Genomic DNA, 121,896 nt, shown 5'->3' on the forward strand with positions numbered 1-121,896 from the left:
ATTTTTTGGATATGACCCAAAAATAAAGCAACAACAACAACAAAAATAAGTGGGACTACATTAAACTAAAAAGTTTCTACACAGTAAAATAAGAATAAAATGAAAAGGCAACCCATGGAATAGGAGAAAATATCTGCAGACCATCTATCTGATAAGAGATAGATACCCAAAACACATAAGGAACTCATGCCACTCAATGCGATCAGATTAAAAAATGGGCAGGGGATTTGAATAGATATTTTTTCCAAAGAGGACATGCAAACAGCCAATAGGTACACAAAAAAATGCTCAACATCACTAATTATCAGGAAAATGCAAATAAAAAATTTTTTTTTCTAAAAACAATTAAGAGCAGAACACCCATATATTTTAGCAATCCCACTTCTTGGTATATAACTAAAGAAAATGAAATCTGGTTCTCTTTCTTGTGCATTGCAGCATTATTCACAATAGTCAAGCTATGGAGACAACCCAAGGGTCCACCAATGAATGAGTGAATAAAGATGTACCCTGTACACACAATGGAATATTGTTCAGCCGTGAGAAAGAGTGTCATTTGTGACAACATGGATGAGCCTTGAGAGCATTATGCTAAGTGAAATAAGTTAGAGAAAGACAAATACTGTATGCCCTCACTTATATGTGGAATCTAAAAATGCTAAATTCAGAGAAACAGAGCAGAGTAGGGCTGCCGAAGGCTTGGGGTGGAGTAGGGGGAGAAGGGGGAGAAGTTTGTCAAAGGATACAAACTCACAGTTGCAAGATGAATGAGTTCTGGGGATACAATGTACAGCATTGTGACTATAGTTTAAAATACTGTATTATATACTTAAAACTTGCTAAGAGATTGGATATTGAATGTCTTCAGTGCACACACAAAATGGTATCCATGTGAGGGAGTGGAAGTGTTAATTTCTCTACTGTGGTAATCATTTTGCAATAGAAATGTATATGAAATCATTGCATTGTGCACCTTAAACTTAAACAATGTCATATGTCATTTCTATCTCTATAAACCTGGGGGGAAAATACTCCTGTCAAATTCACCTGGATTGTGACAAAGTTCATGGTAAGATACTGGTCAGAAAATGTATTTTTGCCTAGAATCAAAGCTCTTACAATAGATAGGAAACCAGAGACACAAGACCTATCTGACCTGTGAGATGTCTAATGGTAGCACAGCATCCAACACCAGGTCTGGATAACCTAGCCCCACAGGACCCAGTGAACCCACATGACATTGGTCTCCTGCCTCCAGAGACAGACATTGGTCCAACTAAAGCCCTGTATATCTGGGGATCTTTCTTAACAAAAAGTTATTGCATCACTTTGCTTCAGCCATCAGGCTAAATGCTCAGGCTACAAAGATGTATAGGAAAGAGATTGTTGACCTTGAGAAGCTCATGACCTGGGACACAAGATGATCCTGGGCACAGGACAACTTGTGGAGAATTTGCTAACAAACAGTGGGAGCGAAGTGAGATGACCGTCTTAACATGAATATTAACATGTACAAAGTATTCTGGGTGCATAGGGAAGGCGCTGCATGGGGGCTTCAAGAAGGTTCCAGAGAGCAAGTGAGGTGTGAGCTTGTTCTTGAAGGACCACAAGTTTGATCAGGCCAAGAAGCAGAAAAAGCCATTCCTAGCAAAGAGAACCGTGAATGAAGAGAGGTGCGAAGGGGCCTGGCAGACAAGCGAACAGCTTGAGAGTGAAGGCTTCAAACGGATGGTGACCTGCAGACAGATTTCGTTGGGGCCCCAGGGTGGTTTATGAATTTGAGCAATATTTAGGAATGGGAATATTTAATGAAAAAGTCCAGATTTTCTGCTTCTTTTGAAAAAAAAAAAATAGAAAAGCAGACCGCCTTGCTGAATACTCATCATGGGCTGGAACTGCGACATGATCGCCCCCTTCAGAAGAGGCCTGTGCTGCTATCCAAAAGTCTACAAGCAATAAATGCTGGAGAGGGTGTGGAGAAAAGGGAACCCTCTTACACTGTTCGTGGGAATGCAAACTAGTACAGCCACTATGGAAAACAGTGTGGAGATTTCTTAAAAAACTGGAAATAAAACTACCATATGACCCAGCAATACCAGTTCTGGGCATACACACTGAGGAATCCAGATCTGAAAGAGACACGTGCACCCCAATGTTCATCGCAGCACTGTTTATAATAGCCAGGACATGGAAACAACCTAGATGCCCATCAGCAGATGAATGGATAAGGAAGCTGTGGTACATATACACCATGGAATATTACTCAGCCGTTAAAAAGAATTCATTTGAATCAGTTCTAATGAGATGGATGAAACTGGAGCCCATTATACAGAGTGAGGTGAGCCAGAAAGATAAAGAACATTACAGTATACTAACACATATATACGGAATTTAGAAAGATGGTAACGATGGCCCTATATGCAGGGCAGAAGAAGAGACACAGAAGTACAGAACAGACTTTTGAACTCTGTGGGAGAAGGTGAGGGTGGGATGTTTCGAAAGAACAGCATGTATATTATCTGTGGTGAAACAGACCACCAGCCCAGGTGGGAGGCATGAGTCAAGTGCTCGGGCCTGTTGGGCTTGGAAGATCCAGAGGAATCGGGTGGAGAGGGAGGTGGGATGGGAGACCGGGATGGGGAATTTGTGTAACTCTATGGCTGATTCACATCAATGTATGACAAAACCCACTGAAAAATAAAAAAATTAAAAAAAAAAAAAAAGAAGAGGCCTGTGCACCCCAGTTTATCCCAATGTCCACCTCCCACACCAGGTTCAATCTACTCATGGACATTTATGCTCCCACCCAGCAGTTGCCCTAGTTTAGATTAACAGCGTCACTCCTGGGGGCATTTAAATTTTTAGCCTCTGGTTAAGCACTCCTAGAAATTACAGAGCAAGAGGTGGAGGTTGAGGGGACCAAGATTGGCAGAATTAAAACTAGCAACTGTGGGGAACCATTACCACTCAAAGCAGAAGGGACAAGGGGAGGAAGTTGTGTAAATGAAGCGTGATGAGAGCTGGGAAGAGGAAGGGCCTTGGGAGCCCAGGCCTCGGGATGTAATTATTGGAAACACAGCACTGGAACTGGAAGGGTGGTGGTTTAAACACTCGTGTCCGACTCTGTGACCCCATGGACTGTAGTCCACCAGGCTCCTCTGTCCATAGGATTTCCCAGGCAAGAATACTGGAGTGAGTTGCCATTTCCTTCACCAGGGGATCTTCCCAACCCAGGGATTAAAACCGGGTCTCCTGGATTGCAGGCAGATTCTTTACCAACTGAGCCTCCAGGGAAGCCCTGGAAGGAAGGGGGGATAAAATACTCAGTCTCAGATAAGCAATAAGAATATATTATACAACACAAGGAAATGTGGCCATTATTTTGTAGGAATTATTTTATGAGGTTTTTTTTTTTGATGCAGACCTTTTAAAGGCTTTATTGAATTTGTTACAATAATGTTTCTGTTTTATATTTCAGTTTTGGGGTTTTTTTTTTGCTGTGAGGCCTGTGGGATCTCAGCTCCCTGTGCAGGGATTGAGCCCACACCCCTCCGTGTTGGAAGGCAAAGTCTCAACCACCGGACCACTGGGGAATTTCCTGATAGTCAGTTCAGTCGCTCAGTTGTGTCCGACTCTTTGCGACCCCATGGACTGCAGCACGCCAGATTTCCCTGACCATCGACAACTCCTGGAGCTTGCTCAAACTCATGTCCATCGAGTCGGTGATGCCATCCAACCATCTCATCCTCTGTCGAACCCTTCTCCTCCCGCCTTCAATCTTTCCCAGCATCAGGGTCTTTTCCAAGAGTCCGTTCTTCACATCAGGTGGTGAAAGTATTGGAGTTTCAGCTTCAACATCAGTCCTTCCAGTGAACACCCAGGACTGATCTCCTTTAGGATGGACTGGTTGGATCTCCTTGCAGTCCAAGGGACTCTCAAGAGCCTTCTCCAACACCACAGTTCAAAAGCATCAATTTTTCAGTGCTCAGCTTTTTTTACAGTCCAACTCTCACAATTCGTATATGACTACTGGAAAAACCATGGCTTTGACTAGACGGACCTTTGTTGGCAAAGTAATGTCTCTGCTTTTTAATATGCTATCTAGGTTAAATGGAATATGATATATAAAAATATTAACTCACTATGCTATACACCTGAAACTAGTGTAATATTGTAAATCAACTATAGGCAAATTTAATAAAACAGATAAGAATTGCACCGTAAAAACAAACAAATAATCTTGATCTCTCCTTCAGAGCCTCCCACAAGCTGAACTAGAAGCTAGAGGGCAAGAGAACCCTACAGAGGCTGTCCACAGCCGGGCACAGAGAGAGGGGTGGAGAGTAGCTCTGGGAAGGCGCCAGTATATCTAGGCACATCTAGGGATGGAGAAGTCAGGAAAGGTCCTCTCCTGTGATCCCTGCATAGGGACCCTCCTAAATATGGTTAAGCCACAGACTCTGAAGCCAGCAGGCAGAAGGGAAGGGGGCTGGACAGAACCTGAGATGCCCCTCCATCACCAAGAAGCTCCAGGAGGCTACAAGACCCACAGCACATCAGGGGGAAGACAGAGGCTTAAGTCTGGGTTCCCAAAGACTATTCTAGAAGGGTGTCATGGTAGGTGAAGGTTTGGAGTGCTGGGATAACACAGGGGCTCTTGGGCTGGAGATGGTGGTCGGGATGCTGGAGGAAGATGGCCCCCAGAGGTCTTCTGGCTCACTTGGTACCTCACCAGGGCACCCCCTATGTCACTGCTGGTCACCCAGTCTCTGCTTGATCACTTAGGTGTTAGGGAGCACAGGAGTCCAGGGGATGGCTCTGACCATGAGAAAGACCTGCTGCTGAGCTGAAGTCAACCTCTTTGCCTCTGGCCCGGCAACTTGAGGGCATACTGAACACCTTCCTACGTCCAAGAACAGTCTTCCTCACTCCTCTGGGTCCTTAACCACCTCTCAAGGTGGTGACCTGCGACCATGACCCTCTGAACGTGGCCCCTTTCGCCATCGGCTCTCTGGAAATATTTTTCATACACCCCCCTCCCATGCCTGCTTTTACCTTGAATTGAATGTCTCTAGAGAATGGAGGAGGCGGCCTCCCTTGAGCTGGACAGTTTATCAGTGGCATTAGTTTTATTTCAAGAATCAAGCTGAACAAGTGGGTGTTTATAAGTTTTGTCTCAACAGCTCCCTGAGCGAAACAGGCAGGGACTGGAGGCTCAGAAAGACTCAACACCGCCCCAGGTGACACAGCCCCAGGCGGGGCTGCAACCACGCCCAGGTCTGCGCCTCCAGGCCTCCTTCCGCCCCAGGGCCCCAGGGCCCCTGGGGTCTGTCTGGGGGGGCTCCTTGTACAGAGGCAGGGGGAGGCCACGCTGCAGGGATGGGGCCGCACTGTTTGCTCTCTTCTGATGGGACGAGGTTTAAATGATTCCAGCTTGTCACAGCACAGTCCTCCTGGGATGGCACATTTCCAGACCTGGGGAGAGTCCTTCCCTGGAATACGCAGGGCAGTTAAGCTCAGGAGTGGAGCCCTTCTCCTGCCCAGTTCTCAGCCCCACTCCCCTGACCCTGAGAGGGGCTCCAGTGGTGGGCTTGGACTTGTCCTAGAGGACGTCACGGCAGCGGGGGCTCCTCCTGTCCTGCGGCACTTTATACAGCTGCATCTCAGGGCCTGAAGCTTCCAGGAGGTAAATGTGCCTGGGGAGAGATTTTCCTTTTTTTCCTTTTTTCGCCCCAATCTCCTTTTTATTTTCTGGATAAATGTCACCATATTTTAATCTCACACCTGAAATCTGGCTCCTGAAAAGCCATTGTCCAGGCTTGCATAACCCCAAGCGGTACTCCTCAGGGGCCCCAGTTCCCACAGGTGTTCTCTCCCTTCTTTGCTTTAGATTGTCTCACTTGAAAGGAGGGCCCAGCCTCCATGTTTCCCCAGGGCTAACTAACATCTGCTGGGTATTAAGGGATTCTTAAGCATGGGCTAGGGTGGCAAGCCCTGGGAGGATATCTCAGCTCTGGGCATCAACCCTCTCTTACACCATATGCTCCCTGGGGCTTGGTGTATTCCAGAGGTCAGTAGGGATAGGATTAGAATCATGGGGAGAGATTTTAAAAGATGCTCAAGCTCCACCCCCACAGGTTCTAGGATTCACTTGATCTGGGGAGAGAGATGCTAGCCTAGTAGAACAGGCACTGCTAGACCCAAGGTTGTGTGACCATGGGCATGTCATTTCCTGTTTCTGAGGATAAAAGGCAGAGGCATAAGGCTCAAGACCTGGGAAGTGAGTCCTGGGGAGAGTAAATTAGAAGTTGGAGCTTCAGGAGACGGGGAAAGAGAGTTGGGGTTAGAATTCCAGGCTGCTGCTGGGCAGGGAGCTCCAAGCTAGAGTGCAGGCAAGGTTAGGCCACACTTCAGCACCCAAAACTGGCCAGGCAGGAGTCAGGGCACAGAGCAACCAGGCAAAGCAGAGGTCTGACGTGAGGGCCAACGTCACCCACACATCACCTGGATAAATGATGGAAGTTCTGGCTGATTCCAAGTTCAAGGGGGTTTTCTCCTGGGATAGGTCCTTCCCCCACAACCTTGATAGTCCAGCGCACCAGACACCAGAAATGGAAGAGGGAACCTTGGCAGGAGACTTGGAAATTAAGGGGAAGAAGGGGGTCAACTAGAAAATCCAGTGGTTTAGAAATCGGGCCTGGAGATGTCCCTGAAGACTGATTAGCGTCATGAGGGGGACACCGAGTTCAGACAGAGGTCTGTCCCTCCCTCTCCTCAGAGGTGGGTAGAGGCTCTGCTGAGGGACAGATACCAGACAGGACACTCAGAACAAGGAGTTGCCTGGATGGCTGTCTTCCTGTGAGGCCAATGCCAAGACCTTCGAAGCCTGGACAGTGGGCTCCACACGCACCTCCTTCACTACAAAGAGCTGGACTTGCCTTGCAACCTAGCTCTCACTTCTCACAGCAACGGTTTCACTCTCCCCCGCTTCTCCACCTTGCACACCAGTGGTCCATGCATGGGTTAGAAGGGCAGAGGCTTGTATGGGAACTTAAGTGCAGTGAGGCTTGTAAGAACTGGGTTGACAGTTTTAGAACAAGTCCTTACAGTTAGAAAGTGAGCAGAGGGGGGTGGGGGTGGGTGTGAGCAGTGGTGTGGAAGGAGATGGGCAGGCCTATTTTTTTCTTCAACTAGGCTGAGAAGAGCCAAATAAATGTGAGCCTTACCTCAAGGCTGTACTACCTGATGGCCGTTAACCTTGAACGCTAAGGGGTAAATTGTGTTGTTTCACTTCCCCTGAATATCCCCCAGAAAACCTTTCCTAAAAACTCTAGGCCCACATGAATTTGCCCTTCCTGAAATTCTATAGCACCATGGTTCTCAAAATTCAAGTACATATCAGAATCATCTGGAAGGTAGAGAGGGCATGACATCTTGCGAGTTTAATAGGTCAGGGGTTGGCCTTGAAAATTTGCCTTACTTAGAAGTTCCCAGGTGATGTGATGGTGCTGGTCTGAGGATCACATGTGCAGAATTACAGTTATTAACACACAAATTCCTCTACATCACAATTTCAGGCTTTATTTGTATTTTGTCTGGAATGAGTCTGGAATTATCTTCTGCACGTCAATTGATCTCAGGCAGATTCTGATTCCTTGGGGCAGGGATTGTCTGTTTCATCTTCCACACTAGTTAGCATATTGTTGGACATACTGTAAATGAAGTATATATTGAGAAAAACTTCAGAGAATTTGGTCTTTACAAGCATATAGGGATCAACTAAAGTTAATTTTAGGATTCCCACATTTTGCAAAAGAGCATCCATTTTTTTCGCACCATTCACATTTGCAGAGAAAAATCTTAATGTACTTCAGTCATCTCCCAACCTCATGAAAGAAAAGGTTCAGTCTTGATTTAGGAAAAAAAAAGTTCATTCCTTCATCCTTCCAAACAAGGTACAGTACAACTGACAACAATACACATTACTGAAAAACACAACTGCATTTTATATTGCTCACTACTCTTTAAATAAGTATAATTCAGATATTAAAGAAAAGAACTGCTAATCACATTAATGCATTACAGAAATCAAAATTAACTTACCACACAAAATAAATTAAAACATTAAATATTAACCTTTTCAGTGCAACATATACAGAAGTCAGAGTAACAAGTTCTAAAAAAAAAAAAAAAGCATCAGGTTTGTTATAATAAGATAATGAAAAGTTGAACATTTCAGTATTATTACACCAGGAAGAGGCGTTGTGTTCAGTACCGTGTGTGTTTACCATGAGACCTTTTAGAAAGCCTGATAAAATCAGGGGCTAGAGAACAGGTCTTCTATTAGAACATTAAGAACAAACATATGTGTTCCTCTTGTTTTTGTGATGTCCTCCTTGGTCCTGGGCTTTTGAATCACCTCCCTGCCCCCTTCTCAGCTGAGCAGGTTGGGAGAAATCAAAGCCCAGATCCCACTGTGGGACCAGGGTCTCCTGAGCAGTGTTGGAGCCTCTTTGAACTGTTCCTGTCAAGATGGCCTGGAAGAGCAGCCAGCAGTCCACATGCAAGGAATCAGCCTGGACCCGGTGGAAAAGCAGTCAGTGGGATATGTGCACTGAAGCAGCCTGGACCCGGGAAACCTGAAGATGCAGACACTTGCTCCACCTGCATAGACCAGGCTCCCAAAAAGCTCTGGAGGTACACCTCCTCCCTCACCAATGCAGGTGGGGGTGATGTTAACTCTACCGTCTTCTTTTGTGGGAAAATAGACTCTGGGGACATTCTGCCCCTCTCCTCTGCTGGCACACAATGGCAAGCTCAAGTCTTGCTTGTTTACCACATGTGTTCAAATGTGTCTTCCAGATCATGATTGGCTGCCGTATATCCTTCCATCTAGAAGACATTTCCTGCCGGCATGCTTAAAGAAGTCAGCCTATCCAGCAGTGGGAGAATCCAGGCTCCACTGAAGGTTTGGAAGCAGTCTCTCCCTTCCCCCGCCCCTTTTAAATGGGGGTTTTGCATTTCTCCTGAGACAGATATTGGAAACAGCTGTGCTCCCCATCCCCCGGTGTGCGGCTGCTCACCAGGTCAGATCTTGGGAACAAGTCCCTAACCATAATGAACTTGGCTTTGTAAAAAGCAAAGAAACACAGGGAACCTACAGAGTTGGATTAGAAGATGATTTTTAACCTGAAAAGGGGGCATTTTTATATCTAACCAAAGAAGTACCAATGCCACAAATGTCATAGGAATCCAATGCTTAGTGGCCATTCTGATTTCTAAGAGAGAACTCACTAAAGAAGCAAGGTTCTCACATCCTGGACATGGACAAAGGTCCACCCGGGCATGCCTTGATCCCAGCCTCTGCCTGCAACTCTCCCAGGGTGGCACATATTTGAGCCTGAGTGCTGCAAGGCTGTACCAGCACTGGAAGGGGTGAGGGGCACCAGCAGCTGTGACTGGAGCATTCACAGACCCTAAGTATGAAGTCCCCACAGGAAATCAGGAAGGTTCTTGGTTCTCACCTCCTCACCCTTCTGCAAAGGCTCTTAGGTCCTACAGACTGGACGCTGATCCTTCCATCCAGTAGGTGGAGAAAACCCCACAAGACATTCTCAATATCAGTTCTTGCTCTTTAAAGGCAACCAGACCTCAAACAGTCTCTAAAAGACTGAGGAAAGATTGTTCTAAAGTAAAAATGTGATTTCAAGTTAAAAACCAGTGATGCCACTCCACTTTCATTAGTCTCTCTACACCGGAATCAGACTTTCAGGGAAGCCTGATGAAAAAAGGGAGGGCAAACTGGGGTCCACAAACCACTGTCAACTGCATCGGTCTCCAGGGGTGAAGCCCCAGCCCTCAGATCCACTGCTGCAGGACCTGTGTAAGGAATGCAAACTTAAGCATATATTCTCTCATGACTAGACCCCAGGAGCTATGTCAGTTACACTGCTGGCGAAGAGATCCCATTTCTAATCTCGGTGCTTTGGGTACAGCGTCATTCAATACAAGTGCCAGAATTGCGACACAGGTCATATAATTTCCTCAACAGAGAAAATGCATTGAAATAGACGTACTGGGCAGAAGAATTCCAGGAGGACAAAATGACCTGGGAGGAATTTCAAGCTCACTTGACATATTTTAAAAGTCCCTTTCATGAAGTGAGGAGCTAGAGGCACTGAAGGGTTAATAGGTAGTGATCTCCCATTTTTCAAATATTAGTGAATAAGAGTTCCCTCGAATAAGGAGTTTACAAATTATTTCATTGTTTCCCTGTTTCCCAATTTTCATAACAATTCCTAAGGATGAGCTCCACCATGAAGTTGGAGTGAACCGGGGTTTCCCACAAGCAGGCCCATTGGGTTGGAAAGTACCCAAGAAAACAATTTCTCCTTCTCTGAGGGAAAAGCAAGACTCACATGATGGAGGCAGCTTCTTAAGAGTTTTTGTTTTAAAACAAAAAACAAAAACCTAGCATCCTGAATGGAAAAGAAAAATAAAATCACTGGAATACTTCTCCTAATGCTTAAAAATAAATAGGAAAGTTCAATTTGTCCTTTTCAATATAAAGCAACAAATCAACCAAGTAACAACATGGAAAATAAGCAACTGGTCCCCTTTCATGGGTGCAACCCCAGGTGCCTGTTTCTCTCTGCTAAAGTTCTATGTCTAAACAGATTCTCGGACAGCCCACCAGAAGGTTAATAGGTTTAATAAGAGCGGTGTAGTCACTGTTGTGTTTCCTCCTTGTAGATACACACACAGACTGTCTTCCTCTTCCTCAATAAGGTGCCAGGTCTCTCTGCTAATTTTTCAGCAGGAATGTATCCTGGGGCATTTATCAGTTTTGTGTATTAAATGACATGACCTCTGTACCCCAAGCTTTGCTCCCATCAGTAACTCCTTGCTTTCATCTCCACCCATCCTGGTGCTTTCCCCCTGCCCACCAAGTTTTAGCTGTCCCCAAGAGACCAGACATTGCTAATCAGTCTAGTTTTTTGGCCAGCAATACATGGATCATTGATGTAGATGTCTGAAAGGCTTTTACGCTGTTTACACTGACTTAAGAGATTAAAATAAAATTATCATCCATCTAATAAATAAATTATCTCTGAGGATGGTAACAGTTCAGGAAGGTCTTCAGCATCATGTGTCCATGGAAGACACTGGGCTGGCTGAGGGTTTCATGACAGAGGACTAGTATGGCTCCTCCTCCACTGGTGTCTTCATGTAGCAAAAAGAAGTGACGCTTTTTTTCACCATTTTCTCCAATAAGCAGATAAGAAAAAAACTGTAACAATTATAGGAACTCCAATGTCGGGCACAATGGAGACTTGTGGGGAGACAGGTCTGGTATCCGTAACTGGCAGAACACACCTACACACACCTGGATGCAGATGACGAAGCACATAGGTCATTAGGTAAATAGGAGGTCCACCCCATGCCATTCATTTCTGACCAGTCTTTAAACTGTGGTCCACCGATTTCTTCTCCAGGTCACATCGGATAACCCCAAGCAGACAGAGTTCTGGACAGAATTTTGAAGGAAGGCCCACATAAGACAAAAAACCTGCACAGGCGATGGCAGGCGGAGAAGGAAGGGCCTGCTGACCCATGCCTGGCAGCCCTGGCTGTGCCGAACTCAAAAAGTCCTTTTTCCCTCTGGCTGCTGCAGGCCACCTGGCAGAACTCCTCCTCTGGGCTCTTCAGACCACTGGAAGGAAGGAAAAACAGGTTAAGCTCTGCAGGCCACACTCCAGCCAGGCTGGGAAAACTGGCATGGGGCAGAAACTAGGGGATGCACCAGCCCAAGTCACTGGGTTCTCTTGGGCAGTCAAGTCCACATTCTGCTGGTTCAACCACAGGAGCAGTAGCTCCTGAATCTGTGCTTTCAGCACCAAAGGAAAGAAGGAAACAGGGACACACACCGTGTGAAGACCTTCATTCCACTGGAGGTGATTCAGCCCCGTCTGCAGCCAGCTCCCTCATCAGCAGCGGCTTAGTGGGCAGCTCATGAGCTGGTCAAGGGCTCTGGCAGCAGAATGGCTTCCTCTAAGGCCGCTGTTTCTCAATGGGTGGGCCCCGAGGGTATCCTCTGTGCCTGTCAGGGGGAGGCAGGGTGCACCCAGTCCCCAGCAGCTCCAGAGTCCAGTCCAGTCTGGACACCTTCCTGCACTGGTCTCTCCCGGGTTCCCTGGAGGTGGAGCATACCCATCATCTTAAGAAGAGGGGGCTTTAGCCTTGGTGGCCATCTCTGCAAGGTCAGACCCATCGCTGGGTTCAAAGCCAACACTCTCTCAAAATGTAGATAAAGAAGAAGTGACATTAACAAGAAATTTACTCCACCCTAAATGACTCTGCCAAGGTGCAGACTGAGGGTACAAAAATACTATCAATTTTCTTAAAAAGCCATACACAATTTTTTTGTTGGTGTTAAAAGACAAAACAAAAATGTTTATCTTCATTAGCTCAATGCATGGTCCCCTGAGGTAGCAGAGGAAATGGGAGTGGGGACTTCAGAGGCCCTGGGTCTCATCCTAGCCCCCCCAGGGACTCAGACCTTCCACACAGGTCTTTGGCAGACTCAGTTTACCCACACCCTCCTCAAGACTACTGAGAGGATCAATGAATTAGCACCTTCCTAAATCAAAACAACCGCTCACACACAATTACTTTGGCTCTTGAAATGAAGATCAAGTAAATGGCGGTCCCTCGCCTTCAGTTCCCTCCAGGTCAGATCACCAGGAGGCCGAAGGAATACAGCAGGCACTTCTCTCCCTGCCCACTCCACCTTGAGCTGACTGTTTAGTAGAGAAGTGACCCTCAGGTGGATGAGGCTGGGGTGACTGTCTCTTGACAAACCACTTCCTAAAAAGGAATGCTAAGTTTATGACAGTCTTTTTGGTCAAACAAGCATTCCAGAAACTCATTCATGTATGACTTTTCAGAGCCTGTCTGGATTAATTTGCTATTTAACTCCAGGAGCCCGGAGCTAGGGATGCTTGGAGAAGGCTCTGGAGGTGTGAGTCTGGCATCCTAGCCAGATGTCCAATCTTTTTCATGGATGTTGGAGAAAGTATTCATGGAACAATGGCAAGCTGAATGAAGATCACAGGATTCTAAGAGTTCAGAGTCCTTCAAGACCTTCTAAAAGCCGCATCTCTCATTTCACTGATGGGAAAGGGAAGATGATTTCTCAAGAGAAAGAGAAAGAATGCCTGTTGTGTGTCTCCAGTCTTTGATACACCAGGTTCTTTATCTCAGTACTTCTTTAATTTGCACGACATCTTTTTAATGAGAAAACCAAGGCTCAGAGACATTAAGTTACTTGTTAAAGGTCACATGATCACAGGTAAAGATAACAGAGCTACCTTCTGAGGAAAAGACACATTGGAATAAACTGAATCTGACTTGGTAGGATAAATGTCCTCTTCTTTTTCTCCCTTCTTTCTGCTTCACCTTCCAAGAACTTCTGCTCTGACTTGGAGAAGGTAGACCTTTTCTCTACCCAATAGCGTCTCCGGAGGGAAAAGTCCTCCCTCGAGGCAGCCTCCTTACCTGTTTCTGAGTGGCAGCAAGCAGTCCGTCCCTTCAGGAGGGCGCTGGGCTTCTCATGCCGGCAGACGAGCGCCCGGCACCACTCGCAGTGTTTCCGGACCTCGCAGCAGCTGCAAAGGTGCAGAGAACACGGGCTGGGTAGGAGCCCGGCAGGAGGGCCCAGCTGGTGCAGCGCCTGCCGGAGGGGCCTGCCGGGCAGCTCCGGGCTCTAACCCATCCTTCCCCTGGAGCTTCCAGAGGGACAATCACAGCACAGGGCTGAGGGCTTTGCAAGGAGGCGGCCTTTGGGGCCACTCACGGAAGGATCTGTTGGCCACCCCAAAGACCAGCTCTGCGTGGCCGCTCCTCTCTGGGTTGGCCAAATGGGCTCCGGTCGACAGAGGGGACTGGTCACTCCCCACCCCCACCCCGGCGGCCCAGCTGTTTGCTCCATAAAGCAGCAGTTGGGGCACTTAGAACCACTGTCAGGACTGGGCCAAAACAGCCGCTTCAGGCTGGCAGGGCTGTGAGGGCTCAGGACGGGAGTCATCCATCAGGAGCAGCCAGCAAGCAGTAAAGCGGGGACTGTGGGCAGACTGCAAGGACCCAGGAAGGAATGAAAGAACGAGCCAAGCAACTCCACGGCTTCGGATCTTTTTCCGCAGACTAACACTCTGGTCGTGGCAAACCCATCCTCTCAGTGCACCTGCTACCCATATTTCCAGGGAATATCAGGCCAGTATTCTGGCCCAATACTGGAAATACAACCCTCGGGTCTGTCCCTTTGCAGAGCAGTCCAACTGGGAAATATAGGCAAGCAAATGAGGCTAAGAACACCCAAAAGGGGGCTCAGGAAGGCTTCCTAGAAGATGCCAGGCAGCGGCTGAGATCTGGAGGAAGAGAAGAGGGAGTAAGAGTAACGGTGGCTTTAGGATTTGCAGAGAGGAAGTGTGACTGTTAACTGCACACAGGAGGCTTGGAGCCTTTTCCAATTCCCTCTGGAACCCCTGCACACCCCCATCACAACGGTGAAGGCTCCAAGCCTTTGGCTCTGCTTCCAGTCAGAGCTCTGCTCTGACCCATTTGCTGGAGATCTCCCAGGCTGTGTGCCCTTCACACCACTCAGCTTTCACCAAAATCCCTCTTTGGTTTGCTAACACCAATCAGACATCACAGCGGTAAACTGCCGAGGTCCTGCTATCTGGGAGTGCTGCAGATGGCCCCGGGAAGGCAGGCAGGTGGGGGACCCGGGCTCAGGGGCAGTGAAGACTTACTGTATCAGCACACAGGTGATGATGAGGACAGCCAGGGCCACGACGGAGACCACCACCAAGGCAGTGATGGCCTGCTTCTTCTGGCTGGCAGCCACCACGGCCAGGAGGTCTGCGTGTTCACAGCGTGCACCGACGTACCCAGAGTGGCAGCTGAGGAAGACAGGGACATCAGTACCCTCTCCGGGCAGAGGTCTCATTCGCTCCACTCCCCAGGAGGACTGGACCGGAGAGACCCAAGTCCAACAAAAAAGCCCAAAGGGACCCCTCCAGCCTTGGTTACTGGAGGCAAAGGTGTCGGTAAAATCGCTTCGACTCCCCCGCATAGGTTTCTCTTGCTTGGAGAACGAGGTAACTCATCAGCTTATCATCTGCGGAGGCAAGGTGCTACTGAAACACTTTGTTATCATGGTTACTATGCCAGATCCTGGGGGAGGGAGGAAGGCAGCAAATGTGTCTAGGACGTGAAGCTCATTTTGGCAGTTCATAAAAACCCAGGTTATTTTTAAACTAAATGTGTGTATTCAGAATTCCCAGTGATGAGAGAAAGAAAACATGCTAAACCAGCAGGAGACAAAGACTGTGGCGTGATTTTTATCTTCTTTGTCAGGGTTCATTAGTCCTGCAAGCATTTACCAGGCGATCCAGCGCAGAGGGGCACGTACCGGGGTAGAACCAGCGGCACTGTCTGGTAACTGTAGGACCTGAAAAGCCCCAGGGGTCTTACATTTGTGGTTCCCTTAAACCTGGGCTTCCAGACTCCAGATGCCAGGAGTCACAGGATAAATACAGGGTATTTTCCTGGAGCATAGCTTTTGCTCACTGTTAACAAAAGTTTAATCATTTTAATGTTAAAAGAGCAGGTACTGTATGGGTTTACGATTAAGGCAAACAGGAGATGTTGTAAAATTGGCTGCTTAAGGCCACAGCCTGGGATACTGGAGCATACAGCTTCGGTCTCTAAGGCTGCTTAATGGAAAAGTTTCCCACTGGTGCTCTTTATTCCAAAGCTCAATTGTTATGTACCTCATTTAAAGGCATTTTTTGTTTGAATTCAGGTACTTGCTTTCAGTTAAAGATTAATTTACATTTGACCCATGTTTTCTCATTTAGTCTTTGCACAGAAAAGTCAAGTCATTTGCTTGTGACCACCACGCCAGGGAGGCTCAGAAGGTAAAGAATCTGCCTGCAGTGTGGGAGAGCCTGGTTCAATCCCTGAGACAGAGAGAAGATCTCCTGGAGAAGGGAATGGCCACTCACCCCAGTATTCCTGCCTGGACAACTCCTTGGACAGAGGAACCTAGTGGGCTACATAGAGTTGCAAAGAGCCAGACTCTGCCAAGGAAGAGAGAGAAACACATTCCCAGATCTGTGGACCCCAGGGTCTGGGTTCTGGCTCACTCAGCAAGCTGCTGCCCCTGTATACTATCTGGGATTGGGATAAAAACACTGCAGATTAAGCTCTTGATCTTGAAACAGTAAAGGAGATTTGCGGTTTTAGGTCCAACAATGCAGGGTTCTCCACAGACCTAAGGAGAGAGCAGGCTCTGGGGAGGAGGAAGATGCAGGAGTTCTGGCAAGAAGACTTTGCTTGAGAAAGGATCTGGACCACAGAAGTGTGAATAAGAGCACAGACTCTCACAGGCTCAGGCCAGGAGGGAGATGGCCGGGGCATTATGAAACGGGGCAATTTTTTTTTTTTTTTTTGGTTGGTTTTAATAATAGGATCACGTGAAGGCCAAAGTCAGGAAACAGCTCACCCTGTAGGCGGGGGAGAAAACAAAGGCACTGGTCCCTTCCCACCAGGAGAAAGTTAAAGTGTGGACTGAACTTGAGACTGAGAGGCGATAAACAGCAGGCACAGGCGATGCACAAGCTGTGAGTGTCTACAGAGAATCTTGCAAAGGATGCCCCCACCAGTCATTCTGAGTTTTCACTCTGCACCCTGATGGCTCTCACCTGGGTTGTGGGCTTCCTCCTCCTTTCATTTAGCATCCAACACCCCATATCTACAGGACCCTAATCTACCCCCTCTACTTTATCTTCTGTCACTTAGATTTCAGCCAACCCATCAGTCCCCCACCCCCCAGTGTCAACTAAACTAGTGCCAGCACATAGACAGTCAGGACATACCTGTCTGTGAATGAATGATTACCTTCCCCTTGTCCATCTCAGCTCCTGCTACCTTCTCTGCCTGCGACATTATTCCTCACTTGATTCCTCAAACTCCATGTCAAAGACCACATTCTCCAAGAAGATATAAATTGAAGACTCACTCATTCATTCATCCATCCATCCACTTTCCAAAGCTCCTTCCATTGATCTTTAAAGCCTGTCTTTCCCTAAAGGCCCTTAGGACTATGCCAACCTCTGTGACTGCCGTTCCTGCCAGCTTCACTGAAGGCCAGCCTCTAGGCTCCTGCAGGAAAGACCGAAACTTCTGGTGAACCACTGAACAGAAGAGGGTTGGGGAGCCTGGGCTTTGTTAGATGTCTAACCAGGAATTGTGGCCAAGTCAATGAGACTTCTCTGTAGCTGGGTGTTGGTGTTGCTTCCTCCTAGAGAGGCGAGTGTGATGACGATTTGCACAGCCATTCATGAAAGGTCCAGGCTGTAGGAGAGGCAATTTCACCCATCTTAAACTCCTCTAACCCACAGGCCCTGGGAGAGAAGGATTCAAACATCTCCTCAACTGCTTCAACTGCTTGGTTCTGGAAATGCTATGAACCAACAAATCAATGCTGGGGGCTCCAAGAAATCCTATTTAAATAAAAGAGTGGGAGCCTAGTGCTAATTACAACATTAGCTTATTGAAGGCTATGCTAAACTCCTACATGAATCATCTCTGTTAATCCCAATAATAACAACTGCATGTGAGGTCTGGGCTGCTATTTACCTCATTTTACAGATGGGGAAAGAGGGTGGGGAGTGGATTCTAGAGTTTAAAAACTAAGGATCACAACTGTGAAGGAGGCCTTTCTGGTGTAATGCAAATTGATTTGGAAGATACTCTTGGATATTGATTCAATGGCAAACTCACAAACCACCTAGCAAAAGGGAAGATGGGCTGATGACCGCCCTGTAAAGAGGTCTTCCTGCTGTGGGTATAGCAAATTGCAAAGATGCCCCCAAACAATGCCATCTTAACTCACCAGGAAAGACAGCCCCCAGACTGAGTCACACTTTGCTGACTTTCTTGTTCTTCCTAACATGTGAGTGCTGGGCCCTTCACAACCAGTCTTGCCTCAGAACTGCTCCAGTGGAGGTCCGAGCCCATTAGGAATGGCTTCATGCCAAAAAGAATGCCTCTCCGTCCCCTTAGGGTCACAGCTGCAAACACTCAAACCCCAGACTCATTGAAATAGGGTGCTCAATGTGTTTCTGAATGAAACCTTCCCTGGTGAGGCACGAGCGTTACATGAGTTGTTGACAAATACTGGGTTGGCAAAAAAGTTCATTTGAGTTTTTCTGTAAGACCTGTTGGCCAACCCAGTACATGAGACTCTAGGTCACAGCCTAGGTGGGCTCTTAGAGCAGCGAGTCTTAGCACCAAGCAGCCCAACTGCACTGGGAGGCAGAATAGCCTGTAGTCTAGATACTCGAGCTTTTCCCAGGACCTCCCAGATCAAAGCCTCTCTGAAAATGGAGCCTGGGGTCTTAAAGAAACGGCTGAAGGAATTCCCATGAAGCCAAAGTTGAAAGCCACCATAAAGGCTGACCAGTGAAATCAACTCTAGCTGCACATTGGAATGGCCTGGGGAGCTTGGAAAAAAAAAAACCTTGATGTCCAGGCCACACCCCAGACCAACTTAGTCAGAGTCCCTGGGAGTAAGGACTGCCATCAGTATTTTTAAAGCTCCCAGATGATTCCAGCGGGCAGCGAGGGTTAGACTTTGAAGGAGTCTTTTGGGCCTAGAAAAGAGAACTATAGTCTCAAAGGCCTCTTGCTGATTCATCTAACTTCGGAGAAAACAAAGCATAACTTTAGTTCCATCCTGATGCTCCAGGCCAGTTACATCTATCTGGGACTTATCATCCCCTGTCCGGAAACCTTCCACCCCCTACACTCGCCCAGAAGACTTATCACCCCCTGCCCAACTACAAGTGTCATCTCAACAAAAGAATACTCAAAATATCCCACTTGATTGACGTTTCCCTTATTGCTTCCACAAACCTCCCTATAAGTATGAAGCCTCCCTGATCCCTTTCGGCGCTCAGCCTGGTCGTTAGGCCGACTGTCGCCCCTCCTTGCCTGAATAAAGGTAACCTACTTCTGTTGAGGTCGTCTTTCCTTTTCTGCCTCGCCGGAACTGTACCTTACAGACTTTCTAAGGCAATTTAGACTTGCTGGTTTTGGGATGGATAGAGGTCCTTTTTTCCCCCACCACTCATCTGTAATATAGGCAGGCTTCTCAGTGGCACTTTACTGGGTGGGGGGGGGGGGGGGGGGCAAGAAAAGGTTTGGTGACAAACAATTTTTAAAAATTTCCCAAGTTTCTACTAGTATTAGACTTAATTATGCCAATTATTTTAGCATAAGTCACACAATGAGAGGAAGCATCACCTCACCTGGTCACAAATGACTCACGCTTGACTCAGCTGCTGTCTCAACCTCAGGTAGGCACCAGATACCACCTGGCTGCACATCAGAATCACCTGGGAAGCTTTGGAAAATGCCAAGGCCAAGGCCACACCCTTGGAGATGCCCCTGACCAAGTGGTCTGGGCACCCAAGTGATGCTAATGTGTGGCCAGGTCTGAGGACCACTGAGGCAGAACAGTCATTTAAGTTGTACAGTCAAGAGCAACACTCCAAAGTCTGCCCCTTTCCCCTCTCCCCCCTATTCCTGTCTCTCTCTGGACATTTCCCCAGGGTGGGAGCTGTACAATGGGCCTTCTCATTCAGGTGCAGGAGAAACCCGAAATGCAGCACCTCTGTTTAAAAAAGGAATCTGAATAAAATAGGAATTATTCTGTCACCACGGGGAATGGCAAATGTGTAAGCCTGAACATTTTTTTAATACCATTTGACCATTCAATTTCATCTGTTGAGAATGGGTACTGTCAAACACAAGGAATGCTGAGTTTGTCTTCAGCTGAAGATGAGGGGCCATGTGCGCCAACCAGGGGGTCCCTGGGACCTTCTCTTCTGTGTGCTGATCCAGTCTGAAGGTGGCTGCGGTGCTTTCTTAGGAGCAAACGCAAAAATTAAATGATGAATGACATGCCTCTCTTTCTCCTCTGCTCAGGGCTTTCAGACCTTCTAGCCCTAGTTGCCCAGTTTTCCCCCTAAGTCCCCTCTGCACCTGGCTCACGGTGCCTTTTAAAATTTTAAAGAAATGGTGATCACACATGTAGAGCTCTGCCCTTATAATTTTTTTTTCTTCTTAAGGAAAATATCCTCTAATTAGAAAAATAATGTTTCTAAGTAAATTGTAAAGTACATACATTATAATAGAGTGGAGAGAAAAAGAAAGTCCACATTACTGCACATCTGACTGACAAGTACTTCTTCTATATAGTTTTCTTAACATAGTTAAGATTTTTTAAAAATATTATTTTGTATCAATTTTTCATTTGACAGCTCTTCACCATTTTACTATGTCATTAGAAACACGCAGGAGTTGTTTGGAATGGTTGTAAAGTAGTTTATACAGGGTTTGCTTCACTGAACCCTAAATAGACTGCATCCAATTTTGATTTCATAAATAATGCCAATGGATTATGTTTGTGTACACACTTTGCTTGCATTTGAGATTACTTCCTCAGAATAGGATCCCATAAGTGGGCACAGCATGGTATAGACTTGGAGCCAAACTGTCATGGGTTTGAATCCCATTCCCCACTTAATGCCTGTGTGAGCTTGAGCAAGTTACTTAACTTCTCTGTGCCACTGATTCTGTGTCAGTAAAACAGAGTAACAAAACTTCCCTCACAGAGTTATGAGCATTAAATGAGTTAATGTCTTGGGAAGTGCCTGACACAAAGGAAGGGCTGCCTGAGTGCTAAAAATGTAAATAAAAGAATGAGAGCATTTTAAAGGCTCTTGAGAGACATTGTCTTCATAAACAATGATGTACTCTCTGATTGGAGGGTAGTGTTCTGAATTTTAATCAAGACTTTCGGCATGGACCCTAAGATAAAAGTCTTTAATATGGGGGCCAAGGACCAAATTGACCAACAGTTAGAGACTAAGGTTTTAGAAAAATATTTATACCAACTTGCCTTAACCGTGGAGAAAATCCACAGGGCTGAGGTGGGAGTGGGGACACTGAGCCTCCGACACGTGTATGGGGTTTACCCATTCTTGGCCTTGGGGTTTCCCAGGTGGCTCAGCTGGTAAAGAATCTGCCTGCAATGCAGGAGACCCCGGTTTGATTACTGGGTTAGGAAGATCCCCTGGAGAAGGGATAGGCTACCCACTCCAGTATTCATGGGCTTCCCTGGTGTCTCTGACGGTAAAGAATCCACCTGCAATGTGGGAGACCTGGGTTCCATCCCTGGGTTGGGAAGATCCCCTGTAGGAAGGCATGGCAACCCACTCCAGTGTTCTTGCCTGGAGAATCCCTATGGACAGAGGAGCCTGGAGGGCTACAGTCCAAGGGGTCGCAAACAGTTGGACACGACTGAGTGACTAAGCACACATTCTTGGCTTCAAGAACAAGATTTGCCATGACCTATAACCTCTCTGCTTGGGGCACTTGAGGAGGAGCGTTCTGGAGGGGTAGGGGCTTCCTCATGGCACACGGTCTACTTGACTTTCACTGCTCCTTCAGCAGGACCTGAATCCCTCAGCTGTGGTCATGGTTAACAACGTACCGATCACAATGGTGACGGTGGTGGTGAAGGCCGCTCTTCTACTCTGCTGGGAACTGGGCTTGGATGTTCTCCAGTGCTCTAACAGCACCTTCTGTAGTAATTCAATAGATGAATGGATGAAGACGTGGCGCATATATACAACAGAATACTACTCAGTCACAACAGAGAAGTAAATAAGTCATTTTTGCAGGATCATGGATGCAACTAGAGACTATCATACTAAGTGAAGTCAGTCAGAAGGAGAAGAGGCAAATACCATATGATATCCCTTATATGTGGAATCTAAAATACAGCACACAAATGAATTTATCCACAAAACAGAAACAGACTCAGAGACAGAACAGACTTGTTCGTTGCCAAGGATCAATGGGTGGGAGAGGGAGGGACTGGGAGTCTGGCGTTAGCAGATGCAAACTATTACACAAAGAATAGACAAGTCCTACTGTATAGCACAGGGAGCTCTATTCAATATCCTGGGATAAACCATAATAGAAAAGAATATTGAAAGAATATATATATGTATAACTGTTACTCTGCCGTACAGCAGAAACTAACACAACACTATAAGTCAACTATACTTCAATAAACAATAAATTTAAAAATAACTTTCTATGACGATGCAAATAGTGTCTGTATGTGTGGCATCTAATATAGTAGCCGCTCGCTGCCCAGAGGTACTAAGTATTTGAAATGTGGCTAGCGAGACTGAAAAATGAAATTTTAATTAAATAAGTTAAACAGCCTCACATGGCTAGTGGCTCCTATCTTGGACAGCAAAAGCTCTATATGCATTAGGGTCACTGGGGCCTCATTACAATCCTGAGAAATACTCATCTCCCCATTCTATACACAAAGAAACTGAGGCTTAATGGTGCTAAGTCACTTGGGTCTGTCTGACCTTGAAATTTATGCCTTTAACTGCTGTGTGTTCCTGCCTGGTGTGTGACCCTCAGTATCTGCTTCCAGTGAGGGCAGAGAGAAGGCGTGCACTTCCTCAAGATCTGTGGTTGGGTGATGTCCTAACTTCTCCCCCTAGCCCCACCACCTGCTGGTTGTTGAGGTGATAGATCTACATGAAGTGGCTTAAGCATCAGCAGGAAAACCAGCCCCCATCCTGGTCTCTCGGGAGGCATGTTCTCGGTAACACGGGCAGTCTGCGGGCTTATGAAGGCGGTCATCCCTCTCTGGGTGTTTGACTGTTCAGCTCCCAGTGGAAGGCACTGTGCCAGAGCCAGGTGGAATATTTTCCTTGGCTGACAGCAATGCGCTTTCACACTTTGCTGTGGGAAAGTCAGGGAGTTCAGTCACCGAGGGGCATTTTGGACTGTGAGACACTTCAGCGAATCACCACTGGCTGCCAACACTGGAACCCTGAAAACCTGTCACCTGGGTGGCTTCCTTCAACTGTTTTCCTTTGTTTGAAGGTTCCTGCAAAAGCGGCAGACCAACGGTTTGCAGAATTTGCCTCAGGGGAAAAAAATGGTGCTTGAGTCCTAACCTTGCATTTCTCTGGTTTTACTAACTGCCTCTGGAAATTCTTTGCCTATTTGTTTTCTAAAGTGGTTGGTGCCTAGCAGGGATTTATTAAAGAGAGACCAAAAAATACAATCTAGGGTTCATGTGAAGCATAAATATTTCAGGATGATGTTCACTACCTTTGGCAATTTCTGACTAGTTATTTGTTTTAACTTTTTTTTATTTCATATTTTAGTGTGAGATGTCATTTTAACTCTGGAGACCCAAAGACTATTGTTATTATGGAAAACAAAGCTTAAGAGCCAACAGTATTTTAGAAAGAACTCCCTCTTTTCAGACTATAATCTTCGGCCCCTGTGGGTTTGCCTTGTAAGTCCATGACTGACATGCCCTTAACCTCAAGGTTTGCGAGTTTTACTGAGGATGAATGTGTCAGCTCCCCCAGAGCTAGGGCGGTTCTTAAGAGCAGGAACAGCAGGCTTTGCTTTCTCTGCACAGACTCAGAATTTCTGATCTAGTGGCAATGAGTGAATTAGAACATTCTTCTAAGTAATGAAAGTACAAAAAGGTATAAGGTATGGTCCTGCCCTCACCGAGCTGACAGGCTCATGTGGCGACAGAAATGATCAAAGCTGGCTGTTGTGAGCAGAAAAGAAGGATGATAGGATGATGGACGAGCGACAGCTTCAGTGTCAGGGAGCAGTAGGCAGAGGTGGAAACTGGGGAACTGGGGAGGGCAGGCTGTGCTCCAGAGAAGCTGGGTGTCTGCTTGGAGTTGTAAACCTGACTTCCAAAATGCAAGCAATTAATTAAAGCCACCAAAGAATAATTCAGATTCACCTACCGCTGCATGAAACATGTCTGTGCGCTGAATACCGCCCCTAGGCCACCAAGACCCAGTGGGGAAACTGAGGTAAAGAGGAGGTAAAGTCTTGCATGGCCACGCCTCCCCAGAGATGTTCAGCTTCCCCATCCTGCAAAAGTGCATTCTATAGACTCTGCCCTTGACCCACAGGAAGGAATCCTTGAGTCTGTGCTCAGGGCAACAAGGTAGGGAATGACCCTGACGTTCCCCTGGAGGAAGGTTTGCCTGCAGAGGGACAGTGCCAATACCTTTTCTGGAAACAAAAACTTAGCCTTTTGCAGTGAACTCTGTGAGGCTGAGGCAGAAAGAGCGCCCTCTGGGGCAGCAGAACAGAACATGGGTTTGGCGGCTGGAACTGATGGGACTGAATCCCAGCTCCACTGTATACGGGCTCTGGGACTCTGGGCAAGTGCCTAACTTCTCTGAGCTTAAGTTTTCTGATTTACACAATAAGGGCAAGAATATCTACTTGAGAGGAAGGATGAGAGAACGCATGAGTCACTGTATGTGGAGCTGGGGCTGGTACACAGTTACAGTTTTTACCCAGAGCTTACTATTATCATTTACAGTAATAGTTACAGTGTGAATGGGGAGAGAGACGGCCAGTTGTCCAGACAACCAACATTAATGGCGTGTAAATGTGATGGACAGTGATCTCCATGAGCCAAAAGCAGAGCTTGGCACCCAGACTGAGAAGAACAAGAGAGCCACCCACCTCCCACTCTCAGAAGGCTTCCACCAGCCAACGGGGCTAAGACACCGGTAGGGTTATTGCTCTGGGTCTCTGCTGACCCCGGCTCAAGGCTGCCAGCTCTCAACATTTAGAACAGCCCCTGATTTGGTAGAAACACTAAACTTCTGACACAATTTTGGTCAGAAGTGTCCTGTCTCTCCAAAGAAGACCCTCTCATCGCATAGCCGGGGGTAGCCTGAGGTCTTGGCACGAGAGGTGACTGGAAGGGAGAAGACCCCCCACCTGCTGCACTGGAGGCTTCCTGAGATCTGGGCTAAAGAGTCACACTTCCTTCAGGGCCAGTGTTTTTCCACAGTGATCAGGCAAGTCACGAAAACAGTCCCATCAGTCCCCAAGGCTCCCATGTGTGTTTTCATAAGAGTAGTAGTCGTGATGACAGTGATTCTTGTCATCAGCGTGCTTTGAATGTATGGGGTGGGCAGGAGGGCTCTTGGCTCTGCAGATGTGACCTGGGGCCTTACCCAGTTCTCCTGGAGGAAGGTGGCCAGTGTGCCCCCCAAGTGAGGCCCAGAGGCACCCCAAGGGGCCACTGCACAGGCTTACACAGCTGCGACTCAGGAAAAGAGGCGTCCTGCCCACCACTGCTTACTGCGGCGGGCTCTCCCGGCCCCCTGGGCTACTCCTCTGACACCCTTCAGCATCGTGGGTAAGAAAGCAGCTTTAGGAGCCGGACCAGCCGGGTCTGAATGTGCACTCCCCTCTGTGATCAAGGCTCAACCTCTCCACGTCCTGGGGTCATCATGAGGATTACATGCGTTAACGTGTGGATCGTGCTTAGAACAGTGACTGGTGAAGCAAAGCTCAATAAACATTGGCATTTTATTAACATTTAGTATTATTTACCAGTACCAGTAGCTTCCCAGATGGCGCTGGTGGTAAAGAACCCACCTGCCAATGCCAGAGACGTGTGTTCGACCCCCCCGGTTGGGAAGAGCCCCTGATGGAGGACATGGCAAGCTACTCCAGTATTCTTGCCTGGCGAATCCCCATGGACAGAGGAGCCTGGCAGGCTATGGTCCATAGGGTCACAAAGAGTCGGACATGACTGAAGTGACTTAGCACACACACACTGGTACTATTAGGTTGGGTCATATGAAATTGCTGACTTCCATTTCCCACCTATAAAAATGGCATATTCGTAGAGATGGATGGTTCTTAAAGGGGGTGGAGGACAATTCTGCCTCCTCCACATATCTCCCCACCCCAGGGCACATTTGGCAATGGCTGGAGACATTTTTGATTGCCATGACTGTTGGGGGGAAGTGGTGCTACTGGCACCTGGGCAGGTAGAGACCATGGATGCTAACATCCTTCAGCCACCCAGGTGTGCCCACACAACAAAGGGTTACCCAGCCCCAAATGCCCACAGTGCCAAGGCTGAGTACAGGGCCAACTTGCAGTATTCCACCATGCACAGGTTAACTTTCTTAAAACATCCCTTTCCCAATTGATGGTTTCCACTGGTTAGAGAATAAAGGCTAACTTCCAACAGGCTCTGGCCTCCAATTCACCTGCGGATTTGTCTCCTCTCTGCTGTGGCCGCACTGACCCATAACAGTATAGTTCAGCTAATAAAATAAGCCGGAAGTGCACGCAAAGGGTGGGGGTGCATGAGTGTCCAGGCCTTGAGTAACTTCTCTGCTTTCTCTATTAGCCTAAGTCCAACCCCTGCTCTAGAAGGCTTTACTTATGTGCCTTTCTTGCCCAGTCGGGCTGACCATTGCAATCACTGGTGGCTTTTAACCAATGTAACTCCAGGGTCCCATTCCTAGAGATTCTGATTCAGTGGGTATGGGTGGGCTCAGCTATATTTTAAGAAGCAACCCTCCCTGCACCCCACCCTCCGCCACCTCATGCTGGGCCTGCTATGCCCATCTTTATTCCCAAGTTGTTCTGTCCTGTTGCCAATCAGGCACACCAACCCTTTGTGTGCCCTTCTGGCTTATTTTATTAGCTGTGAGGTAAAGATGCCGGAGGGCACAGACCTCACCTCAGAGCTACTGGCCACTCAAAGGGATCCAAGCCAGTGTCTTGCTCTCCAAAAATTCTAAGTAGTGAATTAAACTTGAATCCAATATTAGGAGTTTGGGATTAACAGATATATACTACTATATATAAAACAGGTAAATAATAGGGACCTACTGTATAGCACAGGGAACAATATTCAATATCTTATAACAACCTATAATGGAAAAGAATCTCAAGAAGAATACATGTATTATATGTATAAGTATATAACTGAATTGCTTTGCTATACATCTGATACTAAAACAACACTGCAAACCAACTATGCAGATGCGCTCAGTCATATCCGACTCTTTTGCAACCCCACGGACCGTAGCCCACTAGGCTCCTTTGTCCATGGGATTTTTCAGGCGAGCATGCTAGAGTGGGTTGCCATTTCCTCCTTCAGGGGATCTTCCCCACCCAGAAATGGAACCCTCATCTCTGGTGTCTCCTGCATTAGCAGGCAGGTTCTTTACTGCAGAACCACCTGGGAAGCCCAAATCAACTATACTTCAATCAAAAAAAAAAAAAAAAAAGGAAAACCTCACTTGAATCCAGGAAGTTTTAGACTTTATGGAACCCAGGAGCCACCTGAGATGCTTGTTAAAAATGCAGACACCCAGGCTCCACGTCCCAGGATTCCCGCCTCAGTGGCTCTGGGCTGGGACCAGCAGGGTTGAAGCAGGTGTCCCTCAGCCCACTGTTCTGGTTCTCCGTTATGTTTGGCTCCAGGGCGCTCAGGCAGCTCTGGCATGGCTTGTGGAGGTAAACGCTGTTTTAAGTGGTGGCTGGGACGCCTGCAGCCCCAGCACCGCAGAACCACAGGGACACTTACACACACGCGGGCTTCTCCTCCTGCACCAGAAACCTGCAGGTTCCATGGAAGCAGAACTGACGGTGGGAATCTGGGCAGTCGTTAAAATGGGACACCACCGCTGCAGCCACGGGCGGGTCTGCTGGGAGAGAGAAGACACCTGGCTCAGATTCAAGGCACAGCAAGACATCCCACAGGTCCCCGCCCCCCTGGAGAAGGGGCCCAGATGACTGGGCTTTCTGGTCCCTCCCAGCTTCTCCTCCTCAGCCCTCATGAATTATCTAATGGCCAGTCCAGAACCTGCTTGTGAGCTGCCAGGGGGCTTCACTTACTTAACTTTGTAGGAAACAAAACAGTCTCCCCAAAAGCCTCAGTGTAATTCAGAGATATCACAGCAATTTTACTATTTAAAGCCTACTCCCCAAGAACGACCTAATTTTACTTTTGCAAAATAATAGAGATCATTTTTTCAAAAGACAGCCTCTATAAAAATCTGTTATAAAGGCAGGAAACTGAAGAAAGGTACAAAAGAGTACTATTTAACCATTCAGTTGATGCTGAGGAAGAATTATGATGCGAAAAGATGTTCGTGATATATAACTGTAAGAGAAGGAGTGCATTTCCAATGTGGTCTGTAGAGTATAATTCTATGTAAACAAACAGAAATTTAGACCTCAAGAAGTCTGGGAAGGACGACAGAAACACGGTGGGAGGGTCTCTCTGGGGTGGTGGGATTAGCTGTGATCACACCATGAAGATGACAGTGCATACACGTCCTCCTGGGTGTGGCACAGGCAGGACTGGGAAAGTCAGGGTGGTGGTGGGGAGAGTCGGGTCCACTCAGAGCTCTATGGCTCTCAGGAGCCTGGGGCATCATCAGACCTCTCAGGCTACCCAGAAGCACTCTAAGGAACCACGCGTCACCTACTGACCAGCCCAGAGGGATTTATTAGACTCCAATAGCCCTGCTTTGTCCAAATAACCCTTCAGACACAGTAGGCAGCTATTTCAAGATGGCATGATAGCTGTTTTTGTTGCATCTTTCAAAAGATTCTCTTATATTTGTGTTTGGGCATTTAGGGAGTAGGTCGTTCTCATATATTTTTTGGAGGGAAAAACACATGTGCCTGGAGCTCTTGCTTTTTTGAGTGAATTAAACTCCAATTTCATATTGTAAGATTTTCAACCATCATGAAATAGTAAACTCATGTTGCTATCTATTTATGATTTGCTTCTAGAAGTATCACAATTTTGGAAAACTCATAATTCCAATGGGAAAAAACAGAGCCTAAAAAGTACAGCTTTGATGCTTTCGAATTACAGTGCTGAAGGAGACGCTTGAGAATCTCTTGGACTACAAGGAGAATAAACCAGTCAATCCTAAAGAAAATCAACCCTGAATATCCACTGGAAGGACTGATGCTGAAGCTCCAATACTTTGGCCACCTGATGTGAAGAGCTGATTCAATGGAAAAGAGCCTGATGCTGGGAAAGATGGAAGGCAAGGAAAAGGGGGAGGCAGACGATGAGATGGTTAGATAGCATCACCAACTCAATGGACATGAGTGTGAGCAAACTCCAGGAGACAGTGAAGGACAGGTAAGCCTGGTGTGCTGCAGTCCACGAGGTCACAAAGAGTTGGACATGACTTAGCGACTGAACAAGAGAAAATACAGCAGAATCCTTGATGTAGAGAGCCCTTAAAGGCCATGACCTTGGGCTGAGGAGGCAGAAAGACAAGGATGAGGGTTCTGCCTCTGCTGCCTGGATGCCGTTCTGAGCTTCCACTTGGGAGGCGGCGAGTCCTCTGCCTCATGGTGGCTCTGAGGTTGAGCGAGGCCAAGCCTAGTAAGTACTATGCTCACTGTTAGCTCTTCTGTTATCAGCACCCACAATCCCATGATGCTAATGAGTCCTACGTGTGACCAGACCACTCTCGTGTATAATCTCTTCCTCTCCCCCTAAGTTCACTGCAGTGCAACTAAAAGTCCAGGGGTGCCTTTCAGTCACTGAAGATAGCAACTTTCACGTGTGAAGACCAGCAGAGAAGCCCAAAGCCAGGTGAAGTGGCAACCCAGGAGAGTTGGCCAGCCCTGTTCCTGCCTGCTGCACGTCCCTGCCCAGCAGTCGCCTCCAGGACACGGGGGCTGACCTCAGTTATCTGCGCATCCTGGGCCCAGGTGGTTCAGGAGTGGCTTGGCCACTTGCTGACAGCAGACACTGGGATGATAAGTGGAGGCTGAAAGGGTCTGCTGTAGGTCACATAACCAGCATTTCTGTGCTCACTAAACTCATCAAGGGGCAAACATGGAGAGACGAAGGGACTGGGGACCAGTGGATCTAATTTGATTAGATGTCGAAAAAGGCTTTTGATAAGCTCTATGATAAGGTGGCCTTTTAGACAACCCCCTCCAAGTGGCTATTGCGAGTCCCTTGTCAGGGTTCACAGCCAGGCTCCTTCACGTGTGATCTGTGGGCCGACAGCTTCACATCCGTGCGGCCTGTCAGAAAGCCAAGTTCCTGGGCCCCGCCCTAGACTACGGGATTAGGGTCCTCGGGGTGGGGCCTAGGAATCTGTGTGACAAGCTGCCCAGCCCAAGGGACTTTTTTTTTTAAAGTCAGGTTTATTGAGACAGAATTGACATACAGTACCTTTTGCCCTCCAGGTGATTCTGATGGGCACTCATCACCAGAACCAAGCCAGCATCACAGGAAACAAAGGAGAGAGACAAAGGCCTCTCAGAAAAGTAAAACAGCAGGGTTCCTGAAAGGGACGCTTGTTGGAGCTGATCATCTTCCAGCTCTCCAAGCTCCTTTGTGATACGAAAGCCTACAATCCGCTGACAGTCCTGGTGGTGAAGTGTCAGGTCAATAGAAACATTAAAAGGAACACTCAGAATCTGGACGGTCCTGGTGGTGAAGTGTCAGGTCAATAGAAACATTAAAAGGAACACTCGGAATCTGTCACTACTCCCCATAGCTGATGGGGCGGGAGGAGACTCAGTGTCGCAATCTTGTATTTATGGATATTTTGTCTCATCTCATAAATGACTTGAGGCTTTATAAAAATAGGTACCATAGAAAGGAGATGCAAGTGGGAAAGACGTATGTGTGTGTGTGTGTGAGAGAGAGAGAGAGATGGAGAGGGAAGGAGGGAGAATTGGGTGGGAAGGGGAGGAAGGAGAGAAGATACACAGAAGGGAGAGAGGGAAGGAGAGACAGATGGAGAGAGAGGCAGAGGAGGGAAGTGGGGGAAAGAGGAAGGACAGAGAGACAGAGACAGACAGGCAGTGAGAATGGGAAGGACAGAGCAGACAAAGGAATACGAGGGCAGGGGTGTAAAAAAACCAAGAAGTCAGGTATCAGGTTACACATGAAGACACGTCAGAGAGTCCCGAACACATGCCTCCGCGCCTCCAGGCCATCTAAGCAAGAATGCACACAGTCCATTAGATAGAAATGCACCCATTTTAAATACGCAGGACAGGCTCAGCTTTGCCTGAGTCTATGGTCAGAGAGCAACTTCTGCAGCTGCTTTCGAAGGGGACTTCAAGTGTTATGGTGGACGACATCTTCCAGGAAGACAGCACAGAGACACTTGCCAATGTCACCGTCTGCTGTTCAATAGCTAAGAGCCAAAGAGCCCAGGCTGTGGGGAAATTCCCTGCCCTTGTCATGGTGATGAAGGCGAACACCTGCTGGTCTGCTCTCTGCGGTCAGAGAGCAGCGTGAGGTGGGGAGTCTGAAGCTTAGAAGGTAGCCTCCCGGTACTCCACAATCCCACTGTTCTGACTCAACCCCCGGTGCTGAGGGGACCGAGCAATGCTAGGTGATGGATCATGATCACTAAAATATTGTTTATCTTAAACCCCCTTTTCCTGATTACAAAAGTGATACATCACTGTAGAAACCTTTTGTAAGTGCCGATGTAAAATAAAAAACATTTGTGAGAACAAAACTCATCTTTAATCCACCACTTTGGGAGAACTGGGCTTGCCTGGTGGTGTAGTTGTTAAAGAATCTGCCTGCAATGCAAGAGACCCCGGTTCGATCCCTGGGTCAGGAAGATCCCCTGAAGAAGGAAATGACAACCAACTCCATTATTCTTGCCTGGAGAATTCCACGGACAGAGGAGCCTGGCGGGCTACAGTCCCATTGTCTGTGCGCCTGCACACACACACACACACACACACAGACATACTCATGAAAACCTTTTATTTCTATTCTGTCACATGAGCTTGTGTAACATCCCAAACATTTTAAGAGCAAGCATTTAGTTCAAGGTCTGCATTGGGTGCCATCCTGGTGCCTAACCCCGAGCAGCTCAATGTGTGCAGTGAGGGTGGCTCCTGTTTCCAACAGCACGTCCAGTGGCTCTGGGGTGGGGAGGGGGGTGTGACCTGTGCTGGGGAAATGGATGGGGAGGAGGGGACCAGACATGGTCCGAGGCTGGGCCACCTCCTGGCCCTCTGCACTTGCAGCAGCCTCAGGGGGAAGCGCTGGCTAAGCCTCCCGGGCTGAGAAACTTAAAAGCCCTGCACAGTGTGCAAAGCTCCCTACAGGTCAGGGGGAGATTTTATTCTTGTTTTAGGGCTTTTATAGGTATTTGCCTCAGGTACACCACTAGAATCTGCAGTGAAAACCCCAACACCGCAGTATGGTATGCTCACAGACAAGACCTGTCCTACTGATGCTAACACAAGGATGCTCTAGAGAAAGGGGGCTCTGGGTGTGGCTGGGAGGAGAGGAGATGGCTTCACTTTCTGAGTGTGCCTTACATGCTGGTTGCTGGCCTTATAGCCAGGCAGGGCGGGCGGTCACATCAGGTGGAGGATTTGCTGGTAACTTATATAACTATGAGGGGCATCCCTGATAGCTCAGCTGGTAAAGAATCTGCCTGCAATGCAGGAGACCCTGGTTTGATTCCTGGGTCAGGAAGATCCACTGGAGAAGGGATAGGCTACCCACTCCAGTATTCTTGGGCTTCCCTTGTGGCTCAGCTGGTAAACCGCCTGCAATGCAGGAGACCTGGGTTAGATCCCTGGGTAGAGAAGATCTCCTGGAGAAGGGAATGGCTACCCACTCCAGTATTCTGGCCTGGAGAGTTCCATGGTCTATGGTGTCGCAGAGTCGGACACGACTGAGCGACTTTCGTTTTCATACATAACTATGAGCCATACAAGGAAACACCCTGACTCCCAGCATCTTCCCAGAGAAGGAGTCTTTCAGCCTGCCTCTGTCCCTCTGTTTCCCTCCCCCTCTTCTCTCTCCTTATTTTTGCTCTACCCTCCTCTACTTTCTCCCTCTTAGTTTTTCTTTCTCTTCCTTCTGAAAACGCAAGGAAATATCAAAGTGAAGGAAGGAAAGGTCTAGACACTTAAAATAGAAAAACCCCACCTCACTTGGAAAAGAAAGGTGAGGCCAACAGAACTCCAAGAAGGCCCTGGGGGTCCAGGCAGGGAGGAGTGAGTAGGCTGCCCCCTCACTTGGGCTCCAGACCCTGCCCTCCTCTCCTCCAGGCACTGGGTCTGATATGCACGTGGGCTGACTGGAAAATCAAAGGCTCTGGTTTGCGGAACAGACCTCATACCAAGGCCATCTGCAGTTGGAGTTTCGAAGCCGTTCAGTTCCTGTTGCTCTGAAATTTATGAGAGGCCTCCCCAGCTTGTTAACCAAATGCGTATCTCGCAGATACTGCTGTTCTCTCGCGAAGCTATGAAAACTTTGCCTGGAGACCACAGATCCACTAATAGGGCCTAGAACCCCTGCCCCACTCACGGGAAGAAGGTCTGGAATAGCAATCTAGGGGGTGTGGAAACCACAGATTCAACTCAAGCAGGGGTCTCTGCAGTCAGAAGGGTCAGAGGCAGCCGTCTGAACACCGCCTTCTAACACCCCTGTTCCCCTGGGGGTGGGGGGGAGGGCGTCCACACCGCTGAGGACCATCAACCCCTTGAAAAGCAGCCCTAATTGGACTTTCTGCAGGGCTGGTCCCTGGGAGCCAACTCCTCAACTCTCTTCTCCAGACATCAGCAGCTGCGAACACATTTGCCTGTTGTGAAGCTTACATCATTTATAACCATTTCATTACTTCCTCAAATATGGCTAACTTTCTGACAGTTTAAGAATGACACCTGTTTTTTTAGTAGGAATTTTCAGACAGGTTTTTCACCTGGGGCTGAGTATGTTCTCTTCAGACACTAAAGTGGGAAAGCCAACTAATGCTTCTGGAATGTCTAGGAGAAAAGGCAATAGATGAGTTTTATGACGATGGGAGCTGGTCAGCAGCCCCTGTGAAGTTAGGGGAGCGGATGGAGCTAAGTGCATCTGAGATCAGCTCGCTGGTGCTCCCAGGGCCAAGGCCAGAGGTACAAACTCCTCTGGTCTCAGTTGTGGGGTGGAGAAGGCGCGCTTTAGGCTGCCAGTGAGCCCATTTTACAGGGATGGAACTCCAGGCTTACATGAGCCAACGCATGAACCTGCAGAATTAGCCGGCGTGTGAGGGGAAGGCTGGTACAGAGGCTTACACCTGGGCGGCAGAAGTGCTAAGCCAGGGCTTAGAGAAAAGGGTGGGGCAGAGCACAGGCACCTCCCCAGATAGAGTAGGGACCCTGGTTCCCCTGGGCATTAGGGGGGTGAGAAAAAGAACTATCACAAATTTTAGAAGTGATCCTGACGAGGAAGAGCATTGTCAGCAGTGAGTGTGGTAACGCTTCTGACCTTTACCACAGAGAGAAACTTACCATCAAGGAAGGCAATCAGTGAGGTCATTTCCTGCGCCAGTGTGAGGGGCAGAGGAACAGGGCGTGGTTTCAAGTGAACAGTGGGAGTCAGCAGAGTACAGGGGAGTCATCTCAGTTACATTCACAGGAGTAGTAGGAAAATACATCTCATTCCTAAGGGCTACTAGTCAATCGAGGGGAGCTCAGTTCTGCTGAATTTGGGCTGTGTGTGGTGGTGGTGTGATATAATCACCCAACTCACTCACAAACCAAGGACAGTGAACACTTTAAAAAGGACAGATACAAAGCAGTCTGAAAGCAGTCTGGCCCATCATTTAAGGGGCCATGATCACTTGTCATAGTTAAGCAAGGAGAGAAAAGTGACTCTAAGAAGCCCGGCCACTCCTCCTGCCGTCCCACTGATGTGGTGGGGTGAGGGGAGGGGAGACCATTTTTGTCACTGCCACCCCCACCCCGAGACTCTCAATTTTCTGAGAGCAAATCTTACACATCAAAGATAATAAACTTTTCCTATTACATGATCCCCAAATACAGATTTACTCAGTTTTAAGCAGTCTTTTCCAACACTGGCTAGTTTTGACCCTAGCTGATCTTCCCCTTCCCCTGGTCTTACTCTTTTAGACCCTGCCCACCGCTCTGCCCCCACTTAAGAGCATGGAGACCATGTTATCTCCTTACACCTTAAATAAACCACCTGTGGGGTAAACATCGCCATTCCCTAATTTTCAGATGAGGAAACGGAACTAAAGCTTAGGTAACCTTGCCAACGCAGCTAGAAAGTACTAGAACTAGACTTTTATCTCGGTTCTCTTTGATTTTAAGAGAGTCAAAAGCTGTGGAAGATTAGAACACGATTCAAGTCCAGGAAGACAGATGCTGGGAAGGCACATAAGCAAACTCAATCGGACTCTGCAAGTCACGTGGCTGTGAGGAAGGGGAACACTTAGCTTCTTAGGCAGTTAGGAAACTAGATGACTTTCTAATAATCAGAAAGGGGCACTTTTACGAGAAGCAAGAGGAAGTATTACTTTATCTGGGGGAGGAGTGGGGGACGGTACATGTGAAACAACTTATTCCCATGAGGGAGCGGTGACTGCAAAACATAGATGCAAAAGAGATTTCTGTCCACAGATGATGGTTAATTGAGGAGCAGTTGCAAAGAGGGTGGGGGCTGGCCCACAGGATAGTACCAAGGGTCTCACAAAGCCTGCCCTCCCCAGAGCCCAACCTCTGGGCTACATGATGCTCATGTCCAAGAAATCGGGAGCTCCTGGCTCAGAGCAGGGCTAAACTGGACTCTGAGTTGCTTCTGCAGCTTTAAACAAGATCTGGGCGGGGCGGGGGGGGGACCTAAGGGAGCATCCAAGCTAATTTAATTCCCTCTGAGCATTTCTCTCTTTAGGATAACACTCAAGGGGAATCAGACGTGATGGAACCAAATTCAAACAAATGTATTGGTAAAGAAACAGACAACACAGACAACATATTTCTTACCAAGATATTGGCTTTAAATAACACAACACCTGTGTGTGTGAGAGAGAGAGGCGGGGGTGGGGGGGGGGAGTGGAGGGAAGAGACAGACAAGAAAACAGATACATATTCAGAGAGAAAATCACTCACTGGGAGTATTTGACACCAATGGGGTTCATTCTGCTTGTGGTTATTTCTAAGGCAAAGGCAGAACTTGCATTACTTTTGGTACCTTTTTCTAATTCAACAGAAGAGAATCAGATAACATGAATATAAAAACAATTTGCTAGGTTCATGTCCCATCTAAGGCAGGGCTCCCCAGCCTCCAGCAGCTAACCTCAGCTCATCTAATGAACTGGTATAATAATAATAGAGATAAACTAAACAATAAATGTAATACCTTGAATCATCCCCAAACCACAGCCCCCCACCTCCTAATCCCAGTCCATGAAAAAGCTGTCTCCCACAAAACTGGTCCCTGGTGCCAAAAAGGTTGGGGACCACTGATCTAAAGTACCTGGGTTTATGATGTAAAATGATTCCGAAAAAGGGACATGTAGATAAAAAAGATTTCTGACCATTGTCCTTATGTAAAGTATAGGGATGAGGTCCAGTGTATATGAAGTTGGTTGCCTTGGGATAGAAGCCCAGATAATGTATTTATGAATCAAGAGGAAGGTAGCATATAACTGAATGGGTGCTGGCAAATTGGTAGGTAAAGTTGTAAGAGTCTGGAGAAGTTCTTTTCTGACGGCTTAAATGTTCTGAGTGAAATAGGGAGCAAGTTCATCTAAGGTTTCCCAGTAAGTTTGGTGTTTGCAGCAATTTTTTTTTTTTTTTGACCACTACTCTCCTTAAAATTAAAGCACCGTTCTATTCCTTAAAAACAAAGTACCTGGTCTTAAATTTTTTAACCCAATATGGATTTTCTGAAGTTGGACTGTGGTGATGCTAATAATGATGATTACTGTTATTATTAATAGTAGTTATAGTAGTAGTTGTCCCTCGGACAGCAAAGAAATCAAAACAGTCAATCCTAAAGGAAATCAACCCTGAATATTCATTGGAAGGACTGGTGCTGAAGTTGAAGCTCCAACACTTTGGCCACCTGATGTGACCAGCCGACTCATTGGAAAAGACCCTGATGCTGGGAAAGACTAAAGGCAGGAGAAGGAGACAGCAGTGGATGAGATGGTTGGATGGCATCACGACTCAATGGACATGAATGAGCAAACTCCGGGAGATGGTGAGGGACAGGGAAGCCTGGTGTGCTGCAGTCCATGGGGTTGCAGAGTCGGACGTGACTGGGTGACTGAACAACAATACCAGTAATACAGTGTCTACTAAATGCAAGCACAATACCCAGCATTTTATACAGAGAGCTCTGTTTAATCCCCACCGAAGTCCTGTGAGGTGCTCATTACTACCCCAGTCTACAGATGAGGAAAGTAAAGCCAAGGGAGGTTACGGATGTTCAATGTTGCTCAGTTAGCCAATGGCAGAGCTGAAACCAGAACTCATGGGTTGGCAGAATCTAAAGCCCCTGAGGGTGTGTCACTTCAGAGAGGGTGTGTGTGTGAGAGAGAGAGAGAAAGGGAGAAAAAAGAGGGAGAGACAGAGGGAAGGGTTGGGGAGAGGGAGAAAGAGCCAAAGGGTGAGGTGAGGGTTAAACCCTCATGGGCACCTTCTGCAGTTAAGACAATTCTTTCATTTGAAGAGTAAACTAATCAGGAATTACCATGAAATTCTCAGGGCTATTTTAGAATTAAAAGAGCTAAAAGTCCCAAGGCAAAATGGTTTTAATTAGCAAAGAGCCTTTAGGAATCTAAAATAAAATTTCAGTGACATCATGTGAAGTGTGGGCTACTCATCTGAAGATGTGCAGCATTATGAATTTCAACTTGGCCTCTAACGTGTGTCCAGCATCCACCAGTAATACCACCTCCTCCCCTAAAGTGCATGTGGAAGGGAGAGAGAGGCATGCGTGCGATGCCCCCAAGTAGCCCCCAAACTGCATTTTAAGTCCATGAGTTGGAAAAAGAAGGGAAATGCACAGGACATGGAAGATCACCCATCCCCAATCAGCTCTTCTTTCTCCTCCAGACCCCGTTCTCCAGCCCCCTGATTGCTTCTTCTCTACCTTGGCTTTCGTGATTTAAAGCAAAAAACCAAACTAAGAAAATTGCCCATCATGACTTTGCTTTGAAGACTGAAAGTCAAACCTCCCATCTCTGTTACAATTTAATAATTTGATTTCAAAGAGACAGATCATTTCTTTCTTCTACATCTTCAAACCAGAAAGCCCCTCATTCTAATTACATCCTCTTGGGTGTCAACCAGCATTTTGAAAAGATTTCATTTCAAACTTCCGTTTACAAAGTAAACAAGGATATCTACGTTTGGCTCTCACCAGTCAGCTCTGAATCCAGATGTGAACGGTTCTGGGAACCACAGTTGAGCCCCGCTAGACGGGGAATTCTCTTCTGACTTTGTTGAAGAAGCAGCCCCGTTGGAGCCTGGGGCTACCTGGATTTGCAGGCTCTGTGTGTTTCTGTTCTCCTCTTTATTAATATCGAAATTGTTAGGTGAAGAAGTTGGCAGGTAACCCTCAATCCACCCTTAGGAAAAAATGCTTCCTCTTGTTGAGTCTTTGAACCATAATCCCTTCAAACCCTCCACACTGAGTATATGTAAGAAGTATCGGGATGACTGTTTTTCTAGAACATTCTATGCCCTCAGAACTTTTGACAGATGCCTTTTTCTTTTACAGTCTGCAGATGCAGTCTGGGTAGATGAAGGACACTCCTCATTGTAAAGTGAGGAAACAGAAGTATCCAGAGATAAATTTAAGGCAAAGCTCAACAGCTTTAAAAACACAGATGTGATTTTTGTGGCTGGGACTTTGTCCCATGACAAATACGTGACTTGTCCTTTTCAACCTGGGTGTTATATTGATGGTTTTTGGTTGCCCTTAGATAAGAGTCCTTTAATTAAGATTATATTCCAGAAGGAAAACCATGAGATGTTGAGAGAGTGGTGGGATTATGGGCAATCATTTTTTTCAAAATAATTTTTCAAATTTTATAAAGTGAACATTTAGAGTTTGAAAATAAACATTATTTAGCATTAAAGCTGCACAATATTAAAAAGGTAAAGTTTAAACATTTTTTATATCGACAACCACTTTAGAAATTTAGATTTGAATCGGCATAGCATAAATCATGTCACTGCCTCGTGTTTTATCATTATAAAGGAAAAGGAGGAGGGAGACAGAAAATAAATGTTTAGAGAAGACAGATGACACTCAGATGAAAGATGTTTAGTAAAAGCTGACCTTGGGCTTGGCCTCTTAGTTACATAAACCTCACATGCTTCCACTATCTACTCCACTTCCAACTCCTACACTCATGTCTTTTTTTTTTTTTTTTTTTAATTGAAAGAGGACAGTAGGGAAACCATTCCGTGAAGGAGGCAGGGAATGAGAAGGAAAAAATCTGCGGCAGAAACTCCCATGAGTTCGTCCAAACCTGTGTTACTTTCCTTCCTAGACACACAGACTACACTTCTGACTCCCTTGCAGGTAAGCATGACCATGTTATGGCCAACGGATGTGAGCAGAAGTTATATGCACCACTTTGGTCCATGGAAGCCTCTGCAGGGGGATCTCCATTTTTCTTTTTCCAGCTGCTGGCTAAATGTCCTTCAAGGGGCACAGAGCCTGGGTCTTTGGATAACTGCAAGGGAAGAAGTCTGAAGGGCCAGGCACACCTGCACAGACTTTGAAATAAGCAGGAAGTAAACAGCATTCAGGGCTTGTCTGTTGCAGCAGGGAGTATAACTCAAGTGCTAAGCCTGAAGTATGGACAGTGTCTCGGGGTTAGTTAGTGAATTTCTGATGAGGGAAAAATTCTCTTAATAAATCACTTCCTTTTCTCCTTTTCTCCCATAGTCCTTTCTGGGAACCTCATCCAAATACCAATATATCTTACACTTAGAATCTCAAGTCCACCTGACTCTTATTGGAAGCCTCCAGTTTGAACCCTTTGCTCCTCACCTTAAGGTATGTCCTGTCCCCTCTCCAACCTACAAGGGTCAGATCAATGCTCACACACCTTTGCAGGGTTGGTAAGTCTTTTGGGAGCCAGGAAGGACCTGTCCTTGCAGAATGTTTATGAGACCAGCATTTGTAACTGAGCAAAGGCTATTTCTTCAAGTGGAAGTCTGAGAATATGACAAAATATAAAGCACTGCTGCCACAATTTACAGCAGGCAAGGTCCAGGTGTTTTGACTGAAATGACACAAATGATATGTGTCATTACCAGGTTATCAAATCTCTCTGGACAAAAAATCACCAAGGCAGGATAGCACTGTGTCTACTTTATCTTCAGTCCTCCTGATACAGAAGGTGGTGTCCTACAATTTCTCCAAATTGCTACATCTTGTATCTCAACAGTCATAAAATCTTAAATCACCAGAAAAAATACATGACCATCTACATCAAAGGATCTCAATAATATCTTTTCAATATTACTGGGGGCTTTCCACGCAGCCTTTAGTTTTACTGGTAGTATGTTTTATTTACTGGTTGTATTATAAAACAACTTTTATAACAGTCCCAGAAAGAGCTTTATAATTTGTTATTTAAACATGTTCATTGTAGAAATTTGAGAAAATCTAGAACTGCTAGGAAAATTAATTGCCATTGCTGAGAAATAACCACTACTTTCTAAAATATTTTATAAATGCTTATTTTTTCTAGTAGTTTTCTTTTTTCTGTTGTTGCTGTCCTTTTGCATCAAGGACTATGTTTCTTCGACTTTTTAACGATCTAGAATATACATCTTCCCTTTTAATCTATTGATGGTCATCTTTAAATTAAAAATATTTTCCCTAATTATCAAAGTTAAGAACGAAACTAGACATTCTTTTAGATAAGAAATGTAGTGTACTTTTACTTCCCCCTTTCTCTCGTCTCCAGTTACCAGTTACTACAGTCTGATTTCATGTCCCTAATTATTTCTATATTTAACTTTAAGAATTAATTTTGACATCTGTAGTACGGTAACTAAATCAACAACTGTTACTTGGACACACATCATCACTGCTTTTTCTACACCACATCATTCCCATCTGGGGGCTTTTAATCCTGATACACATGCTATCTAGCCATAGAGGATATTTGGAACATTTTTCAGGAAGAGCCTGAGAGGGTATGTCTACATCGTGAAATATTACGTGTCAGAGAATATCTTTCTGTCTTCTCACCCATGTTTATGGCTTTGTATGTGAATGACACTTGGGTCACAATCTGTAGACCCTGAAAGGCCGCCTACTACTGACTTGTGGCTTGTAGTTGATGAGGGGCCTAAAGCTGGCTTCATTGTAGTATTCTTTCTAAGAAACCTGTTTTTTGTTTTCACCTGGAAGCTTATGAGAGTTTTTCCTTTGTAACAAAAACTTGTCAAGTTACTCTGAAAGTTAATGCTTTCATTCTTAAGGACATATCTTTTTCCGCTTGAGTGAAACTCGCTCAGTTGTGTCTGACTCTTTGCAACCGCATGGACTATACAGTCCATGCAATTCTCCAGGCCAGAATACTCAAGTGGGTAGCCTTTCCCTTCTCCAGGGAATCTTCCCAACCCAGGGATCGAACCCATGTCTACCGCATTGCAGGTGGATTCTTTACCAGCTGAGCCACAAGGGAAGCCCAAGAATACTGGAGTGGGTAGCCTATCCCTTCTCCAGTGGATCTTCCCAACCCAGGAATCAAACCGAGGTCTCCTGAATTGCAGGCAGATTCTTTATCAACTGAGCTATCAGGGAAAAAGTTCTCTGTAATTAATTCACCCATGACTGTGTCAACCTCAGTTTGCTCTTTTCTTTCTTCATTTAGAAATATTATTATCTGTATGTTGGATCACTTATTTCTGTTTTTCACATTTTTCTCCTCAGTAATTTTATCTTTGTGTCCCTTAGCTCCTAGTGCTGTTTCTCAGGTCATTTAAAAAAATCCAGTGATTTGATTTACTGTCATATCCAACCTGTTGCTCATTGGTCCACTGTGGATTCAAAATTGGTTGCCATGTTTTTTCATCTCCTTGCAGTTGTGTTTTTTTATTTTTTACTAATAGCTCCCTGCTGTGGTTTCATAGATGCAACGTCAGCTTCAGTCTCAAAGACACAAATCAGAGGTAATTCAACATCTTCTCCATGATAAACAGTCTCCTGCAGGTTCAATCCCTGGGGTCGGGAAGATCCCCTGGAAAAGGGAATGGCAACCCACTCCAGTATCCTTGCCTGGAGAATCCCATGGACAGAGGAGCCTGGCGAGGTACAGTCCATGGGGTCACAGAGAGTCAGACACGACTGAAGTGACTTAGCGTAGCCCTAGCATAGAGACAGTTACTGAAATTCCTCAAGAATATTCTTCTCATATAATAAATCTTTTCATGTGGCCAGTAAAGTCTTGCGTCATCATCTTTACAGACAAAGACCTACCTTGTAGAGTATGATGGAGAGTTAAGATAGGTTCCATCAGAGAAAGATAGAAAAGATAAAGATAGAAAAGGCAAAGTTTAAGTACTGGTATTAAATACCTAAGGAATCTGTTCAGTAGGAGGCAGAGCCAAGTGCAGCAGAGGGTTTTATCTTTGCACCGGAAGTTTCTTCTTCTCTTGGTTGCTAGGCACCCACGCCATGCCAAGAGTAAGAGCTGACCAAGTTCATCACTCAGAGAGGCCCTGACTAGTGTCCTTTCTTGAGGTTTAGAGAGGATCCAGGCAGATGGACCTCCCCTCACCCCACTGCCACATGGCCAGCTCTTACCCACATACCCTGGTCTTCCAAGGTGTTGATTCTGCTCCTGAAATCCCCTCACCTCCTGGAGGGGGGCAAGCTACTCTGGGGCAGGATGGATCCCATCTGTACATTCACTGGCAGAAATTCTTCAGAGCTTCTAGTACTGCTGAAAATTTAGAAATAGTTTCATGTTCCATTGATCACTCATTTCAATGAGCGTCCAAGGGCAGATGGGAGGAAGGAGGAATGAAAGTGGTATGCTCAAGTCTCCCTTCCTGTAGGAAATGACACTTCTTACATTATGTGCACACAGGGTAACCAACGTAACACTGCTTCACCACCCCCATCAACCGCTTAAGTTTTTCCAGGAAGCTATTTTTACCATGGGTGCATTCTCAGTTCTCCCTATGGAATCCCCAGTGAAGTGTCAGCGAGTACTTTCCACAGGCTCAGAGTGGATTGGTTTCCCCCTGGTAGATGTCTGAGCCAGCCAGTACCCCCAGAACTGTATCTTCACCCCTCCCTCCAGGGTCTGCTGGGATTCCCAAAGAGAAAAACTCAGTCCTGCCCCTTCCAGATCTAAAGCCTCTGTCTCATAAAAAGTTGAGAATTCCTGGTTTAAACCCCACAGTTCAGTTCAGTTGCTCAGCCATGTCTGACTCTTTGCAACCCCATGGACTGCAGCATGCCAGGCTTCCCTGTCCATCACCAACTCCTGGAGCTTGCTCAAGTTCATGTCCATCGAGTCGGTGATGTCATCCAACCATCTCATCCGCTGACTCTCAAGAGTCTTATCAATACCACAGTTCAAAAGCATTAAACCCCACAGACTAAGTGTAAACCAAGCACATCAGAACTCTGTTCTTAAAAGGAGAAATATTAGGGGATTCTAGAAACACCAAGGTCATTTTACCTATGAATAGTTTTTCCAAGCCACATTGATTCAGAAACAAAGATCTTCTATTTTGATGAAAGTTCCTTTCCACCAAAAGCAAAATAATAGAAATAAGGCTGTAAAGGGTCCCATGTCCCCAGATTCTCCCCTAACCCAGAAATGAAATATTACAGAGATGGAGGTGCTCATATCTAAATTTCTGGCTAGCCCAGAGCCCATCCCTCGATATGGTGTCCCTGAGGGGTGGGGGGCATCCAGCTATGCTTGACTCTTCTTATACACAGGTGCTCACTACCCTCTAAGGTAACTCCTTCTATTTGGGTCAGTTTATTGCAACGAGGTTCTGCCTCAAACCAAGTTGACTTATACCTCCCTGAAAACTCTCTGATTATCAGTTTGACTCTGCCCTTGGAAGCCACACAAAATGTCTCCCTCTTCCCGAAAACAGTCCTTTCATGTATTTGCAGTCAGCTTCCAAATCTGAGACTCTATGGTGATAACTCCCAGCAAAGCTGGCCTTCAAGATGGGTCCCAGTGATTCCCAGCTCCTGGTATCCATGGCCTTGTGAATTTGCCTCCCATGCTATGTCAAGGGTGACCAATAGAATATGGATGGTATGTGACTTCAGAGGCTAGGTCACAAAGGCACCATAACTTCTGCCTTGCTTTCTCTCTGATCATTTACCCTGGGGGAAGTTAGTTGCCAGGTCATCAGGACACTCAATGGAGAGGTCCATGTGGCAAGTAACGGAAGTCTTCACCCAAGAGTTATGTGAAGAAGCCATTATTCAGCCCCCAGTCAAGCCGCCAGATGACAGTTCAGCCCCAGTTGACATCTTGAAAGCAACCTCTATGAGAGACCCTGAACCAAAACCTCTCAGCTAAGCTGCTTCATAATTCCTGAGCCTCAGAATCTGTGTGGGATAAATGTTTACTGATTAAGCTGTTAAACTTTGGGGTAATTTGTTACACAGCAATATATAACTAATCACTCCAATTCCTATAAACGCTCTTTAAGTGGGAAAGTCTGTAAACTTTTTACCTCAGGACAGATCCTGACTGTTTTTTGTGCCCTTCTTAAAACAGTCCTGCATGATAACAACAAAAACAACTATTACAAAAACCACTTTACCAAATGCTTTAGGTTTCCATGAATCATCTAAGTTAATTCTTACAAAAGCCCTGGGACATAGGTCTATGACTCTAACCATTTAAACTCAGCAGAGGCCACAGGCCTGGAAAAGGTCAGTTTTCATTCCAATCCCAAAGAAAGGCAATGCCAAAGAATGCTCAAACTACTGTATTATTGCACTCATTTCACATGCTAGCAAGGCAATGCTCAAAATCCTTCAAGTTAGGCTTCAAACAGTATGTGAAATGAGAACTTCCAAAGTACAAACTGTATTTAGAAAAGATAGAGGAACCAGAGATTAAATTTCCAACAGCCTTTGGATCATACAGAAACCAAGGGAATTCCTGAAAAACTTTCTCACTGACTACACTAAAGCCTCTGACTGTGTGGATCACAACAAACTGCAAAACTTTTCAAGAGGTGAGAGTACCCAGACCACCTTACCCTGCCTCCTGTGAAGCTTGTATGCAGGTCAAGAAGCAACAACTAGAACTAGACATGGAACAACGGACTGGGTTAAAATTGGCAAAGGAGTACGTCAAGGCTGTATATTGTCATCTGCTTATTTAACTTATAGGCAGAGTACATCATGCAAAATGCTGGACTGGATGAATTATAAGCTGGAATCAAGATTTCCAGAAAAAATATCAATAACCTCAAATATGCAGATGATACCACCCTAAAGGCAGAAAGCAAAGAGGAACTAAAGAGCCTTTTGATGAAAGTGAAAGAGAAAAGTGAAAAAGCTGGCTTAAAACTTAACATTCAAAAAACTAAGATCATGGCATCTGGTCCCACCACTTTATGACAAACACATGGGGAAAAAATGGAAACAGTGGCAGATTTTATTTTCTTGGACTCCAAAATCACTGTGAATGGTAACTGCAGCCATGAAATGAAAAGACGCTTGCTCCTTGGAAGAAAAGCTATGACAAACCTAGACAGCATATTAAAAAGCAGATACATCGCTTTGCCAACAAATGTCCGTATAGTCAAAGCTATGGCTTGACTATAGCCATGTATGGATGGGAGAGTTGGACCATAAAGAAGGCTGAGCGCCAAAAAATTGATGCTTTGGAATTGTGGTGCTGAAGAAGACTCTTGAGAGTCCCTTGGACAGTGAGGAGATCAAACCAGTCAATCCTGAAGGAAATCAACCCTGAATATTCACAGGAAGGACTGATGCTAAAGCTCCAATATTTTGGCCCCCTGATGCAAAAAGCAGACTCATTGGAAAAGATTCTGATGCTGGAAAAGATTGAGGGTAAGAGGAGAAGGGGGCAACAGAAAATGAGACGGTTGGATGGCATCGCTGAATCAGTAGACATGAGTGTGAGCAAAATCCGGGAGATAGTGGAGAACAGGGAAACCTGGCGTGCTGCAGTCCATGGGGTCACAAAGAGTTGGACATGACTTAGTGACTGAACAACAACAGTAACTACTTCTTAAAAATCTACTTAAAAATTCCCAACAAGGATGGAATGATTTTTCTACAAGTTCCCTTAGTATACTGAGATGTAATTCATTTGTAACCCTGAACATAAATTCATTTACGGCACTAGGTGGTCTTTTACTAGGATCCTCTCTAGACTATTTCTTATTTGCGATGTTTGTTTTATCTTCTCTAGTTTGAAGAGCTCTCTCCTTGACAGAAAAGAAGAAAACAAAATTACAGTCAGTAGTAGCTTTTTCCTTGGTTCTGCACTAACCTCATTCCATCTGCCCCAAGGAATGGATGTATTCCTTCCTTTTTTACCTGTCTGCTCCCAAATGGAGCTTTAAAACCCCTTTTCTCACGTGGCCAATAGCCATGTGGGCAGGCCTCTATTTCTCATGCCTTTCAGCTTTTCTGACATTCTTGTAATCACCTGCCAGCACCCAGGGTAACACCTGCCACCCAGGAGGCATCAATGTGCTTGTTCATTCAACAAAGTGCCATTTGGTGCTGTTCTTTGTCATATCTCTTGGGACATCTCTTTCTATCTTCTCTGCACAACTTATTACAACTTATTATTACCTCCCTCAGCAGATACACTCAGGTCTTCTTTAAATGTTTATTCCTTGTCTTTCTAATGTACTCTCTGACTATGAACTCAGAATTATTATAAGCCTTCCAATCTCCCTAGGCCACATTCTTTTTAGAATCCTAGTCATTGGATCACATTTGGTTTTTCTCTGAATTTTTGGAGACTCTGCCTTTCTGAAGCTGAACTATGCCTAGTGTTTCCTTCTTTCCTGTTGGAAACTTTGAATTGACACAGAGACATGCTAGCCTGTAATGCTTTCTGGTCAAGGTTGCATTCAAAGAAGCAGGTGTTTCTGTCTTCTCCAGCTTCTGAGTAATCCAACAGGTATGCAAAGAATCTTTCGGGTGTTCCATTTGTGGCATACTGAGATTTCCAGAAAATGTACCAATCTGACATTTGCTGTCAAACCACATTCTATCCCTATGACTACTTTGTAATCAGGATCCAAGCAGTATTAATTACTTGGATAAACCATCTATCTGTTAAGTTTATGGTCAACAATTTAGGGCTGACTGACAAATATTTCTCCACTTCCAAGCAGCGCCCAGATTTTCTTTTCCATGATGGGTTTATACAGGTTTATGGAAACAGCCAGGCACCTACCCTCCCTTATGGAATTTGCATCTTGAGAAGACACAGAGATAATGCAGGTAGAGTTCATGTAACACAACTGCAGTGTGTTGAACACAGTTCTGTCCTGCGATGCCTGGCTTCCTGAGGCATCTATTTTCAAGTATGATTCTCTAGCTTTCTTGCTGTTTTGTGGGCTTCCAACAAGGTTGCATTTGTTCACGGTAGCCAGAACTGATTGCTGCAACCAAATAAACCTTAGTTGATGTACTCCAGGACAAGACATATTCTCCAATGACTTATTCCAATGACGTTCTTTCCACCCAGTCTCTAATGCCCACAGCATCCTGGAATCACCCATTCAATTCACTGGACTCATCCATCTATTTGTGTTTCAGAAACATTTCCCTAATGAGTCCAAATGACATAAACTAGATTAAAATGTGAAGTTCAATTTATTCATTGCCCCCAAAGCAAACTCTAAGACTATAGTTACCCAAGATTTTAGGTATTATTTACATAGTGCTGTGTTCTACATTATTCCTATCCTTTGTTAAGCTTTCCCTTTCTAAATCGATAAATATAACTTCATGGTCTCCTTTAACGTGTTGAGAAATTTAAAAATAAATACAATATTATAACTGAGAACTGAGAATCAACTCAAAGGGGCTCAGTGCAGCTTAATTTTCAAATTATACCTGCCACCCTCTCCAAAGCATCTGGCTTTATATTTTTATTTGAATCTTCATCTTTCTTACCCCAAAATTTCTGTTTAAGGACATACTGATTAGCTGGGGACCTCTTTTGCCAAACGCTTGTTTATTTCCCTGTTTATACACGCTACAGCCCATCTCTTGACAAATCTTTATATGCTATGCTCATATAGATATATAAAGTCTATACAGGCAACGATCTCATTTTGGTGGTTGTGTTGGCCCTGCTCTATTGTGTCTCAGATGGATGGTCAAGAAAGACCAGATACCTACCAATTAGCTACACGAGGGTCAATACTGCACTCTGCAACAGGAAGTAACATTTCACATCTGCACTACCTTTCCTGGAATTGAGGACTCTCAGGGTCTTCTACTCTTCCAGGTGTCGAGGTGATAGTTGGTATTCGAAAGACAAAAGCTCACATAATATGTCTCCATTAACCTGTCCTGAATATATTTTTCCTCACCTTCCAAGTCAAGAAGTCATTGCTTTCTACTACCCACTGGAGTGCAGGTGTCCTTCATGCAGCTACTTGCAAGACACTTTTTGTGAATGGGCAAGGTCTATGTTTGCCTCTGGGCAACACAGCAGAAATGCCTTCTGTAGACCTAGATGGTGAAACCACGAACATTCTGATCTATTCCACAGTGGCCCTTATGGGAAGGAGGGCCTGGGGAACAAGGGCAGGATATTTTACCTCCCCTGATCCTGGTTTGGGCAGCTCTAGGGAGTACTCCTCCCAGTGCACTATAAGTCACTCACATGGTCTCTCAAAAAGTCAGCTGAGCAAAGCCCAGCCAGATTCTTACAAGTGTTATCTCCTGCCCTTCTTTTTTCCCTGTTGTGATAACTTTTGAAATTTCCAAAAGCAACATGTTCAAGGCAGAAAACTTGAGAGAATATAAAAAGCACAAAGAAAGGAAAAAAACTAAGTCACCTGTAAGCCTATCACTCATAAATAACCACCACTAGCCCATCACTCAGGGATAACCCATATCAGCACTTTGGAGTATATCCTTTGTCTTCATTCTCTGCCCCCATTCTGTCCCCAACAGGAATAAAACAATGCGCTCATGAACATTTCTCCAACCCAGTAATATTTTATTTCAAACTTCAAACTTTTTATTTTGTATTGGGGTATAGCCAATTAACAGTGTTGTGCTAGTTTCAGGTGAACCGCGAAGGGACTCAGCCATACATATATCCATTATCCACTATCCCTGAAACCCTCCTCCCATCCATGCGGGCACATAATATCGAGTAGACTTCCATGTGCTATTCAATTGGTTCTCGTTGGTTATCCATTTTGAACATAGCAGTCCAACCCAGTAATATTATTGTACAGGGTAATCTTTAATGGCTGAATTCTTTGACTGACACATTTTCTTTAACCAATCTCCTCTTGTTGGACATTCTGATAGCTTCCTAGTAACTCCCTCTTGTAAGTAATACAGAACTGAATATCCTTCTATACAGATCTTTGTTTGTGCACACTTATGATTATTTTCCTGGGAGCAAAACTAGCATGACAAAGGAGTTCTCATTTCTAAGACTTGAGACATACTGTCAAGCTGCATTCCAGGACATTTGTAACAACTTAGGCTCCTTAAGAAGGAGATGAATATTTCTATTCCTTCCCAACACTGAATATGATTTTCCCTTTCCCTCCTTGTCAATTTCATAGAGGCGTATTGGAATCTCTTATAAAAATTTGCATTTTCTTGATTTCTTAGGATGCTGAATGTTTTTCTCATATGATTAGTAGCATTTGTATTTCAACTTTGGTGAATAAGTTGCTTTTATCTTTCATCCATTTTTGTGCTGATATGTTCTTTCCTGTTTATTTGTAAAAGTTCCTTAAAATAATAGGAATAATAACTCAGTATCCTGTTATATACACATATTGCCAATAATCTGTGTTTTGTGTCTTCATCTTGTTAATGCAGGAATAACCTCAGCATTATGATTAGATGCCTTCCCTTTCTTAAGATTATAAAAATATTTACCAAAATTTCTTTCTATTGTTTCATTGTCTACATTTAATTCTAAACAACCTATCACTTATTTTATAGCATGTATTTTATTACTTTCTAAACAATTTTCCCAATGCCATTTATTGAATAGTTCATAATTTCCCTATTGATCCGAAATGTTATCTCCATCATTAACTATATTTATTTTTTGGTCTGTCTATTTAGTTCCACTGAGATTCCATTTCTATATCAGTACCAAATCACTTTACTTATTGTAACAGTGTAATATGACTTAATATGTGACAGTACAAATTTACCACTCTCCCTTGCCCCCATCACTCATTTTTAAAAAACAGATATTTTCATCTGTTTATTTATTCCAGCTGAACTTTAGAATCATTGACAAGTTCCCTTCCTAAAATATCCAAACCTTTCAGAGACGGACATTAGAAATCAGAGATAACTGACCCATTTAAATATGAAAATTGCCTAGTCACAAACATGCTGTGATTTTCCATTTATTCAAATCTCCTTCGTGCATCATGCAATCAAGTGCCAAGGAACTCCGCACTCAACAAGCATCACTGTTGTGTAATGCCCTTGGCTTGGTGTGAACCATCCCTGAAACGATCTGCAGGGGCCTCCAGCCTCACCGGCCTGCAGCAGCACTGTGCACAGAGGCTGGAAGGATGCAACACAAAACCCCGAGTCGGCAGTCTGGGTCCCAGTGGTGACTAGGACGCTCGCTCGGCTTTGGCCAAGTCCCTCCCTTCCCCAGGTCTCAGTTTGTGTGTGCGTGCTAAGTCACTTCAGTTGTGTCCAACTCTGTGCAGCCCTATGAACTGTAGTCCATCAGACTCCTCTGTCCATGGGATTCTCCAGGCAAGAATACTGGAGTGGGCTGCCGTGCCCTCCTCCAGGAGATCTTTCCGGCCAAGATCTTTCTGACCAAGAGATGCAACCACACCTCTTGCATCTCCTGCATTGGCAGGCAAGTTCTTTAACACTTGGGAGGGGGTCTCAGTTTACTACTCTGTAAAATTGCTTTCCAAGGTTCCTTTCATATTAAAATTCTGATTCTATCAAAAATGAGATGGTGGATGAAGGAGCCCTTTGAGGAGGATGGACTCTCATAGAAATGTCTATTATTCACGGTAAGCTTAGGTGCTAAAGGAGTAAGAAATAAAAGATGATTATCTAAATGCAGCTAGCTTAATCTGAGGAAGCTTGTTAGAGAAAAGTGAGCTTGAACACGGGATCTCCATAAGGGCACAGCAAATATGTGCAATCAGTCCCCCAGTGTGGAGCCGATGTGCAAACGTGCGGAGGCAAGAGGTCTGGGAAGCGGGCAGGGGAGGCAGAGTTGACCTGATCTGATGTGACCAGAGAGCGGGAACCACAGTGGACTGAGTTTTCACACGTCTGTCACTTTTAGCTCAGTCCTGAGCAGCTGTTCTACAGAACTCTCCCACTCTACAGAGAGGGCCTCGCCCAGAAAGTCCAGTCCAGTCCTAAGATTTCCTTGGTCCAAAGATGGCCAAAACATCCAGGTAAATTAATTTAGGGTTCTTGGTCTGAAATCAGACCTTTCTAGGCACTCAGAGGGCATGGGGAACACAGAACAAGATGGCTTTTCACAGGACAGGGCCTGGAGATCGTTGGTGGTGCCCCCAGCACGGGAGGCCAGGGTAAGAGCTGCCCCTCTAGCCCACACCGGGCCCCAGGGTGCGGCGCAGACAGGCCGCCCCCCAGAGCACGGCTGGGCCCCGTGCCATGCTGCTTCACACGCCGGCCTCCCTGGGCAGGTGAGCTTCTCCCACCAGCTGCTGGGGAGGTGGGCGTTGGAATGCCGCTCTGAGGCACCCCGGCCTCACTCAACCTGGCATTTCACACACCCATTCCTTAGCCTCATTCTCAGCCCATTTCATTCCTCTTCCCACGCAGTGTTTACCAAGATCTCTCCTCCCAACAGATGAAGCACAAGACCAGGGTTCCCGGGGCTGCAGAGGGAATGTTCCCACAGCCGGGCGAGCCGCCAGAGTGAGGACACAGGTCGCCACCCTGCCGACAGAGGCCCTCAGCCACCCACTCCGGGGAGATGGACCCCAATCTCCGCCTTGGGGTGACTCATGTTCTCACGGTCACACCGTCGAGTGATGTCTGAGAAAGAAGGGCTTTTCCTTTGGGGATTGCAAATAATAATTAAAAATCCTCAGAGGAAAAGGAAGATGAATTCTGGTAGCTTTGCTGTTTGTTCACATGGCAGGGGACAGCAGTCAGGGGACCAGCGAGAATCTGGGCAGCATGTCATCATGACTGTGTCTGCCATCCGGCATCTAGCTGTAGGTTCTCTTCATAGTCTGGGACCTCACTGCTCAGTGTGGTCTGCAGACCAGCAGCATTGGCACTGCCCAGGAGCTAGTCAGAATGCAGAGTGTCGGTCCCACCTGGAGCTGCTGAAACAGAACCTGCATTTTAACCAGACTCCCCACCCCCCACACCTCCCACAGATGGAGGGTTGTATACACACTGCAGTTTGCTAAGTGCTGCTCTGGACCAGCACTTCTCAATCTTGACCACACATTGGAATCACCTTGCAAAAGTACCTATGCCTGGGTCTACACCCCGAGATGACCATTTAATTTTTCTTGGGTGCTGCTGGGACCATGGGATTTTTTTAAGACTCTCCAAGTGGTTCTAATATGCAGCAAAGGTTGAGAACCACTGGTCTCATATATATAAACAAATTAAAAGAAAAAAATTAAGAAATTCCTTTTGGAATTCCTGGACTATAAATGGAACCATAGAAATCTTTGCAAACAACTAAACAAAATTCACTGAAAAGAAATTGGACATATAGCCACTGATGTGATGTGCCATGCTATGTGATGCCAATCAGTGATGTCCTTAAGCAGAGAAAAAAACAAAGTTAAATCCTACTTTTTGCCTCTCTCATCTTCTAATAAAATCAAATCTTCTTCATATAATAATTTTCAAACCATGGCAAGTGGGACTATGTTTGTGCTCCAGTCTTATTAAAACAATTTTATTTCTGTGTCACAAATTTTGGGTCTGATAATGCACTCTGCCCTATGGTCCCATAAGCACAGTGGAAGTTCTTGTGTTCACTTGCAGAATACAGAGTTTCCTTTTACTCACATACTCCTTTAATGTAGTTGGACATCAATCTTTCTAGCCTAGAAAGGAGGTTTTATTTCATTGCCAGGGAACAGAACTTCCAAAAAACACAAATGTCTTTCAGCATCATGTTGGGTAAATAATCAAGCGGGGATGAATTGGTCTCTCTCTGACTTCCTGACTTATTTTGCTTTAAACTCATAGGTGAGCTATGAAAAGACATCTGCCCTTGCGTTCCAGCCACCTAGGCAGCACATCAGCCTCAAAGCCAAGTCTCAGCTTACAGGGCTTCCTGCACTTCACACGTTTACCTGGCCTGGGAGCCAACACAACATGGTGCAGACATATCTGTGTACCAGTCAGTGCCTTTCCTTTCAATCCAAGCCATTCATAAAAGTGACTCAGGAAAATAAAAAGAGATTCCTGGCTTGGGTTTCTCCAATCATATCAGGTTTGACATATGACATGACCATATTCAGTGGGAACCGACAGTGGAAAAAACGGTCAGTATTCAGTATGTCAAGCCCAGGGGCAACACAGAGTTCACCACCTACCCACCCAGCTTGAATTTAACTCCTAAAGAAGGTACTGTTAGCTCCTACGCCCCATCAGAAACCCAGCATGTCCTCTGAGAGTTGGGCTGAGGACAAGGGCCGGAGCTGCTGGATGGGGCTTCTCCCAGGCTGTTCAGCCCCAGGTGTGCAGTGTCAGCTCTGGTGCTGGAATGGGGACCCCAGGACACACCCGTGTTGAGGCAGGGGACAATGAGGTGTCAGCAAGTTGGTCAGAAGCAGCAGCTTACGGTGTGTGTGGGGGAGCCAACAGCCTTCCAGACCAAATTAAACTTTCCAGCGTGGCATAGTCCAAAAGTCATGCCACCATGTAGAGGAACACTGCTCTACTTAAGAGGGCCCACTTGCACTTCCGTGAGTCTCCCTGGCCTGTGGAATGACCTATAAGACAGCTGGTTTTTAAAGACATTCATTTCCTTCATCGTCTTGAGAATTCATAAGGAACACGTGTATACTGTGAGATGTCTCCCTTTCACCAGGCCCTGGCCAGCCAGGCCTCCTTCCTGGAGACAGTGGCCTAACAACATTTTACGCACAGGACTGTTCTTTCCCAGAAGGGCTCTACTCTGACAAGTGAAAGGCTTTCTTTGCTCCCCTCTTGTCCCCTGAGTTGGACCATAAAGATGGCTGAGTGCCGAAGAATTGATGCTTTTGAACTGTGGCGCTGGAGAAGACTCTTGAGAGTCCCTTGGACTGCAAGAAGATCAAACCAGTCAATCCTAAAGGAAATCAGTCCTGAATATTCAATGAAAGGACTGAGGCTGAAACTGAAGCTCTAATACTTTGGCTACCTGATGCGAAGAACTGACTGACTGGAAAAGACCCTGATGCTGGGAAAGATTGAGGGCAGAGAAGGGGATGACAGAAGATGAGATGATTGGATGGCATCACCGACTCAATGAACATGAATCTGAGCAAACTCCATGAGATAGTGGAGGACAGGGAAGCCTGTTGTGCTGTAGTCCATGGGATCACAAAGAGCTGGACATGACTGAGCAACTGAACAACAATGTCCCCTGAGAAAAGGCCCATATTCAGCTTCCTTGCCATGTGGAAGATACCACGACTCTGTCTGTATCCTACCCTTAGGAACTCCTGGGGCGCCAGTCCACATCACCTGGGCTAAGAGCTTACACAGCCCAAGAAATGAGTTGCACAAAGGTATATCTCCAGTGTCCGGGAGGTGACACCTCCAATTCTACAATTTTTTTAAAAACCAAATATTAACTGAGCTATTTATCTGTGCAGAAAACTTACTACAGAAGAGAAAAACCTGACCTACTTTCAAGGATCTTATGCTCGAGTGAGGTTACCACCCACACTCCCAATTTGTGCCGATATAAAGGAAACAAAAACAAGTTTTCTAGAGGGCTGAGAGGAAAGGAGGCAAGCCTACAGAGAAAACCTGGGCCTCAACTCAGTAAGGGATAGAAGAAAGGCAAGAAGAATGCCAGAGGTTCTTTCACACTGATGGAGCCTTCCACAGCCACCGTGGGCCTTGACAGGCACTCAATGTGGCACTTCCTTCTCCACACCTGGCCAAGGTAGGGCTAAGGGGAGAGGACTCTAGAGCAGGAATTAATGAGTTCCATCTTGGATTGTGGTCAGTTGAGCATGGCTCTGGCATCTTCTTAGCTGAACTGTACATCTGCTGAGGTCAGGCACAAATATGGTGAGTGGGTGCATGTGTAAGCCATCATCCCTATTTCTCACCCCCCCACCAGACAAGCAGGTATTTTCCCCATTTAATAGACAAGGAAACAGACTCAAGAGGTAAGTGACTCGCCCAAGGTTGCTCTGCTGGTTGGCACCAGAGCCATGACTGGTTAATCAGGCCCTGAATTTTTTCTTCCTTTCTCACTATGTGAGGCTGTTTTGTTCACCCTGGTGTTCGTTGATATCCCTTTTGATTATCCAACTGACTCTGTGTAAAGCAGGGGTTTTCCATATCCCCATGTTTAACTTCAAAACGTCAGTTCCATTTCACAATGTTTCCACACGTTGGGATAACAAGTTATAACGACAACCCCCTGGCATGCCTCTCAATCACCAATTGTGCTTCCAATGTGCTCTGAAAAACAAGGGTGTCTTTCATGTAATTCCCTGATAAACACAACTTTACTTTTGGTGTGAATGTGCCCAATGGCGATAAGATGAATTCATTCCCATTTTAAATGCAAAATTTAAATGTAAAATGTAGCACTGATTTCTTATAGGCACAAACTTCAATTTGAAAACTACACTTTTATATTTATCTTTAACATAGTCAAACTCAAATGTTAATAGCTGTTGATTGTGGTTCTTGTGCTTATATACAGAGGAAATAATGCATGTGATAAAACCTCAAAATACCCATGTGGTGGTGGTGGTGGTGATAGTTGCTCAGTTGTGTCCAACTCTTTGTGACCCCATGGACTGTGGCCTGTCAAGCTCCTCTGTCCTTGGAATTCTCCAAGCAAGAATAGTGAAGCAGGTAGCCTTTCCTTCTCCAGGGGATCTTCCTGACCCAGGGATCAAACCCAGGTCTCCTGCACTGCAGGCAGATTCTTTACCATCTGAGCCACCAGGGAAGCCCCAAAGGCCCACGTACCACATTATTAAACATGCATACACTCTGTGGTATCAAGTGACAACTCTCACTGCTACAGTTTTGAACTGCTTTCTTCAGCAACATTTACTGTGCACCTTCTGGAAGCCAGAACGCAGACCCACTCTCCCTCCTGGGCAGGTCCCATGGGTCTGCTGGACAAGTAACTATGGACACTTGGGCTGCTCTACAGCAGGGCCTTGATGTGACATTATAATCTCAAAATTCTCATTCTGTATGTGCAAATATTTGCAGCAATTTGGAATGGGGGGTCTGAGTAGGAGAGATAAAGAAAATCCTTCTAGAAAGATCTCAGATCATCATGGGAGAGTCCATCAGGCCTGCATGCCCAATCTTTGGCATTTTGCAATCCATTTGTTGTAGTTCTAATGGCCTCTGACCCACTTGACTCCTCAGCACTCACTGTGATATTCCAAGATCTGCAAATGAGGATGCACCACACACCCAGGCACACACCCCAAAAAGGACAATGCTAACAATAGTGTAGCCAGCTTCCAAAACAAATCAACTGAAATCCACTCACTTAGCCTCACCCAACTTATCAGTGTCAACACATTTGTTACCTAATGATGGTAAATAAATGCTGAAGGAGGACCAGAACTTTAGAGCAAGAAGTGAACCTTAAGGATGAAGAACCAGAGACCTAGAGAAGTGACTTCCCAAGTTTATGACCAGAATCTCCATCTGTGAACTCACCTGGGACCAGCTAATGTATAGCTACGACTCAAGTAAAAGTTTCCCCCTTTTCTAAATGTATTTGTTTCCTACTGCTGCTGTGCCAAATTACCACAAACCATGTGGCTCTTAAAACAACACAAATTTATCATTTTATTCTTCTGCAGGTCAGAGGTCTGCAATGAGTCTTAACGGAGCTATGATCAGGGTGTCACTAGGACTGGTTCCTTCTGAAGACTCTAAGGGGATCCGGTTCCTTGCCTTTCCCAGCGTCTAGAGTCAGCCAGACCCAGTCTTTGACTGGAGACAGCATCACTTCAACGTCTGCTTCCTTCATCTCCTCTCCTGCTCTAACTTGGGGCTCATACCTTCCTCTTACAGGGGTTCTTTCGATGACACTGGGTTTACCCAGGTAATCCAAGATAATCTCCCCATTTCAAGGCCCTTAATTTAGTTAATCTGCAAAGTTCCTTTTTCCATGCAAGGTTGAATATGCACAAGTTCTGGGGTTCAGGATGTGGACATCCTTGGGGGACCATTATTCAGCCTACCACACCTGACAAAAGAATTCTATCTTTCCAATAATCTATTGTCTGCAGAAAAATATTTGCAAATTTGATGACCCTTTTAAAATGTAAAAATGGGTAGAGCAGGTGGAAAAGGAAACCTATACTTTTTGTTTTTACAATCATAATCTGAGAGCCAACACAGTTAGACATTCAATCAAATGACTATATCCACATGTACTGTACTAATGTAAGCAAGTGTTCAACAGTTTAAAACTGTAAATGAGAAATCTGGACTCTAATTCATAGTAACCTGAAAGATACAAGCCTGGAAAACTTTCATCAAAACAGAAAAATAAAACTCTAAATATAGGCCATCAAATGTATCACTGCCATTACCTGTACGCTTCATTGGCCCCTCAGATGGTGACCTAAGCACTAACTGGTCCGTATGGTCCAGCAGTACAGATACAGGCTCTGCTCATCTGTTTCAAACAATCTGAAACCTTCCCCAGCACCTCTTACCATCTTGACATTTGGAGTTCTCCTGATAAATATCTTGCTGCAGTGATCATCATCAAAGCTAGGTCACACAAATCAACTCACGTTATTTCCTTAGGATAAATTTTTAGAAGTAGTATTTCTGGATCAGTGGGTAAGCAGGCCATTTTAAAGTTTTAGATGAGTATTGCCAAACTATTCTTGTGCAAGTGAGAGAACTTACAGAGCCAACAGTACAAGTCTCCAACCTTATCTACTTTGTACACAATACTTATTTTTATCTTAGCTAATTTGATCAATGAAAATGCTATGTTGAGTTAATCTGCATTTCTTTGATTACTACCAAGGCTGGATATCTTTTCTATGTTTATTGGCCATAGGTAACTATTATTTTGTGACTTCTCTATTCAAATAATTTGCTTGTGTTCTTATTGGTATATTAAAATTTCTGTTATTGGTTTCTAAGAGTACTTTACGTATTAAAGACATGAGTCCTTCTTAGGATTCAAATATTGGTAAATATCCATGACTTTTCTTTATAATGTTCTTCCTATGATATTCAGAAAATTATAATTTTTATATATCTATTTTACATTATGGTTTCAGTCCTCAATGCTCTGATTAGTTTTCCTTTTATATAAATTATATATTCACCTATATTAATATTTTTTAGATAAACTTTGTTTCCATTTAAAAATATTCCAATCAGCTAGAACTTACTTTAGAATATCATTAAGTTTTCATATCCAACTTTGTTTCTTTTTCAGTGTTTATCCTAAGACCCCAGAATCATTTGTGACATCATCCTCTCTTTCCTTAGGGCTATGAAATGCCACTTTGCATCACATCAACCTGTTACATGTAATTGGCTCTCTTCTGGAGCTTTCCAGGCTGGCTCATGAATGTATCTATTCTTGTGCCAGGATCATAACATTTTAATTAGTGCAGCTTTATATTAATTGTTAACATTTGATGGTACAAATCCCTCCACCTTTTAAATCAACATTTTCTCATGCTTTATTCTTAAAGCTAAACTTTAGAATCGTTTACTCAAATTCCCTGTTCCCCATTTTGGTCCTGTGTAAAGACTAACTGGCACCTTCCCCTGGTGACCCAGAGGACAGGAACCTACCAATTCAGGGGACACAGGTTCAATCCCTGCCCTAGGAAACAGCCACATGCCTTTAGGCAGCTAAGCCCATGTGCCACAACTACTGAGCCCACGCCCTCCAGAGCCCTTGCTCTGCAACAAGAGAAGCCACTGCAATGAGAAGCCCATGCACCATGACTAGAGTAGCTCCTGCTTGCCGCAACTAGAGAAAGCTAGGACTGCTTGGGTTTATAAAGTAATAATGAGCAAAACTTACAGTTCATATCATTGTGCTTTGCTATGGAGACACGGTTCTCTTTAGTCAAATCAATTACCTCAGAATGAAAGCTCTGCGGTATTCTTCAGATTCTGAGCACATCTTTTAGAGTTTATTCTTACACAGTCTATAGTTTATGTTTTGTAGCTATTTTGAAAGTGACCTTCCTCAGTACACTTTTGATTGGATACTAGGAAACCACTGATTATTCCCTTGCAGAGCTGTGTGCTGTGGTGTCACTTTGGTCACATCCGATTATTTGCTGCCCTATGGACTGTAGCCCTCCAGGCTCCTCTGTCCACGGGATTCTCCAAACAAAAATACTGGAGTGGGTTCCCACGACCTCCTAAGGTGGATCTTCTTAAGCCAGGAATCGAACCCGAGTCTCCCGCGTCTCCTGCATTGCAAGCAGATTCTTGACCACTGAGCCATCGGGAAAACCTGTGATTATTTTCTTATTTCTAAAAACTAGCCTTTAAGATGTGCATAACATCTCAAAAAAGACTCACCCATAATCTTCAGGCTCAGGCAAGTGTCTATAACTCCCTCCAAAATATGTTTCCACTGAAACATTTCCTTGTTGCCACCAGGTCTTTTGCACAAAATGATAGGAAATGATCTATTTCAAGGGCCATGGGCAAGAAGTTTTGAGCCACAGGAATAAACAAAATACTTCCTATTTATAAACCCATGAAGGTACAGAATAAGGCAAAAAATTGAACCATAACGTCAGCAGGCAGGCAAACTGAGATTAAATCTCAGCTCTTTGTTACTAATTCTGACCTTGGGCATGCCCTAAAAACACTCTGGGAACTCTGGGCCTCAGGTTCCTCATGTATCAATAATGAGTGTTGTAAAGATGCAGTGGTGATATAAAGGGCAGATTCATTCATTTCTTCATTCGCTCACTCATATAAATATCAAGTGCCTTTTATGTGCCAAGCAGGCTTCTCTGGTGGATCGGTCATAAAGAATCGACCTGCCAATGTAGGAGACACAAGAGATGCGGGTTCCAACCCTGGGTTGGGAAGATCCCCTGGAGAAAGGTATGGCAACCTACTCCAGTATTCTTAACTGAAAAATCCCATGGACACAGGAGCCTGGCGGGCTACAGTCCATGGGGTCACAAGAGTCAGACACAGCTTGGCAACTAAACAAAAACGAATGTGCCAAGCATTGTGCTGGGCACGGGGAACCATTACTGGACTAGTCAGACAAGATCCCTGCCCTCAGGGAACTTAGGGAGACTGGGGGAGGCAGACAAAGGATAAGTAAATAAAAACATGAAATCATTACAGGCAGCGGTGAGTGCTATGAAGGAAAGGAACAGAGGTGTGATGGAGAGCTGCCGTTGGAGGTCACCGTCCAGGGAAGAGTGCGTGGAGAAGGTGAAGAAGATTTGAGACCCAAAGGACAGAGATAATAGTTATGGGGAAACTGTGGAAAGAGCACTGCAGGCAAAAGGAAGAGCAAGTGCAAAAGCCTAGGGATGAAGAAGGGTCTGAGACACATCTAAGAAAATGAAAGGAGGCCAGAGACTTGAAGCACAGGGATTAAGGAGGAAAGAGGTACGAGCTGCATCTGGAGAGGGAGGTGGGGGACTGCTCCCCTGGATTTGGCAGCAGGGCCTCGCAGGGCAGGGGTGATCTGGGTCTCTTGCTGCTGCTACTGTCGCTGCTGTTCTTGCAGCTGATGGTGACATGGGAGATGCTGCGTTGGGTTGCAGTTCAAACCGGAGCTCAAATAGTTACTCAACTATCTTCGTTTGCAAGAAAGCCTACCACGGAGATCTGACTGAAGAAGGCTCATTTTCAGATTGCGAGCATTTCTGCTTAATTCAGTGAACCTCTGATGTCTATAGGAGACCTAACACCATGCACAAATCAAGGGAAAATACCAATGCATCTGCCACGTGGGAGACACTGGAAATAAGGAGAAACTACGTGCACAGTCCCTGCCATCAAGGAGATGAGCCCTGGAGCTCTTTCCCTCTGGGCGCGTCTCACTCCAGCCCGGCTGACCTCAGAAAGAACAAAGGTGAAGAGAACATTCCAGCAAATGAACAGGATGGAAGTAGGCTCCAACTTTTGGGAAGGTTGGGGTGGCCTACAATCTGATGCCTGATATAAAACCTCCAATGCCAAGTTCCTCAGCTGTATTTGCTGGACCAGTAAGAATAATTTCAAAGGATCTGCTCACAGCTGTCTAGGCTGATGGATGTTTTCAATCCTTCTATAAAGCCAACAGTTCATATAAAAGCACAGATCTATATTTTCATAGGTGGTATGGCATTTATTTCCTGCAGAATGGATTCCTGAAGAATGGATGCTTTCAAACTGTGGTGCTGAAGAAGACTCTTGAGAGTCCCTTAGACTGCAAGGAGATCAAAATTATAAAGGAAATCAATCTTGAATATTCACTGGAAGGACTGATGCTGAAGCTGGAGCTCCAGTACTTTGGCCACCTGATACAAAGAGTGGACTCACTGGAAAAGAGCCTGATGCTGGGAAAGATTGAGGGCAGAAGGAGAAGAGGGCGAGAGAGGATGAGATGGCTGGACGGCATCACCAATTCAATGGACGTGAACGTGGGCAAACTCCAGGAGATGGTAAGGGACAGGGAGGCCTGGTGTGCTGCAGTCCATGAGGTTGCAAAGAGTCAGACACAACTTGGCGACTGAACAACAACCAAAGGTACTCTTGGCATTGTTCTGCTTTGGAAGTTGTTAGACATGAGAGGAAAAATAATTAAAAACAGCTTATTCCAGCCTAAACTCTCAACTCTGTCAGTGGAAGAAAGCCAGTGTGGTACTTTTGAAACTAAAGAAAACTGACTTTGGAGGCCAATCCCAGGTTACAGAACAGTAGCATTTCAAGAAGTTGTTTGCAAACTCAGGATCTAATGTGAAACAAAATATATTCTAAAGAGTGGGTAAGAGTGCTAGACCTGTTGGCCTAACCAATAGCACATCTCATCTCTCAGAGTGCGGCTGAGTCAACCAGTCCTAATGATACAGCTATGGGACAAAGCCTTGGATTTGAATCTTCTGACAGTATAGATGTCTAATGCTGTTCAACTCATCAGACCTCAGGAAAGGGGCCTCCCCAGGGCCAGGGTGCTTGCTGCATGCCCTGGCATGGGACGGGGGTGTCAGAGGGAAAGAGCTTTAGGGAGAGGTTGGAGATAGGGTTGTAGGAGATTAGAGGCATAAGGTACAGATTGAAGGGACAGTGAAGGGAGGAGCCTGGGAAAGGCAAAGGCACAATTCGCCTAGGCTAAGGGTTCTGGAACAGAGAGGGAGAGGAAAATAGAAGTGGGGAAGCATCTTTCCCCTCCTTTCTCTTCCTTTTATCATGAAGACAAGCAGAAGGGACCTTGCCGCCCCCAGGTTACTGACTGAAAAGGTGGCAGAGGCAAAGGTGTGGAGGATGCTTTCCTTCCCCTCCTGGCTTTGGGGGTGCAGGGGGCAGGGGACAAGGAGGGACAGAAACCACGTATGCATGTAAGAATGTGCATGGCTCCAGCTTATAAAAAGTCCACACCTGCCAGTGAATAAATATAGCTGATATTTGTTCAATACTGCAGCTGACAAATACTTTCACATTTGTTTGATCTTCACTGCTGCCGACAGGTATGCAAACCAAGGTTCAGTCTGTGCCAGAGTCAGGATCCAAAGGCCCTTGCTCTTTTTCCTGCACCTGTGGTTTTCTACTCTGGCCCCATAGGAGAATCCCCCAGGAAGACTAAACAAATACTAATGCTTGGACCTCTCCCCCAGTCACTGCAAATTAGGATCTCTGAGGGTAGGGCCAGGGCACTGGTGTTTTTGAAACTCCCCAGGTTAATTTTAATGTGCAGCCAAAGTTGAAAAGTTCTGTCCTACCCAATGGCCCCCTAATGTTAGTGTGAATACAGACCAGCAAGGAGTTAAAACTGTGGATGACCTGGCACACACATTCTAGGCACACAGGCTTGGTCTCCCCACGCCCTTGTGTAAGGTACAGCCATATGAATTACTTCAGGCAATGAAATGGTAGCACTGAAAACTGACCCATATCTGGGTGAGAACATTCAACTGGGGGCAACAGATCTTACATCTCACAGGAGGTTTAACCTGAACCACCCTGGAGAGTCATCCAAGGGCCCACAATGGACTTCAAATTCATGAGAAAATTTTTCTATGAAGGTAATGACATTTTGTTACTGCAGCATGACTTAACTTCTCCTAACTGAACCTGCTAGTTAAGAGTGAAGCCTGGAAATATTAATTTTTATAAGCATCTGTCTGATTCTTATGTTAGCAGCCTGTAGCCTCCACTTTTAGAAGTGAACACAATGCTATGTTAATTTTCTGTGTTTCATGTCTTTATAGAGACATTGGTGTTATAGAGAGCTAGTGTTCATTACTCATTCAACCTTTACTGTGCTTCCGTTGTGCCAGGCATGGAGTAAAGCGTTCCTCTTGCACAGAGATGAACAAGACACAGTCCCTTAACTCTGCTCAATGTTCTGTGGCAGCCTGGATGGGAGGGGAGCTTGGGGGAGAATGGATACATGTATGACTGCATCTCTTCTCTGTTCACCTGAAACTATTATAAATTCTTAATTGGCTATACTCTGATATAAAATAAGAAGTTTTAAAAAACATACACAGTCCCTTGTCCTCAAGGAATTACCAGAAGCGAGGAGGCAGCAGGGGGAAAAAACATTTCCCCCCAAACCTCAAATATTTCAAAACAAGGGAATGGGACAAAAGAAGGACAAATTAATTTTGTTCAAAGATGGTAGGGGCGCTCTAAAGGAAGAGATGTAAGACCTATAACTTAAAGGACAAGTCACCATTCCCTGAGCAGATCACTGTCACAGGTTCAGGTACATGAGAAAGCATTAGATATGTGGACTGGAGCAAGGTATTGGGATGAGGTTGATGAGAGATGCTCTAAGGGGTGGCTTTTAGGGGAAGATCCAGGATGGGAAGGAAGTGATGTGAACGTGAACAAATGTGCTGTAAGGCCCTGGGGCTGTGCCATCCAGCAGCAAGTATGGTGAGCCAATGAGGTGATTTGACATTTTCTAAAAAAAAATAAAATCTTCATTGCCACTTCATGGCAAATAGACGGAGAAACAATGGAAACAGTGGCTGACTTTATTTTGGGGGGCTCCAAAATCAGTGCACATGGTGACTGCAGCCATGAAATTAAAAGATGCTTACTCCTTGGAAGGAAAGTTATGACCAACCTAGACAGCATGTTAAAAAGCAGAGACATTACTTTGCCAACAAAGGTCCGTCTAGTGAAGGCTATGGTTTTGCCAGTAGTCATGTTTAGATGTGAGAGTTGGACGATAAAGGAAGCTGAGCACTGAATAATTGATGTTTTTGAACTGTGGTGTTAGAGAAGACTCTTGAGAGTCCCTTGCACTGCAAGGAGATCCAACCAGTCCATCTGAAAGGAAATCAGTCCTGAATGTTCATTGAAAGGACTGATGCTGAAACTGAAACTGTAATACTTTGGCCACGTGATGCAAAGAACTGACTCATTGGAAAAGACCCTGATGCTGGGAAAGACTGAATGCAGGAGGAGAAGGGGACAACAGAGGATGAGATGGTTGGATGGGATCACCGACTTGATGGACATGAGTTTGAGTAAACTCCAGGAGTTGGTGATGGACAGGGAGGCCTGGAAAGCTGCAGTCCATGGGGTTGCAAAGAGTCAGACACGACTAAGAGACTGAACTAAAAAAAATTTTTTAAAAATCACCTTTTGAAAAAAAACAAGTGAAATTGATTTGAATATTTTATTTTACCCAATATAATCAAAATAGTGTCTTTTTAATAAATGACAAGTATTAACATGCAATTATAAGACAGTACATAAAAAGAATAAGTCTTCAAATTCTGGTGTTTACTATATATTTTAACACATCTCAACTTGGCTCCATAGCCACTGGTGGCTGTTGCATTGGACAGCGAAGTTCTCAATAACTGCCAGAGGCTTCTAAAGACATCCTCTCTTGAAGGGGGATACACTGAGCATTGATCACTCATCCACTTAAAGGCAAACCATGAACTGAGCATGCTCCATAAGCCAGAGTTTTGATTACATAAGCCTTTGAAGATCAATACAAATACACTGATATTTAAAAATACTGACATTGTCAAAGCCTCTCCCCAAACAACATCCTGGCTCAGGGGATTATATTTACTCACAAAGTTATACTACTTAAGCCAATTTTAAGAAAAAAGTCAACTTTCTGCAGTATTAATGGTAAAAACATACCTTTGAAGGATTCCGTTGACTTAATCAGCCAATGTGAGTTTTTATCAGAGTGACAATTTGGATAGCTCTGTAGTACCACTCTTTGGGCTTCTCTGATGTCTCAGTGGGTAAAAAATCTGCCTGCAGTGCAGGAGAAACGGGTTCGATCCCTGGGTTGGGAAGATCCTCTGGAGGAGGCATGGCAACCCATTCCAGTATTTCTGCCCGAAAAATCTCATGGGCAGAGGAGCCTGGTGGGCTACAGTCCAGAGGGTCATGAAGAGTTGGACACGACTAAGCACACAGCACATCAACACTCTTTACCAAGGCTGATCATTTTAATTAGAAATTGACCAGAAGGAAACAAGGCCAGCTCAGCTGACCTCCTGCCTCATGCACAGTGAAGACGGGCTGCCTGTGACTCCTCCACTGGGTACTAATCGCAGATGCCCCTCACCTTCCTAAAGGAGCCAACGGCAGGTGTGACCAGCACGAGGTGCACCGTGGTGCACATGGGGAACAGAAGGCCTAGACTGCACCTTATTTCAGAATTCCCAACAAATAACGCATTTCATTTGCAGAAAAATGGTCTGGGGGCCGTACCCTTTTCCGTGGTTCACAGACAAGAGATTCTGGGCTCTGAACCTCTCAAGATCCTCCAGACACACCTTTTCAAGCCTCCTGTTGTAACTGAAGCTGATTCCAAGCTGAGATGGCTGTCCATGGAGTAGAACAGAGATTATTCACAGAATTCACTCCTCTAAGGCACCTTCTTCAAGCCCTTAGGCAGAGGACAGTCTGCACCTGGCCCTTCCTGACACGGGTTTAATTATAATTCTGGTGGGCAGTCATTTAACTCAAAGAAGATTTGAAGCTTTACTCCTCACTTTTCCCAGTTAAAGGGCCCAGAGGGCAGGGACTATCCCTTGCCCATATCTGATGCTTAGCACAGCTGTCTGTAGTAAACCTTCACAGTTAATCATAAGAATCTTTTTTAAAACAATTAATAACAGGGGGACAGTGGTGAAGAATCCACCTGCCACTGCAGGAGACGTGGGTTCGACCCCTGGTCCAGGAAGATCCCACATGCCGTGGCACAACCAAGCCCGTGGCTACAACTATTGAGGCTTTGCTCTAATGCCTGCGAGATGCAGCTATTGAAGCCTGAGTGCCTAGAGCCGACCTCTGCAACAAGAGAAGCCACTGCAATGGGAAGCCCACACACCGTCATTAGAGAGTAGCCCCCACTCACCACAACTAGAGAAAACCTCGTGGAGCAACAAAGACCCAGCACAGCCAAAAACAATAAATAATGAAATCAATAATGAATCAATAAAAAACAATAAATAATGAAAACAAGAATTTTTTAAAATTAATAAAAGAAATAAAGTGTACTCAAATTGGGCTAAAGATCCTGTCAGTATCATATCCTCTTTCTCAAGGGTACCAAAGAACTTTTTTTAAATTTTGAAATATTATTTTCTTCCATGTTGTTACCTAGATGGTTAATCCTAAAAGTCATTTAATCCCAGTAGCTCTTGTTCCTTAATTAGGAACCCTAACTGTAACCCTAACCCTAACCCTCTCTGTTTAACCATCTAATTATTTCTTCATCTTTATACATTTCTAATCTGGGCTTCCACTCAGATTCTGAAATCATTAGAATCTAAAGAGGAATTAGGAGAAGGCAATGACAACCCACTCCAGTACTCTTGCCTGGAAAATCCCATGGACAGAGGATGCCTGGTAGGCTGCAGTCCATGGGGTCACGAAGAGTTGGACACAACTGAGCGACTTCACTTTCACTTTTCACTTTCATGCATTGGAGAAGGAAACGGCAACCCACTCCAGTGTTCTTGCCTGAAGAATCCCAGGGACGGCGGAGCCTGGTGGGCTGCCGTCTATGGGGTCGCACAGAGTCGAACACGACTGAAGTGACTTAGCAGCAGCAGCAAAGAGGAATTAGGAGTGAATGCTTCTCTTAAAATCACTATAAATAGCCCCCATGTGGGATCACCAGCCTCTCCCTGAGGCCTTCACAAGAAGAGAGGGCAGCCCATTCTCACTTTATTTTAAACAACAGTGTCAAAGGCTGTCCATGTGAATCCCTCAAGCATGTAACTGAGTGTTTCTACCTCTGTGCTCCTGGGATCTGTATCAGGCACTCTGAACAGGGAGCTGAGAACTTCACCTCACTTTTCAGCCCTCTTGTGCCTCAACTTCTTGTGGTGGTTCAGTTTCTTGAGCTTCTCTACGTCCCTCCTAAATCTCACAGCTCAGGATAGAGCACAACAAACCATGCCTCCCATCACTGCCACTTAAGAGTCAGGTTGTGTTTCCTCCGTGCTGGGTACCACAATTCTAAAAGAACTTCACTGTGGGGCATCCTCTAGTAGCAGGTTCTATAATACCACTTCCCAACAAGCCAAGGGGGGCTTCCTCTGACCTGTCCTCTGAGTTTCAAGGGCAAGCCCCTGGGCATGGAATTATGTCGGTTTTAGAAAAGGCAGAGGAACCAGAGATCAAATTGCCAACATCCTCTGGATCATCGGAAAAGCAAGAGAGTTCCAGAAAAACATCTATTTCTGCTTTATTAACTACGCCAAAGCCTGTGACTGTGTGGATCACAATAAACTGTGGAAAATTCTGAAAGAGATGGGAATACCAGACCACCTGACCTGCCTCTTGAGAAACCTGTATGCAGGTCAGGAAGCCAACAGTTAGAACTGGACATGGAACAACAGACTGGTTCCAAATAGGAAAAGGAGTACGTCAAGGCTGTATATTGTCACCCTGCTTATTTAGCTTATATGTAGAGTACATCACGAGAAATGCTGGGCTGGAGGAAGCACAAGCTGGAATCAAGATTGCCAGCAGAAATATCAATAACCTCAGATATGCAGATGACACCACCCTTATGGCAGAAAGTGAAGAGGAACTAAAGAGCCTCTTGATGAAAGTGAAAGAGGAGAGTGAAAAAGTTGGCTTAAAGCTCAACATTCAGAAAACTAAGATAATGGCATCCAGTCCCATCACTTCATGGCAAATAGATGGGGAAACGGCGGAAACAGTGGCTGACTTTATTTTTCTGGGCTCCAAAATCATTGCAGATGGTGACTGCAGCCATGAAATTAAAAGACGCTTACTCCTTGGAAGGAAAGTTATGACCAACCTAGACAACATATTAAAAGGCAGAGACATTACTTTGCCAAGAAATGTCCATCTAGTCAAGGCTATGGTTTTTCCAGTGGTCATGCATGGATGTGAGAGTTGGACTATAAAGAAAGTTGAGCACAGAATTGATGCTTTTGAACTGAGGTGTTGGACAAGACTCTTGAGAGTTCCTTGGACTGCAAGGAGATCCAACCAGTCCATCCTAAAGGAGATCAGTCCTGGGTGTTCATTGGAAGGACTGATGTTGAAGCTGAAACTGCAATACTTTGCCTTCCTGATGCAAAGAGCTGACTCATTGGAAAAGACCCTGATGCTGGGAAAGATTGAGGGCAGGAGGAGAAGGGGATGACAGAGGATGAGATGGTCAGATGGCATCACCGACTCAATGGACATGGGTTTGGGTAGACTCCAGGAGTTGGTGATGGACAGGGAGGCCTGGCATGCTGCAGTTCATGGGGTCACAGAGAGTTGGACACGACTGAGCGACTGAACTGAACTGAACTGAACCCCCAGTGTGGTCCTTTACAACTTTAAACTCAGCTCACATCCTGACTACCAACTGGCTAAGGCCATCTCAGAATTTCAGGTATCATTTCTCACAAGTGTATCACTGCTTTCTCAATATTTTTTAAAAGATCTATGTGACTAATACACGGGCCTTACTATGCGCTGTTTGAACATGTTACATGCCAACTCTTTAATCCTCACAATGATCTTATGAAGGACACTCTGCTGTTACCTCTGCTTTACAGATAGGGAAACTGAGGCATAGCGCAATTAAGTAACTTGCCTAAGGTCAGAGTTCCCAAGGGGCACAGTTCAGTCTTGAACCCAGACTGACTCTAGAGACTACTGTAATTACTGTGTTATCAGCCTTATGATCTTTATTTTTAGGCACCTTTTCATCAAGCCATACTTAAACAGGTGAAAAGGCATAATTCTCTCACTTGCAAATGAGAAGCTGAAATCAAGTAAAACTGAAGCTCCAAGAATAACTGAGAATGTCTAGCCTGGAAACCACCCCCACTGCATATACACCCAAGGCGGCAAACAGACAGGGCCAGCACACGTGCTAAAACGGAAGGGTGGGAGGGCTGTGTTATTATCCCCACGGACTTTGTGACCTTGGAGCTCTGTGGATTTAATCCTTTGTGTTTCAAAAGCCTCCTGACAGCCATCTGAGGGAAATCCATGAAAACCTTCCTTTAGGAAGCACCTCTCTGTGATTAGATCCAGGCAAAACATTTACAGTGCTAGTAATCTATACACCTGAGAACAAAGTCCACGTGCAGCTTTGCTCAACTAGCTACCACTTTCTCCCAGCCTCACCTCCACACGCCTGCAAGCACGTCCTCACCCCCAAAGTCTGCCTGCCTAACTCCATCTCTTCCTCCAAAACTCAGTTCAAAAATCACTTCCTGTGAGAAGCCTTCCCTGATGCCTCCCAAAGAGCGTGTTGGGGTTCCCTCTCCCCATCCTTTCCTGGATTCAAAGCTCAGTTCTGCCACTTTCTGTGTGACCTTGGGCACATTACTGCTCTCTGCCTCAGTTTTGCCAACTGTAAAATGGGACTAATAAAAGTACCTTTTCCCTAGAGTTGTAAGTATTAAATGAGGATACGTAGAACAGTATCCAGCACACGGTGAGAGTTCTGAAAGTGCTAGGTCAGGTCCTGTTACTATGCGAGTTCTATTGTGATCAATAAAATACAAATTTAAAGTGTTCCTGAGTTCTCAAAGCAACTTTTATATGTGAATTTAATATTAAAGGGACAACTACTGTCTGTGGTGAATCACATACTTTTGATGTTCAAATTGGATCTTTATTCTGAAAAAGGTTGTAAAGCACCGACCTAGGGTTAAATCCTTAGGAAACTGCCTATAATGACAATGATGATGTGGTTATCTTCTGGTTAGATGTATATCTAGATTTCCAGAGCCTCTCACTGCGCTGGGCTGTGGTTATTTAATGGAATATTAAGTGGACAGCCTGCTACATCCAGATTGTTATAGAGGCTCCTGACGATGGTTATGATTCATGATTATACTTCCATTTGTCATGCCCCAGAGCACCCGAGAGACTTATTAGTGGCAGATTTCCGAGATCCAACATTTTTCACTTTTAAGATTCCAAAAGTGCCTTCCTAGATCTACTGTGTAAGGCAGGGAGAGATGTTTATTACATCCCAAGCCCCCAGTGCATGCTTAGTCACTCAGTTGTGTCCGACTCTTTGCAACCCCAGGGACTGCAACACATCAGGCTCCTCTGTCCCTGAGGATTCTTCAGGCAAGAATACTGGAGTGAACTGTCTCCTCCAGGGGCTCTTCCCAACCCAGGGATTGAACCCAGGTCTCCTGCACGGCAGGGTGATTCTTTACCGTCTGAACGACCAGGGAAGCCCAAAAATACTGGAGTGGGTAGCCTATCCCTCCTCCAGGGGATCTTCCCAACCCAGAAATCGACCTGGAGTTTCCTGCTTGCAGGTGGATTCTTTATCAGTTGAGCTCCCAGGCAGGCCCCAAGCCCCCAGTAGTTGGGACAAAAAAGGCCTAGAAAGAGAGTTTCCTAGCCAGGCTGCTAAATGACAACTGGGAAGAAAAGCTCCCCCTCTGAACCCCAGCTCCATGGCATCAGTGTGAGTAAAATTGAGCCCCCCATTCTATTTTGTTTTATCCATTTTCCCCCTTGATTCGTACTAGCATTAGTACGAATCAACACTAGCATTAGTGTTAGGCTGCACTTTCGTCAATGCAGCCTAACAATACAATGGCCAGACACGTGAAATCACCTTCTGTTATACAGACTTCTAGAGAGAAGAGAGATTCAGAATGAACAGTTACTGCGCTGCTAAGGAGGACATCTGAACCTGGCTCCACCAAAACAGCTAAAGGTCCCCCATTAGTAAATAACCAGACACTCAAGGCTATTCCCCAAACTCAGAAGCAGGCGGTTTGGGTCAGGCTCTCAGAAAACAAAGCAGCTGCCTTACTTCAAAGCCGCTGTGTTCATCATTTCATCACAGCAAGGATAAAGAGAAACAGAGTATGCTTTGAGGTGATGGCCCAAGTTCTGAGGTTTTGGATCATTTTTACCAAGCTTCTGGGTGGATGCTAGAAAGTCAGTCCTGGAACACAAACATTTCACAGACTCCCATAAACCGGCTCTGTCCAGCAAAGGGGAGTAAGAATTCCAGGGATGGGATGAGGTTGTTGCCTTAAGGAGAAAGCCCCTCAGCCTACAAGGGAATGTATCTACCACTCAGCTTCTTTCCCTTGGGCCTTAATCACACTTTGCTGAGAATCAGAAGTGCCAATTTCTGGGCCACAGGCTGATGAGGGCCCTGGAATCTGCATTTTAACAATCAGCAGGATGACTCCTCTGCTCATTGGAACATGAAAACCACTGCCTTACAACTAGACTGCTGGTGATAAAAGCGCTATGAAGACACAGACATATGTCACGATCCATGCATCGCCAATAACACAGCAAGAGACGTAGCCGCAGAGTACCCGAGCGTGTGTGCACACCGCTGCAAGTGTTCTACATGTCATCTCTTCATCCTCACAACAACCCTAAGAGCAGGTCCCATCGTCAGTCCTGTTTCATAGATAAGGAAGCGGAGGTCACAGAGGTTAGGTAATTTGCTTAAGGCCTCACAGCTAGTAAGTGGAGGGGGAAGAGTCTGAACTCTGTCCAATTCCAGAGGGCTCACATTCTAGAGACTGACTCTAGGGCCGGGGGTCCAGAAAAGCCCAACCTCTCCACTGAAACCCAGAGATAAAGGTGAATGGAATTGCGAGAGCAGCACTGACATATATAAACTATCGTGTGTAAAACGACAGCTAGTGGGAAGCTGCTGTTAGCACAGGGAGCTCAGCTCGGGGCTCTGTGACGACCTAGAGGGGTGGGGTTGTGGGGGGCATGAGAGGGAGGCTCAAGACGGAGGGGATATATGTGTACTTATAGCTGATTCACACTGCTGTACAGTAGAGACCCACGCAACACTGTAAAGCAATTAGACTTCAATTACAGATAAAAAAATAAAGACAAATAAAATTAACAGCTAAAAAAAAAAAGAATGGATCAGCATTGAGGAGCCAAAGGGCCACCAAAGGAGAGTCTGAATGACTATCCCCAGAACTTGGAGGTGAACTGGCAAGCATTCTGTTGGGGTCAAGCTCTGCAGACAGCGAGGTCCCTGGAGGTGGGTGCCAGGCATGCCAGCGTGGCAGGGCCCTGTGCTCCACAAACAGCCGCACTGCTGAGCCTCGTGGCAGCCTGTAGTCAACTCACACTGGCCAACAGACCTGCAGGGCAGGACGTCAGCCTCGGCCTTTTGTGTCTTCTTAAAAAGGGAGCTCCTTTTATTTCTGACTATAGTATTAAAAATGCTCACTGTAGACAGGATAGGAAAAAACAGGAAAGTACCAAGGAAATTACAATCAGCTATATTCCTATTCAGTTCAGTTCAGCTGCTCAGTCGTATCTGACTCTGCGATCCCATGGACTACAGCATATCAGACTTCTCTTTATATCACCAACTCCTGGAGCTTTCTCAAACTCATGTCCATCGAATCAGTATCATCCTCTGTTGTCCCCTTCCCCTCCTACCCTCAATTTTTCCCATCATCAGGGTCTTTTCCAATGAGTTAGTTCTTCGCATCAGGTGGCCAAAGTATTGCAGTTTCAGCTTCAGCATCAGTCCTTCCAATGAATATTCAACTGATTTCCTTTAAGATTGACTTGTTTGATTTCCTTGCAGTCCAAGGGACTCTCAAGAGTCTTCTCCAGCACCACAGTTCAAAAGCATCAATTCTTCAGCGCTCAGCTTTCTTTATAGTCCAACTCTCACATCCATACATGACTACTGGAAAAAACATAGCTTTGACTAGATGGACCTTTGTTGGCAAAGTAATATCTCTGCTTTTTAATTTGCTGTCTAGGTTGGTCATAGCTCTTCTTACAAGGAGCAGGCGTCTTTTAATTTCATGTCTGCAGTCACTATGTGCACTGATTTTGGAGCCCAAGAAAATAAAGTCCGTCACTGTTTCCATTGCTTCCCCATCTATTTGCCATGAAGTGATGGGACCAGATGCCATGATCTTCATTTCCTGAATGTTGAGTTTTTAGCCAGCTTTTTCACTCTCCTCCTTCAATTTCGTCAAAAGGCTCTTTAGTTGCTCAGAGATAATTAACGCTAATACTATATGATGCTTGCCCTTTATTTTTGCATCTGTGTGTACAGTGTATAAAATTGAGATGTTATATTCAATTTTATATATACCTTTTTCTATTTACTTACATGAGATATTCTATTCAATTTTATATAAAACTTTTTCTCTCATATCATTCAATATTCTTCATCACCATGATTTTAAAGGGTTTTTATTTAAAATCTAATCACCTGTCCCATAACTAGTTCCCTCTTGCTGACATTTAAATTGGCTGTACTTTACTATAGTGGATAATAACTTAACATCCCTGGTTAATTTCTGCAAAATAGATGGCTAAAAGTGTAATTGTTGGATCACAAGGCATGGACAATTGTAAGGTTCTTGCAGTTACTAAGGAATCAAATTCCCCACTAATATTAAACTCTTTCCCAGAAAGTCAACAGGCATACTCATAAGCAACATACGTAGCTGCCTCACCTCACACACACCAGCCCTCAGTGTTGCCATGCCCACCAATATGCCAATTTGGCAGATTAAAATATAATAGTATGTCTGTCTTTCCCAGTAGAGCATAATGTTTTTGAGAACAGAGATTTTGTTTTCATCAAGGTCTAGCACATAGTAAGTGCTCAGTAAGTCTTTGCTGATTCAGTGAATGATTCAAAGAATCGGTCTGGACCAGGAATGCTGGTCTTTGCCCCCTCCAGGTCGCCTGAGGGTCTCTGCCCTGTCCAAGGCCTACCCTGCTCTTTGGCATCTTGTTATCTGCAGCCTTCCCCCCACCCCCACCCCCAACCCTGCTTCAGCTGCTGGGTGACCACTCGGACCAAAGAGGACACACTGATCCAATTCTCTCTCTGGAGGCTCTGAGCTAAGAGGTGCAGAGATGGGATGAGCTGGCGTTAGGACGATCTTTATTGTAGGTACAGAGTAAATGGCCACAGACTGTGGGGCCTGACTACTACTACTATTGTGGTTCTCTGCAGGTGGACTCTTTTGGCTGATGTGTGGTTAGATTCTGTTCCTGCTATATAAGGTACCTGCCAGAAGATGCCCTTTATGCCAGCTTCACAGATGACAACCACAGCCCAGAAGAGTGATCAATCAGATCGAAAACCAGCTCGGCATCACAAGCCAAACTCAGCAAGAAGCAATTTGTTAAAGAAAAGAAAAAGTACACAGTTTGGCACTTGGATTAAAAATGGGAAGTCTGAATATAGTAGAGGCGGGTGTTTTCTTCAAAGAAATCCATATGGTGGATAACCTGCTCTGTGTTTATGATTTTCTTTGGGACGTAAAAATCATCAACATCACTGGCCTGACTCTATGCCCTCTGATGGCAGGGCTCATATTGACTTCTCATGTGTATCTCCAGGGCCTAGCACAATGCCTGGTAGAAGGTAGTACTTAATAAGTGGGTGCTAAGTAAAAGTCAAGAGCTAAAAAGTAGGAGAATAGTAGGCTTCTACAGGCCTTGATTTTTAGAAATTCAGGAGTTGTGTCACTCATTTTGGTTTTTCAAAGCTGGTAGATGTTCACTTATCTGAGCTCAACTTAAACCATGGCCTTGATTTACCCAATCCATCCTCTCCATTCCTTTGTTAAAACATCTATACCAACGTCCTCAGCACGCAAAAGCTCAATCAGTTGGCTACACTAGTTCACCACCCATTTCTGTTTTTAACAGTGAAGATATTTATTTACCAAGACGACGCGTGTGTTTGTTCCCAAACCTGCTCATGTCAATCACATTCATTACTGTATTTACATAACTACATATTACATATACTAATGAAATACCTATACATAAGGAAAGAGCTATTGTTTTTATTACAAGTGCAGTGTTTTGGAAAGACTTGATAAAGGTGAAAAGTATTGCTGTCAATTTAGGGGTGAACAAGATAGCTATGAAAGACCAGGTGTGGAGGGGAATATACAGGTCTGCAAAGTTTTAAGGCACTTACTCTGCAAGTGTCTGAATTCTTACACTGAAGAAACCAAATATGGAAATTATTAAGGATGCAATATGGGTGCAGCTTACACAAGTAAACAAATGCAGAATGCCAATACATAAAATCCATGAGCAACCAAAAGAGTATCATGAGACATTATCTGACTTTCCTTCATGTAATGCACTCTGAAATTTTCTAGGCTGAGTTCTTCAATTTCATTTTTAGAAAATGTTGGTTGTGACCCACTAGAGTGATTTTGTGACTCACAGCTTGAAAAGACACTGCCTTAATCCAACTCCTTAACTTTATCCAGGGGGGAACTGGGGTTACAGATGTCACACAGCTAGTGAGTCAGAATTATGATCCTGGATTCCACATTCTGTGGAGTGTCTACTACTCTGAGCAACCTGCCTTCTGACCCAGCACAGTTTCTTCTGCAAAAAGTAGAAGGTAAAATGAGGAATTGTGTGACAAGCAGAAATCCTAGAAAGGGAAGGAGAAACAAGCCCTCTTTCTCTCCTGAGGCTCCACGCTCCTCTAAGCGTCCTCTGCAGCGAGCTAGTCCCCGCACCCACGGCTCTCTGTGTTTTTAGCCCCTAACGAAGTCATACCAAGCCTCTTGGGCTACAGACACATATTTGGAACCGTGAACCTTGTACCTGGGCAGAACACGTGAGGTTTCTAATTTTAGAATGACTTCAGCCCCACGTGGGAAAACTCCAGACAATGGAACGGGGAAGCAGTTTGCAGTTCTGAAAAGCTTTTGTTAGGCAAGGTGAGCAATAACTAGATCCCTGGCTTGCTGGCTGACCCATGTTCTACCTGTTTTCCAAACAAAGTACTGTCTTCAAAGACTGCTCCCTATAATCTGATTTGCCCTCCCTCCACACCCCCAGCCCAAACTTGCCCTTTTTAACAGTTAAACCCAAAGTCCCCACCAAATCTGACCACCGTCTCTCCATGCAAGCTGATAACAGGGACCATCTCTATGAATGACACCACCAAGAATGTTCCATGGTCTTTCATCATCGCCTTTGAAAAGTCTCCCAGGTGCTAAATTAAGCAAGGTTTCCAACACTGCCTGGTTCCAGGTGGGTGTCAATAGACACAGGCTAGAGGAAGGAGCAGAAATTCAGAGGTTTAAAGAGCCACCCTGAGCACCCAGGGATTAGGCAAAGAACAGAAGGAGCTTGGCTCCCAGGTGTCTGAGCAAGGCCCTCACCACACCCCTGGATCATTAGAATGAGTCTCATGAAAATATGAGAACCAGATGGGCAGCCTGGGAACGAGGCATCACCGCGCAGGGTTAAGCAAGCAGCCACCCAACAACTTAATCATGGTGCATTCCGTCCCCAGTCAGGGGCATTAAAAGGTGCCTTTGAAGACCTTTCCTCACGAAGGGTGTAAGGTTCTAAGCTGTAGGTGCTGCCATCCTCACCTTGCCTCCAGCTAATGTTTCTCTGCAAGCTTTACGAACTGACAGCCAACCAGATACAAATTTTCTGTCCTGGCCTGCAGACTACTGACTTCTTAGAGCAATGATTTTCTAAATCACACACTAAGCAGTCAGCTGTGGTTGCCGTCTGTCACTGCAAGGCTCTCACTGTGCGGTCACCTTTGTGGTGGAGACAAGGACAGAGAAGTTGTTCAGCAACTATAATATAGCCTGTGTGTGTGTGTGTGTGTGTGCGCACGCGCGCGCACGTTCATGGATGCACACTCAGTTGTTCAGTCACATCTGACTCTTTGGGACTCCATGGACTGTAGCTCACCAGACCCTTCTGACTGTGGAATTTTCCAGGTGAGAGTACTGGAGTAGGTTGCCATTTCCTACTCCAGAGGATCTTCCCAGCCCAGGGACTGAACACGAGTCTCTTGTGTCTCCTGCATTGCAGGTGGACTTTTTACCGCTGCAACACCTGGAAAGGCCGTAATGTTAGAACCTGAATGTAAAAGAGCGTCTGGCTCCGAGACAGTGAGACACATGGCAGGCATACCACCACCAGTGTGTCTGAGGCTCATGGCAAGCGTCACCAACTGACCGCTGCCATACATTCGTAACATCACTTTGCCAACAAAGGTCCGTCTAGTCAAAGCTGTGGTTTCTCCAGTGGTCATGTATGGATGTAAGAGTTGGACCATAAAGAAAGCTGAGCGTCAAAAAATTGATGCTTTTGAACTGTGGTATTGGAGAAGACTCTTGAGAGTCCCTTGGACTGCAAGGAGATCCCACCAGTCAATCCTAAAGGAAATCCATCCTGAATATTCATTGGAAGGACTGATACTGAAGCTGAAACTCCAATACTTTGGCCGTGTGGTGTGAACAACTGACTCACTGGAAAAGACCCTGATGCTGGGAAAGACTGAAGGCAGGAGGAGAAGGGGATGACAGAGGATGAGATGGCTGGATGGTATCACCAACTTGATGGATGTGAGTTTGAGTAAGCTCCAGGAGTTGGTGATGGACAGGGAAGCCTTGTGTGCTGCAGTCCATGGGGTCACAAAGAATCGAACATGACTGAGCAACTGAACTGAACTGATACTTTGAAGGTTGCCTTCTAAATCCTCACCAAAGCTTTCTAAGCAGTCTCCATCAATACATCACAGTGGTCATGTGAAAAACTTCACAGGTTATTCCTAAGTCAAGGCCAACATCCAAACAGGAACCAGATGAATAACTTGCCTGAGGACACAGCAGAACTGAGACCAGATGGGTCTAACACGCAGGGCTCCCAACCTCCAGCCTAAGGCATATATCCCTCCAATGTCCCACCCGAAGCAAATGTCTGAGAAGCATTTCTGATGATAATAATGCCAGTTTCCATGCCTCTGGCATCATCTACCCTCCACATTTGGGGGTTTATAAAAAGGAAGATTGAAAGAAACCAATGAAACCTCAAACAAGAAAGCCAAGAGCAACTATGAAGTCATGGGACCATGGAGATTTTCGGGGGGGAAAGCACAAGAATGCCACATGGGATCAGCCCCTGTTCCTTCAAGCTCATATTCCACTTTGATTGGCATGTGGAGTTTGCAATTTTCTGTCTATGTTGCTCCATCAAAACGTTAGAACTTAATTCTGAGTAAGTCTGCAGTCCTTTGTTCCAGCACCACCAATCAGGAATGTGCCAAAACTTTGTGTGTTCATTACTGTTTCTCATTGCAATTAACCCTCAGAGTGAAGAGATCTGCATATTTAAACCACGGGTGAAGCTTTTGTAGCTTCTGTCCTAAAATTACCCATCTTAACACCTAGATAGTTTCAGTAAATGAGCCCACCAACCTCCAGAGCATAAGGGTTAGGAGGGACTCAGATGTGAAAGTCAGTCACCTAGTATATGAAGGAGCACATTTCATAAAAGCAGCATTGACTTGGAAGGGAATACAAGTAGAAAGCAAAATATGAAAACATCAAAGGCAATGTGAATTAAATAAAATGCCACAAATATTAGTTCAGCGTCATCTACCCTCCATATTTAAGAATCTAATAAAAAAGAATTACTATTGCTTTTGTTGGTGTAACTGAACTATGGTTTCATTTTTAAAGTTTTTATCTTTTTTAACAATTTTTTCCTGTAATTGAGATCTAATCTTACTGCACTGTCGTCAGAAAAGATGACTGGAATGATTTCAATTTTTTTGAATTTTCCAAGACCAGATTTATGGCCCAGGATGTGATCTATTCTGGAGAAGGTTCCATGTGCACTTGAGAAAAAGGTGAAGTTGATTGTTTTGGGGTGAAATGTCCTATAGATATCAATTAGGTCTAGCTGGTCCATTGTGTCATTTAAGGTTTGTGTTTCCTTGTTAACTTTCTGTTTAGTTGATCTATTCATAGTTGTGAGTGGGGTATTAAAGTCTCCCACTATTATTGTGTTACTATTAATTTCCTCTTTCATACTTGTTAGCGTTTACCGTACAAATTGCGGTGCTCCTATGTTGGGTGCATATATATTTATAATTGTTATATCTTCTTCTTGGATTGATCCTTTGATCATTATGTAGTGTCCTTCTTTGTCTCTTTTCACATCTTTTATTTGAAAGTCAATTTTATCTGATATGAGTATTGCGACTCCTGCTTTCTTTTGTTCTCCGTTTGCGTGAAATATTTTTTTCCAGCCCTTCACTTTTAGTCTGTATGTGTCTCTTGTTTTGAGGTGGGTCTCTTGTAGACAGCATATATAGGGGTCTTGTTTTTGTATCCATTCAGCCAATCTTTGTCTTTTGGTTGGGGCATTCAACCCATTTACATTTAAGGTAATTATTGATAGGTGTGGTCCCGTTGCCATTTACTTTGTTGTTTTGAGTTCACGTTTATACAACCTTTCTGCATTTCCTGTCTAGAGAAGATCCTTTAGCATTTGTTGAAGAGCTGATTTGGTGGTGCTGTATTCTCTCAGCTTTTGCTTGTCTGTAAAGCTTTTGAATTCTCCTTCATATCTGAATGAGATCCTTGCTGGGTACAGTAATCTAGGTTGTAGGTTATTCTCTTTCATTACTTTCAGTATGTCCTGCCATTCCCTTCTGGCCTGGAGGGTTTCTATTAATAGAGCAGCTGTTATCCTTATGGGAATCCCTTTGTGTGTTATTTGTTGTTTCTCCCTTGCTGCTTTTAATATTTGTTCTTTGTGTTTGATCTTTGTTAATTTGATTAATATGTGTCTTGGGGTGTTTTGCCTTGGGTTTATCCTGTTTGGGACTCTCTGGGTTTCTTGGACTTAGGTAGCTATTTCCTTCCCCATTTTAGGGAAGTTTTCAGGTATTAATCTCCTCGAGTATTTTCTCATGACCTTTCTTTTTGTCTTCTTCTTCTGGGACTCCTATGATTCGAATGTTGGGGCGTTTCACATTGTCCCAGAGGTCCCTGAGGTTGTCCTCATTTCTTTTGATACTTTTTTCTTTTTTCCTCTCTGCTTCATTTATTTCCACCATTTTATCTTCTACCTCACTTATCCTATCTTCTGTCTCCATTATTCTACTCTTGGTTCCCTCCAGAGTGTTTTTGATCTCATTCATTGCATTATTCATTTTTAATTGACTCTTTTTTATTTCTTCCAGGTCTTTATTAAACATGTCTTGCAACTTTTCAATCTTTGTCTCCAGGCTATTTATCTGTAACTCCATTTTGTTTTCAAGATTTTGGATCATTTTTATTATCATTATTCTAAATTCTTTTTCAGGTAGATTCCCTATCTCCTCCTCTTTTGTTTGACTTGGTGGGCATTTTTCATGTTCCTTTACCTGTTGGGTATTTCTTTGCCTTTTCATCTTGTTTAGATTGCTGTGTCTCATGGAAGCAACCTAGATGCCCATCAGCAGATGAATGGATAAGGAAGCTGTGGTACATATACACCATGGAATATTACTCAGCCATTAAAAAGAATTCATTTGAATCAGTTCTAATGAGACGGATGAAACTGGAGCCCATTATACAGAGTGAAGTAAGCCAGAAAGATAAAGAACATTACAGCATACTAACACATATATATGGAATTTAGAAAGATGGTAACGATAACCCTATATGCAAAGCAGAAAAAGAGACACAGAAGTACAGAACAGACTTTTGAACTCTGTGGGAGAAGGTGAGGATGGGATGTTTCAAAAGAACAGCATGTATATTACCTATGGTGAAACAGATCACCAGCCCAGGTGGGATGCATGAGACAAGTGCTCGGGCCTGGTGCACTGGGAGGACCCAGAGGAGTCGGGTGGAGAGGGAGGTGGGAGGGGGGATCGGGATGGGGAATACGTGTAACTCTATGGCTGATTCATATCAATGTATGACAAAACCCACTGAAATGTTGTGAAGTAATTAGCCTTCAACTAATAAAAAAAATAAATAAATAAATAAAAATAAAGTTTTTATCTGTTAGATTCAAGTAATAGTCACAAGAAAAATGGATTAAGTTTTAAACTATACCAACAAAGAGCAAACTCAAAAAGGTGAGAAAATAGATGAAAGAAAAATGGCAAAGAGATGCTAGTTGTTGAAGTTGGGTGATGGATACATGGCGATTGATTTTGCTCTTATTTCTCCTTTCCTATGTATGACAATTTCTATTATAAACATTAACAAATAGTTTTACTTGCTGAATTAGCCAATAGTTAAACACACATATATTCCAACGCTAGTGTAGTGAGTATGGCTGGTGAGTTTGAGTGAGTTTGTAGTGAGTTTGAGTGAGTTTGTAGTGAGTTTGAGCTGTACCCACAAGATTTCAGCCATGTCGGAAGAGGACAGAGGTGGGGTGGGGTGGGCAAGGCCTACAAGGGCCTGGGGAGTCTTCCAGGAGACGGGAAGGTCACCCTAAGGGACCTTAGGGTGCTTTCCCTTAGGAAGGTCACCCTAAGGGAAAGAAAGTTGAGCAAACAATCCTGACTTAGTCACAAAGCCCTAGCCTGTGGACAAGTGGCTCTGACATGGTCATCACCATTTGGACTTATCTGCTAACTAACCCAACCCTCTCTGGATTCACATCTTGGTCCAGCAGGGCAGGGCAGAGAGCAAGCAAACAAGGAAAGACCTATTCCATTAACCTCTCTGGGGCACAAGTACCACAGCTGAGTAACCCATCAGACAGAGAGCAGTGCAAGAGGCCAGACTGGCGCCCCCCTCCCCCTCCGACGTATCACCAACCCACACCAAGACCTCAGTGCCCCCGGACACTAGATGGTGTGGCACGACCCCAGCTCCCACCCACCACATTGGGCCACAGAGCAGCGCTCAGCTAGTTACAGGGTCGTGTGCAAAAGGGCAGGCCACACCTGCTGCTTCCTGAACCTAAGTGGTCACGGGGAGAGCACGTCCAATGTCAACCTGAGACTGTCTCACAGAAGCGAGCCCAGAAAAGAAACATGGAACAGAGGCCAATCATGACCGCAGCAAGCATAGCCATTCTGGATAAATATCACAGGGTTTCCTTCGTCTACCCAGAAGAGCCTAGGAAACCCCAAAGGGCCTCATGCCAGGCCCTAAGGGTACTGGCCCAGGTAGAAAATCCCCTAGGCCCTTCCTGTGTGAATGGATGGAATGGGAGTAGGGGGTAAGATGACCGTCTCCCTGGGGGTAGCATCAGCCTCTGCCATCACCACAAACCATCACCTACAAGTGGCTCAGAGGAGAACCTGGCTGTTGGCCCACCAGGTCCTACAGTGAGGACCACGATGGGCTGGGGATGTACCCGGAGGGTAAATGCATCCCAGCCCTCATCCTGGGATTGTGAAAATAGTGTGGGTCACAAAACTATCCCCTCCTCCCTGTATGTGCACATCTGAGCCCTGTATGATGGGGGAAGTAGTTAAAAAGTGAAAGAACTACTTCATGGAAACTCTAGTAGACCCTGGACTCCCAAAGCACTGCTTTGGAATGGACGGGCGCTTCCACCCCCAGTCCCAACGAAGCATAACACATAGGACAGGAGGCAGTTTCTTCTGCGGCATCATGGGTCACCAAGTGGCTCAGACACCTTAAGGGTTCAAGTGCATCAAGGATAACAGCTACAGGCAGAGACTGTGGGGTTGCAGAAGCACTGGTATCCAGTGGGAGCAGCAGCAGCATCTACTATGTTTGGACAGAAAGCTTTGGAAGAGAAGAGCTAAGTACCAGGAACACTATGTGGTGGTTTGAGGATGTATGAATACAGAGCACCACCTCCTGCCCTGGCACCTCCCTGAAATAACTAGGGAGATGCAGCTAGGGCCACTGCAGTAACAGATGGGAACATTCTCTATGTCAAGGAGCGAACAGAGAAACTGGCAGACTGGTGCACTGCTGACATAAAAACCAGCTCAATTCATTTGGAAAGCTACTTAGCAATTTGTTACAAGGGTCGTAAATATATACTCTTGCTCCTGGAGCTATGTCCCAAGCAAAGAATCCAAAAGAAGGAAACAGTTTCTAGTCATCAAGAGGGAGCATTATAATTTAAACTAAAGACAACAAAAATATCCCATGGGAAAAGCCTAATTGTATTACCCTCTAATTGTAAAGCCTAAATTGTATCATCTAAAGCCTAATTGTATCATCACTTGGATGAAACATTATGACATTTTAAAAGGATAAATTTCAAGACATTCTAGCCACATGGAAAAAAGCACAATTCCAACCCTGAATTTAAAAAGCAGGAACCCAAATCACTTCCTCACCACGACTAATTGTATAAAAATATTAGTGCACACGGACAAATGCTAAAAGCCATGTGCAAACATCACAGGGGACGCTTTTGTGAGCCTCTGCCCATGAGTAGTTTGCCGCCAACGTTTCCCTTTCCAATCTGTTGACCCAGGATCTCACAAATGCAACAAAGGAAATGCAACTACAAATGTCCAAAGAGAAACTGGAAAATATGAATAACTAAACAAAGATTCCCAGGCAGAAGGAGACAAGAGGGTTTAGGAATCTGGGTTCTTCTTCAGGTGGATTACGAGGCTCAGCTTGCCAGCACCCTCGCCCACAGTGACTATTCAGAGCTGGGAGATGGTGCACCCTCAGTGAGCAGGGAATAGTCGCTGTGGGTCCGCAGTTAAGACCTCCCGGGAGCACTCCCTAGGCCCTGGGACAACGTGCAGGGGGCAGACGCATGGGAGCTCAGCAGGCAGGAGCCCCGAGGGAAGCTTGTAGCAGAGGCTCCCATCCGTTCATACACCACCCCACATGGAGGGGACGGGATGGGACTCACCACTCAGGGCGGATGTGCTGTTCTCCAGGGCCTGGCACACGGCCAAGAAAATACCTGTGAAGAGGAAGAAAAGAAGACAGGTGAGAGTCTGGCCAGCAGCCAACTTCTCAGGCTTCAAGGATGGGTCCTTCTCAAGGGAAAGAGTTTGATAGTTTTACACAAAGTGGCCAACAGGCAGGCGTAGCAACATAATACAGGGTGGTGGTGGTTTAGGCACTAAATTGTGTCCAACTCTTTGTGACCCCGTGGACTGTAGCCCACCAGACTCCTCTGTCCATGGAGATTCTCCAGGCAAGAACCCACTGGGGTGAGTTCCCATTCCCTTCTCCAGGGGATCCTCCCGACCCAGGGATAAAACCCTCGTCCCCCACATTGCAGGCACATTCTTCACCATCTTCAGCCACTGCAGAAGCTCAGTACAAAATGAATAGGTGGGACCCTTCGTGCAAAAAGCAGGGGAAAAGTATATATTAGCATTACTAAAATCTCAAGCTTTTTCTTTCCTGGTCTCTCTCTCCACTTGTCATGATGTTTCTTGTTTTAAAACACCTTATAGATATGTTTTATTGTGATAAAATATACACAGAAGTTACTATCTTAACCCTTTTTAAGCGCACAGTTTGGTGGCTTTAAGCATGTACACGTTGTTGAGATTGTCATGATATTTGTTACGGGTTCTTTCTGGTCTTGCTCTCTCTGGGGTGTGAGGAGACTTGCAGGGTGAGCCCAGCTCCCTAGAGGCACTCCGGGCCCCAGCGACAGTACCCAAGTGCGCATGTGATCCCAGACAGCTGGGTCCGCTAGCAGGGGGATGGATGTGCGGATGTGAGCGACACAGCTGGGGGCAGGGAAGTCAGTCTAAGGTTTCTTCTTCCCAGAAACCACTCACCCCAACCCACGGTGAGCAGGTGACCTTGAGGGTGTTGCAACATCTACCCTGGGTATATGGATTAGGGGAGAGGAAAGGCTCACCCATGTCCATCTTCTGCGGAGACGCAGCAGGGCTACCAGCCTCGAAGGGGCAGCTGCCACCATGCCCTGCCCAGGAGAGGCACACACCTCCCTCCAGCCTTTCTGGTGCCCAGGTCCCATGTGGCAGGGGCGAGAACCCACCCAGGGGAGGTAGGGAGGTGGCAGTAGGTGGGATCACAGGAGCCAAGCCCCCAGGGCCCGGCACACACCCCACTGTCCCACTGAACTTCATTTTCTTTCACATTTATAACGTGAAAGGAAAACCATTAAGTATGTCCAGACTGCAACTGCATGGGCATGAGCCCCCAAGCCCAGGGCCCACCCGAGCAGGAGGCTCTGGGACCACAGGGGTCGCATACTTCCAAAGCCACCCCGGCCAGCAGATGACCTTCTGCACCCGCACGTTACAGCCCCGGAGGAAACAGAGCAGCATAATTCTGTCGAAGAAGGAACCTCTAGGAGTTATGCAATCAGCATGAACTAAGAATGATTTCCTAAAGCTGAACTGCAAAAAGATGCCGTGGTGGTCATGCAATGGGGCTGGGCCGCCTGCAGGTTAGGCCAGAGGCAGCACAGAAAAGAGGCAGACCTCTGTACTGCGACCCCCACCCCGAGGCTCAGGAACAGTACACCCCTTGCCATGCCGGCTGTGAGAGCGCCTTTCCCCCATCACTCAGGATGTAGACACGCCAGCCCTTGACTCTCAAGGGAGAAACACGCTTGGAATAGATAGGGCAATCTGCTCAGGACTTTCCTTTAAGCCTTTGACATGAGGAACATCTAAAAGCTTCAGGCTGCTCTCACTGCTGGCCTGGCATGAATTTCCCAAATACTCCTACAGAGTGCCGAACCCGACACTGGTGCTGGAGTTGGGTGCAGGGAGAGCAGGAGGCGGTGGCAGAGGGGGACGAGGAGAGAAAGTTAGTGACATCACATGTTGGCCTGTGTAATTCCTTCTTGCTGCTCAATAGACACTACCTTTGGAAGCAAGGTCTCAGGGTCCCCCTGGGGATTATCTACAAGGCCAAGCGTGTAATCTACACAACAAGCATTAAAGTGAGGGTTTCCTACCAAAGCAAGAAAAAGTCTCAGAGGTTTCTCCCAGTCATCTGGGGACCTGTCACAATCTGATTTTGCTGGCACCACCACAAACCACTCTGGGCCCAAGGTGGCCAGTGACCTGTGGAACCAGAAGGAAGGACTCACAGACGCTTTGTACACCTCTTGAGAGGAAGTGTCACTGGCCTGTCACAAATAGTCTATGAACAAATGCATTTCCTTCCCCTCTCCCTACCAGCCCTGTATCCATCCGTCCGTCCATCAGTCAGTATAGTTCCTGGGCTCCACACTGACCTCTGCTTAAGCAAAACCTGGACTAGACAGCAAACACTGTCCAACCACAGCCAGGAGCGAGCATAGGTGCTCCCCAGCATCCCGGGCATGTGGAGGGGTGCTCCCTCAGCCTTGGGGCGGGTCGCTTTGCCATTCCACTCCCTGGGTTCCTTACCTGGGAGCTCTCAGTTGCTGAACTTGCAAAGATGTTTCAGGAACTAATTAGAGGTTACAAAAACCACCATGTTCCACAGAGGAAGGACACTGGGTTTTTAATCATAATTTGAGCAGTACAAGAACAGTTCCTTTCTGTTACCTCCCCACCCCCAACCTCATGGAAAAACTCTTCAGTGCCCTGGGCTCTCTCTGCAATTTCTGTTCAGACACAACTGCAGCGGAGGCCCTGTGATGGGCAATGAGGCCTCTGCTTCTCCTTCACCACGTGGTGGGCTCCCTAGGAGGGTCCCAGACCCAAAAGACAGGGTCTGACCTCTGTCACATCTCACGGGGGCACAGGTACCACTTCCTGGGCAGGTGCCAGTCCCAGGCCCACCACGTGGCTTTTACACGCATTACCTTATTTAGTCCTCACCATACCCATGACACCGGGCTCCTCCCAGCCTCCCTGCCTTCTGGTCCAGTCTATGGAAACACTCCCATTTTACAGATGAGGAAACTGAGGCTGGGACAGGTTGAGAAATCTGCCCAAGTTCCTGCAGCCCAATTCAGACTCAAGTCTATCCAACTCCTATGCCTGAGACAGTGTCTAATGACCACCCCACACACCAGTCCTTCTGATCATGGCTGTCATGACACACAGGTACACATAGGTACCAGCTATGACCCCCAAGAGTCCAGACAACAGGTTCAGTGGGCCTAGGCACCAGGTTGATCCATCTCTTCCAGAGGCTCCAGCTGTTGCCTCCTGTGGTATTTTCACTGCCTCCAATCCCCCCACTATGAGCAAGGTCTACCGAGAAGGAGCAAGGGTATGAATGTCCAGACTCCCCAGAGCTTAACCTCCCTAAGCCCAGCTGCCCAGACTTCCAGCCCCCTAGGCTTTGCTTGGAGCAGCTGGACAGTGTGAAGGCCAGAAACACGTGGCCTTGGCAGGCTCCGAGACTCATCAGAAGCACAGGAATCCTCCCTGGAGCACCTGCGTGGGTTCAGATGTAGGCACGGCCGCCACCAGTAGCCTTGGGGAGACAACGCACAGTTCAGACAGACTCAGAGGCCACAGGTGCCTCTCGCCTGAGGTTCAAAGCTGGGCCTTGCCTGCCCCGAGGCCATCCAGCCAGCCTCCCTCCAGGCAGGAATCCCTTCTGGGCTGCTCCTGCCAGCATCTCATTTTGTTTAAATAGCTCCAACGAGGGGAATCTCAGGATTCCCCTAAGTTCTCTTGTGAACTTAGTAAAGGGGGGGTGGTGGCAAGATGAAAATCTACACGTAATGGAAGAAAGACCTTGTTAAAGACGGACCCCAGCCTTGAGGCAGAGGGAACCCAGGCGGCCCTCCAGGAAGGACAAGGGCCGCAGAGCTTTTGCTTGAACTTTTGGAATGCAGGTGACTGCTTCCAACAGGAAGAATGGCCAGAGAGAGGACAGCCTACTTACCTGTGAGCTCACAGGTCAGGCCCAAGGGGAAATGTTGCTGAAGGATGCTGGACACCCATCTCCCCCGACCACAGAGCAGGATGCCCCGTCTGCATGTGCGGCCCCGCGTGCATGCACGGGGTTGGGACCTGGCTGTGCCTTGAGCACGGGACACCTTCCATCCTCTTCCTCCTGTCGGCCTGGTGACCGCTTCACCTCCTCTGCAGACACTCAGCTCTAAGGCCCCGATGTGGAAGAGGTATTGTCAGGCCCCCAGCCACACTGGCAGAGGTGACCATGCCCTGCTCTCACCTCCACTACAGTTAGTATTTGCTTCCAGGCTCCTATCTACTCCACTGCGTAGATCAGCAGCTTGCCCTAGAAAATCAAGGCTCCACAGCTCGTCCACTTTCAAATCCCCTAAGCCAGGCTTCCTGAGCAAAGGAGTGAGGGTGAGGTTTTGGCGTCAGGGAGATGTGGGGAGGGTGGAGAGAGGTTGCAGCCGGTCCTTTTGGATGAAAGATGTCTTAGCTTTAGAGAAGGTGGTGAGGAAAGGCCTGCAGGGAATGACCTAATGCAGGCGGAGGGGCAGAAACCAGTGGAAAGACAGGCAGAAGCAAGTGTGGGCGTGTGGAGGGCAGCCAGGATCTCACTTCCTCTCCTGCTATGCTTGGGGATGCAGGGTCATGAGGCTCAGAGCAGAAGCTCAGGAAGTGAGGGTGGTACCTACATCTTGAGGTCTTCAGGTGACACCCGTGAACAGCCATGTAGGGGACAAAAATATGCGGAAATGGGTCACAGGGAACCCAGGGTCTGCTGGTACCAAGGTAACTTCTGGCACCAGCTTCAAGGGTATCTTCGCTTATGAATTATATTCCAATACCTGAAATTTATCTGCAAACATGGCAGGATTTTTAACTGCAAAACCTGCAATATTGTGTGACTTAGTTCAATGCAAGAGGTTTGATAGCCAGGTACAGATGCTAGCTTCAGAGTTAGAAGTGATCAGGAAGAAAAAGGGAACACACTGCAGGCAGCAGCAAGGAGGGAGTCTGGCAGGACCAGTTAGACCAGGAGACCCGTGCCTGACCCTCCTGCGAGAATAGCCATAAATGTCACATCGAAAGCAGCCACACGGCATCCTCATCACCCCAGTGCAGAGTTTCTCTCCAAGGAAGAGGTGATAGTTCACAAGTGCCCCTGCTTACAGAGACACCAGTGACACTGGCTTCAGAGGACGGCAGGCAAAGCAGCAGAGGAATGTGTGGAGTAACTGGCCAGACGGGATCAGCAGAGTTTAGGGGAAGGCGAGGAGGGTTCAGAAGTATGTGACACAGAATGAATCACTTTGGGTCGAATGGCTCACGGGACAGAGGGCTCTTTCTCTCCCCATTCCAGCATCTGGAACTCTGCCTTCAAAACACAGGTTAAACTTTGCTACCCCAGGAGAATCTTTTCGAGAAATTACTTGAAATGGGTTTCAGGTGGTAACTGCAGAGAAGGGGGTAGCTCTTGTGACAAACCCATCCAAGTGAGGTTCTGACCCTGCACCCAAACAGCTCCAGAAGACACGTGAACCAGGAACACACCTGTAGGCCAGCAGTGGGTGGGAAGACCACAGCGCCTGACTAGTCTCCCAAGCTCCCTCCTCGCATCATTCAGCCATAATTATTACTGCGGCTGAGAGCGTTATTAACAGTAATCGCAGCAACATTGCAGCACTTATGACATGCCCTGCATGGTCTCATTCAGTATGCAAAGCCAGTCCTAGGAAGCAGGTACTGTTCGAGGTCCCAGTTTGGAGATGAGAAAGTCCAAGTATAGGAGATTAAGTCACTTGCCCAAGGTCACCCAGTTTGTAAGTGACAGACATGGCAGCTCATGTTACAGGGCCCAGCCAGCCACCCTCTGCTTCCCCCATCCTGTGGAGCGCAGCCAAAGAACACAGACACTCTAGAAAAGTCCTCTTCTCCTGGACCTAAGCCAGCTGTGCTGTGATACGGAGATAACCAGGGAGCCCAGAGGCTAGGGTCATCCGTGAGTGGTGTCACCTTTAGCAAGTCCCTTCACTACTCTCAACCTCAGGTTCTTTACGTTTAAATGACAGAGCTGGGTCAGCCCCATCCCTAACTTCTGGGATGATAGGGGCTGGCATCTTCCTAAACCATCTATCTGGGGAAGACGGGTATGGACATACTTGGCCTCATTCCGATGCTCTGTGTGCAGGTGCATCCCTTGCCTTGAACCAGGATCAGGCAAAAGGCTGTGCATGCTTGCCTCAGTGAGTGTGAGCAGTTTGTTGTAATTTTGTCTTTTGATTTAGCATGTCCATCGAATATCAAAAGATGGGAGAGATCCAAAACTAGAACCTAAAGGGGCACTTTCCGTTTCTACATTTTCAATGCAGTCTTGACATGGGCTTGAAGATATATTCGAAGCTTACAGTCCATGATGAATGCTCTTGGGTCAGTGAGCTAGGGACCCTCAGCTGCCCTTCCTAATGACCTGTGGGTGGCCAGAAGCAGCAAAGTCCAGCTTGATGAGTCTAAGGCAATACCTTAGACTCCGATCTCCTAGAAAATAAGCCAGTGTTACTTGAATGCTCATGGGTATTTTCCATGTCTGTGTTTGTATATCTGTGGGTGGGAAAACCCAAAGTGTTCAGATTGAACCTTCAGGATCAGGGAGGTGGAAGAGACAGGCAGACGCGTGTCTGCACGGCAACCCTGTACCACTTTCTAATCCCAACTCAGGGTCTATTATGGCAGAGAAAAAAGGAGCCCTGCTGTCAGGACTGGGTTCGAACCGTAGCTCTGCCGCTCCTTAACTGTGAGACCTTAGCTGTGTTATCTAACGTCGCTGAGCCTCTGTGTCCTCATCCATAAACAAGGACAACACTTCCTCACATGACTATTGCAAGGATTAAATAATGCAAAGTCAGAGGAAAATGGACTCTCCCTTACTACATGGAAAGCAGATGAGTGTGGGCTGCCGAAGCCTGCACACAATCCCACATTCCCATCCCATATTCCCATCGACACGTTCCCACTTCCAGGCCCCAAGCATTATTTGCAACCCTGACCCTCTCCAAAGGCTTGGAACTCAGACCTCACGTCTCCCGCCCTTCTCCACTCCTCCTCCCTGGTTCTAGGTGGGGCTGAAGACCAGATACCCTCCCTCTCCTTTATCCCATCACCAAGCCACATAACCTCCACAAGTCTTGCCTCCACCTTACCCATCTTATCCATCCCTCTGCATCCCTACTGCCACTGCCAAAACTCAGGCCTCATCATCTCTCCTTGGTCTTCACAAGAGTTGCCTGACTGGTTTTCCTGACCCAAGCATTTTCACCTCTGTTTCTGCTGCCAGTGAGCTTCTAGAGCACTTGGACCACCAGACCCCTCCCCTCTAAACTCTGCTCACAGAGGCCCATCTGAAGTCCCTCCCAGAGACTTCAGGTGCATAGCCTGGTCCTAAACCCCATTTCTACTTTGCTCCTCCCACCCATTCCTGGCAGGCACCAGCCACCTTCCCTGCACACGACCTGTCCTCACTCAACTCAATGTCTCAGACTCACGCCACTAGGTCCCTAACTTGAGTCCTTGCAGTTATGCAACCTTGGCCTGTTGCCAGCATCTCGGTCTCCTTCACTATGAAAAAGAGATAAAAGATATACATCTCCCACACGGGGTTATTGTAAAGATTGACTGCAGGGACTCAGGATAAACAGGTAGTGCAAGCGCTGGCTCTTGATGAGGGTGAAAGAGGAGAGTGATAAAGTTGGCTTAAAACTCAACATTCAAAAAACTAAGATCATGGCATCCAGTCCCATCACTTCATGGCAAATAGATGGGGAAACAATGGAAACAGTGACAGACTTTATTTTCTTGGGGTTCAAAATCACAGTAGACAGTCACTGCAACCATGAAATTAAAAGACGCTTTTAATCCTTGGAAGAAAAGCTATGACAAACCTATATAGTGTAATAAAAAGCAGAGACATCACTTTGCTGACAAAGGTCCGTCTAGTCAAAGCTATGGTTTTTCCAGTAATTGTCTACAGATGTGAGAGTTGGACCATAAAGAAGGCTGAGCACTGAAGAATTGATGCTTTCGAACTGTGGTGCTGGAGAAGACTCTTGAGAGTCCCCTGGATTGCAAGGAGATCAAACTAGTCAATCCTAAAGGAAATCAACCCTGAATATTCATTAGAAGGACTGAAGCTGAAGCTCCAATACTTCAGCCACATGATGCAAAGAACTGACTCATTAGAAAAGACCCTGCTGCTGGGAAAGATTGAAGGCAGGAGGAGAAGGGGACGACATAGGATGAGATGGTTGGACAGCATCACCAACTCGATGGACATGAGTCTGAGCAAGCTCCAGGAGATGGTGATGGACAGGGAAGCCTCGTGTGCTGTAGTCCATGGGGTAACAAAGAGTCGGACACCACTGAGTGACTGAACTGAACTGAGATGGGTGGGGTGGGCTAGGAGGTGGGAGGGAGGTGCCATATGTATACCTATGACAGATTCATGTTGATGTATAGTAGAAATCAACACAATATTATAATTATCCTTCAATTAAAGATAAATAAATTTTTAAAAACAGGAATGACTAAACAAGCAAGCTGTAGAGACTGTGGCAGGAGCAGATGGGTGCTGCACTGTTGAAAAACCTTTGTTTCTTAAGGCCCGGTAAGTGTGATGCAATGTCTCACACTGCTACACACACATCTTCCTCTCTGCTCTCCCCAACCCTCACCCAGGTCAAACCTTTATAGCACAGTGCTACCCGCTGATACGGTGGCCTGAAAGGACCCCCTCTCCCACGCCCCGCAAAGCATACAGCACACAGGAGCAAAATATCTCTGTAAAACAGTTAACCAGGATGCACAGAGCATCTCCTCTGGGTGAGGCGGGCCCTGCGCCCACTCCCATCCATGCCCCACCCTTTCTTGTTAGGAGGAAGCAGAGTTGAAGGTTCATCAATGATCCTGGACCAGGGCTGGGGGCTGAGGCAAACTTCCTCTTGCACGGGCCCTGCTCCCATCCTGGCGGGCCGAGGGCCCCGATGGGGACTGCAGAGCAGCCGGGCGAGTATGACTGAGCCCTCCCGGGGTTTCCTGGCTGCTGAATCACCACCACGCTCTCCCAGCGCCGAGCACCGAGGCTGCAGGAAGCTGTGACAAGCTGAGGTGTTCACACCCTGTTCCAGTCGACTGACCCTCACGTGAGGCATCAAGGTGTCAGTCAGAGGGCCACGCTCAATTTTCCCAGAGTCCCCGAGGAAAGGTGGGAGAGTGGACCAGATACAGGGCTGGGAGACGCAGTGACATGCCCTGCAGGGCCAGGGTCCCACAACTGCCAGCAAATTCAGGAATCAAACACCGAGCCCCACCCCCTCCACAGAGGCCCACTGGCCCTGGCCCAGCCTCCCCTGGCCTTGTGGTGGCGCCCACATGGCCATCCTCAGGGCCCAGAGTCAGCAGAGGCACTGTCTGTGCAAACCTCAGCCCAGCAGGGTTAACCTGTTGGCAGCCCCAACAAAGGCGGGCCCATCCCTCAGCTCTGTCAAGGCCGTGTGTCCACACCACTCACCACCAGTGGCTTAGAAGTAGGCTACGAGTGGGGAGAAGGTGAAAACATAAGCAATCCTTGAACTCTGTCCTATTTCCTCCACGTGATGATGACAAACTCATCCTTCCCACCACTCGGCTCGGACACCCCCAGAACCACCCTGTAAGGAGGCACGGCAAGGCTGGGGTTTGAGCCAAGATAAACACCAGTGGGACTTGGCCACGTTTCAGATCAACGCAGCGTTGGCCTTGGTGGCTGGGGGAGGGCTGGACTAAGGGGACGGCACTGTACCGATGCTCACTGCCACATCAGGCCTCCGTTGTGCTCCGGGTTCTCAGGGCTGACTCCAGGACACCCCTTAGGAGAACTCACCTAACTGCATAAAGACCACTGATTGAGGAGCAGAGTTCAAATGAGGAAACAAATCCCCAGAAGATGGATTTTCAAGAATTAAAGGGGAAACACCCTGAAGTTCTTGGAACCCCGCATCACAAAGCAGGCTGGGAAGAGGTCTAAGTTCTTCTCCTCTGAAAGTGAGGGGGATGAGGAGGAGGAAGAGAAGCGAGGAGATGAAGAAGGGCATGGAGGAAAAGAGCAGGTATCAGCTGCTGAGAAGGGCCGGATGAGAAGTGGGTGAGAGGCACTCAGAGAAGCCTCTTTCACTAGGAGACCCTGACCAGACCACCCCAGCCCAGGGCTCTGCGCACTGGCGGTGCCTCCTGGGGGCAGCTGGTAACTCATGGGGCAGGTTTGACTGTCACAATGACATGGGGGCTCTCCTGGTATTTAGTGGGTAACAACAGGGATGCTAAATTGCTGTGATGCACAGGAATTTGTCCTCCTTAAGAGGCTAACAGTGCACCCTGTTGAGAAATTATGGACCCAGGCATGGAAAGTTTCTCAATCATAGGTCATTCAGCTCCAACTGCACGTGGGCAGAAGCACCTAAAACTCAAGGGAGGCAGAATAAACTGGCGGTACATGAACGGAAAGGGCGGCTCAGGAAAGCCTTGCCAGTGGCCTGGGGGAGCTCGCAGCGGACTGCAGGATCAGCCTGGCTTCAGGTAACTGGGCTGCTTCCTTTCCTAACATTCAGTAATTCTCTCCATTCTGTGTTCATCTGTATGCTTCTCTATAATAACCCAGAGCATCTGGGTTGCACAACAGGAAGCCAGCCTATAAAGTAACAAGACCAACGAGCCACCAGCAAACCTGCACCCAATGATTTATAGTCTCAGGGCTCCAGACAGATTCCTGGGGGCCTGGAGAGGGACGGAGGGGAGGCATGGTGAGGAGGGCAACCGTCTCTTGGTGCACCGCCTGACTTCAGAGCCCCTGAAGTATTTCCCTCTGGCCAATGGATATTCTTTTGGCCACACAATGCAAAGCTGCTCGGTGAATGCCCCCAATGCATTTAGTCATATAGGAAGAGTGTCTTTCACTGATTGGAGACACATCAGTGAGGAATGAGGCACACCTGACCCCAGAGTTTTGGGGTGAAGAGCATCAGGTGCCTCTTAGTGGTGTCAACTTAAGTCATTTTAAAGAAAGAAAAAAAAACACCCTGGGGAAGCATGGTAGCTTTCCCCTACCAAGCCTGCTCCTGCCCTTCCCCACTTACCTTGTTAACTCTGGGGTGGGGGGATGGTAGCAATGTGAAGCAAAAGAAAAGAGGGAGGGAAGAGGAAGTTTTCTGCTAAGATGGTTTAGCTCTAGCAAGAAGAGGAAAATGACAGGAAGAAGAATGTGGACAGAATCCCTGGAATATTCAGTGTGTTTCCGAAGCACTGCCCAGAAAAATCAGACTCATCCAAGTGAAAGTGGGGCAGGAGCCAGAACCAGCTGATAGAATGGTATAGCCACTCTGGAGGACAGTTTGGTGGTTTCTTGCAAAACTAGACATAGTCTTACCATATAGTTTGGCAATCAAGCTCCTTGGTATTTACCCAAATGATTGAAAATTTATGTGTATACACACATACACACACACACACAGAAAGCTGCACACACAAATATTTATAGCAGCTTTATTAACAATTACTCAATCTTGGAAGTAACTAAAATATCCTTCAGCAGGTGAATGGATAAACTATGGTATACTCAGACAATGGAATATTATGCAACAATAAAAAAGGAACTCTCAAACTGGAAAAAGACATGAAGTAACCTTAAATGCATGTTCCTAAGTGAAATGAGCCAATTGGAAAGGACTATGTACTGTGACTGTGTAATTCCAACTACATGACACTCCAGAAAAGACCTAACTATGGAGACAGTGGAAAAAGATCATTCATTGCCAGGGGTTTGGGATGAGAGAGAGAGAGAGGAAGGGATGAATGGGGGAGCACAGAGGATCTGAGGGCAATGGAACTCTTGTGTGTGATACAATGGTGGATACATGTCATCACACATTTATCAACATTCATAGAATGCATAACACAAAGAATAAACCCTATTGTAAATGAGGGACTTTAGTTTATACTCTGGTTAAAAAAACATTAACTTTCATTAAAAATAATGTTCCAATATCAGCTCACTGATTATAACCAATGTGCCACATTCAAGCAAGAAGTTAGTAACAGGGGAAGTATACGAGAACTCTTTGTACTTTATGCTCAACTTTTCTACAAGTCTGAAACTGCTCTAAAAAATACAGTCTAGGGACTTCCCTCGTGGTCCAATGGCTAAGACTCCACGCTCCCAAAGAAAGGGGTCTGGGTTCGATCCCTGGTTAGGAAACTATATCCCACGCGCCACAACAAAGGTCAAAGACCCTGCATGCTGCAATGTAACTAAGGCCTGGCACAGCCAAATATACACAGTCTGTTAGACAACTGTGTATTGACAGTGACCGCCAGGGAGAAGTTTGGTCAGTGGCTGATCTGACTAGACTGAGCCTCCTGGATCTCGAGTCTCACTCTCAGACTGGGGGCATGTCAGGATGGGAGCAAGCAGGGGAAAACCCTCTGGAAATAGGCCATGGATAAGGCAGATAGGAACCTAGAGGGGAGGAAAGGGAGGAACAATGGGTGAAGAGTCTTTCAGAGAAGTCTTTCAATAGAGAGGCTGATAGGCACTGCCAGGAATCTGAGCAGCTTTTGAAACAACCAAGAAAATCCAGTGCCCTGGCTTCAAGCAAACCGACCTTGCTTCTGTGGTTTCTGACGTAAACCAGATGCATTCTAGATGTCCCCTAAGATGAGGACAAGTGATGAATACAGTTTTCAATCTGTTGCCAGCCAGCACTCAGCTCCAAGATGGAGGGGACAGAATTCAAGAGTTGCTGAAGGATGGTTTAATTCTGCTTCTGGACCCTCCAGCTACATCCAAGAGGGGTGTTTCCATGGGGTACCAAGCGCAGCCTTTGTCATAACAAAATGCAGCTACCATCGCAGAGAACTGGTTCGTCTTCCCCCTCCTCACACTTCCTTTCTCACACTGCAGGCAGGAAAGGAATAAGAGAAATAAGGAGGCCCTTCCACCGCCTGAAAGCAGCCTTCTGTGATGACGACCTGCAAGGTAGTGAAGCTCACCCCCCGTCCCCTCCACCGTCACAACCTGGCATTTTACTGTAGGCTTGTTTGCTTATTTTCTGTCTTCTTGGCACCAAGTGGAGGTGGAGGAGAGATGGGTTTTTTTGGTTCACTGTATTTCCAGTGCCTAGAACAATGCCTGACATGTAGATGGCTCTGGACCTCCTGAATGAATTCAGGTCTTTTTTAAGCCAAACCTGGGAGACAGTGAAACAGAGATGTCTGGCAATTGTGAACTAAAGGAGGTGAGACATGAACTCCTACTTGAGCAGAAGCACTTTTAGAAGGACTCTGTGGAATCTAGGTTCTTTCATTCTGGAATAAGAAGACATCATTAGAACTTTGCTGTGATGACAGTTCTCCAAGAAATGATGCAGACACTGGGGCATTTTCTTTCTCACGGGTGTGTGCAGAGAAGGATAAAGTCATCACAGATGTCCCGTCTGAACAGGTGATCTCTAACAGAGACCTGAATAAAACGAAGGAAGCAGTCCTGCAAGTATGTGGAAGAAGAGCAGTCAAAGTGAAGGAAGGCGAGTGCATGGGTCCTGAGGTGGGACTGAACCCCGCAAGTTCAAGAAAAAGCAAGAAGGCTGGTGCGGCTAGGAGGAGACAGTGGTGGGAAACGTGGTTGGAGGGATGCTGATAGCCGTCTCTCAGGGGGAGTGCAGGAATCTGAACTTTACTCCAAGCTGGGCAGCCACGGCAAGGTTTTGAGAAGAGCAGCCACGGCGTCTGATTAGAGACATCACGCGGGGTGCTGGGAACAGAAGAAGAACTTCGAGAGGCAAGGTTGGAAGCCAGCGGCATGGGAACAAGGCTACCACAGAGTCCAGGTGGAAGGTGAGAGGGTGAGGAGTGGTCAGGTGGAGAACAGAAACAGCCAGCAGGGCTTGGCTCAGGAAGGCTGAGTGTGGGACCTCCTCTCCCCACCCCATCTCTGCCTCCACTATGTCCCTTCCTTCTTTACCTGCAAGGCCAGATCAAACATCAGTGTCTTCACAAACCTTTCCTGACCACCTCAGATGGAGTATCCCATCTCCAACCCTACCCCCATTCCCCCGCCCAAAATTAAAATACCAAGTCAGTGAGTAAACAAGGACAGAGGGCTGAAGAAACCCATTAGCAAGCTCAGTGCTTACAGGCACCAAAGCCACACAAGTCAGTCTCATGACGTTCTTGCATTTCTCTAAAGACTGTTTATTACTAACGGTTCCTATCTGGGGTCTGCGCACTACCCCAAAGATCCTCCAGGATGCTACAGGCTGGCATGAAGGTTCTGGCCCTGCACATCCCCAGACAGGGCCTAGGAATCCCAGTCCATGGCTTTCCTGTGAGATTCACATGCAACACCCAGGATAAGTTAGCATCCAGACAACAACAGTGTGCCCTAGGGAGGCTTTCTAGAGGCTCTCACAGCATCTAATGCTGCTCACCATACGCCCCTCTGATGCCGCCGTGGGCTGGCCTATAGCATCCCAGACTCAGGAGTGAAGGACACACAAGGAGCAAAGTGAACAGGCTCAAGCTGACCTGCGACCAGGGCATGTCCAGCTGCAAAGTTACAGACCCAGAGACTGTTGTCTGCTCCGGGCTTCTCTGCCTGCACACCCTGCCTCTGCCGCAACCTCTATGCCCAGTGTGAACACAGCCCTTCTCTCTACTTCCTTATATGTGGGGGACAACTGATCAGGGATGGTTGTCCCCACTGATGTGGGTCTAAGGATACTGATGGCTGCTGGGCGGGAATGCCACAACATGCTACACACACACACACACACACACACACACATATATCTTCTAGGGAAAGGAGTTCTTCGTTTCAAGAAAGAGAGATGGCAGTGTTCCCTTCTTACTAGCAGGCAGCCAGAAGATTCCTGCTAATAACCCAACAAGTGCCCAAGATAGGCAGATGTGAACATCAACACAGAGCTTTGCTGTCCAGCGATACCTATGGTTTTCTGCTTCTTATTCGGAAGGAAGGCAAATAACCCCATGTTCTGGAGGACAGCAGGACATACCAGCCAACATGTCCATAGGCTCCCTGCCTTGCTGGATGCTAATTCTGCCTAACAGGACTCAGTAGTACTTTTGCATGGTTATGATATTAGGTTTATGGAACACGTTTTAAAACTTGGAGTACTGTATTTTTTAAAAGGCAGAAAAGGGACTTCCCTAGTGGTCTAGTGGTTAAGAATCTGCCTGCCAATGCAGGAGTCATGGGTTCGATCCCTGGTCCAGGAAGATCCCACATACTGTGGGGCAACTTAACCTGTGCACCACAACTACTGCGCCTGCGTCCTAGAGCCCACAGGTTGCACCTGCTTAGTCCCAACACCTAGAGCCCATGCTCTGAAATGAGAGAAGCCACTGCAATGAGAAACCCATGCACCACAAAGAAGCGTAGCCTCTGCTCACTGCGACTAGAGAAAGAAAGCCCGCTCACAGCAACAAAGACCACAATGCAGCCAAAAATAAACAAGTAATTACTTAAAAGGCAGGAAATAAAAGCAACAGAAGTGAGAACATCTGCAAGTAATTCCTTAGAGATGCGTGCCTTTTATCATTCTTAAGAAAAAATGACCCATCATCTCAAGCAGGAATGGAAATACACTGCATATGTCAGACCACCTCCAGCCTGGACCCACAGCAGACATTATTAATTGATCACAGCACTATTTCCAACTGAACTCGGATGCAACCTCCAAATCCTTAGAAACAAACACTTTCAAATGATCATGATTAGCCCAGAAGATGGAACCACTTCCCACTTCAGCTCAAAAAATACCTGCTGCTCTGTCAATGATGCTTTGAAAGTGACAGGTGGAGAGGGGAAGGGAGGAAAAGAGAAATGAAGAGAGACTCTGGGCATAAATTATTTGTCATCAATGATCCTTATGTAAGGATCAACCATTAAATGTGAAGACTGTGTGAGGCCCTGCAGAGGTTGAGGATGGGGCAAGAGGAAAGCTGGAAAAAAAAGCTCAAGAAGTAGGAAATGAAACCTCTAGATGAAACACATGCACACATGCTCACACCTCTGCACACAATTATTGTCAATGCAGCATGCTGCCATTTGTCGGCATGATAACAGGTGAAAGTGGATTCATCCTTTCTCTCCCAGGATAAGGAGATAGCACCTGAGAACATCAATAACTATTCATACCAATTTATCCACCTTCTCAAAGCAAAATGTTTTTATATAAATCAAAGCCCTTTGTTGTTGTTCAGTCACTCAGTTGTGTCCAACTCTTTGCAACCCCATGGACTGCAGCACGCCAGGCTTCCCTGTCCTTCACTATCTCTTGAAGGTTGCTCAAACTCATGTTCATTGAGTTGATGATGTATCCAACCAGCTCATCCTCTGTTGTCCCCTTCTCTTCATGCTCTCAGTCTTTCCCAGCATCAGGGTCTTCTCCAAAGAGTCAGCTCTTCGCATCAGTACTGCACAAACTAACACTGTTTTGACTATACAGACCTTTGTAGATTTTTGGAAAATTTCTGCCTGTGAAGCCTCTGAAAATAGCTCAGGTGATAAACATCCCAGGTGAAAACAGTGACTGAACCATTCATAAAAGAGGTTAAGGAAGAGACAACCAAGAAAAGCACAGAGCTAGGTAGTTAGAACAATGCAGATTTCTTTAACACTTCCTAATTCACTTCCTGGGAACCAAAACATGCTTATTCATAAAAGTTAACTACTCTTGAAGACCAAACAGTGAGGCCATTTGCCTATTTTTGCTCTGCTTGTAGTAGAGTCAGATGACATCACAGCCCCCAGGGAAGACTCTTGGTTGAACCAAGACTAGACTCTGGGGTCACAACATGTTCAAGAATGAGACCTGGTTGAGGGGTGGGGGGGTCTCTCCTTTAGCCTGACCCTCTCCCCTATTCAGCAGGGCAGCCAGTACTTGCGTCGTTTAAGGAAGTATGTGTTTTGCAAGGATAGCCGCATATCATAGCCTCTTTTCTGGGACAAAAAACATGCCTCCCCACACAGCCCAGTGGTTCACTTCTCAAGACTGGGAGCTCAGATAAACTCTCCATCCACAGGGCAGGCTTGCAGGAGCTCCCAGCAGTGGGGACTGCCTCTCCATCCTTGGCCCATGAGTAGTCACCCACTGGAGCAGAACCCTCTCCCTTCAGGCCACAAAGTGTTGCTCCCTGATTAGTCAGTGAAGCACATATGTGAATGGTGAAGCAGGTTTATTTTCTTCCTGCTAGAAAACAGTTAGGCTAATTTCACCAAAGCCTTGCCATGTTATCACACACCAGCGCTGTGCAATTTTGGTTCCTTGGATTCTGAACTGCAAGCTGAAAAGATGAAGGCATTTTGTACCTAAAGGATTGCTCTGTTCCAAAAATGTTAAATCTTTCTTTTTTCTTTCCTATTGAATGTCACAACTAAAGAGCATCAACTGCAGGAAGAAATATTAGATGACGGGTCACTAAGAGATTAGATGACACAAAGATTAAGAAAGTCTGTAGCTAGTGTGGAGACCTATGGAAAATGTAAGCAGGCCCTCTGCTCTGAGAACAGCAGGAGTTTTATAAGGAGTGACTATCCATGAAGGTAACTCTCAGGAGAGAGTTTAGTTCCCTGACTCAGTTAAAAAATCAGCTTTTTCTCCCCCGTGACCAGCTTGGATGGGCTTTTACACAATTCCCAAGTAGTCAACGTTGTTTTGAGGGGTGTCACCGCAGCAAAAGCAACTTACTTTGAACACTTTGGATTTACAAACCAATTAAGAAGAGATGGTTCTAGAAAAGGATTACCAAATAAGGTCCTTCAAACAAGATACAGATATATATATATATATATATTTTTTTTTTTTACCCAGAAGCTCACTCATTGCAAAAGAGGTGTGTCTCACTGGCTGCTTTGTGTCTTAGTAATACACTGATTGCCAATGCATCTGACCCCATTACTTTTACCTGATGGGGAAAAAAAAAATCACCTTTAATCAACCTTTGTAGACTGTCCACAACTGAGCACCTGATACTCAACCACCTATGCAGAGGTACAAAGGCCACTGAAAACGCTGCCAGCTGAATGAAGGAAGTTCCTATACACAACTGAAACAGTAAATGCTCTTTGTGTTCTGATCTGAGATTCTATCAGGCCCGTGGAGATGCCTGTGTTGTCTGTGGCTACATGTCATCACTGCAGTTGGGGTGAGGAGTCTGAAAGTGGAGCCAGCTATTAGCAAACGTGATAACACAGATTCTATCTTTGGTTGGACTGAGAGGAACTAAAAATGTAAAGTAAAAGTGTTTCAGACTCTTCCACCTTCTGCTCTTCTTTGGGGGAAATGTCAACTGGGGAGGCGTGAAAGGAGGGTGAGGAGGGTGAAGCCAGCCCCCAGCAGAGGGCCTTCAAGGCCGCAGTGCACAAGCGCTGTGACTTCCATCGCATCACCCATTGGAGACAGGCTGCCTGCATAAACAACAGAGATGGCCCTTTAAAACAAACACCTTTTTAAAAATGTATGCTAGAAACGCAAACAGGCCTCCATTAGCGAACTTATTATTAGAGGCTCCGTGGTCGCAACAAAATGTGTCACACATACCTCCTGTGATTATCTGTCTTCTGAACAACTGAACTTCTGATTAAAGAAGGGGAGAACAACTACCACACTTGTTTCTTTCTATTTCATGCTTTGGGAAGTAGAATATTTCTTTTTAGCCTTCATGGCAATTACTGTCAATACGGTAAATATTTAGAGGAGCAGCTGTCTGAAAGCCTGATTACATCTAATGCCTGGTACAGAATGGCGCCCTCACAAGAGTGAAGCCAGGCCCCTCAGGAGCCACAGCCTTCCATGGATGACATGGAGAAGCAGAACAGGGAGATGGCCGGGATAACAGGCAAGGGTCCTGGGTTCAAATCCTTGTTCTGCCATTTGCTGGCTATAGAAGCCTCAGCAATTCACTTAACATTTCTGTGTGTCAGTTTTCTCATCTATAAAATGGAGATAATCACAATATCTCATAGGACTGCTAGATGGGTTAAAGGAATTTGTATAATAATAGGCACTTAAAGAAATTACCCATCCCTGTTCTAAGTGATGGCCATTAGCTTCTTGAAGACTGCCAAGCCCTGTCATACAAAGAACTTTCCTTTGGTGGGGGGGTGTGAGGGGTGGGCGGGGATTGCACCGCACAGCTTGTGGGATCTTAGTTCCCTGACCAGGGATTGAATCCAGGCCCTCGGCAGTGAGAATGCAGAGTCCTAACCACTGGTTGGCCAGGGAATTCCCTCAAGACCCGTCTTCTTGAGCCCAAGGTGTTCACTGCGTATCTCATGTCATATTGTGAAAACCTGTGTTTGCTTCTGCTGCAATCTACAAAGAATTCAGGGGCTGGAGGCGAGGGCTAGCCATGGCCTTCTTTTGAATTAATATCACCAAACTCAGCACAAGGTCTGATACACAGTTAAATGTTTGCTGAAGTGAACAATCCAAGTATAATATAACCTAACCAAACACACAGCATCCCTCACTTTTACCTGTCAGATCTTATTTTTGTTACTCATCCTTTGGCTTTGTAAGTAAATAAAGTAGCTTCCTTGGGTGAATAAAGAATAAATGTTATGTCAGGCCCAGTTCACAAAAATCACAACTCTTTGATCACTTGGATGTATTACATGAGATGACAGATGAGGTACTCCAACTGCTTCTGTTATCACTGTTAAAAGGAAAGTATTCTGCCTTTTATCTGAAATCCAAAAAAATCCAATTGAGCCAGAAGAGCTTTTATTTTCCCCTTTATTCCACAGTAAGGGAAAGGGGCATTCCACAAGAGCATAAGCTCATATTACATAGTGAGTTGATGCTACTCTCCTAAGTGTAAATTTCTAACTCTCAAAAGACGTCTCAAAGGGACATAAGCAATTCACTGAAACCTTCTACATCCTACATTCAAAATAAGAACTGATTTGAAAGGATGGCCTCAATCAAAGAAGGTCCCACTATCTTGATCAGGAACTTGGAGTAATGCCTTTTATATTTTTTTCTCCCCACAAGGAAAGTTAAAATTGAGATCTGCTTATCTAAGTCAGGAAGAAAACTTTCCTCATTTCACAAGCAGTAATGGAAGATTTGCACTATAGGCACCACATGGGAAGAAAGAGTTTATTAGTGAAGACCTTTAGCTGCTGGGAGATCCTGAATCATTAAAAAAGCATTAATGAATGAAGAAGTTATGTAATAATAAAGAACCTGTATGCACCTATCAATAAAGTACCAAAATACACGAGGCAAAAATGAATAGAACTGCAAGAAGAAACATGAATTCACTATTATAGCTGGAGGTTTCAACACCCTTCTTTCAGAAATGGACAAATCCAGCAGGCAGAAAATAAGGAAGGACATAATTGAACTCAACATCACCATCAACCAGTTGGATATAATGACATCTATGAGCTACTTCATTCAACAACAGCAGAATACACATTCTTCTCAAGTTCACATGAATATTCACCAAGACAGACTACATTCTGGGCTATAAAATATACTTGGACACATTGAAGGGCTTCCTAGATGGCTCAGTGGTAAAGAATCCACCTGCTAATGCAAAAGAGGGAGGAGACACAGGTTCAGTCCCTGGATCGGGAAGATCCCCTGGAGGAGGTAATGGTAACCCACTCCAGTATTCTTTCCAGGAGAATCTAATGGACAGAGGAGCCTGGAGGGCTACAGTTCATGGGGTCATAAAGAGTCAGACACAACTGAGCACGCATTGAAAAGAATAGAAATCATACCATGTCTGCTCTCAGACAATAAAGAAGGTAAACTAGGTAACAGAAATATAGCCAGAAAATCACCACACACTGGAGATTAAACAACATTTCTAAATAAAACATGGGTCAAAGAAGAAATCTCAAGAGAAGTCAAAAGTATTTTGAAGTTAAAAAAAAGAAACACAACCAACTCTTCAGAATTTGTGGGATGAGGTGAAAGCAGAGTCTACAGGGAAATTTTTAGCATTGAATGAATATGTTGGGAAAGAAAAAAGATCTAAAATCAATAATTAAGTTTTTACCTTAGAAAAACTTAGAAAAAGAAAGGGAAATTATATCCAACAGAAGCAGAAGAATGGTGAAGTCATTCATTTTAGTTACTATTCTGCCCTACTCTAAGTATCTGAAAATTAGTCATCCATTTGGGACAGTACCTCTCTAATTTCTTCATTAAAACCCCCAAAATGGCAAAGAAAAGGAACTCACACCTGTTCCTCTAGAGTATGGGGGCACAGCTTGAAACAATCAAAATTTTAAAATTACAATTTATTTGAAGACTTATACCTGGAGTACTAATTTTGATATTTCAATCTTGCATTCTCTTCACTAATATATTTGAGTTTGTTTTAATATAGAAAACAATGTTATGCCTGTCTAGTGAAACTCTTTTCTGATTCTTTATTATTCCTTTTACTATATCCTAGGAGATGTGCCAGGTTTGTCTGAGGCTATATGTACACCATGGCAGACTCCCCAGTTCTCTTGTTTGAGAAGTGGACCTGAAAATATATGGTTTTTATTAACCTGAATGTCACATGGAGGACCACAGGCTTGCCTCGTGACCCCAAATTCCTTCCACGCACAAAGTTCCAGAAAGAACAGGAGGGCAGAGGAAAGTTCACCACGCCTTTCAGGGTAGTGAGACCCAAGGACCACCCAATACCTGCCTACTTCTCACGATTTTTCTGCCCCAGCTTCCTAGGACAATGACACATTCCCAGCCCCAATGAATGGTTCATTACAGGACAAGTCTCAGATTAATGGAACTGAACAGAAACTCTAAAAACCGATTCAAGTACTCCTAAGAAAGTCTCAAGTGGCAAAAATTCGAAATCAGTGAGTAGAGAATAAATTATTCAACAAATGGTGTTTGAGGAACCAGATCATTTTGACAAAAAGGCAAGTTAGATTCCTATCTCACATCTGAAACCAAAACGCATTCCCAAAGAAGTGAAATTTAAATACCCCAAGCAACAACATGAAAGTATACAGGAAATGAAAGATCAAAGAGTTATAGAAAATCTCTTCCTACTCCAAGACAAAAGTAGAAGTCACAAAGAAATAATGAAATGATTTTAAGTCCTTAAAAATTAAAAACAAAAACAGAACCATACTTTGGTAAACCCAAATATACACACATGTAAGTTTAAATAGCAAAATGACAAAACAAGGAAAATAATTCATATATCTTTTTTAAAAAACTGCTTATGAATCAATGAGAAAATAACTCACCTGCCCAAAACATGACCTAAGGACAGAAATGGGTAAGTCTCAAGAAAAGGAATTCAAATACTCAACATGAAAAGCATGCAATTGTAGCAAACTTTGGTTTTAGCCAAAGAAATACAAATTAAAATGAGACATCAGTTAATCAACATGATTAGCAAAGTCTTAAAAATCATAATGTTCATCATAGGCAAGTTTGCTGATAAACAGGCACTCATACACAGGATAGAAGTATGAATTTGTCAGCCTCAAAGGCAGATTTCTCAAAAGGCAGAATTTCTCAAAGGCAGATTGTCAAAACATATTAAGAGATGGAAAAGTGTGTACATTTTGACCTAGTAATCCATTTCTGGGGATTTGATCATAGTAAATAATTCAAAGATGCTGGTAATAATTTAGCTGTAAACATTTTAATTTCAGGTTTCAGTATTTAAAAGGGTGAAACACCCTACATCTCTATCAAAACGGGTGAATAAATAACAATGCCAGAGCTGTTTAATGGAATGTGTTACTCATTAAAAATAGATGGATAGACATATTTGTATCTTTGCCACAAAAACACTTTCCCTATATACTGTAAGTGAAAGGCAGATTTTAAAATACCAAATGCCATTTTTGAAGGAAAAAGAGTGACTATACAAATAAATCTGTAACCACACACAGAAAGAGATATGGTAAGAGCTCTGACAGTTAAGCCTCAAAAAAGAATGTCTCTGGTGAATTGAATGTGAGAGTGTTTTCCAGACTCTTGTTTATAGATTCTGATTTTCTATTTCACTGTGGAAAAAGAATGAGTAGGATTTAGCAAGGCTGACAGAGAAGGAGGATGTCCTGACTGCCCCATATGGGGAGGTGGCAACCAGAGGGTGTATGTGTTCTGGTAACAATAAGTGGTCTGCTCGGGGTCAGCACAAAAGGTGTGTTTGTTTGGAGGGTTTCCTTTGTGGGGGGGACAAAGGAGTGGTTGATAAGGTTTACGGAGTGTCCAGATCCAGAAGGATTCCCTACCTCTACGATCTGTGAGTTTACCTCATCTCCCTAAAAGAAATGCTCAGGACCCGGACTTGCTTTCATTCTAGTTCACAAACCTATGATTCATCATCCAAAACCTTAATTATAACGCCCAAGGTCTGCTATGTGCAAAAATCCACCTGTCATTGTTCAAACGTGCTGGCAGGGAGTGTGTAACAGCACGCAAGCCAGCCTGTTGAGGTGCTCCTTCAACGCAGCAGTGGTAACCCAGAAACCCGCCCAAGGTGACAGGTTCCCGAGCCCAGAGCTTCAGGCTGCTCAGTGACCAGGTGACGTTCCTCCGCAGCTCCCAAGCCAATTCCTCAGGGCCACGGCCTCGGTGAAGTTACAGGGCTTATGTGGTTTCTTTCAACCAAGAAAAGTATCCGAAGTCTTCTTTTCCCTATTGCCAAGGCCTGGCAGAGGGAAGCAGAGTGTGTAATTGCAAACCTCTTGTTTATCAGCTTCAGCCGCTTTTCTGTCACCACATTACGTGTACCATTTAGCCAGTTAATCTCCCAGACCGCTTGGAAATATAATAATTACAAAGAGAGGGCCTCAGCCCGGAGAGAGGTGACGAAAGAGCCGTCAAGGTATACCTAGTCTCCAAGTACCCAGGAGAATTGTTTACTAACCTAGTTCAAACTCAGATTAAAGACCTAAAATCCAAGATGAAGACATGGTCCCTTTGTAAGAACACAACATTTTTCAACTAGAAGTACTGATCTTAAAAACAAACCAATAAATAAGTAAATAAACAAAAAGCAAATGAGCAAACAACAGAAATCTTCTATCTTGCTCCAAACACTACAGTAGCATCTAATGAACACAACAGTGTTTTTGGAGGTTTTAAAACTTTTTAAAACATAGTCAAAGCTATGGTTTTTCCAGTAGACATGTGTGGATGTGAGAGTTGGACCACAAAGAAGGCTGAACGCTAAAGAATTGATGCTTTTGAACTGTGGTGTTGGAAAAGACTCTTGAGAGTCCCTTGGACTGCAAGGAGATCAAACCAGTCCATCCTAAAGGAAATCAACGCTGAATATTCATTGGAAGGACTGATATTGAAGCTGAAGCTCCAATACTTTGGCCACCTGATACGAAGAGTTGACTCATTAGAAAAAACCCTGATGCTGGGAAAGACTGAAGGCAGGAGGAAAAGGGGATGACAGAGGATGAGATGGTTGGATGGCATCACTGACTCAATGGATATGAGTTTGAGCAAGCTCCAGGAGATGGTGAAGGACAAGGAAGCCTGGCGTGCTGCAGTCCATGTGGTTGCAAAGAGTCGGACATAACTGAGCGACTGAACAACAACAACAACAAAACTTTTAAAGCTTAAGAAACCATCAGGAAGCTAGCTAGCCTCTGCTAGAAATTACAGTGCCATGCATCATCCAAATCAAAAATGGCATCATTATAACAACACTGGACATGCCTTTATGCAAATAAACTATCAAATATGAACTTTGACTTGAACTTGGTTAATGACTAAAATGAAGTTTTTATAATTATCAAGAAAAACAAATTAACAATGTATGTTGGGGGCCAAAGTGCTTATTTTTGTTTCATATTTGGTAAAGCCATATTAACTGAGGTTGCAGGTGGAAAAGAAAAAATTTTAATTAAAAGGAGATCATTTATTAATCTATGCTAAAGCTTTATAAATCTGAATTGAATAGATTGTGAGGAAAATAAATAATTACCAAAAATGATTCAAGAAGTAGAAAACTTGAACTGACCATTAAAAACAGACCAGACTCAGAAGTTTCATAAGCAATTTCTTCCAAGCCTTCACAGCAACATTTGATTTCCATGATAATTCATCTACTCCAGAGAATAAAACAGATGGAACAATTTAATATTTATTTTATAAAGCTGACATAACACTGATATCAAAACCTAAAAAAAGAAAACAAGGGTCCAAATAGATCAAATCTAGCAGTAGATGCAGAGAATAATACACATGGCCAAGAAGGGTTCATTCCAAGAATTTAAAAGAATGGCTTTAATTTAATTGAGTCAAATATCCTCAAAACATTTCAGAAAAAAAACAAAACTCCAACATATTATCTCCCCTGCTTTAAAAAACAAATCAAAATACTAAATCTTTTAGTAACTTATGAAGAGAAGCATATTTTATTAACATGAAAATGTACATATATGTATACACATAGAAAAATATACATATGCATATTATATATAAATAACTGAAAAATCAGTCTATTATTTAATTGCTAAAAGTTACAAACATTATGGTATGTCAGGAAAAATACAAAGACAGCCACTGCTTAAAAAAAAAAATTGTCCTTAAAAGTTTTAGCCAGCATGATAAGAAAAAGCAATGAGATGAAAGGGCTTCTCAGGTGGCTCAGTGGTAAAGAAATCGCCTGCCAATGCAGGAGTCATGGGTTTGATCTCTGAGTTGAGAAGATCCCTTGGAGGAGGAAATGGCAACGCACTCTACTCCTTGCCAGGATAATCCCATGGACAGAGGAGCCTGGCAGGCTACAGTACATGGGGTTTCAAAGAATCGGACGGACTGAGTACTCACATGTGCAATGAGATGAAAATATAAAAAGAAAGAGACAAAGTTATCACCATTGAAGATTACACGATGCAAGAAACCTCAGAGAATCAGCTGAAGGACTATTAAAATTAACAAAACCTATTACAAAATACATTTGATCATTGAACAACACAGCTTTGAACTGTGTGGGTCCATTTACATGTGTGAATTTTTTTTTATAGTAAATACCACAGAACTTGGAGCTTCCCTCGTGGCTCAGATGGTAAAAGCATCTGCTTGCAATGCGGGAGAGCCAGGTTCGATCCCTGGGTGGGGAAGATCCTCTGGAGAAGGAAATGGCAACCCATTCCAATACTACTGCCTGGAAAATTCCATGGATGGAGGAGCCTGGTGGGCTACAGTCCATGGGGTCGCAAAGAGTTGGACACAACTGAGCAACTTCACTTCACTTCACCACAGAACTACATGATCAGCATTGATTGAGTCTGCCAGCGGGGAACCCTGGATATAGAGAAACCTGTGATGTGAGGGCCAACCATAAATTAAAGGTGGATTTTTGGAGTGTTGGTCCCCTAACCTTTGTGTTGTTCAGGGATCAACTGTAAATATAATTTACAGATATCTAAAAAGCTTTTAGATATCATCAATAACCAAAGCAAGGGAAAAAGTCTCACCCACTAGATCCATGAAAACAGGAATCATTCTTGGCCGATTCCCTAGTACCTAGAAGCAGTTACAGTGCAGAACAAGTACTCAATGAAAATTCGTAGACTACATGAATGAGCAAGTTCAGAATAAGGACAAAAGTACAAAATAAAAGAACCAAACTGAAATTCCACAAACAGATTCAAGTACTTAGAAGGATTTAGTATATGATTAAAAATGGAATTTCAAACCATCTATTCCTTCCTTCTAGTAGGAAGGAATAGATTATTCCACAAATGACAATTGAGAATATTAATTGGTTGACTGTTTTAAAAAAGTAAAACATCAGTTGTACCTCACACTACACATTAGAACAAATTGTAGGTAGAATAGTTCAACATAATGAGACCACAAAAGAATCAGAGGATAGGGAAGGTTTTCCTAATTATACAAGCAAAGGTAGAAAGCTTAAGGGGAAAGATTTGTAGTTTCTGCTACATAAAAACAAAAACAATAGGCATATCAAAAATACCGTAAACAAAACAGTAAAAGACAATAAATGGGGACTACTTGCCAAGTATCAGTAACCTTTTTATATAAAGTGTGTTATAAAGCGCTAAGAAAAGGATGATCCATCAATAGGAAAAATTCTAAAAAGGTTAAGATGCAAATAACAAGATGACAAACGACCTACAAACTTACTCACTCTAACAAATATTAAAGATGAAACTGGGCTGAGATTTTTTTTCTCCAGTCAAGTTGGCAAATGTTAGAACTAATGTCTGTTTATAGAAGGGCCCGAAAAGTGCGCATTCACACACTGCTAGTGGGCAAGAAGGGTAATTTCTAGAAACTTACCCTAAATAATCAAAGATGAGCCAAACATTTATGTACAAGAATTTTTGTTGTATCATTTATGTTCCTTGACTTTAGCCTTACAAATTTAATATATAATTGTTATAAAAAATTAATCAATTCAAACTGTAGCCCTATATTATACATCTAGTTCTAGAACCTGCCTTTTTGAATTTAAAATTTTGAAGAAACCTTTATTTTTTGAAAATAGGTACATAGGCAGAAAGTGAAGAACTAAAGAGCCTCTTGATGAAAGTGAAAGAGGAGAGTGAGAAAGTTGGCTAAAAGATCAACATTCAGAAAGTTAAGATCATGGCATCCGGTCCCATCACTTAATGGCAGATAGATGGGGAAACAGTGGAAACAGTGGCTGACTTTATTCTTGGGGGCTCAAAAATCACTGTGGATGGTGACTGCAGCCATGAAATTAAAAGACGCTTACTCCTTGGAAGGAAAGTTATGACCAACCTAGACAGCATATTAAAAAGCAGAGATATTGCTTTGCCACCAAAGGTCCATTTAGTCAAGACTATGGTTTTTCCAGTGGTCATGTATAGATGTGAGAGTTGGACTATAAAAGCTGAGCACAGAAGAATTAATGCTTTTGAACTGAGGTGTTGGAGAAGACTCTTGAGAGTCCCTTGGACTGCAAGGAGATCCAACCAGTCCATCCTAAAGGAGATCAGTCCTGGGTGTTCATTGGAAGGACTGATGTTGAAGCTGAAACTCCAATACTTTAGCCACCTGATGTGTAGAGCTGACTTATTTGAAAAGACCCTGATGCTGGGAAAGATTGAGAGTAGGAGGAGACGGGGACAACAGAGGATGAGATGGTTGGATGACATCACCAACTCAACGGACATGAGTTTGGGTAAACTCTGGGAGTTGGTGATGGACAGGGAGGCCTGGTGTGTTGCGGTTCATGGGGTCGCAAAGAGTCGGACACGACTGAGCGACTGAACTGAACTGAATAAAGGAAATCATTGTATTCATATATAAAAATACCTATATAAGGAATCTCCTTAAAGTGTAACTGTGGGACTGCCAACTTGTCACTGTTATAAACAAGTCAACAACCACCATCATTTACATTTTTCTCTGCACTTTCAGGTAAGTATTTATATAAGTATAATATAAATATATATATCAAAAAGTGAAATCAATGACCCAAATTATGCCCACTTAAAATTGATAGCGATTGCCACGTTGACTTCCAAGAAAAGTTGTATCAATTTATATTCCCAATAACAATGTGTGGATTACTCATAACAGTGAGAAATAAGAAGAATCTATATGGTCAAAGGATTTCAAAATTATAGTAAACACAATCAAGGGATTATTTTTCCCAGCTACAATGAATGATGTTATAGAAGAATGTTTAATGACATAAAAGCTTTATTATGAAAGATTTTTAAGTTAAAAAGCAAATAAATTAAACAGTGTGAGTCCCTCAGAATTCATACAAGCTTTTACAGAATATTCATTGATCTATACATTCATCTGAATGCTTCTCAGGTGACCCAGTGGTAAAAATCTGCCTGCCAATGCAAGGAGACACAGGAGATGCCAGTTCGATCCCTAGGTGGGGAAGATCTCCTGGAGGAGGAGATGGCAACCCACTCCAGTATTCTTGCCTGGAAAATCCCATGGACAGAGGAGCCTGGTGGGCTACAGTCCATGGGGTAGCAGAGTCAGACACAAACAAGCATGCACGCACACACGCGTACTTTCATCTATCAGACTGTGCAACAGAATGTTAATCACAGTTATCTTTGGGTGGTGGAATTACAGGCCATTAAAATACATTTTCTCTTACGCTTTCCTAAATTTTCTATGTTCCAGAGAAAAAAATATGCTTTTGCAGTCTAAAACAAATCATCATCTACTAAAAAACAATAAAACACTATCTGAAAACAAGTTGCATACAAGCATTTATATGCAACCAACCTTGATGATCAAAATAAAGTTTTTCAGGATAAATGTTACCTGCCCAGCTAAGTGTTTGCCAACTGAGTCTCCACTTGGAGTATTCAACACAGGGCATCCCAAGGACTCATCAAGTGCTTACTGGTCTCCCCGGAAGGTCAGCCTGTGCTCCAGATGCCAAGGGCAAAGATGAAGACCAAGGGGTTCTGCCCTCCAGAAGCCCTCAAACCAGCAGGGAAGAGGGGACAAGCACCAACCCACATGAGTTCAAGACAGTACGTGGAGGTGTATCAAGGTTCCCTGCCAGAAAAGTCAACACGGTCAAAAGTTAAAACCAAAAGAGGAGAGGCAATAGCAGGCTTGAGTTCCACAAAGTTATACAAGCTTGTTACACAAAGAAGTTATGTGTCAAATCCCTCCTTGAGGAAGCCCTAACCAGCTACAAGTACTTCAGAAATGTAAGTGGGTAAAATTGAAAGATTTTCAAGGTAAGAGGACAGCAAACTATTAAAGGCAAAAGTACTGGGCATATAATACACTAGGCTAGTGTGTGTTAGTTGCTCAGTCATGTCTGACTCTTTGCGACCCCAGGGACTGTAGCCTGCCAGGCTCCTCTATCCATGAGATTTCCCAGGCAAGAATACTGGAATGGATTGCCATTTCCATCTCCATGGGGTCTTCCTAACCCAGGGACTGAACCCAGGTCTCCCATGTTGCAGGCAGAATCTTTACTGTCTGAGCCATCAGGGAATCCAATGAAGAAAGTTTGTTTCCTCTGACTTAAGAGAAAGAAATAAAAGCACTAGCAAATGCAAAAATTCAATTTCAATGAACTTCCAACTTTTTCTAAGTCCAGACAACAACTATTTAAGTCATATTTAACCCAACTAATTCATAATGCTTCAAAAGAATTTACCCACATTTTTAGAACTGATCTGAAGGGAAACATACACTTATGCTTGAAATGAAGAGTTCCTAAGAAATGGTTCTAGTAACCTAGATTTCTGGCTCCTTTCCTGATTCTACAAAAGGATTTTTATATTTAACATTTCACAGATGAAAAGAAAAAAAGCAAAACAAAAGTCACCATAAAAGTGCCCCAATCCTCTATCTAGAGGCAATCTGAAACATACTAGCTTTAGCATAGAATTAAGTTTATACTTTAAGTGAAATGATGAAAAACATTTGAAATGGCAGGAAAACAATGGTCAATTTTGGGTGATCAAAAAAAAAGCGTGACATGATTAGCGTTGGTCTGCTGGAGTTTAATATTGAGTTGATCATTACATCCATAGGTAAAGTACAAGAACATGTAGGACAGTTAAGAGTTCTCAGCATGACTTCTAACTCTGCTGGTCAACAGGACAGGCAGAAGTGCCTTTACTAATGCTCACAAATGCACAGCAGCATTTACAACACCAAACGTACCTCAGACAAAACGCAACTGGTGAAGGGAGAAGTTTCCCTAACCACACTGACTGTACAGCTATGGTCTCAGGGTGCTTTTCCTCTCTTCCCCACCAGCAGCAGTCACAAGCCACACGGGGGAGCTCTCATTAGACGGGCACACTCGCCCACCTTCTTCCTCCCCAGCCAACGGGGTCCCAAGTCCTCCAAGTGGTTGTGATTTGAGGGCACTGCTGTGGAAGAGACTACAGAGGTTTTGAGGGAGAAGCAGGCACAAGACGCCCAATTCGTTAGGCCAGTTCCATTCTGGTTGACCCAATCTCCACTTCCCACTTCCTGTCCTTTTTAGCCGGCAGCGCAAAGAGCAGGACCCTGTTCAAAGTATACTTTCAAAAGGTCTTTAGAGATAGGTCTAATGGAAAAACCATCTATTTTTCATGTTACCATGGAACATGAAGCATCATTTACTCCTATAAGAAAGGTCCTCTTTGCAGGGGACACTGAGTATTTGCAGAAAGATTTTCACTTTATCCTAGGAAACCAAATTTTGGAAAAGTAAATACAGGAAACTCAGCCTCTAAGTCTTCCATATACACCTTTACAGCCCTTGTTCAAAGTGAACTTTCCCTAATTATGACTGTCCAATAAGGAAAACATGTGTCCTGGGCAAAGCTCCACTGTTCACTCTGAAAGACCTCATTTCTATGTAATGGAGAAGAGAACCGGCTTACTTCATGCCCCCTGCTGGTCCCTCTGCCCCAAATCCACTGGGAAGCTGACTCGCTTCCTCTCTCCCCATCCTTCATGGTATTTTGTGTCCAGGAACATGCTTCTTTAGTCTACGACGCTAAGAGTTGAACACAACTGAGCGACTTCACTTTCACTTTTTACTTTCATGCATTGGAGAAGGAAATGGCAACCCACTCCAGTGTTCTTGCCTGGAGAATCCCAGGGACGGGGGAGCCTGGTGGGCTGCCGTCTATGGGGTCGCACAGAGTCGGACACGACAGAAGCGACTTAGCAGCAGCAGCAGCAGTCTTACTTCTGGGAGCTGCCATAAAAGTAATAATGTTTATTTCTGGATTATAAGATATATTACAAAATCAATGTCATTTTGTGTGTAGCCCTTTATTTTTAAAGTTTATAAGTAGCTTCCATATTTACCATCTCATTTGATTCTCATAACAACCCATTGTGTAGAGGTGTGTAGAGTTTCCACTTTACAGATAAGGAAACTAGAACTTAGTGTGGACTTCAATAAACAACTGACCACTGAACAGTAAGGAGGAAATACCAATGCTCTGCATCAAAAACTAAAGAATTCACTAGGTTCAAGAGAACTCCCAAACTTTCTTGAATTTGTCATCTGCCAAATGAGATTTGCTAAAATCTCTAAGGTTTTTAGTTTAGATAGTATTTTCTGTCTTAGGAAAGGTGAGGAACTGGGAGATAAGTAAGACAAACTCTCAGTTACAGAATGGACATAACCTGCAATGATATCTGGAATTCTATTAAGTTCAAAGTGACGACGATGATGATTGATTAAATGCTTACTATATGTCAGGCACCATTCGAGGTTCATTAATTATATTCAATGATCCTGTTAATATTACTATTCTTTAGATGAGGAAAACAAGGTACAAGCTAAGTAACTTGCCCAAAAGTACATCTTGCTCCCTTGAGGACACCAGGAGGACCTGGGATTGAAGGAGACAAGACTCTATGCAGCTACTGAGCGGAACCTGACCTGAGAGGGCAGCCACCACAGGAACCCAGATTAAGTTCCCAACGTTACACTTAATCAAGTCTCCACACTCTCCACCAAAACACCAATCAAGTAATCAGAAGAACCAACAGGGAATCCCAACAGTTCCTTCTTAGATTGTCCCCACGGATGTGGGGGAAGAAGGGGAAAGACCTCATTTTTCTAGATCTTGATTACTGACAGAACACTGGCTGATTCATCTAGAACTGCCTTCAACTAATTTAAGAAAAATTAGTGAGGAAAGCAACTCTGGAGGAAATATGCAGAATAAAGATGCATGTGGCATTGATGGGTATTCAGCAGTCTAGTGGAAAGTGAGGTGGGAGGCAGAAATTGTAGTCAATGCACAGAACTAATGGCTAATGTATATATATATATATATATATATATATATATGAAGGAATCCTCACTGGTGTAAATTACTCTTGCCTTCTTTTTCCTCTAATTTTTTCAACTGTTCATTGCTTGGAACTGTATAAGCCAGCTTTTACAAATTGATCAATCTTTGTAAGTTTATACATTCTTTTGTTAAGGAAAGAAACAAAGATTAAGTTGAACTCAGGCAAAAGAGAAAAATTCCATGATGAACGAATGCAGTCTTCATGGGCAAGTATCCTATGTTGGGGGGCAGGAGCAGCTTTACAAAGCTTCCTCAAATTTGCCTACTTTTATTGTTTCTTGTTTCATTGTTCACTGAATAACCTGAAACTGCCCTGAGATCCTGTGAATCCAAAAGAAAACCCTGTTTAAAGCAAGTTCCAGGGTATTCACCCAGCTCTACTGGAGAAAAAGTTCCAATCCAGGAGAATGGGACTACAGTAACCACAGTAAATTGACTTTTAATATCAACATTCCTTCTATAATCATAATTCTGACCCAGCTACCTACTAACTGAGAGCCTATGTGCTTCACTTCACCCTTCCATAAACTGGGGATGGTAATACCTTCTTCATCATCAGGTTGGTGTGAAAATGAAATGAGCCGATACATATACAGTACTCTGAACAGTGCCTGGCACAGAGTAGGAGCTCAAATAGTGTTAGGTTATTATTATTACTTTCAGCATTTGCAAACAACATTACAATAGGGACCCGAATACAGGAGACTTCTATTGTTTGGTAATGTTTAACTGCTTTTAAAAAACTCTAAAATTAGAACTATCAATACAAAAATATAAAAAGGCTTGGGAAAGGGGGAAAAAAAAAGCCACTCGGAGTCATGCCACCTGTTGGTGAGTTTCAGGTGAGGGTACACCCCGGAGCTGCTGTGGAATCCGGTTCCACGGCTGCCCCGTATTTCCCTTAGATGATGCCTCCACTTCTTAATCAGCGTTTCACGGGCAGGATTACGGGCGGGTCGGTGAACCCCCTGAAACTGTACACGGAACTGGGTGGGGCTGAGGCTCTGGGCATTGGGGGAGAGGGGGAAGGGGAAGGGTTCCAGAGCTTTTCTCAAGCTCTAATAAATCATCCTGTAGCAAACAACTCGCTCTCCAGAGGAGACAGTGACCCAACAATTCACTTCACGGAAGCTAGGCAATGACCAGGACACCTGGGCTGTTAATCTGTTATCTCAACACCAGAGAGACCCGGCGCCGCAAGGGCCAAGAGCCGGCCGGGCAGTGACCTTCACCGGCTCCCCAGACCCGGCCCAGGTTTGCCGGGCTTAACTTCCCCTCCCTTCCCCCATCCCTCGCTCTCTTCCAAGAACAGACTCAAAGGAAACTGGCAGCTCTCCGTCTAGGGTTTCACTCCTGCCCTCGGCTCCCAGAGAAGTTAATCAAAAGAACAATTAATCCGCGCAAAATTCCAAAACCCACCCCAAAGCTCCAGAACTCGCAAAGTTAGAAGATCCAGGCGCCGCTGCTGACGGTGAACATCTGCGGGTCGCTGGGCTCAGGGGTAGGCAGAGAGTACGAAAAGGAAGCAGCCAGGGGCTGGCCACCCTCTCCGAATCTACGCGCTTCATACGCCGGTGAAGACTGGTTTGGAAGCAGCCAGGTAAGCAGGTAGGTGTTGGCAAGTGTACGAGCCGCGGCGGATTAAAGTTCAAGCGCGTTCAAACACCGCTCCCCCTTCCCCGGCGGGCGTTCTCACGCACGGCCCGCCGGCCACTTCCCGGGGACCGGCTGAGCGCTCGACCGTCCCCCTCTTTGGAACAGGCTCCCCAAATCCCTAGTAGGCACAAGTGATTCCCCCTGCTTCCTAGCTTGCAAGCCTCGAAAAGCATTCGCCTCCCTCTCCTCTCCTACGCGAGCGCAGAACACCCCCGAGACAGAGAAATGGAGGGGACGAGGGGAAAGCGGGGTGTCCCGGAGGGCAGGTGGCGCCGGGCGCGCCACGGGCAGCGTACGTACCCAGCGCGAAGAGGGCGAGCTGTCCAGCCGAGGTGACCATTTTACGGGCGGCGGGCGGCAGGCGCTCCAGCCTCCTGCCCTACCTGCGGTGCCCGAGTGGCGAAGCGGCGCCGCGGTGCGGGGGAAAAAGGCGCCGGCGAGGCAGGGCCAGCCCCCGGCGCGGGCGGGCGGAGGGAGGACCGCGCGCCTCTGCTGGCACTCGCCCCGCCGCGCCGCCGGCCGGGCGGAAATGGGAAGGCGGTTACTGTCACCTCCGCCACTCGGCGACCGGGCGCGGCGGACCACCCTCCCGCCCCGGTGGGGGTGCCCCCCTGAGGGCAAGGGGCGGGGTGGGGTTGGGGCGGGGACGCGGCGCGCACCGTGCGGGGCGCGGGCGGCGGGGCGGGGCGGCGCGGGAATCTCGGAGCCCGCGGAGCCAGCCGGGCATCCAGGCCGAGGGAAAGGCAGGAAGCGCCCGATTTCAGACACCACCCTCAGACTAGCCGCTCAGATCCGAGCCCGAGCGGCCGGGCGCAGTGGCCGCTTCCAGGATCTCGGCGCGGGAGAGGAGCCACCCCGGCGTCTGTCATTTGCGCCGACGGCCGCTGCTGAGGGCTCTCCCGGGCCAAGAACTGGGACGCGGCCCGGAAGGGGACTTGCGAGCTTCGCCTGCCCTTGCCAAGACGTGGCTCAGGGAAAGTGCTCCCCACAATCGAACAAATTTAACCAGATTCCCCACCTGCGCCCCCATCCGAGAGAACACTGGATTCTCCAGATTCCTCCCGCCTGGAGCGCGGCCACCGCCCACTTTGTGAAGATCGGTAGACCTTCGTACACCTGGTCTGGTGCTGATGATGAAGATAGGTATTCCATCACCACCAGTACCCCAGACCACCCCACCCCATCTTGCCACAGTCAGCTGAGACCAAGAACAAGGTAGCATGCAGCCACGTGTCTGAGAGAGGGGTGAATGGGCTGGAGCTACCTGGATGGTTTTTTCAAGGATTTGTGGCCTTTAGCTGGCCCCTGGTGCTGGAATTTGGAGAAGCTAGGGGGGCAGAGGGAAGACTTTCTGGGTAGAGAAAGGAAGAATCATAGGTTCCCTGGGGGCCGTGCATAGGCGACAGTGCTCCAGAGAGGCAGTGAGCAGTGTATTCTCCAGATGCCCCCAGCTCAGGGATTAGTTCAGTTCAGTCACTCAGTCGTATCTGACTCTGCGACCCCGTGGACTGCAGCATGCCAGGCCTCCCTGTGCATCACCAACTCCTGGAGTTTACTCAAACTCATGTCCATTGAGTCGGTGATGCCATTCAACCACCTCATCCTCTGTGGTCCCCTTCTCTTCCCACCCTCAATCTTTACCAGCATCAGGGTCTTTTCACATGAGTCAGTTCTTCCCATCAGGTGGCTAAAGTATTGGAGTTTCAGTTTCAACATCAGTTCTTCCAATGAATATTCAAAACTGATTTCCTTTAGGATGGGCTGGTTGGATTTCCTTGCAGTCCAAGGGACTCTCAGGAGTCTTCTCCAACACCTCAGTTCAAAAGCATCAATTCTTTGGCGCTCAACTTTCTTTATAGTCCAACTCTCACATCCATACATGACCACTGGAAAAACCATAGCCTTGACTACACGCACCTTTGTTGACATAGTAACGTCTCTGCTTTTTAATATGCTATCTAGGTTGGTCATAACTTTCCTTCCAAGGAGTAAGTGTCTTTTAATTTCATGGCTGCAATCACCATCTGCAGTGATTTTGGAGCCCAAAAAAATAAAGTCTGACACTGTTTCCACTGTTTTCCCATCTATTTGCCATGAAGTGATGGGACTGGATGCCATGATCTTAGTTTTCTGAATGTTGAGCTTTAAGCCAACTTTTTCACTCTTCTCTTTCACTTTCATCAAGAGGCTCTTTAGTTCTTCTTCACTTTCTGCCATAAAGGTGGTGTCATCTGCATATCCAATTCCACTATCCTACCTCCTCAGGGTAGACCCACTCTCCTTGAAGGGGAAGAGGGCAAAATCGCTTGCCATTTCCTTGGCCCAAGACTCAGACTCTCAGAGTTGATGTTTAAGTTTATTTCATAGGAGATAAGGGGCCTAGTTTCAAATAGGAAGCAGTAGGTCACTGGCCTCGACGTTTGAGCAGGAAATACCAGTGTAGAAAAGGATTTTTGGAAACAGTGTAAATTTACTTTGAGAAACCATTCCTTATAATACATTTGTCAAAGGGTACTTTGCTGCTTTTTCAACTCAGTGACCGGTGGTGAGGGTTTAAGTCCTGGGGTACATGTTTTCCTAAGTGTACATCTATGCATGCACAGGGCACACACACTGTCTTTAATGAGTGGTCCCTGACTCCCTTCAGCATCTGTGTCTTCATCCTTCAGGCTGTTCTTACCTGTGCCTGTGGCTCTTCTGTCTCCTTCCTAGACTAGCCTGCCTTGGCTACAGGAGGAAAGAAATCAAGTGTTCTCCACATCCTTCTCCTGTTCTTCAGGACCCTCAACTCGGGCTGGAGAATTGACCTGTCACCTTGTTTCCCGCTGGGACACACACTTCAAGTTCAGTGTGATTGAGGGCCAGCTGTCCAAACTGACAAGAGTCAGGTTCAGCAGTTTCCCCTCCTCTGCCCGCTGCCTGCAGATAAAGTCATGGGTTGAGGGAAGTAGCAGCAGAATCAAGATAATGAGCTTGTTCCCT

The 121,896-nt window shown here is 45.5% G+C and overlaps 1 protein-coding gene across 2 annotated transcripts; it reads right to left on the minus strand.

Moving 5' to 3' along the window:
- Positions 1 to 7,460: 7,460 nt before the first annotated feature.
- On the minus strand, positions 7,461 to 119,426 carry TGFA (transforming growth factor alpha). 2 transcript variants are annotated; one of them, XM_065929481.1, is made up of 6 exons: positions 119,215 to 119,426; positions 84,467 to 84,520; positions 27,563 to 27,680; positions 14,811 to 14,960; positions 13,558 to 13,667; positions 7,461 to 11,713 (listed from the first exon to the last, which is right to left on the minus strand). In XM_065929481.1, exons 1-6 carry the CDS (start codon positions 119,252 to 119,254, stop codon positions 11,706 to 11,708), a joined length of 480 nt encoding a protein of 159 aa, XP_065785553.1. In that variant the 5' UTR covers positions 119,255 to 119,426; the 3' UTR covers positions 7,461 to 11,705. The 2 variants fall into 2 exon arrangements, with proteins under 2 accessions (XP_065785553.1, XP_065785552.1); XM_065929480.1 differs by having other exon boundaries at positions 27,563 to 27,683.
- Positions 119,427 to 121,896: the final 2,470 nt, after the last annotated feature.

The sequence above is a fragment of the Muntiacus reevesi genome, chromosome 3, assembly GCF_963930625.1.
Source record: "Muntiacus reevesi chromosome 3, mMunRee1.1, whole genome shotgun sequence".
NCBI classification, from domain to species: domain Eukaryota; kingdom Metazoa; phylum Chordata; class Mammalia; order Artiodactyla; family Cervidae; genus Muntiacus; species Muntiacus reevesi.

What these genes read in the sequence shown, in the direction of transcription:
- TGFA (XM_065929480.1), bottom strand. Translation starts at nt 119,254, where the DNA reads ATGGTCACCTCGGCTGGACAGCTCGCCCTCTTCGCGCTGG. An exon ending in GCTCGCCCTCTTCGCGCTGG is followed by an intron (nt 84,521 to 119,214) that starts GTACGTACGCTG and finishes TCCTCTTCACAG; the next exon opens with GTATTTTCTTGGCCGTGTGC. An exon ending in ATCACCTGTGTGCTGATACA is followed by an intron (nt 13,668 to 14,810) that starts GTAAGTCTTCAC and finishes GCACCTTTGCAG; the next exon opens with CTGCTGCGAGGTCCGGAAAC.